Here is a 130,705-nt window from a genome sequence, read left to right as displayed (position 1 = left end):
CATTATTTATTGTGGTGGATGCACCTGCATGATCAGTGAAACAATACAGGCCAGTGACCTTTTCAGAGTCCTGACGGCTGTGTTTGTGTTTGTAGGGGCTGTGTCCTGTATTCTCTTCCTTGAGTTAATGGAAGCACATCTGTCCTGTTTATTATTTAAGGACTTTAGTTCAAGCAGTTGTCAGTGTCTAGTACATGTTCAAAACCTTATTTTGTTATTTCAGTATCAATGTACAATATTACACAAATAATATTAACCCATTATAATTACCAAATGCGTTCATATTATGTTGTCCAACCCCTGTCAATGAACATTTACCTGTAAGTACTGAAGCAGACATGCTCCATTAAGCACTAGTAGTGTGTCTTAAAACCTTTTAAACCTTTTTTTCTTTTTACAGTCTTTCTTAACCACCTTTACACCAGCGGATATCTTGCAGCCTTATATTCTGACAGTGTCTTGCCTGTTGGCAGCAGAAGAAATGCATCCAGTTGAAATGTGCACCTCATAAATATCTCGCCCTCTGTGTAACCCCTCTGCCCTGGGCGTGTGGAGGGGCTCAATGAGCTGTTAGACAACATGAGCAAGACCAGCGCTTGATTTATAAACCGACTTAACATTAATGAGAATTTAATGATTTTACTTGCTGGAGGACCTGGACATGTTACAGACTTCTGGAGCTGCATGTATCAGAAGACCAAATGCTTCAGATTTATTTCCCATGCACGAGGAAAATTAAGCTTTTCTTAAAAGCTTCATTTCAGACTTTAACACAGTATAGAGAGTTTTCTTTTTCAATGAAATCTGCTGAAACTGTGTGACTTCTATGATTTTATTGTTGAGCTGTCAGGTATTATTTTATGGTAAATGTCAATGCCATTTGACTTTAACAGACATAAAGAATGTAAAGTAATCTGAAATTGTATGTTTTAAACAGAAATAGAGAGGCAAACGTTTGCATCTATAAATGAAATACAGCAACCATTAAAGAAGCAGAGCCACGATGACCACTAATAGTGAAAGAGTGAGTCGTGGATAGAGGGAGACTGACAGGGTAACCGAAAGAGTATGAATGATGTAGTTATAGATGGATAGACTGCGAGCAATAGAGTGATAGATTCAGACTGATGTAGTGATGGATAGAGTGATATAAATGGAGATGGATGGATGAGTGAGACTGTCAGAAATAGACTTGGAAAGAGTGAATCTGATAGTGACAGATATGTAGAGTAAGACTGATAGAGTGCTAAAATGAACAGATTGATAGATGCACAGAGTGCGAGATGGATAGAGATAGAGATGGATAGATTGAGACCGGTGTAACTGACTAACAGATTGAGATACATAGTAAGATAAGGTATCAGGGAATTGATAGCAGATAAATGACTTTATGTGGGTTTGCCTAAACAGGAGTTTAAAGAGTCATGGCCCATGTGAACATTCTTTCATGTGAGTCTATATACATCTGATCCGTTAGAAAAGATAAAGTGCCATATATCAGAATAGGCCGGTGTGGAGGTTGTTGCTTGACACAGTTACTGTTCAAATTTAGATTTCAGAAAAATAATTAGAAAGCTTGACGTATAGGTTTTCTAAATGGTGAAAAAGGTTTGATAAATCGAAACAGTTAGATATATACTGTATAGGGTTTGATAAAGAGAGTTATAGATGGATAGATTGTGACAGAGAGGATCACAAATGGACAGAGTGAACGACTGATAGATGGAGTTTGAAGAGCCTTGGCCCATTTGAACATGTTGTCAATGTAAGTCTATGGGATTTTTGTTTTTGAAGTTTCAATTTCACATCACAAAACCACATGTTTCTGATGTGTACACAAAGACACAACAACACTTATTTATGTCTCACACAAAAAGAGATGGATTCTTGGAAGATCCAGCCATAAGCAAGACTAATCTATTAGACATTGAGATTGAGTTTCATCAATGCCCACAACCTTCTTCTCTCTTTCTTCTCTGGGTGAACTACTCACTCCAACAATGTTAACCCAGACATCTGTGCTGTTTCCACCTGTTATTGCCACTTAAACGTGTTATGTCTGGATGAAGACAGTTTAAAGTCTGTCCAATAAATCCTGTCTCTGCATTTAAGTCAGCGCCCTTTCAATGTAGTTGGTGTTAATCTTTAAAGACATATTTTCATAAAGCTGCGGAGTGAAGAAAGGTCTGTTACAGGTGAACAGCAGTACAAGATGTCTTTATAGTTTGTTTCTGCTCATGTTAAAGGCTGTGTGCCAAGAAGTAAGTCAGTAAGTCATAAACAGTTCTTGAATGAAACCTTTGTTCGGTGCTGCACAAGGCTGCTTGAGAGGTTGTTGATAAGGACCCCCTGTTTTCATTGGGTTCTGGTGGTCTGTCCTGACTTAGTAGCAGTGCTGAGAGCCACCCCAGGGGGGAGCCGTGGGGCTCCTGAGCAGAACAAATGGCTGAATCCAAAACCGCCTACTTCCATGCTATATATTAGGTGAAGATTAGTATGCATCATGAAAAGTATGCCTCAGACTTCAGCAATTTATGCATTGTGTGGAAACTATCTGAACTATAAGGCAGACAGCCAATGTTATTGTGTCTTTTTTAAATGGCATACTTTTTTACGAGGGTGCGTGTTCATAAAATCTTTGACACAAATGGTAAAACAGTTTTGGTCTGCTGTCCGCAGTGGGACATCCTGGACTACTAAGGATTACATTGGTGAAAAAATGAATAGCAGCAGAAGAAGGGTAAGGAAGAATGCTGAAAGAACTTACACCGGGAAAAAGTAATCATTTTCAAACTTAAATATCACTAAAACTGTGGAATAACAAAAAATTACTGTGGGAATTATGTGTTTTTATCATCTTCAGTGTAATCACCCTTTGTTTAAAATTGAGAACAGTATTGAAGGAGATCCCATCTGTTCTGAGCGCTTACAGACTGCTTTTTCTTCATTATTCACTCTAAGTAATCCATTTAAAAAGCATTAAATAACATGTTTTGCAAAACTGGTCATGAAGCTCTTGTGTGTGTGTGCTGTTTACTGCCCTGAAGACCTGAGTAAATACAGAAGAGTGCTGTGTAAACAGTAGTCTCCACTGCTTGTGTGTCAGATAAGCATGACACACACACACATTCGGAGAGAGAGAGAGAGAGAGAGAGAGAGAGAGAGAGAGAGAGAGAAGAACGAATGAAAGAAAGAGAGAGAATCTTTAGATATCATATTACCATTAAATGCAGTTTTGAAAATCAATAATTGTCCATTTATATTTATTTTTGACTATTTTTTAATAATAAATCTTTTAACTTTCTTTTTCATCAGATTACTTCTGGTCAATTGTTACTGTAAGTTAGTAATTATAGAGAAGTTGGAAAGAAACTATTAGTACTTTACTTGGGGTGTGGAGGTCTTTCTTTGTTTCTGTGTCTGTGCGTGTGTGTGTGTGCAGGCATGCGTGCGTAAATATGTGTGTATGTTTACACGTGTGTATACAGAAGTATCTCTACGCAGGTCAGCAGGTCTTTGAGACAGGAGACCAGTCATTAATCCTCACAAAACCCCCCAACACCCTGTGTGTCTGTCTACAGCTCCTGCAAACAATCAACACAACAATCATTTCACAGGGTGTTATTAAAAAATGGCGCTTTAGCAGGAGCGATTCAAGGTTTTCAATATGAGTCTACTACATTAGTTTTGACTCTTAGCCTCTTAATATACATAATACATATACTTAGTTAAACAGTAATATGCATTCATCTTTTAATAGTTCAAAGTGCAGAATTCCTAAGCTGTATGGTAAGGAAACACATTAAATACTGACACAGAAAAGATGATATTTATCTTTTATTTTTGGGGATCTTGTGAGTGAGGTAGTGAGGTGGTCTCATCTCAGCAATGTGCTCATGTGGTAATTTCTGTTCTAATACAAACTAGACTTGTTTGTCTTTGATAAAATGTCATAATACAAGCAAATTTTCTTAAAAATGTATAAATTGTATTGTTCCAGATAGAACTCAAAAGTGTGGGACAGGCACATTTACTTTAAAAAACATAATAACGATCAGTAAATTATCCAAGAAATTTAAGACACTGTAAATTAATATGTATATTAAACAATTCCTTTTGAAAAAATACTTAATTTAAGCATTATTTGTGCATGCCTACGTGTTCATCTATCACATCCACAATATGTTTTAGGGTTTAAATTAAAGCACAAAAATATATTTTGAAGATGTTGCTGACCAAACATCATTGTATGGACATAAAACCACTGAGACATGACATTTTTTATGTATAGTTTTGAAGATTCACCCAACCTATACATAATATAAGTAAGGATACAGTCATTTAGGAGTCTAAACCCCCAGCATTGTCATTTTAAAACTGAAGAGGAGGTGTAAGAGATACAAAAAAGAGCAGAATTATATGATCGATTTACACATACGTCTGAAGTGGCAGATGATGTCATCGTTGTCATAGTAACATCATTTAAATGTCGCCACACACGGGCCTTTTAAGATGCAGTCTGAGACCTAATCACAATGAAAGAGCTCAGGAATTCATCCAAGTTATTATTCCCTCCAACCATATATCAATTCCATATCCTTAGCCAGAGAGACTGAGCCCTGCAGCCCTGATACACCCACCACATCTGCTCAATGACGCCACTTACATCTATTCAATGTATCATTTTAAGCTGTTTCTCCAATGCTTCCTCTTGTGTCGCCTCTCCTCCTCTCTGCATCTCTCCCCTGAGCTTTTATCTTGTGTTCAGCCCTACTCTCTCCTGTCGGTGTTGGTTCTGTCCAGAAATAATTTAAAATATAAGAGCAAAAAATAAATACCTTATATATTTTTTAACCGTTCTCCTGAAACTTGTCTTGAAATACGTGAGCAACTTTTTATGGTGTACCAATATGTAGGAAATGCATGTGTGTGTGTGCTAATATATATGGTTATGACAACGTAAACATGGTTAATGGGGACCCTTCCTGCATCCTCATAAACTAAATCGCTTTAAAAACATACTAAATGATGTATTTTTATCATAAAAAATTGAAAACATTTTTAACAAAAAAGTTTTCTGTTTTGGTTGGGTTTAGGGTTAGGGACAAGCACAGATTAACGAACAGACCCTTATTGCCCCATTAGGGGAAAAAACAAAAAAACGGTGATTGGATAGATGTGACATTTGGGACACATCTGTCCAATTTGCTGCTGGTGAAATCATGTCAATCACGTGTGTTTCCACGTGTGTATCAGAGTGCGACCAGAAGTGGTTGTAAAGAAACAATAGTAATTTTTAATTTGCACCTCTATATTGTAATATGACGTGGAACGGGCTGGGAAAAAATATTAGGTGTATGTTACAATATGATTTGTTACTTAAATATTTATTTTCATTGAATAAACTTAAATAATATGTGTCACAGTTATCTTCAGTTTGGTTTTGTCTTCTGTGTTTATTTTTAGTTAATTGCCCCACACCTGTTTCAGCCTGTGTTCATTGTCCGGTTTAACTTGTGTTCCCGTGTTCTCTTAATATAGGCTACTTTGTGGATTCATTAAATACTTGTGGAATGTGGAATATACTACTTGTAGTGCGCCTCAATATGCTACATCCTGTTACAGAAAACCGGAACGAAAAAGGATTAAAGTGGTGTTTTTTAGTGGTCGGGAGATGAAGCCCTAAGAAGCTTTTCAGCCAAGTGATTAACAAAAGGGTTCATTTCTCGAGCCTGGATTTGCTCACAATACCATCTGGTGGCCAAAGAGTGTAAAACAAGCAGATACATTAGAGATGTGCCTTATGTGGTCTTACTGTGATACACTTTATTATGCCCCAGAAGGCTTAGAAATAACGGTGAAGAAAAAATCTATTTCCACCTAGACTAGTCAATTTATGTGAATATAATATGTATTATCGGGTGGTATATAATGATTATATAACATAACTGTGTAATAGATGTATTTGCTTGAAATTAATGGGGCAATCAAATGTGTGTAAATAAATATTTTGTCATAATAAGCAGAAGGGGCAATATTATTATTCTTAAACTGGAAAGTGTCTGGGCTTGACTGGGCAGAGGGTGTGAATATGTTTGTGTAACTTTGTTTTATTGCTTTTAAAATGTTGCGGCAAGATTCCAACCGTTTCATCCACTCAGCCTGTAGCGAGGCTTCAGACGTCATCTATGACGTCATTGGTCTAAAGCCATACAACCCTCGATACCCTCGACTGGTTCCTTCCCCGGTGATCCCGTCCAGCTCTTGGTCTGCTGACATCCAGAGACCCCTCAGCTCACACTCTGCATGCCAGCGCCGTTGGGTCGGATGGGCTTGCGATTTCCAGCCACCAGCTACCTCGGGGTGGAGTAACCAATGTCTCTGCCTCTAGGCTCCGAGACCCGGACTCCACCTCGGCCCACCGACCCAGCGTCTACACCTTGGCTCCTGTCTCCCTCTTCTCCACTGTGAACCAGCATTCCACCAGCTCCACCAGGCTCCCTCGTCCCTCTGGCTCTGACTTGGTCAGCTGTCAACCATCCGCCTCCTGGGGGCTCCAATCGTCCTTCTACGCCACTCCGCCCCTTTGGCTCTGTCAGGCTCCTCCTTACCTCCGGCTCCGCCTTCATTCTCGGTCACTCTGGCTCTGCCACGGTGTTCTGGATCTCTGCCTTGGTCGCCTGAGCCGCCAGCTTCACCTTGGTCCTCCAGATCCTCATTGTCACCCTGGCTTTCCGTCTGCACGGCTCCACCCTGGGCCCCTTCATTGGTATAATCTCCGTCACTCTGCCCCCTGGTGTTGCCGGCCATCCCACATTCACCATGGGTCCTACCTCCATCGACACCCCTGTAGGCCGTCACTCTGGCTGGTCTCGGGACCACCATCTGGGTCCCTCTGCTCCAGACCCCCTGGCTCCTCCCACCGTCCTCACCATCCTGGCCTCACGGACTACTACCTTTCCCCATTGCCTGCAACTTGCCTCTTCCTCGTCCACCTCCTGGACCACCATCCCTCCTCAATTGGACCTCAGTAATGTCAGTTATCTTCAATTTGGTTTTGTCTTCTGTGTTCATTTTTAGTTAATTTCCCACACCTGTTTCTCTTATCCCTGATTATGTTCTCCATTGTATTTAAGTCATGTGTTCATTGTCCGGTTTAACTGTGTGGTGGTGTTCTCGTGCTTTCTTTAGTATACTTTGTGTATTCATTAAATACTTATTGTGGAATATATTCCTTGGTGTGCATCTCAGTATGCTACAGCCCGTGACAATATGTAAGCTTTGGAGAAATTACCAATCTATTTTAATATGTCCCGCTAATAAATCACTGAAATGGATTTAGAAGATTTTAAGCAGTTAATATGATTATTTTTGTGATATTTACCAAGACACTGGATTATTTTTAGAGTGTATCAATTTTAAATACTATGAATTTATATAAATAGTAAAAGTAGCAAATCAAATGTAAAATACCCCTAAAAGTCAGCTCCAGGGGTCAGACATTAGCCAGACACTGGTTCTGTCATTCCGCTCTGTCTGTGATAAATGATCTGTCACTATTATATTCTCTCCCTTCCATTTCTAATATTTCTTTCTCTGAGTATATTAGCGGGATGGCAGATGGGGTAACTGCCAACTGAGACACACAGGTGGCCTTTAATGAGTGAGAGAGTTGGATGAGAACGTTAAGTCTCAACCTCACACACAAAACTCAGAATGAGCCAATGATTTCCCAGTGGTGTGTTGGGTTTGGAGTGGTGAAGTGGAGACTTCTGTGTTTCCATAAAACTACTGCTCAGTGTGAAGAGTAAAACAGGGTGAGCTGTTGCCAAACCCAAAACATTTCCTGCCAAAATCACTAAAGCCGTCCAAAGCACTTGTCTTTTGCAAAATAACACTCACATATGATCACAGTCTCACACTGAGTTTCTGCTGATTCACTTGGGCAGATTTGTGGACTTTCTGGATAAATAGCGATTCATGCAGTATCATTTTTGCTCATTCACCTTTTAGAAGGGTCATTTCATGAGGAATTCATTCAAGGTCAAGTGAGGGGATATTGGCAAAAAAATTTTAGAGGTTTTTGCCACAAAAAGAAAATATGATAAAAAGTCTATGATATGACCCCATTCATGAACATTTATTAAGAAATGTGGTTTAAGGCTTGGTTTTGACTGTTTGTCAAAATGTGCAGAGAACATTAAATTTATTACAGTGTAACATAAAACAATGCGTCTGATTTGGCCTTCTGTTTCCAGTGATTTTAACAATAAATTTCTCTTATTTTTAGCATAAGTTATTCTTGCACAGTGTTTTTAATAGTAGACAGTATACAGCAGGGGCGATTCTAGGTTTTCAATATTAGGGGGGCTCAGCCTCCAATGAGGATATATATATATAGAGAGAGAGCCACACTCTAATAACCATATATTGTATACGTTACTAAAATAAATAATTAAGAAAGAATATGCAGAAAAGCATAAATACAAATTATTGTTATTCAAATGAATATCACATTAATCGGTCAATCTGCAACATTTATATTTCAAAGTGACAACAACAGCCACAAATCCATAAAATAAATATCACAATCAACTGCTGAATCATTATTTAGTAAGAATAACTTAGTATGTTTCCCTGCCATTCATTTTGATTAGCACTAGCGCTGTCACTCTCCATCATTGGTGTTTGGTGCTTTCATTTGGCTTGAGGTAAAGTTAACAAATAGTTAACGAGGGGTGAACGCATATAAAACTTTTAAAGAGAGATGGGAAAGGGTCTTGTATCGCTAACACATCATATTAAGATGCATTTATAACAAAGAATGGCAAAAATGCAGACGTCATGTTAATGAACACACCTTATAACGTTACTGCTAATGACGTTAACTCCAATGTGCCACTGTGTGAACTGAAGAATGCGCTAAATAACGCAGCCTAACGCCGTTTTCATAATAAGAGTTTTAAAGGGGGCTATAAAGCGATCTCGAATTCTTGTACAGATTACATTACACACAATATTTTAGGGGGGGGCTGAGCTAGAACTTTAGGGGGGCTTTAGCTCCCCTAAAAAGGGCCTAGCAACGCCACTGGTATACAGTAAATACTACACAGTGTGAATTAAGCATCTCATTGCCACTCAATCACACATTTTGTCAGAAGAGAGATGATTTTCTATTCGACCATCATCCACTATTTTTACAACATCCTCTAAAATTATTAATTTTGATTGGTCAACTGAGACTTTCTGATGGATCCGACAGGCTCCAGCCTCTCCTCATCCCTTCACTCACTATCCCCAAAGTTCTAAAAACCATTCAGACCACAGTATTGCTTTTTGTACAATCCACACTAATGTTTTCCATAGTGTAAATATAACATTTGCCAATCTTTCATCAACATTTATTTATTTATTAAGTACCAAAGTCAAAATTGAAATAATGTGCAGTCAGTCAGTCATTATCACAAAGGAAACATATTCATGGTGATACAAGACTTTGAGTTTTATGTAAGAGTCCAGATCCCCCTGTTGGGGTTTGTTTTGTGATAATCCCCGGCTGCCTGTACATGATCTCTTAATGGACAATCATTTTCTAATAAATAATGAATAAAGCATCCTATCCATTTGTCTACCAATATTTCAATTCCTTCATTTTTGTCAAATACTGACACCACCTTGATTTATCAACATGAGTCACATTTTTAGATTTATATTTTTAATGAGCTTTAGGATGTTTTAGCACACACAAGCGCGCGCGCGCGCACACACACAAAAGTGGCAGCTGTGGAGGTCTCTCCTCTGTCTGATTTATTATGTTCTTCTGTAGAACTTAATGACTACAGCGTCTGACAGCTCTTAACCCTTGAGAGCCTCTGAAGATAATGTAATATGATCTGCTGTCCCCTTTTGGCTATCACACACACACGATGTTGGGCTACCATGTTTTATTGGGACTTTCCGTAGAAACTGTGATTTTCATACTGTACTATCTGTATATTGTATCCCATAACTCAACCACTAAACCTAATCATCACAGAAAACTTTAAAACAGAACATTTATATTTAAAACAGAACATTTATTTAATTTGGGAATTTAGTCATCGCCCTGTAGGGCTGAGCGCACACGCAAACGCATTTATTCAATTGAGCCCTGACTTATATTTGTCAGAGCTGTTTTAAGAGCGAGTGGCCACTGTGACCTCTCATGTTTCTCCTCTCATTTTATACTGCCACCAGCTGACCACTGCCCTAACTGCACTTTAAGTCATTTATCACTCAATATGTGTGTGAAGAGATATGTTTGAGTTTTTAGAACTGTTAGTCTTAAAAAATCATCTTTCCTTGATATGGGTGATATAATATTGTAATATTATATCATTGAATTTTTTCCCCGCTTATAATTTTAGTCAAAAGTTCTAAATTTTTTATAGAAATAGGTGTTTTTGTTAATTGTATAAAAGGTGTTAGTAACTTACTAACATATAACTACTAAAAAATACTTTCAAAGTGAAATAATGTTACAATATTACATACATACAGTATATAGTTATAAAATGCATAACATTACATGACTTATGTTATGGTGTAATGACATTAATTATATTATGATGACATTTCTAAAAGGTTGTCTTTTTTGTTTATGTTATTAGTCAAATGATCAGTGTTATATGTCACATCTCTGTTATTTAGTTCATCATGCATTGATGCACCACATCTTTAGAACATTTACATGTATCACGATTTTGTGCTTCATTATCTTGTAGACAGAAAATAAAAATGGGCACTTAAATGCCTGAAATGTAATGTATTTTATAGAGGAATATTACAGCATTCACATCTGCCACAGTAAACGCCATCTTTAAAGGATAACGCTTTAACACATTCCCTGCATGTATGCTTTCAAGCTGATTTATGACTTCAATAACAGCTGAATAAACAGACTTTTGTGGCGATCTACTTATTTTTAGTTTAGTTGCTTTCTATCAAATAAGTTAAATGTTAATGTAAAGTTATGCAAGGTTGTTCCTTAAACTTAATGAAATGTATACAAAAATTAGCACATCTATTGAATGGCAAGGATCTTCTTTTCTTGTGAATCTCAATGTAAAGAGGATCTGATGAAAAGGTGCTGATGTCTTTTAAAGCTCACTGCATCTCAATGGCTTAACGCCTCGGCGGGGACCAATCAGAGGAGGTTATCAACTCTTCAACCCTGTGGTGAGCATGTAATTTCATCTCAGAGGTCAGAGGTCACACATTCTGTTGCACCTTCATATCCTCTTTCCCCTTTACTCTTACGGTCTTTCTCTCTGTCTGTCTGTTCGTGAACAGCTGCACAAACAGGACTGAACTGAGTCAAACAATTAGCCTATATATTAAAAGTCCTTCCTGACCTTTGATGTGACTGTTTCTGCTGTTATCAATGTGACAGTGCTTGTTTAAAATGCAACATTATCACATTATTCTGCAGAAACAGACAAAGCAAACGAATCCTATATGTTTTTGAACACAGTGGTTTTGCTCCTGGAGTCGACGCGTGCTCTGTTTCACCTATACTGTATGGGCACACGACCAATGCAGTCAAAGGAGACCGACGGTTTTCTATTGCCAACATTTTTCAAAATATATTTTTCTGTGATCTGCACAAGAAATTATGAACATGAATCAGCATGAAGTATAATTGCAGTTCTGTTAATAATATAAAAGATTGAAAACACTGATATTTCAATATATACACTCTTTTTATAGCCCCACAATGAGAACATCAAAACTAGTTCATATTTATATATATTTTATATTAAAATGCGCACTGGCGAAAGCGGTTACATCATGCACATATGCAGTACAAGTTTCTTTACAAATTTACATCACCAACTACTGGTCTGGCGTGCATAATGCAATGATTAAGATTTTTTTTATGACACATCCGGTGTTGACACGGTGTTATTTACAAATAAATAAAGTATATCATCGGTCTATCAGCTGTGTGCCACAGATATTACATCAGTAACACATAATAAATTCATTTACCTAGAAAAGTAGTTCCCACAAACACATTTGTCACAAAACCACATGATTGCAGAGAAACGAGCATCAGATTTCCACTTTAAAACATCTCTTGTTATGTTTCTCCGTTCAAAGTGCATAACATTCGGATTCTCATTATATTCTGTGTTATTCAACACTACAGCATGTCAGAGATGCTGTCAATAGAGCCTCACTTGTATTGAACCCGGAGAATTCCTTTAACTCAAAACAAGGAGCCAGTGGATTTTGTCCCCTGACTGGAAATCTACTTCAATACGATCAAAGACAGCTGGAATCATCTGTTAAATGGCTTTTATTGGGAAGATTATGGATCCCCAGGGCACATAAATTAGAATTACACTGGCTGTGGGAGAACGCAGCAATCCCTGATTCAGACACATGTCAGCCAAACCATTGTGCCCAGCTGCCAGAGGAGAATCCTGCCAAACACGACAGTAAACCACCAAGAGACAGCCAGCCACGACCAGAGAGACATGAGAGCAGAATCAACCACGGGTTTTACAGTGTTGACACAGATAACCGTTCTCCTCAATGAGACAACTGAAGAAAGTGCATATCATTCCAAGGAAGTGTTAAAAAGATACTGAAATTGTAATAGATAAATCCTGTACTTTCCAGAAATGATGCGAATAATCATTTGTGCAAGCAGCTTACTTCAAGGTAAGAAGTTAAGCGCCCTCTGGCGGTTGTAAAAAGCAATAGCGTCTTGTTGTCTCTTTAGATACACTGTTTTTATAAAGTCCTTCTCACGACAGCTTTCTGTAAGTATTTTAAGTAAGTTATATGTTTTTAGTTTAGTTTGGAGACAAATTGAAAAGCAGCAGTGGAGAGAAGTTTCTTATTAAATTGAATGAAACGCAGGTTCTTCAAATAGTCACTCTATCATCAAATATTCACTCTAAATCCTGTACATGAATACAATCATTTTTTGGGTGGAGCATTCTTTAAAGACACATCTAATCTAAAATAGAACTGTAATTACCATTATTAAAAGCTATAAAGAATACAGGATATAACATTTATCCTTCTCGCTTCACTCTGCTTCATTCACACACATTAATTTTACTTCATAGCACTCGTTCAAGGAACACTGACCATGCGTTTGTCAGCAATTTCCTTTGAGGCATACAGTACACGAGAACTCTGATCCCAGACAACTCACATAAAATGGCATTTAACGTTGCTCCCCTGTCGTATTTATCATAAGTGTGTAAATCAATAGTCTTTTAGCACCGCGGTGTGTGGGAATGCAGTAAAAGTTGTCACAGGGTGAAACACATCCGGTGCAGTTGAGGGAAATTTATTGTGCCCCCTTGAATTGTGGGAAGGGTCTTGGAGACTTGATTCCAGCAAAGACCTTGGGAAGAGAGCCGGAGGAGAAAGTCTTGTTTCTCCTTTTCCCACATAACAGTGTATTTTTATGTCCCGCAGGTTTATTTGTTTATCTAACAGATTTAAATATTTTATAATTTAACTCAACAAACTGTTTTCATGAGATATCTGATTTAGTCAGATCGCCTATCTAAATGAATTTTACTCTACTTTACAGGTGTGCCTCAAAAGATTTAACTTTGATAAATATGTCATTTGAAGTTGTACAAGGTTGTGAGGTCTATACACAAAGTCACTGTTAAGTCTTAAACTCTATTATATATCACTTTCACAATATTTTGTGAGTTTTTCAAAGATTTTCTCACACAGAAATTACTTGGAAATGTAATTGTTTGATATATATTTTTAATAGGGGAAACAATAACACTTATTGGACATATAGTGTGTCTGCCATGCTCTCTGCGGTTGCAAAAACTTCAACATGGCATTTGGCCAAGTTCCTTTTTGTTCCACAGGAAAAACTCACATGGGTGAGAGTGCCCTTATATTTAGCCTCCTCTGCAATTATTTTGATAGTTAATATGTCAATACTTAGGAAAGAGATGGAAAATATAGCTGCTAGCAGTGATGCTGGGTCTTAGCACCACTGCACTGATACATGGTGACTCTTAAGGAGCTCAGAGTAGATCCGCTGCTCCTCCACATCGAGAGGGGCCAGCTGAGGTGGCTCGGGCATCTTTTCCGGATACCCCCTGGACACCTTCTCGGGAAGGTGTTCCGGGCATGTGCCACCGGGAGGAGACCCCGGGGAAGACCTAGGACACGCTGGAGGGACTATGTCTCCCGGCTGGCCTGGGAACGCCTCGGTGTCCCCCCGGAAGAGCTGGAGGAAGTGTCTAGGGAGAGGGAAGTCTGGGCATCCCTGCTTAGACTGCTGCCCCCGCGACCCGGCCCCGGATAAGCGGTAGAAAACGGATGGGATGGATGAATCTTTACAATTTAACATTTTCCCCTTCATGTCCATGTCTAAAATTGTTGTATGTGACAAATTACAAAAAAAAATAATAATACTAAACACTTTTAAAAAATAACCAAATATGGTATTAGAATTTGATACGTTACTATTTCAACACCATTCATTATACCACAAATTCTTTCACAATTTTAAATCAGCTATGTCTATACATTACTCTCATCAAGTGAAATGGGTAAATAAACTGTTCGTGGACTTAAGAATCTTCCTGTCCGGGACTCAATGACCAATAACCACATCAATGCGATTAGACCTCATGACTAAACAAACAAGTATTTTTATAACTTTGCTGTTTGGTGTAAGCTATTTTGCGTAATTATTTTGCCTAGCCATGATAAAATAATTTTTAGATGTCAATAATCAGTTTGCCATGATTTCCAATATCTTGGCATCATGTCCACCAAGTTTGGAGTCAAATTGCACAAATCTCCTGGAGGAGTATGTACAGTTTCTAATTGGGGGTGTGGCCTGATTTAAATTACGAATTATAAACCAATAAGGAAGCACGTAAAATGATATCCAAAATTTGGTAACATTCACCAATGAGATTCAGTTTGTGAGCCACTCTTGATCTGTGTAAAAGTATTCACACAAAACAATATCAAATGCCAAATTTGAGATTGATGTGTTTATTCCCATCGATTGCAAAAAACAAATTAGTAAATTTAAGCAATATGTGCTGATTGATCTTATTTCAAAGAGTTAATCCTTCACATGACTGTTTAGTTTGTTGGATGTTTTGGTTGGGATTACACATGATGAATAAAAGAACAAAAGGTCATAATGCACTAAAAGGTCAAATTCTTGTTTCTTTGATGTTGTCAAAAACTAAAAGAAGAATAAAATGTGTTGGGAGTAGGTCTCAGGAGTACAAGCCTTAATAATGTGTTGTGTTTCCTGAGGCTGTCAGTGTACGGACTGCTTTGATCCTTGATACAGTTGCTTTGTAGTGTGTGCACTAACTGAACAGAGAAAGATCACATACATGATCATATCTATTTGTTTTCCAGACCATCTTAAACTTTTGTGGTTTAAGATCAATATCTGTTAGTTTTGACACTATCTATATGCTATTGTAAAACCCTTTCACAGGAATCAGTAAGCTTTACTGGTTAACAGTGAGACAGCACCAAAACACTGCCACCTGCTGGCCCATCACTGTATATTTACACTCCACATTAAATAAAAAATATATAGCAGACGTGAAGGCTTGTGCCATGATTAAGGACACGTGTTAAGCATACAAAATGTTTATATTTTACCATTGAAATATTAATTCAGGCCTGTCTCGAGTCAAAGGTTTTCCATCTTTTCTGTAACAATTTAACTCCAGATAATAATGTCCTAATTTCACATAATGTTTTTCAATTTACTGAGCAAGCGTTTTTACTAAAAACAAAGACCAAAACTGTAATATATATCTTTTATCTGTGTGCAAGTGTAAAGGCCATTGCATAATGTGTCACTGTGACACGTTGTTGCAATCACATTTACACACTGCCTCCGATATTTTCGTCCTTCATAAAACAATTCGGACTGGTTTCTATTTTTTGTGTTTTTTGCATCCGTAAGCAAGCATTTTCAGAGGCGTTTTGAGAATTCAGAGACGCCGTACAAACGAGCACCAAATCCGAAAAAACATTTACAAAATTTTGGGACTGTATGTGCGAAGACCTTAACAGTGAAATTATTTTCCCTATGAAATAAACTAGTTAATAATTTATTCATTCTTCAGTAGTTTTCAAACTCGAGAACTGACTGACAATTCACTTTACACTGACAACTAGGCTGTTGTTCATTGTAAGTTTGTGTATATAATCTTAACTAAAGGAAAATTTTATGAATTTGCCTGTGTGAATAAGTTTGTATCTTTGAATATGTAGCACCTGGTTTATTTAAGCAGGGAGGCACTTAAAGCAATGTACATGTGGTCAAAATATACTTTTAATACAAACAAAGTTCTTCCTTAATATTTGACGACATTCGTAATGCCATGTGCTATCTGACCACTAACATTTTTATTTAAGAACCTTTTTTTTCCAAGTTCACAAGCATTGACTCCATTTGCATGAATTTACATCTGGATTACAATGATGAGGACAAAATACAAATACAAAAACCAGAGGACATCTTTTGTGTTGAGGTCAGCTCATGTGTAGTTCTGAACATTTAGGTTTGGAATGATAAAAACACTGTGTCCTGTATGACACCATAACAAACATACATGGCAACAATGTTCTTTCTGATTCTGATTCCTGATGCCTAGAAAGTGGCTGGCCAGCCTTACTCTGTGTGTTTTTAAAACCATTTTAGTGAAAGTTAACAGGCCTCATCATATTTAGGCTTGCAGACCTACACTCCATCACTAAACCAGTGGTACTGCCTGAAGTGTACAGGGAAAGAACCGCTGGGATGACCACATACTCCTGCAGCATTAAAACATGTCAAACATCTGTTAGACAGATATGAAAGATATGAAATTCCCATTACTCACAGAGTATTGATAGTTCTTGTCTATCAATACTCTTCATCAGGCACCCCCTTGTGTGGTATTCGGATCCTGTGGGACGTATTTAAAAAACGATGCAAATAATTGCTTTTTTTAACATTTATATTTCGTTAGATAATGTTTAAACACGAATATCACCTTATTTCATTAGGTAAACAATAAAAGGAAAATAATAATACTAACCATACATCCAGTCTATACTGCTTGTAATCAGGATGAAGTAAACATCGGTCAAGTTTTTTTTAACTAATAATACTGTCGGTCCATTAAACCAGCAAACACTGGCCAAGTAACAAAAACATGAACCCCATACAAGGATTATGCTTAGCCCATATCCTTAACTCTAAATATGTTTATAGGATGTTGTACCTGTCCTATTTGACAAGGCTAGAACATGCAGAGAATACATTGTCAAATTAATTGATTATCCCTCTCACCTCATGTTTTAGACTAGAGGAAAGGCTGCCATTGAGGTTTCATCTCCTGCAAATCTGGCTTTAAATATTTCGTGCCTAATGCATCACCATCCACTCAACTGATCTCATTGTCCGCTATTTTTATTGCTTCATATTAAAATAAAAGTAGAGTAAGATGTGCCCCCTCATCGTGGCCTATTTTATTACCATTTATTGCCTCTTTTCAGCAGACATTAATACAAAAATATATACATTTATTGCATGGATAGGCCTACTCTGTATAAGTGTTAGCAATACCTTCCTGTGGCTCAGTGGTAAGAGTCTTGCGCTAGCAACTTCAAGGCCATGGGTTCGATCCCAGGGGTTTTAACATAGTCAGAAACAAATGATGGTGCAAATGTAAGATGCATTGGTTAAAAGCATCTCCCAAAAGGCATAAATGTAAATTTGCTAAACAAATACCACATTACATTCACATTGCCCATTTGGCAGACCTTTTTGTGTCTTCTGAACGCTGAAGGGGTATAAAAACAAATTAATCACTGCAGTAATGATCCATTCGTAGACTCTGTCGTCTTTGCTTTTGTAAATTAGTGACTTTGTTTGATTAGGCAGTATTTGAATATCTGGCTAAAGACGTTAAGGCACAGAGCTACAGGCAATTCGTTTCCCTAATCAATGCTTTTCAAACGGCCCTTGGTGGGTCATAGAGGTATTACAGAGGGATTGTGGTAAAGGCTTAATCATAACTTTTTTATATTCTTTAAAAAATATGGATATGATTTTAAGTGCCAACAATTTTAAATTGATAACCTTTGGTATAACTTTATTTATATAGTATTGTTCAAACACACTGTCGAATCTACAAATTTGAATACAGTCAACTGCCTTTTGAAATGTCTTTACATGCCAATACTCCTCTTAAGTTTGGGAAGCTCTTTCCTAGATTATCCAATGAGTTTTGAGTAGGCTTGTTATGTTTTGATTTGCCTTATTCACTGTTTCTTCTTCTAAAACTTTGCGACTCAGTTCCTACCTAGAACACCAAACAAATACTGACACAAGCAGCAACCATAAAGAGACCCTATAACATATTTATGAGCAGTATTTTCCAGGATAAATCTCTGTTCAGCGTTTGTTTAAAAATGGGTAAATTCTAAAATACAAATAAACTTAAAGGAGTTGTAAGACCAAATGAAAAAAAAACACCTTTCTGTACACGTGCAGTTTTGGCCAGAAGCTCACAGTGGAGCTGCAAATTATGCAAAGATGGCATTAGTAAAACCAACTTGGGTTTTCATAACAACTTGAATGTTGGGCGGTGACCAGGGAAAAAGGCTTTGGCATTCATCCAGTCATATTTTTGTAATCCTACAGCAATGTGCCATTTTGCTAAACATTTCAGCACAAAAACAGGATATAGAATAAATGGCATTCAGAAAAAGATATTGAACTAGGAAAACTGTATAACAGACATGACCAGAGGGAAAAATATGCAATCAATATTGTGGTTCATATATTTTATAAAATGCTTTAAGGGTGACAAGTCTCAGTTTGGTGGGACAGAATTCTTTTTTCTAAACACGAACGTTAAGTCTTATTGCATGAAAAAGGGTGTGAAAAAATTTGATATTGATTTTAAGTATCTTTTAAAACAAACTAAATGTCAAGTCTAAATCTATTGAAATTGAACCATTGGATTCTAAGCAATATTAAAAAATACATGTATATATCAGTGCACCATTGTAGCCTATTGCCAGTGCCATTTGTTGTCTTTCTTTACAGGCTGTCAAATTTCCATTTTCGCAAGGAATTGGATCCAGAATAAGAAATCATTTGATGCAATTTTTATAGATTCCATGACATTCAATTTTTCAAACTGTGGCTGAAAAATGTAATACTGTAAATATTACTTAAATACATGAAAACCAAAATACAGTTAAATCTATTGGAGTATAAGACATAGCCTCTTTAAATATTAAGTCTCTTCTGTCTTGACGATGGGGCCACATGGCCTCATCCACATCACATTCAGTATCCTCTCTTGAAATGCACCTAGGGAAAAATCTTCAGGCATGCCTTATCCAACCTTGACATTCTTCTGCACCTATTTCTTGGGCAGCAGCAGTCCTTGCATTCAGCAACGTTTTTTGCTCATAGGGATGGTGATCATAAACCTTCCACCTCCAAGCATTGAAGAACTCCTCTATGGGATTCAAAAATGGGGAATTTGCTGGGAAAACAGCATCATCATACGAGGGTGTACTCCATACCACTCATTGACAAAGCGAGAGTGGTGGGACGCCACATTGTCCCAGATGACAATGCGACGAAGAGTGGCATGCCAGGCCTCAACAGCCCTCTCTCCTCAGGTGGGATCAGCCTCTCATGAAGTGCATTCAGGAATGTTATGAGGCGTACGGTGTTGTATGGGCCAATAGTGGGGATATGGCATAGGACGCCATCATTGGAGATGGCAGCACACATTGTTATGTTGGCACCCCTCTGTCCTGGAACTGTGATAGTGGCCCTGTACCCAATGAGGTTCCTTCCACATCTCCTCACTTTGCTGAGATTGAAGCCGGCTTCATCAACATAAATGAAGATATGCCCACTCAACTTCAAGGTCCATTATTCTCTAAGTAAAAAAAGGCAAAATTACAATGAAAGGTAATTCCAGTTGACTCTACATGCATGATATTACAAGGCATTACAGTATGGTAACGTTTCCTTGCCTCCACATATTGGCATCGGTCGTCCTTCTCAACGTCAGAGCTGAAATGGATATGGTATATGGTTCCTTCTTAGGACGTGGTCAATGGTTGTCAGGCTCACGTTGTTGATGTTCCTAAATGTGCCCTCTGCCCTATGATCACTGCTTCCCTGATTTCACACAGCCTTATGGCATTGTTTGCCACAACCATGTTTACATCGGCCATCTCCTGCTCAGCAATAAACTAAAACAAATTCTCTCTACCACCAGAGAATGGTAGCCTTTGGATTCTATAAAGAATACATATAATGGTAATGAGGAAACAATTACATAAAGTATATCACTGAAGATATTTCTGTATCTACTAAAAAACATCATTACCTGTTCTCCTGTCGAAAAATTCTGACAATGGATGCACCATTGTTTCTGTTTAGAACAGGTTGGAGTCTTTGCCAGCCTCTCTAAAAGAAATGCCATGATTGATAACGTGATCAATAACAATTGCCCGAATGTCATTTGAAACTTGAGCCCTTCCAACTACACCTCCGCCTCGCACACAGACTCCTATTCCTTGGACCGCTACCTCCTACTCTCACTCTTATCTGATTTAGACCTCCTCCATTTATGCTGGCAAAGAAAAACACAGAAATGACACCTTTTTTATAAGGACTGCAGACTGATTGGGTCACATAAACTGGCAGCTGTGCCCCCCCCACAAACTCTTTGAAAATGCCTGCTATGCCCCTACTGTTGCAAACAAAAGTAGAAATCACATGTGCAAAATTGGGACAGTGGAACACCCTGAACAGAGAACTGTGTTTTAAAATAGTTTGGGCACTATTAAAGGTGTCATGAATAAGAACATCAATTTTAACCCAAGCTCTTGTTATTTAAGAGGGAATCGTATTCAAGTGAACATTCTTTAGAGGGGTGCTTGCAACGACGTGTCATGCATTCTGACCTCTTTACAATGTTAAACGTCATAAGTAGACCTCATACAACAGTATAGAACAATGAACAGAGCCAGTTATTGACACCTTGAACTAAAGTAGGAAATGAAAACAAAGTCTCTTCAGGAAGTTCACAACAGGCTCTCTTCAGTTATTAGTGATCTTGCTGCAGAAAGACACATGAACTCCTGCAGAACACGCATTTATCTGTGATGTTCTCTGGACAACTGACCCTCTGACCTTTACAAGAGGAGAAATGAAAACCTGTAACCACATCCCCAGGGAAAATTAAAGGTTTTTAATTTCTTAATTAAACTCATTTACACTTAATCCTAGTTTAACATGATTTCTATTTTTTATTGAGCTTTCAGAAATAACATTTCATTGACAGCAATAATTGGTACAAGTGGTGATGTTGTGTGTTTGGTGATTAATGTAACTTGACTTGCATCAGCTGAAACCAAATCAAAACTCTTTTTTTACCTTGTTTGAGGAACATGCCATTAAGAGCATCTGTCCGTACATAAAGTATAGGGAAAACACTGGGTATAATGGATACAAGCATGATGTACTGTACAGCAGGTCAACAAAGTTAACATAAATGCCATCTCTACTGAACAAATATCAAATATTTACTCATGTCCTATGTAATATAAAACCTTTGGTATCCTAATACAGAAACAGAATGCATTTGTATCTTAAGGTTCTCAATTTGTATGGCCTGATTTTTCTTTTTCAATTTCCAGCAGAGTTTTGTAGACCTGTGGATTATTCAGGACCTGGTCTCTTGCTGATCAAATATTTATTTACCCCATAACCCAATAGTGTTATATAACATAATGGATGATTGCATTCCATTGACATGACTTGATTAAGACAAATTCTTCTTCAAAAATCAGTGAAAGATCACTCACACATATGGGAGTTCAAGTGCACTCATGATTTTCTACATGCGTGTGTACTGCAGAGTGTGCGGTATAGAATATACCATAAATAAATATGTGTCTTTAACACATTGATATTAAAACATTGACATTACGGTCAATGTCGGAGAGGCCAAAACACCATTCTAATGTAAAATACATAATGTAGCACTGATTGTTAAACTCTATTCCTAGAAAGTGACAAAAACAGCCAGTAATACCCATATATGGACCAAGACCAGATGGTGTTTTCTGAGTGGTCATTTGTCATCTCTGTCACATCTGTACTCTTTGCCACAGGCTAAAGATAAAAGCATTTGACTGGTAAATGAGGAACGTCAAATAACCAACGTTTGAACAGATTTTTATAAAGCTATGGAGTAAAATGTACCAATGTGAATATTAGTGGTAATGTTGAATCACTCCAGAGAAACAAATCAGTGCAGTGTACAGTATGTGTACAGGTGACCAGCAAGAGAAAGGTAGAGAGAGACAAAGGCAGGATGGGAGTGGCTGGGCTTAAAGAGAAAACAGAGAGAACAGGTGTAATCTGTCGGGGGGTGAAGAGGAGGAGTGAACCACTTCAACAGATTTTTCTACACAGTCCCACTGAGTTTATTCCAGCTGATTTGGAAACTGCAAACAGTCGTTTGTGCGAATACTGACAGGTAGCTACAGGTGAATCAGTGCAACCTTGGACTGCTGCTTAAATGAAAAAAAGACCAGCACAACCAGCCAAAACTTCAACCATTATCGTCTTAATTTTTAACATTCAAAATCTCTAATAGTGTTTTGTATGAACTGCACAGTCAAAATGTCCACGAATGGAATAAACACACCTCTAAAGCTACAGTTTGGACTTATCAATTACGAGAATCGTTACCTCACAGCAGAGGCATTTGGGTTCACTGTAAATGCATCCGCTACCAGTCTGAAGAAGAAACAGACCTGGACCTTGGAGCAGGACCAGGAGAACCAGGTGGTTTTCTTGCGCAGCCACCTCGGACGTTACCTGGCCACCGATAAAGACGGTAAAATAAGCTGTGAGAGAGAAGTACCAGACCCAGACTGCCGTTTCTTGATCGTGCCCCAGTCAGATGGACGCTGGGCATTGCAATCTGAGACACACCAGCGCTATTTCGGAGGCTCTGCAGAATACTTATCATGTTTTGCCCAGATCATCGGGGAGATTGAGCAGTGGACCGTCCATCTCGCCCTTCACCCACAGGCCAGCATGCTGAGTGTACCCCGCAAGCGCTACGTCCACCTGTCCATAGCAGACGACAAACTCTGCACGGGCCGAGACATCCCTTGGGGGGTGGACTCTCTGATCACCTTGGTCTATCTGGAAGGGAAGTATTGTCTGAAGACCTGCGACAACCGCTTTCTCAGAAATGACGGCAAGTTGGTGATAGAGAACGAACCCAACACTTGTTTCACCCTGGAGCTCAAGTCTGGCAAGTTGGCCTTTAAGGACAGTGAGGGCAAGTACATCACACCGATGGGGCCCACAGGAACCATGAAGTCTGGCCGATGTTCCACGCCATGGAAAGATGAGCTCTTTGATCTGGAAGAGAGTCACCCGCAAGTTGTTTTCCAGGGAGCCAACAAAAAATATGTCTCTATTCGGCAAGGTAACCCTGCACGTACACAGTAAAAATGTTGGGTTTTTTCAGCCCGTTGTTGGGGAAAATAAGTACAAAACTATCCTTTAGATTTAAATTCACGTTTACTGTGTTGTTTTAACCAATGGTTATTATCACCCAACAACAACCAACCTATTTTAAGAATCTTTTTGACATATCATGGTCATTATTTTTTATCTACAACATTCTGGGAGTTTTCAGAAACAAAAGGTTTCTAGAGTTCATCTACATTTGTAATATTTAGAATGTAACTATGTAAACTCTACAAATCTGGTATATATGTTTGCTGTACTGTTATTATCAAACCATAAGTACTTACGCACAATTTATCTCATGACATGAAAATAAGACAAACATGTTTCATTTATGTGTTTCTCATGTTGGTTGGCTCAAAGAAAGGCGCATTTGAGAAACAACAAAGACCCACAAATGTCTTAAGAAAGCACAGATTTGCATATGTTTATGTCTGCATGGTCTTCCAGCAACACCACTATACTGTAGCTTGTGTGGGATGTACTTTAAATTAGTCTAATGAATTTGTCATAGGATTTGTCATATTCACTGTATTCCCAGCACAGAATAAAAAAATATTTTATTCTCAGATCCATTCAGTAATGACTATCGGTGAACCAGTGCTGGAAGAGATGAATCTGTAATATTTATATTACAGCTGAATGTTACTGGGACATTTAAATATTCTTTCGAAGAGATTAAATAAATCACTTTTAATGGGTAATGTGGTTCACAGCACACGCTGAATCTTCTGACAGGTTGGTCTGAAGACATGTCACACAGTTTGTGGGTAGGTTATATGACACAGTGGCACTCAATCTGAAATACGCAGACATTCTTTTATTTTGAAGAACAAAAGGATAAAAATTTAGCCACAACCTTTGGCTGCAAAACACAATGCTTTACCAATTGAGCTACAGGAACACTTAAAAGCAGTTTACACAAGAACCCTTTCAATTAAAAATAGAACACTTTTTTGGGAACAGAAAACGCATACTTTTGAAAACGGTTTCAACGTACAAGTTTTTGAAAACGTGCAACGATGACGCATGCGTATTATGTGTTCAGACTGTATGCATGAGCGAGTATCAGAGATACTCTTATTATTGAGATGGGAGAATCTGTAATACTTCCAATTGGAGAACCTGTAACGGCTAACAAAACCCATTGACATCCATTTAAAAAAATAGTCTCCTTTCCTGCATTCCGCTAAAGCAAGGGCATTAGCATTAGCCATTATGCAGTTTTGCCTAATGGTCAGTGGTAAACGCAAGTTTTTCTATCTGGTTCTAAAGAGAGCAACTGGATATTCGGTTTGGTGCTTACATTGCGCATAGTGTGACAAATTACATTTACCTCTTAAAAATAAAAGTTAAAAAGTAGCTACTTTTTAATGAAAAATAGACAAAATAATAAAGTGGGATAATACTACATTTATATTATTTTAAAGTACACTTAACATGCAATGATAATGTATTTCTTATCGTTTTTCTTTTTACGTTATTAAATATTAATTTTCAACACCAAATTTAAAAGCTAAAACGACAACCTTTTTGGTTCTTCACGGGTTGCTTGGATGTGCACTTGCGAGCGCACATGGAGACTGGCGGTGCGGAGCCAGGATCGAGTTTAGCATTCGAGAAGCACAAGCTGCGGGCATGTGTTAAGTTTAAACAGCATGTCCTTATAGAAAGTTTAAGAGAAGGGCGTTTTGGTAGACGTGCAGCGCAGTTCAGTGCAGATCCAGACATTCACAGAGGCTGCGTGTCCCGCGTGCTTCTCTAGTAACGAAAGCACAACCAACAAAGGCGGAGCTACCAATACTCCGTTTTAAATGATTTACACCCAGGTCCCGTTTAACACCGGGAACAAACGAGATATCAGTAGTTTTAGCTACATTTAGTTCAAACAAAAATCTTATCCAGTATTACATTTAGTCAGTCTAAAACAGTGATTGTGCATCAACAGGTTTCAACCATGTCAGTACGCAAATAAGCGGTCTAAACTTATTTAGAGAGCGCATTTTTTATTTTGGTCGCGCATGCGCATCTGCGCACCACTTATGTGCATCCATGTTAATGGTTGCAGGCTTTTCTTTTGAAAGGGCTTTGGCTAGTGTTCCGCATACAAAATAATGCTGGCCTCCATGTTGCATGTTTGTGGTGTGTTGGATACTTATTATCTTTTCTCCACAAAAAGTAGATTTAATTCACCACTACAATTAGCGGAGAAAGTAATTATATTCACACTACTATAAACATACATACACACCAAGAAAGTATAAAAAATGCTTTTAGATATGCATATGTGCGCAGTTTCTTTGCAGCGAAATATCGCCACCCACTGTCCTGGCATGCACAATACATCGACTTTACTAGTTTTGCCAGAAAACAAATGCAGATCGTTTTGATTACACTGTCGTGCGTATGTGCAACTTTTCAAAAACACAAAGGACAAACTTTTCCGGTTTTTATCGTGTAAACAAACTCCACTTAAAGCTACTTAAAGATCAGATTTTAGGGTTAGAAAATGAAACCTAAAAGCATTTGAAAAGTATTTACCTAAACAAATAGTCATAAAAGAGAGCAGCTTGAAGTGCATCTGTTTATTTACATGACCTAGTCAATGATCCATGTGAGAGCGGAAGTTTTTCTGGGTGTGTGTATCAGTGTGTTTGGTCACATTATATTGCTTCTCTCTGTAAAAAACTAGCTAGTCACACAAAAAGGCTTAACAGCTGCTAATAGAGCTTCTGGAAGCTTTAAAGAGGAATAAAACACACCCACTGATGTCAATGAGCACAAACCCAATGCTTTGCTCTCATGAGTCGCTCTGGAGGTAAGAATTTCTTTCCAAGGGACTGTAGGATTTGAGTTGATTGACATTTGATACAGAAGGAAAAAGAACAGTGACTTTTCACACATCTTTCAGCCACGAGTCATTATGGACAATACTGTTCTTTATCATGTCAATATTGGCAAACACTTATCTTCTTTATTATTCCAGAAGTCATAACTAGACACATTTCACCAGTGATTTTTTCGAAATCTGTCAATGTGCCATTGTATGTATTTGTTTTTCATTTTGGTTTTATCTTGTGTCTAAGTATGCAAACACATCTGCAAATGTGTGACACAATGATGTTTTTGTTGGGAGGACGTCACTGAAAGCACTGAAATACATTGCATTACAGTAGGACTTTTTAACAGCCAAAGCAGTCTTCAGGCAGTTTGTAGAAATCAGGAAATTTAGAATCTTTTAAATTGTGTTTAAATTTTCCCTTTTTCGTGTCACTTGGCACAACTCTTTTTTGCGTTACTCAGCAGGAATTTCAATCTAATATAGGCTATTTTAATACCCAGCATTTATATATCAACGCAATCTGATGGTAATTTGTAAGAATTTTAAAAGGTGTCTCATTCATGTGAATTCCTACAGTCTCATCCGTTTGTTGTTTTATTTCTCATTCGTACGTTTTATTATGATTTCACTTTGCCCCTGTGACGTTAGGTTTAGGAGCGGGGATAGGGTGGACCCTTACCTAGTTCTTTCTTTAGCATTCAATAAAAAAATGATTTTTTTTTAAATTAGCCTTTGCATCTGTGGTTTTAGGGTGTGAGTGGGGTAAGGGGTAGGCAGCTTTATAACCATCTTGTGAAATATCAATGACTTCCTCTGGTATCAGGTAGTTAACATATAAATGTACACACGTTGTATGTATATCGAAAGTCGTGCTGAGGACACAAAAAATAATAATACTGACTGGCATAATACACACAAAGAATATACTACAATTAAAAAACAATTATATGAATTTGTATGAATCATCATTGAAGTGATATATATAATATACACTAGTTATCCATAATGCATTATGTACTGTATATAGCATGGGTAATGTAAAATATAGCATCATATTATACCACCTGGTAGATAAACTGCTTTTGTACAGGCAACCAGATTTCAGTTTTGGATCACAGGTTGTTCAAAACCTGGCATGGAGACAATGCTGTTTAGCTGATGACACCATATTAAGAACATCACAGCATGTTCTTAGGGGATATCCTAAACTGTGCTTTCAGGGAAAAATATGAAGTCTTAGTATTTGATGATTATATTTCATTGGATGCGCTACAAAGAATTGCTACAAATGTGTGTGTCTGCAGGTGTCAGCGTGTCAGCCAACCAGAATGATGAGACAGACATGGAGACGTTTCAGATGGAGATTGACAAAGACACTAAGAAGTGCATGTTCAGAACCAACGGAGGAAACTACTGGACACTTGTTTCTCACTGCGGCATTCTGGCTTCCGCTACAGAAGCGTAAATAGATTTCTTTCTTTTCTTTATAGGATTCACAAAGAAATTTGTGACAGTGGCTTTGTTATTTGAAAAAAGGTAAAATGTCTTCGCATTCAGTGAAGTATACAAGAAGGTAGAACATTTTCAAACGATGCTGGGATGATATGAATAAGATTTGCATAAACTGGTAGAGTCTATGGCAGCTTGAGTTTTTGCTTTCACTAAAAGAAAAATGGAATATACCTAAAGCCAAGACTTTTTAGACTTGTTTTGTTTAACTTTTCACATACTGTGATAAACATTGGAAATACATTCGAAAAAGTAGAAAGAAGATTTACCAGGATCCCACTGTGTTACAAGCAATACCCCACTGATTCCAAAACAATTACTAATACACAACATAATGTGTGTGCTCTCTACTGTTAGTGAGGAGAACACAATGTTTGACATCGAGTGGCTTGGGAGGCGCGTCGCTTTGAGGGCAAGCAATGGAAAATATGTCTCCACTAAGAAAAATGGACACCTGGCTGCTGTCAGTGATTCTGTGGGTAAGTGACAGAGATTAACATTCCTTTTTGGTCTTTTGCATAGTAGTTAACTCATGAATCAAATAAAGACGCTCTGTTTGTTCGTCAGGGGAGGATGAGATGTTTGTGCTCAAGTTGATTAATCGTCCTATCCTGGTGCTGCGTGGAGAGAATGGGTTTGTGTGTCACCACAAGACCTCCAATACACTGGACGCCAACCGCTCAGTTTATGATATCTTCTCACTGCTGTTTAATGATGGCGCATACCAAATAAAAAGTATGGTTTTGATAGTAAAAATGCTGTATTTTATTAGGCAAACTGCAATACTTTTATACGTTTTCATTTAAGAATATTTTGTTTCTATTCTCATATTTTCACTTGTGTTACTTTATATGAAGAGCTTAAAATAGACTTATAAAATAATGGGTTGTATAAAGCATAAAATGGGGATTAAAATAACCTGTGCTGGGTTGTTAAAAATGTCAATATTTTATCCAACCATGGGTTGAAACCCAGCATGTTTTTTTCGAAAGTAAGACATTTGTAAGACGTTGAGATGTATTTGTTTCATTTTCTCAACCACAGGTGGAAAAGGGACATTTTGGTATGTTTCCAACAGTGGTTTGGTGTGCACAGATGGGGACAAACCTGAGGATTTCTTTTTTGAGTTTCTGGTGTATGGACGTGTCGGCATCAAGGCTCAGAATGGCAAGTACCTGCGTGGAGACCAGGGAGGCACGCTGATAGCTAATGGGACCAATGTGGATAACTTTTCCTTGTGGGAGCACTGATGATCACAGGCACACAGATACAGACAATATGCAATTTAATTAAATAACGTCATCTCTTTACTTTTCTTCTAACTCAGTTTTTTGTCACATCTGGTATAAAAGTGGTTTATGTTTTTTTGTGACAACCATTGATTGTTCATTTTACTATCTTTCTTTTTTAATGACATCATCACTGTTTTTCTGAGGAAAAATCAAAAGCTGCACCTATTCAAGATAGTTGAGCAATATATTCACTTAATATACTATATGGAAGCACAATGCGGTGTTTTTTTAGGTGAGCCAGGCAAATGTTAAACTATTTAAAAAAAAAAAAACTTTATGCAACACTTACTAAACTTTTTTTAGTTTTACAGTGACTTCTTGAACCCTTGCCTATAAATAAATCTATATGTTCTTGTGTAAACCTAATGAGTCTTAACATTTCTCAGATAATGATAAATGAAAGAGAATAGATGATAACTGAATTATTGTTATTTTAAATCTACATGAAGATGGTTTTCAGATACAGGCTATAACAGTGACTGAGGCATTTATATTTCTGTACACATCTTCAATCTGTCCAATACTGAAAACATGCCTATAAAGTCTTTATGTATTTCCTATTTATTTGATTATTTAAAAAGTGACTATTACAATAAAACTGATTTGTGTTGAACCGGTCCTTGTGTAGCATTGCTTTGCTTTCATTGTTTTTTGGTTTGAGGTCACGAGGTCATGCATATGTAACTAGGCAAACCAAAAACAGCCCTTAGGGAAACATGCCTAAGGTTCCCTTTTGGGAGTGGTCTCTCCATATTGCTGTTATGGAAACTCCTCCCCTTCTCCACACTCCTGAAGTCTTATAGGATCACGGCAGTAAAAAAAACTGGCCAATTGTCACAATATATGGAAATCGCTGACTAAGGGCCTACTCACATTGTCCCAATCAACCATGCGAGGTCGGGTTTGACCCCTAAAGCCGGGTTTGATTGAGTATTGTGAGAGCTCACAACCATGCTCGGGCACTGTTCAGTTACTGCACCCTGGCCTGGTTGAAAGAGGTGGGCTGGAATGCGGTCTGGTTTGGAAAGCGGGTAGTGTGAGCACAAACTACGCCAGAGCAAAGAACATGATGCGTGAAGTCATTTATGAGACATGAGTCGATGAAAACAAGATGCACGCGTCACCTATTGAAAAAATATGAGACGTGCAGCACGACGGCGTAAATATTTTTTAATGAATGATCGACGGACTAATATTCTACGCATGTGAGAGCATTGGGTATCATCGCTCAAAAATCTAATTAGAAAAACAAGCCACAAACGTAACATTCGGATGAACTCCATTGCGCTGCGAGAGAACATGTTTCTTCCGGTTTGCTTCCAAACAGTTGCACTGTAATGATGAAAGCACGCTCGGGTCAGGATCGTAAAGAACAGTGTGAGCGCAGGCCAGGGGGGGGGAGTGGGGACAATCGCGATCGGGCTAATGTGAGTAAGCTCTAACTCCCTTGGCAGTGTAAAATGAGGTGCATCACGACAATACTTCAGAATCTTCTCTTTCACTCTGCCAGAAGAGACTTCTTCAATGCCTCCGATGGTTTACTTCTGTTGTCTTTGTGCTGGCCCCATAGACCCGCCAGATACGCATGAGTTCTGCATTGCCTGGGCCAACGCTGAGGCTGCTTTCTCTGAGTTGCGTGCACTGTGCTGACCTGCTGGCTCTTGTCTCGAAGAATCTTGCACGTGGCCTCTTGGGTACATGGACCACTGCTGTCATCGAGCTGCTAGTAGGCCATGCCCTCGCACAAGGTGATATCAACGACCGGTTCGGGGCCGTCATACTCTTCGTCTCCTCATTCCCCAGTCCTTTTTGCTGAGGAGAGCCTTCGCCCCCCTCCCGCCTTCGTGTCCTGTTACTTCCACCACCGTCAGGCAGCATCAAAGAGGAGTACTCCACTGATTCCACTTACATACCCAACTGTAAGATTGACATTTTAGTCGCCATCCAGCCTGGAGATAGAAATTTAGTCATTCATCTTTTTGTTGTCTTTATTTTCTGAATTAAAGTATAATGTGTCTGTGGATAAGTAGGCTACATGAGGAGATGCAGTGTATCACATCAGTCACATCAGCATCAATAAACAAAGCTATCAGTTTAGTCGCTTTGATTTGTTGATAAATTTGTTAAAAAAATATTCTTAAAAACATTCATTAGGCTATAAGAGTCCCGGAAGGAGTCCACAGTCCAAAAGAGCCAAAGAAATGTGCAAATTTATATTATTTACCTGATAATTTAGCCTATCCATGCACAAAGTGGCAAGTTAAGATGGAACAGATCTCTGGGTTCTTATACTGGAGGTTGCAGCTTTCAGAGTTGTAGGGACAAAAAGTTACCAAATGATGTCGCCCTTGCTTCATTTACCATAGCAAATGACGTTCCTGTGTTTACGTAAAGAGTTAAATAATATTAGGCTACTTATTTGAGTCTAGTATTTACTCTGCATTATAAGTGTCTTTCATTGCGTAACTGTTTTGAATCTGAAACATTTGAACAATATTCTGTCACTGAAAGCAGAAATAAATCATAGTGTTGGATTAGAGGTGTTCCCATGACAACAAGATCAAGATTAAAGCACATTTTATTCATATGGCTAATGTCATAAGGCAAATGAGGGGTCACAATACAACTATGTAATATGATTTTTACGATGATGTGATGATTGACACACTGGTAACCATATAGCGAAATACGTCATCTCACATCCGTGAATAGGAATATCTGCTCTTTTTCGGCTATAGACTTGTGTATCCGCTGACAGGTGGTGTGTTTTTTTGCTCGGAAAGCTGCTTCACAGAGCGCATTGCTGTGTTGCCATGTTCACTTATTTTTAAGTGCTTCTCTGCTTATTTTTCGCTCTTAGATCATAAAGCCTGGCGCTCCAGCTGTTAAAAATGATCACTTACGGACATCGGAGATTTTTGGGGGGTTTGGATATGGATAAATGGATATTTAAGGTTTATTTTCGGCTTGTCTTGGTTTGCACTTTAGCGCTCGTGAGAGCGGTTAGCACCGTCTCAAACTGAGCGAAGGTAAAGACTTTTATTATTTGTTATTTTCTTATTTTCTTTCACTTCACATACAGACAAAGATACATCTCTGATGGGCTGAAAACTATTGGGGCATGTTCCACTTATCACTGCAATCTGCATTACTGTAAAATGCATCCAGGAGTTGTGATTTTCTTTTAAATCAGAGTTGCAAGATCTGCACTTTTCTTGAAATGTACTGCAACAATGTAACGGCAGTTTTACTGTATCTCGGGGTTAATCCTTAGGTCACCACTGCAGATCATTCAAGATCCCTTTAACTATAAGATGTGTTGAATTTGTTTATCAGAGCTTTACGACTTTACTGCGTTTTTATTCGGTCTAGTTTCAATCCAGTTACGGTCCTCAAGATCTGTTCAAGGTACTTTAAGGGTCCCAGTTTTCTCCTTGCTAAAGATGCTTCTGATGAACTTGTAAGGATCTTTGTAGGACGTGGTCCTGGTTTCTTTCCTTTTTCTCATGTTAGTTCCTCAAGCTCTCTGCTCTCCGCAGAGAGGACAGGCGGTTTTTAATATTGCCTTGTGGTGCCTCTTGAGTCTAGACCCTTCCTCTCCTCTTCTTTGGCTCCTCCTTTCTCTCACAAGTCTGTCAATTTCTTTTTGTCTCCTGGAATCCTAATGTGACATTGGCATCTTGCTTTTCACTCCAAATCTTTCCACCCCATAGGTGTAGGTGATCTCACCCATATTCTTCAGTTTTTTTCTACATCTCCTTTTTGGCCTGATATAAGCTCAATGAGATCTGAGTCAATGGTTGCCCACTCTTTGTTGCAGGATTTACAGTTTGCCCATTCTCCTTTCAGGTAATGGATCCACCCGACATTGGAAGCAGGAAAAATTATTACTTTGTATGTAATACCCGAGTCGATCGGAGAAAACCGCAGCGATCAGTGACATCCATTTTTATACAGAGCATGTTTTAAAGGGACATTTTATCGATTTAATGCCAAACCCATGATTTACAGCAGGCATTGAATTTGGGTTTTTGAGATACAGGAGCAGGTAGTAAGTAGAACAACCATTACAATCAAACAGTACAACCATTTTTTTGTAGCACAAGCATGTTTACCACATATTCCCAGGGTTTACTTCAGCTCTGGACCTCGAGCAAACTTGGTACCCCTATACAATGCTGTCATGAATAGCAGAGGGAAAACAAGGAGCAGATCCATATGCATTTAAAGGTGTTTAAAATAAAATCCAAAAAACACACAAAGGGGTGAATCTGGACAGAGAACATACAACAACAATACCGATACAATAATCCACCCCAGACAACTGAACAAAAGGGCTATATATACACAGATGAAGGGACAAACAGGTAATGAGACACAGCTGAAAATAATACATGATAACGAAACAAAGCATGATGGGAGCTGGATTCCTTACAAAACAGACAGAACACAGAATGGAACGGTGCCTTCGGGTGGTTAACAGTGGTGCCACCACCAGGGCGTGACATACGCAATGCATTGTGGTTCAGATCTGTTCTATTACCATGATTGTTGATTTGTATCTATGAGTATCGATGTATTTACTGTTTTTTATCACAGGTTTAATTGTGTCTGTTTTTACTAATAGTTGTTTGATGGCTGCACAAGCTTGTGCTGTCACCTCACATAATTTTCTTCATTAGGCCCTGATACTGTGAGATACCTGCCTGTGTCATGTGGGAAGAACACGTATCTGCCTGCTCGCTGTACAGTGTTTGTTGACAGATGTGTTTTACAGTCAACTGTTCTTTGCACAGGGTTTTGTTTGTGTAGCCTTAATAAACAGGTGATGCTGTTGTTTCATGTACTTATATATAATATATAAAATATATTGCGTTCGCGCTCATTCAGACAAGTGTAAACAAAGTCACAAGGAATCAAGGTTTGGTTGGTTGGTGAAATGTTATCACTTACGTAACTACACCCTACTGGAGGCAGAAATCTTTTTGTATTGATGCCTATTCAAATGAAACTTTGCAGAATTAAAAATTCATAAGTCTATGGAGGTATATAGCGCTAAGCAACCGGCCATTAAAAATGTCCAAAAAGGAGGTTGTCAGGAGATCTAGTCAGGCTAACAGATTTGTCTCCTGTAAATTTGTACAAACACTGATCTAAATGATAAATAAAATTTATGTTTTTATGAACAAAACCAATTGTTGAGAATATATACATTGTACATATACATTGTAGAGTAAGATTTTTTTTTCATTTTGTTTGCCATTTTCCATGTTTCTAAATATTAATCCTGAAATGAACCTTAAGAAAGGTCTATCATAACCAAATCACAGAAACCGTTGACGTATATTCCTATAAACTTGTCAAGATTCCTGCCATCCTCAGATTTGCCGGTTGCAGATGCAGTCTGAAGGATGTGTTTTGTGTACTGTGTCTTCTCTTTTAGCACTCATGAACGGCCGAGCAGTTTACATGAGGAATTGGACAGCAGACACGAAACACAGGGGTCAATTTGATTTATTAGAAATAGAGAGTTCGAACAGCACAAAACGAGCCTTGTTGCTCAAGAGGGTGCCATCGCTTCAACCAGACAGTGTGAAGCATTGTTCAGCTCCTCAGTCTGTGGAGAACTGAAGGATTGGCAGCAGACCCAAAGGTCTCTTACATCTGGAACTCCCAAACAAAAGCTTTCACAATCTTTCCAGCCCAGAAACCAGAGCAAGGCATCTGACCTCTTTTTTGGGAAATGTAAAAAAAAAGATGAGCGGAGTGACATTCATTCTTGTTCATTCTTTCCAAGTATTTATTGTTGACCCTGGACTTGGCTCATTTTATGCATGAAGGAGTGAGAAGCTTGGCTGAATCTCGTGAGACTGCTCGTTGCACTGCTCTTGGATCCACATTGAAGTGTATTTTTATATGAAATCTGACTTTTTACATCACTACACAACAGCGCATTTGGAGGAGGGTGATATGGTAAGAATGTTGATTTGTTATTTAATTAATAGAGTAACTGTAGCTGACTGTATAAAGATAACTGTAATTCTATGAAATAGTATTGTATTTTCCACTTTCCCTTTCTCTTTTTTAATGTCCCTTTTCATTGTTTGTAGTCTTTTTCCTAGTTTTTTCCCCAGAGTCTTCTTTAAGTTTATCCCACTTAACACAACACAGGTCATCAATTGTGAGTGTTTTGTTTTTATCATATTGAAATTGTCCATAAAACCAAACGGTCAACTGAGGTCAACATATCAGTGGCAGCATCATTTTATCACTCCTGGCATAGTAATAATAAAAATATATTGCGTTAAACCATTCCATCATTGCATTTAAATCCAAATTTAGGATGTGGTTGGTTTTTTGTCAGTTTAAAAATAGACCTGAATGACTTTCTGCTTGTGCACAAAATTATACTATTTGTGTCAGAGTTTCTGTAAATAACTATAATTGTGTTGTAACAAAGATAAGATGTCACTACTAAACCACAACGGCCCAGATAGTACTGATCGATGTTTTTTTTTCTGAATAAAACATAGCAATCAGGTTTTACTATTAGGCCTATAGCTGGGATGGTGGCTTTTATTTTAAAGGATCAATTGTGGTCATCATTATAGATTGGATGGAGATATGGATATGTAAATATCGTTGTTGCATAGACATGTTGTTTCAGGACATGCTAAACATTCCCTGTTTGACTCATTTTAATGTGAATTATAACAGTAGAAAGATTTTCAATAATGACACTGAAGAACAAAGGACTTTCTTGTGGACATAAAGACACTTCAATCAAGCTATTTCCTTGCTTGGTCCCCTTAAATGAGTTACGTAGAATATGAGTTATGTAGGCATCAGCCGCACATTACTGCCCTTAAACCAGAACCACTGCTCGTAATTCATGTGAACTAGTGACAGATCAGCAAACCTGCCTCATAGAGGAAAACCCACACTCTCCAAACCTCCCTCACAGCGGGAAGCACATATGTGTCTGATCCTCCAGGCAGAGAGATGGCAGGATGAATGCAGTGAGAGAGATTCAGAGAGAACTGAAGGGTGAATGTGGAATCTCTTTTATGTCAAACATCAAAAGAGAGGATCAGGCCACAGTGTTGCTCTCTTCCACTGTAAAATGCAGGATTGCTTGTGTTATTTGTCTTATTTAGTTAATAGCTCTTTATGTGTTTCAGCTCAGTGCTCACATATGGGCAGTTTGCAACTGGATCTGTGTGTTCAATAACTGAACCAACAAACTCCTTTCAGATATGATAAATATTTATATACAGTATACATATGAATATGTATTGTTTACAGCCTGTTCTAGGTAATGTTTAATTTATGGAAGCAAATAAGAGACATAATGTTTTGAAATTTAACAGCCTATGAATACTTGATTTTGAATTATTTTACTTTGGAAACCATGTATCTGAATTTATTTGTTTCGAATTTACCTCTATGAAATTTAAATATGAAAATTCTTGATTTCCAATTTAAAAACCTGAATTTAATGCTCACAATTTCAGATACCAAAAAATCAACTTACAGAATTTCAGATAAAATACATTCAGATTGATCAAATTTGATTGCTCTTATTCAGATCTCAAATTTCAAGTTAATACTTTTCAAAGAAAACATGTTTGAGCATTCGACTGCTCAAATTCAGATCGAAAAATTCAAGTTAAATATTCACATGGTAACATCCGGGCTACCCAGGATAGGAAAAACAGTTGAGCCCAGAGCCCGTCTGTAATTGAACCGAACCATTGAACCGAACTATTGAACCGAACCAATGAACCGGACCAATGAACCGAACCGACGTCGGTCGAAAAATAATAATAATAATAGTTCCAAAAAATAATTAGCAACAACATACTTTTGTTCTGTAGAGTCTGATTGTACATAAACAGCAAACTTACCGGAGCGCCTTCGTTTTCCCTAGAAGTCATCTTCTTAACAGGTTTAATATCCGTGCCTTGGCCTCTTCTTGGATCATGACAGACAGTCAGGTTGTCGTGCTCTGATAGGCCGCCCGACGTCAGTTCATTGGTTCGGTTCAGTGGTTCGGTTCAATTGCAGACGGGCTCTGGGCTCAACTGTTTTTCCTATCCTGGGTAGCCCGGATGTTAACATGTGAATATTTAACTTGAATTTTTCGATCTGAATTTGAGCAGTCGAATTAGACAGATGTTTTCCTTGAAAAGTATTAACTTGAAATTTGAGATCTGAATAAGAGCAATCAAATTTGATCAATCTGAATGTATTTTATCTGAAATTCTGTAAGTTGATTTTTTTGTATCTGAATTTGTGAGCATTAAATTCAGGTTTTTAAATTGGAAATCAAGAATTTTCATATTTAAATTTCATAGAGGTAAATTCGAAACAAATAAATTCAGATACATGGTTTCCAAAGTAAAATAATTCAAAATCAAGTATTCATAGGCTGTTAAATTTCAAAACATTATGTCTCTTATTTGCTTCCATATAATTTAAAGAGTTTTAATAGTTTTATCTTTGTCTTGTTTAATACACTTAATAAACTTTAAAAAGGTACAAGCAGAGGGAACTCGCTCTGACCTTGCTTTGTTGCTCCAATACGCTTCAGGGTTTTTGACTACCGCAGCGGTGTTTTGGTCTTAATTTAAGGTTACGGGACAGCGTACAGTGCCTTAGCAGTTTATGATATCTTATTTACTAACAAATATTAACGACTTACACTCTTTGTTAACAGTGTACCAGCATTTACCAAGTATTTCTTATAATATAGTTTAGCAATCACGTTTAAATAACACGCGAGCTAGGGTGTATAAACTCAAAACACTTATAAGTAGTCTGCACAAAACAGATAAACACAGATTTACATATTTATGTTTAATATAGATTAAAGCCGCAAAACAACACAGTACGGATGAAAGTAAGTAACTTTAAATGACACAAGTGCATTCTTTTACAATGGGATTTAATCTGTAGGGGAAGTTGACGTAGTTTCCGAGGTTTATTGCAGTCTTCGGTTATTCCAAGCAACTGTAAATTTCTGTCACAACATCGGTCCGCCTCTCAATTCATTCGATTGGATAATGGCAAATCCCAAATCTTGCAACTTCCACGGCCAGGGCTCTTTTCGGCATGCGCAGCTGAAGATACATATATTTTATCTTTTTGTGAACGGCAGCGGCAGCCACATCGGCTCATGATAAAGCAGCGCAGCTCACGTTTTCCGTTCGGTTGTAGATTGGAAATGTGAATCGCTCCTAAAGGCTTGTTTATACAAGAGCATGGGTCCGCTTCGCGAGCCTCCGCTGACCGCGCGCGCAACTCCCCAAACGGACGAGACGTTTAGACTCACACTTTACTGCAGCAATTCTTGTCAAAACGGCGCTTCATTCTGTTAACATCGAATATATGCAGACATGCGTGTTGAATAAGCGCTTTACACCATTAACAACAACGCCTTTTAACAGCGGTTCGATTTAAAAAAATACATAAGACGTTTAAAGAGACTCACAAGAGTCTGTCTGCTCACGCCCTGTGTTTGAACCACCTGGCACGCGCGTGAGTTACGTCATTGAAAAATGATAAATGGACAATAATTACATTAATAACGATATACAGTTGCACATAGGCTATATGAGATCTATTCCTTATTTATCGATCATGTATAACATAAAAAAATTAAAACACGAAATTAATATATAGAGTTTTTTAATTTCCTGTCGGGTCACATATCATAGCACCATTAGTGGTGTGCATACCACAGTTTGACCATTCAGTCAAATATTCTTTAAATAACCATCTCTTTCTTACATTTTTCGCCAGAACCATTTGTGAAACAGAAAGGTCCCTCAGATGTATAAGGTTCTCTGTGGCATCGAAGAACCTTTTGAAGCACCTTTTTTACGGGTCTAGAATAAAACATTTTTAAATTGATCATTTAAAAATAAAATTGGCTCTCGGATAAACAGTTATTAATGTTCATTTGCTGTCAGACCTCATTTCTAATCTCTTCCAGATGTCTGTTAATTCCATGCTGAGACACGACCCAAGCAAATGATGCTGTAGTTGTAACTGTAAACACAATTGACTTAAAATAGCTTTTGTGCATTGAGGGCTACAGTCATTTGAGAGGCTGCTGAGATGAGGGGAGAGACATTAAGTGAGTAGGCAAAATTTCTGAGAAAAATATTGTAAATAAGATTTCTGAAAATAAGTGACCTGTTAATATACTCTGGCAGCCTCTTTATTGAAAAGCAAAATGACAGAAACCATGAGAGACCTCCATGAGGTTATTTTCATGTGACTGAAACACTAAAAATAAAAGATGTAGACCTATTGTTAAAATATGTGATGTGAAGGAAAGTAAGATTACTATTAATATAATGTTTAATAAACATGTTTTTTGCCCTTTAGAGTCAGTCAATTGGGTGTACCAAATTTATTAATAAGCAATAACACTTATATATTCAGATATACTTAAATATTTCTAACAGATTTGCTCCGATCTAGTTTGATGTCTTTGCATGTATATATTGTTTTATGTTGTCTTTACCATTGCAGGAGTCAGTAGTCTCCTGCTCTGCTCCAGCAGAGGAAGTAAAGAGTGTCTTTCTTCCTGTGGGATGGAAAAGCTACAGGTCACCTGAGGGAAGGAAATACTATGTCAACACCAGCACAAATGGTGGGTCTTGTTTTATCTCTATATGCCAGTGAACTTGATTGCCAGAAGTATGAGCAGCCTTTGTCTGAAAACTGTCACGTCAGAATGACTTTAGCATTGCTGTCACTGTAACACAACAGTCAGATTCAGATTCATCTGTCAGAATTTAATAAAGCTTCCGTGTAGACCCTCTGAAAGTCTGGTCTTATTCTATTGGCTCTATTGTGAGAGATCTCAACAATGTCTGATTTTAAGATTTCAATATGAACTCAAATGCGTCTCATCTAATTTCCCCAAATCAAGACATTTACAATCGACATTAATTTTACACCTGCATCCTCTTCATGCATTTTAACCATATTGACTCACCTGTCCGTTTCTCCTAAGCAAATTTAAATGAAACATCATATGAGACAGCTAAAACAAATATTGTCGTTTGTTTTAGATGTAATCCAATGTGTATACATGATTTAAGGTTAAAAAACACATTATTTTCCACATACCGTGCATGTTCCATGCATGTGCAAAGCTCATGGCTCTGAAAAGCGAGTTGTGCTATGATTGGCCAGTTAACCAGTGTGTAGTGATTGGTCGAATACTGCAAGGGTGTGACGGAAATGTAACGCCTCTTACCTTATTTGGAACATCATGTTCCAAAGCAATTGTACTGACATGTACGCCCACCTTACTTGCGTATAGATTTGGGCGGTCTTAGTCAACTCATACCACAAACTAATGTAGATTTGTGGGGGTGTGGTTACAAGAGGCGTTTCAGGCAGGTCTGGGTGAGCATCGCTTCTAGATAGAATTCATCTTTTGTTCCGACACTTTAATTTCTGCAATTTTACGTGTCTAATACATACATGGGCAACTTATAAAACACCAAGGACACAGAAAAATACATACTTGCGCCATTTAACCCCTTTAAACAACACACAAGAGAACCCCATCAAATCTCCTGAGCAAAATGTTTCTCTGAAACGCACTCAAAATAGCTCACCGCAAAGATGTATTCCACCACACATATTCTACATATATCGGTTTTTAAAAATAAATCTCATTGTTTCCCATGCACACACATGAACAGAACTGATAACAGGACATAGCTCAAAGCTTATTTTGCTGCTCAGTCCACCTTTCTTGTTGTGGTATCAGTAATAACCTAGTCTGTACCACCGTTTTTCGAGGCTTGTAAAAATGTGAAATGTTAATAAGGTATCTCAGTGTGTTGTTGTGTAATCACATAATCCATCTCATACCTGCACGGCGCCAAAGGCTGGAAAATTTCATTATCATTCGCCATCATCCTTATAGCCTATTCATCTGGAAAGAGGAGAATCAAGCTGATCTGAAATCATCTGATACTCTCATTCCTTTCTACATATTTGCTCTCTCACATACGGTGTTTAAAGCATTTTCATCTTGTTATTTTCTTACTAACACGCCCCCTGGGACGCATACAGATGATGACCTCTTGTTTTCCACTGAATTGTAATTGAACAAAATTCTAAATTCATCACCCTAACCATCAGCAGTTTTAATGTTTTGCATAATGCAGGATGCAGAACAGATTGAGAAGACAGAGCATAGAAACACATCTAACAGAAATATTTACAGTGAATATTCATAGAAGATTTCATGAGCATCATGGAGATTAAATATTTTTCACATACTTTCTAGTATCAAATCTTACTTGCTGTTCAATGATGGTTTACAAGACTGTGCCGTAGACAGTCTGGCAGTAAATCTGCCTGTAAATACTGACAGAAGTGTCCAGAGGCGGTTTCTCTGTACAGTGCAACCAAAAGCTTCCATTTTTCACTGTAAACAAAGTTTCACTCCTTCCTGAAAACAAGTTTAAATAAAACCAGCGATAGAATAGGAACCAATTCTCCCTATCACACAAGCATATTGGCCGATTTTAAGTAATCATAAAGCACATATTCAACATGACCATATTCTACATCCCTAATCCTACCTAAAACCTAAACCTAACAACTACCGTAAAAACTATTAATAAGCAACAAATTGGGAGTTTACTGAGGCAAATGTTGTAGTTAATGATTTAATAATGCCTAGAATTGGACCTTACAACAAAGAGTGACCAAACCGGCTCTAATTTTAGCATTTACCTATCGTATATCTTCAGTTATTATCATAACCGTGTGGTCAGTATAGCTCATTATCACGTGGCATTTGTACAACATTTTTAGAAATAGTTTGGAACTGAATGCTTGAAATGAGGCATGTTGTTTTGCAACAAAATACATCTTGACTCGCAGGAAACAGTGTTAGGAAAAATATGGTAACAATTTTTAGCCATGACTGTGAAAAAGTAAATTGCTTCACATTGTTATTTGTCAGAAACGGCAACATTCTTTTGACCATAGTCGTGAGTAAAAGTGTGAAGTGTCATTGTTTTAAAAAAGTATGAAATCGATATACTAGGAACGTATTGATCCTGCTGACAGTTTCATTTATTGGCGCTTTTTCAGTGTTGTAGCATCTGATTCACTAAATGAAAATCATGTAATCCTACAAATATGAACTCAAAATAAATATCAAATGAAGTTCACATGGCTTTATGACTGTGCAGCATCACTTCACCACTTTGATTCCAGCAGCTGAAAAGATGTTAAAGGTGCAGCAAAAATGAGTTCTCACTTGATTTATGCCAGCCTATCATCACCTCATCAGTTGATGAATTACTGCCGCTATCATCAATAGAAGATGTAAACAAATTTTGGCAGACTGAATAGCATAATATTATTGCTGCAAGCATGCACATACTTGTGTGAATATGCATGATTTATGATCAGCCTATATACGGGGGAAGTGTTTGTAATTAAGAAATTACATTAACTTAATATTTATAAAACAACAAATATAATTAATTTAACTGGTTGTGTAACCCTAAAGTGCTGCAGAGGCATCAACATATAACAATGCATTTGTTTACTTTAGAGACAACATGGGAACGGCCGTGCGATTCCACCACCACATTGAGAAGCACCAGTCACAGAAACTCAGGTATCCTTTCCATACACAAATGAGTTGAGCATTTATGTTGGATGCTCAATATAGTGTTATTGATAATGCAATTTAGATCCAATTAAAACAGTATCGCATTAGTCTCGAATTCTTGATTATGAATGGTCAGTCAAGACATTTACATTTCAATGTACATTATGCCATACAGCTAATAGATCCTAACCCTAACTTTAAAATAATGGCAGAAAACATATAAAACATTTAATGAAGAATATATAACAAGAAACCTAAATTATCTTGAAATAGCATTCAATAAATATAGTGCAGTTTTTGCTACTTTTAAGAAACTCTTCATGGTTCGGAGGCTGTTATTAATTTTGACTGTTTATGATAATATTTTTATAGAATATTTACAACGTGTATATTTTGATTGGTCGTACCAACAGCAGCCAAAGCTTGACATGACTTGTACATTTGCATCATTGTCATTAACACTAATGGATGAAGATGTTGAGAGTCGGCTTGGGAACATCATTCTGTGAAAGTGTTTCTGGAGACTGAAGTGTTTGTATCATAGGCTGGATGTCAAGGCTTATATCTGGGAAGGCCGGATCCTTAATTCTGTACTGTGTGCATTTGCTGTATCCCGAGGGAAGGAGAGAAAAGCTCGAAACACATCATTGTGTCACAGCCATTATAATCATTCACCGCTGGACACGATCGCTGGACATGGACGCACAGGCTGCTCCGCTCTTAGAGCTCAGCGGCTAAATGATAGTATTATCGGTTGGATAATCACCCAGCACCGCATCACTGAATGTTCATGAAGTCAACGTTCACATGTCAGTGAATATTATCATTTGTGTAATGTGTCAGGGGACAATTAAAAGACAACGGTATGAAACATAGACTAGATTATGTAAGTATCCATTTAGCAAAACGTGACTCAAAGCACATGTTTCAGAAACAAATCTTCTGGATAAGTGACCTCACTCATTGGGATCAATGGCGATGGGTCGTTCTTTTCAGGGCTCAGGACAACCTTCTGGTTGCCATTCTTAAGCTTTAAGCACTATACCAAATCGAGCTCTTGAACCTTAAGCATATGATAATCAAACTTTTGAGGTTAGTGTTGACTCACTTGTCTCTGTTGTAGTTTATGGACATCATGGTCTTGGAGCCACTGGGAAGGTGCTGGATCATCCAGATGTGTTCAAGACGAAAACCAGCATGAACAACCAGGTGCAGTCCATCTATATTTACAGTACCAAACTTAGTCTATGTACTTGAAAAAGCATACAAACCACATGACAAAGTCATAAATGCCAAGTCACGTGATCTTCCATTGTTACTCAGATTCAGATAAGAGTCAGTATAGTCAGTAGATCTAATACAATCTGTGCCAATCTGGGGACACTAACAGTTAAAGTAGATGGTGAACCAGGGCCAAGAAAACCCACCCGCAGCACACGTGACCGAGTAGCAGGCAGACAGGGGCAGCTTGTGTCATCAGAATAGGAGCGGTAAGGAGTGGGACCATATGGGCGGCCCAGTTCTGGATCCTGATACATGCTTAGAGTTTGATCTCAGGCCAGGATTGGAAAGGTGTTGGGTTTAAGCTGAGACCTCGGGAGATTTAGGCACAGAGGACAAAGGATGCAGAACAGTCACTGACGGGACAGGGTGAAGGAACGGAGAAGAACCAAACGAGAGATTGAGGGCCTGCTCTGCCATGTTCTGCAGGACGGTGAGAGAGAGAGAGTTTGTTTTTGTGAGGTCACTGGCTTGCATGGTGGACTGTGCATGCTGGTTCTTTGACCACATTCTTACCATGTTTCTTTAGCAGAAGGATGGGGAGCTGTAAGCATGTGTACAGACGCTCGGCACAGTTAAAACTGCAGAAGCATAGAGAGCGATGATGTATTGCGCTTGCATGCTGGGAAATGTTTGCTTGTACACTAGCACTAGTCACATACAATATAAACACACGGTCTGCAATGCCTGCTGACACACGGATCGTGATGTAGGGTCTGCAGCTTAAAATAACACACACCTTTCTCCACGCACTAACATTGATGCAAAATGAACACAGATACCGTGCAGCATCACCCGGAGATAAACACACACACACATTTATATACTCTAGGAAATAGCTTTTTTGTGGGTCATGTGGTTTGTCTCTCCTGACAGCGAGTTGTTGTTTGCACCCGTACCTCTGATGGTAATTACACCTCAGCGTTCATTGCATGCCCGTTTCACCTCTTCTTAACTTTCTCTAAGCTCCGCTCAAACACACATACACAATATCCTTTCATTTTCATACTCCATCCTTTTTGGTGCGTAACTATCAGTATGTTTATGCTACGGACCTAAATGATACAAATAGAAATGTATGATGTTCCTTTTTTAAGCATTTTAGTCCACATTTGAAGGCTTTATTTAAAGAATGTCTTAGAGATGGATCTTGTTAATTAAAACGTTAGAACCGGAATCAAATAAAACATTAGAACCCAATCTGCCAAATGCATAAATTTAAGAACCCAACTAAACCAAAAACTGATCACAATAAAGATGGTTTGTTGAAAATACTACATTTCCTCAACATTAATTGCGGTTGCAAAAGTGATTTTGATTCAATGCAGTTAGCACTGGCAAGTCAACAAGCTTAGAATGGGAATATTTTCCAATTGCAGCCCAGAATGTGATTGTTACGCCACAATAAAAATTTGGAAGTTTGCACTTTAGTTTAGGATTCAAGACTTTAAAGATTGTATTTTTTACATACACAGATATATAGAGAATGTACCAGACTTTGGTGTAATTTAGTGAAATTGCTATACCTAAAGTAAATAAAATTACCTCATTTGATCATTACAAATAAAGTATATGGTCTTGAAGAGGACTTTTGGACTCGAACCTCTTTAGACTCGGTCTCGACTAGTCCAGGTCTTGGACTTTTCTTTGACTCGACAAAGGTGGTTTTGACTAATGCCCTGCTAATATCTGACTCTTCACTTATGTTTTTCTGCACAATTCTGATCTTTCACATGCATGTATGACTGTATTTTTTTTTATTGCCTATGACTGTCTGGTGGCTCCTTGGGTGATTCCCTCGAATCCTATGATAGGTCCATTGAGATTCAGTCTGATCTTACGTGAATTTGTTATTCATTTACAATTTGGCTAATTCAGATGAATTTGCTGTGTGATCGTTTTAACCACCCCTGAACCTGTAACCATCACCGGTGTGAAAAAATTTGAATTAAATAAATTCATATAAATGAGCAATTTTGTAAAATAGTTGTGAATTGTTCTGAGGTTGTATTGGATTGTTTACATGTCAGTGTTACTTTAAAGTAAAATAAGGATGCTTATTTTGGTAAAAAAAATAGTGAGTTTTAATCAAATCATAACTATTATGCTACTGCTTACAATTCATGAAAATGATATAAAAATGACAAAAACAAGCAAGCTTCGTTTTTAATACAAAATACAACTTTTTATTTTCTTCATTACATTTTTTTTCTTATGAGCTTTACTCTCTCTCCTGTTAATTTTGCGTCTACACAAGTCTTGTGTATCTCACCAGCTCTTATTCGTCAAGTCTCTCTCCCTTTTTCGCTCGCTCCGTCACGCTTCCACGACCAGCCCCCTCCCCTCGAGCACCCCCTTCCCTCACGCCCCCTACCGCTCCGCATCGCTTGCCACGGCGCCAGAGCAGTCAGACTGCGTGCGGGAGTCAAGCGTGCGGTGGAGTGAAAGTGCAGAAAGAGTGAGACAGCGAGAGGAGCCACGGAGCGATCGAGATGGAGGAAAGCTTTGACACGGAGGGCAGCTTTGACGATGCCTTGTGTTTGTCTTCCCAGAGCCCAGGGTCCCCCTCCCCAGCCAGGAGGCAGACTAAGGAGCAGGAGATCAAGGAGACCAAAATTACGGTGAGTATTGACAAACACACTCATTTACACACGCACACAGCTGTATAATGAAGGAACTCTGTACTCTGAGTAATGTGTAGATCGCTCCCTGGAGAGCATCTGTAGACTCGGTAGATTGAATATTCTTAATGATAATGTCGATCAGAAAGCGCCAGTATGTTGGAGTTTTGCAGAAGTGGTCTGGTTGTTCCCTGAAGTGTTTGGCAGATGTGAAACATCTGCTCACTGTGCCGTGCCACTCTCTGCATGCGCATTTGTGGATCTCTGTGCATGCATATGTGTGTGTTTTCTGAGTGATGTTGGTGAAGTTTATGTGCGCGCTTCTTACAGACAGGTTACACTACTGCTAGATTAGATCACTGCTGTTTTGCAAGACCGTGTCTTTGAGGATATGATGAGCGAATGGAAGCACTGATCAAATAATCATACCGAGATCACATCGCTATGACGGGACCCCAGAGAAGAGCTTTGAGTCTAAGAGAATGGAAAAGAACAGAGCGCAACATAAATCAAATCAGATTTTATTTTCAGCACCTCGGAACCCTCTCTGCTTTGACTTCTTTTCCACACATATTGAAACACTCTTATCTTCTCTCTTAGTAGAAGACAAGAACATGCTACTTCAAACGCTGTAGACCACTACAGCTGTCGCACTAAAAATGCCAACAAATGCATCGATTTCTGACATGACCGTTGCTTTCGTACGTGAGATTCCCCACCGTCATACAGCTCCTGGAGCCGTGGCACAAAATTTCAAATTATGTATGCAGCGTGAGTGCGTGGACATGGCTGCTCAGCTGCATTCGAATCCCGCTTTGATCCAGATTCCCCTGGAAATGAAAACACATCGAGCGCGGACCTATACGCTCGCACACAGGTGATTTTACAGAAATCAGTAAATCAGAGCACTGAGGGTCAGATGTTGCAGGCGCATGGCACCGCAGGTCATGTTGCATCACTGATCACACAGATGTCTTCACACCAGAGAACCTAAAGACTCCTACGAGAAGAGAATGAATAATAACAGCCAGGCTGCATATGGCTTGGTGATATTTTTGGTGAAAACTCTTTACACTTTTAAAATAAAGGTGTCAAAAGGACATAATTTGGTTTGCTAAAGATCCTGAAAGGCTATGCATAAAGATGTTTCATGTTCGGAACCACAAACCATTTCCTCATTTTTATGTTTACACTGTATTGTGATAATCTTCTCAGCTTGCCTTTATGCAACTACAAATGTTCCCCAACAACATTCAAACTGGGGTGGGTTAGTGTTAGGTTACCTGCATTTTGACAGTGGTGGGAGATGCTGTAGGACACGCAGCATTAGAGATAGGGCAGGTAAGGTGTCCGTCATCGTAGAGAGACCGCCCACCAGGGAGAGGGAACCAGAGAAGCCTAGAGAACTGGGGAAGACGTGGCTAGTCCAGTTTCCATGGTGACAAAAGGCAATAGTAGGTACAGACTAATGGATGTCGAAATAAAAAAAACACACACGCTCATTCAATGAGAGAAAAAGATAGAGAATGAAGCAGGAGTAATGCAAGAAATCTGTCATTCAACCTGCCGTTTGTAGGAGGAGACGACACACGCTGTGTTTGGAATAGAAGTTCTGGTTGCAGGTGCTGTAGACTGCTTTAGTGTTCATACGTGGTCTGCGTTATTATCAGCGTCATTTCTTCAGACAAAGGGATTCTGTTTGGCTTGAAGCTACAGTCAGCTTGCCATCATCACCAAATAAACAGGATCGCAGGGAGATCAGGATGATATATCACTCTGGAGGGATTTTTTTTGCAATAATGACGGACTGACAGCACATTATCCTGCTCATTCCACGGTTTCTTAACAAATAAATAAATGAATGACCGATGAACATTATAGAAAAATTTGTTGAAATTATTGTATTTAGTAAAATTTCGTTAAAACGTTGCCTGAGACTATGATACATTACGGACCTGTCTGTTATACAAGCACTTTCAGTCAGATGAATTTCTACATGTGCAAAAACACATGTGGTCATATCCATGCTGAATAAAAAACAGATAAAACATGGTAAAAATGGCGAAAACCGCCTGACCAGTTTAAAAACCCACTAAAACCAGCCTTCTAACACAGCTTATGGTTAATGCATTACTCTAGATGTCAATGTTTTTGTAAATCTTTTTAAATGGTTGTGTGTTTTGCCTGAAAATGGACTATTTGGCAAAAGCATTGCTTAAAATATCAATAGTACTTAGCATTTTACTGAAAGTGTAATCCATATATGTGTGTTTATATACATTTATTTTGGTCGAATATAGGTATTTTTAGTTCTTCTTGTAACGCACAAGCAATTCACCATGGCAACCACTGAACTAGAGACTCACTGAATCAATAGTGTGAAGCTGTCGAGTGTCTGAGCTTGGAATACTTTCACCTTTCACTCACCTTCAGTATCTCTTGAGTATCACTAATGTGAAAGCAGAAGCGTGTCATTTTGGTACGTTTGCACTCCATCCCATCTTCATCTGAAATAATAGGTGGCTGTCAGCAGCTGGTCGTGTGCCGGCAATTCAGAAGCCACATGTAAACAGCCGAATAAGATAAAAAAACATATATTGAGACCAGAATAAATTTGAACGAAAATTAAACTTGCGCTCAGTGACAGTGATGTCATCTGTTATAGTGTTGCACAAATATTGTTTTGTAGTTGGAGACAAAATCCCTTACAGGAAACGCAATTTGTCGCTTAGCAACAGAGGCTGAGCACCCTACATTCAGAGCAGTAGTTGAGATCTGTGAATGTTTATGTGCATATGTGAATGACTGCTGACCAGATTGGTGTTTCAGAGATGTATTTATTTGCTTGCCCGGTGATGTTGTGTCCCTGATGCACGCGGCATGCTATCATTAGGTTTGTGATATTTGCAGCCGTTCAGCCGAAAGTCGCATTCATTATGCCATTAAAAGGGAGTGCAGCAACGGGTTCATGGGCTGGACCCAGACAAGCGCTTTGTGTATAAGTTATTCTGCTTACCCAACACATAAAACACTAAAGCAGATAGTTGGACAGTGGAGATAGACAGGAAACAACAGTATGTGAGAGGGGAACAGAAGCTGGGATCGGACCAAGAGCTGGGAAGTCGATACTCACATGCCAGTCGAGCACTGTTTACTTATGTAATATCAGTGTTATATCGAGGTAACTGTAGTTAAATGAAGAGCTATAATTACCTTTTCATGGGACGGATAACATGTATAAACAGCATATGGTTGCACAGCTGAGCATGTGCAAAACATTACACAGATTGGAAGGTAAACATCTGTAGTGGAGCTCATATGGAGTTTTGTGTTATCTTGGGGAATCCTGTACTTGTGGCTGTATAAAGATGCTTCGGAATCTTGACCCTTTCTGAGTCTTTTGGCATTTCTTATTTTTCAATGGCAGACACTTTTCTGGATGCTGCCACCTATGCTCCAGAGTTTTTTTACCAGGGCAGTTCTGAAACTGCAAAGACGTTTACTTTAAAGGCATAGTGGGTGATCCGGTCCAGAAACATTTTTTGTCATGTTGGTTGGAAATCTCTTTACATCCTGATAGCAATCAAGAAATATAGTGGTAAAATGATATTTTTTAAATGATATTTCGTTTTTGAAAGGAGTAGAACCACAAAACGTTTGCCCAATCAAAATGTTCTGACTGAACGCTGTGCCTGGTCATGTGTACATTGTCAGCCAACGTAATTTGCATACCACTACTCAACCTGTTCACTCAGACATCATGCGTCATCAGTGCTAAAGTGCGCTCACATCCGCTGTGTCGATGTAGGAAGAATGGCGGACAATTAGCAACGATAAAACTTTCCTGCGGAACTGACAACAAATAAATCGACAAAACGAAAGTCAGTTTTTGAAAAAGCAGTGACCAAAAAATGTCTGCACCATGAAAGAGGAAAAACTCGAATTAAAGTCGGTTAAGTTTTTACTCGATTGAGACAGCTCCGGCAGGCAATGGGACTGAAAGATGATACCATGGTTGATACCACAGGTATTTACATGCTTCGAGACGAATTTAATGGATTTAGTTTGTAATTCTTTATGTGAATTTACGAAATACACTTATGCGTTTGAAGGAGGCCAGGCTTTGATGGCAAATCACATAGGTGGTGGGATTATAATTTCCTTGCTAGCAGGCTAAATTTAGCGTCTTTCTAAATCAACAACCAACCTTTAAAGTAGCTAGGCCTTCCTGTTTTTACCAAGTGGTTGATATCCTTAGGACAACATCATATTAACCCTGGGACAACATTTAAATCAACCAATCAGATTTCAGAAATAAATTTACAGTTCATTTTAAATGAAACCTTCCAACCAGAATTAAGTGCTTCTAGACCAGTGGTCCCCAACCTGTGGTCCACGACCCCCTTAGGGGGGTACCAGAGTTCACATGAGGGGCGGGAGCTGACATACATTGAGGTTAAATAAAGTTGCATAAAATGTTCCACTAATCATTTTATATAAAAATCGTGTGCTTACAATGCCAAGATAATGCAGTCAAAAATAGTTTTATGTTATATAAAATAATTATTTCAATGTCCAGCTCCATCGGCAGACATTCACAGAGGGCTTTGGAATAGTTGGAAGTACTGATATTGGCTGTTCTCTCTACGGGAGAATTGTCCTCTGTCAGGTGTCAACGTTCGTGTCAACATAAAAATCACAAGAAAAAAAAAAGCAGCGAAACGTTGTAACACAGTTCCAAGTAAGCAAGGAAGGAGGAAACTTTTATTAAAATGAACAAATGACAAAAAAACGAAAGTAGAATCACACAAACATAATAAAACATAAAAAAAATCCAGGCCTGGTCCTCTCTCGTTGTACATTCCTGTCACTCGTCCTTTTATGCTTCCGATCTCCTCCGTGATAGATGCAAGACCGGTGCAACGCGCAGCTATCACTAATCACTCGCGTTCCCTCACGGCTCTAACCTGAACATTTGTTTGAGTATTCAATCAAAAATGTCAATAAAATCTTTTAAATTAATCATCTTATCCATTTAATTTAATTTATGATTAAATTATTTAATTTATTTTATTTATATTTACTATCTATATATGTGTGTGTGTGAGTAGCAATTATGTGTGTATACACACACACACACACACATATATGAGGGTTGGGGGGGCTCTGATTATCATATATGTACGTGGGGGGCCCAAGAAAAGAAGGTTGGGAACCACTGTTGTAGACCATTGTTTTTCACTTATCATTTCCCTCTGATTTTAGGGGTAAGTTATGGTTAGGGTTTGATGGGGGTTTAGGTTTAATTTATAAAAATGTTGTCCTTAGGTCAACAAAATATGTTGTCCTGAGAATATCAGCCACTTGAAAAATCGGGTCGAGCAAAGCAGCTAATAGACAATGCTTAGTTTGAATGGGCGTCAATGGAGAAGGATGCTTTAGCCAAACTGCTTATTCACCCAAGCCAAAGCCTGAGCTGCTCCAAAACGATCTGATGGTGCCCCATACCGCGGAGGCTGCGGGGGCATCCCATATCCCAGCGTGTGTGATGATATTATCTGCAGGAATTGCTTCATCTATAGAAAATCTAACTGTTACACATGAAATGCACTTGATATTTCAAAGTTCTTCCACTTTTCTGTAGTTGTCTGCCTTACAGACACAGGGGTGAGTTTGGTGATTAAGTAAGTCTGAGATTTCTGCTCCACCAACCGAACCAATCAACCAATCAGTATCAGGAGTAATATCCTTCCCAAATGGCAATTCGAGTTACAGTTTGGGTGGGAGTGAACTGAACCTACGTCAGCCCAGAGAAGGCTGAATTTCAGTTTGAGGATGGGGTTGTATTTCAACGTGTGGATGGAGGATGTAATAAGCTCTCGATAAGGGTGGCTTACTTCACTTAGGAGTTGTAAAGGAGAGAAGACATGCCTGCGTCTGATGAATGGGCTCATTTTGGACACGATGAGAGGAAAGGGATAAACAACACCAGTGATAGATGTGATGGCACTGTAATGGAAAATCTACTGGCCACGACAATCAGAATGATCTTTCAGGCATGAAATGAACAAAGTGACAAGGCCCGATAGACTATATCACCTCAAACCGCATAAGATTAGGGACTGCTGAGGCGAGTGGATACGGCCTTATCACTGTGCATAAATATGGCCTGTTTATTCACTGTATTGATTGAAATTGCATGTTTTGAAGACGCACTGTACAGGGTATTCCCTATTTGCATTGCACTTTCCAGTGCACCCTGATAGCGTCCTGGAGACTCAACTCTCAGCTGAATTGTATAGTGTTTTATGTTGGCAAAATTTATAAATACTTTGTTATTTGTTCACCTTTCAACAAAGCCAGAGGAGTGCATGCGATGCCTTTAAATTTATCATGAGGTTTTAGAACAGAGCAGTTATGTAGACCGAAACTATCCGCATAGTGGAAAGGTGCATACAAGAGTTAATGCTGGAAGAGGCTGTGCTGAGGAGAGATAACAATTCATAATTCATCATGTCGAACCTGAGCCTCATGTCCTTGTATTCCTCTGAAATTCAATTTACATTCATTTGTATAGCGCTTTTCACAATGTATATCGTTTCAAAGAAGCTTAACAGAAAGTGCAAATTATTGCTTCACAAAACCAGAATAGTCGGTTATCAGAGGTGATTATCAACAATATCATACAATATCATATCAAATGTTCAATATGTTAAAACAATGCTTACTGTATATTTTTGAATACAATACATGTTAAACTTGACTGTTAGAATGTCGAATCGAAGTTCATACATGTGAAGTTGTTGGTGTCATAATACCTAGACAGCTTGTTGTCAGATGCATGAATCTTTAAAATTCATGCACTGAACGTCAACATATCAGTGATGGCCAGATTCCAGTTCAAGCATATGCAAGTGAATTGCGAAGTTGTAGGTCTCGGATAAAAAGACAATTATGTTTTCATTTCTCAACTAATCAAATCATTTTTTTCCAATTATGCGGAGTGTAGGGACATTTCGGCTCTAGTTTTCGACGGTTAGAATTACAAAATATTCTTAATTCTTAAAAGTCTAGTTGTCAAGCTATCATTTTGCTCATTTCTTGCTTAATAATTGTGCAGAGGACGTCATCGGGTCTAATGTGATATAATTTAAGATAGGTGAAATAATCAGAACACAGCTCAATCTCTTTGAAATACTTGGAGAATTTTAATGATGAGACTTGTATTGCTCTATGCTATTTCATAGTACTTATAATGCACAGTTGAATTATTTCTTTTAAAATATCACACAAATGTTTTACCACTGTAACAGTTTTACAAGATCTATAAAGAAACATCTTTTATCATTGAAAAAGTCTCTTTTGGAGAATACTGTGCTTGTATGCTGTGTGAGCGAGCTCAGCTGTGTTCTGAACTGGAGCTCAATAAATAGCTCTTTATGCACATCTGAAGACATAATTATGAATACTATCTTGCACTGTGATGGATAGATTTGGCATTTGTGTTAGCCAGCATTCTGTGTGTTCGTAATAAGTTTTAAAGATTTAATTAGAAGAATTAGAAGAATGTTTTAATAAATAAAATACAAACAAGGGGGGCACGGTGGCTTAGTGGTTAGCATGTTCGCCTCACACCTCCAGGGTTGGGGGTTCGATTCCCGCTTCCGACTTGTGTGTGTGGAGTTTGCATGTTCTCCCCGTGCCTCGGGGGTTTCCTCCGGGTACTCCGGTTTCCTCCCCTGGTCCAAAGACATGCATGGTAGGTTGATTGGCATCTCTGGAAAAAATTGTCCGTAGGGTGTGAGTGCGTGAGTGCGTGAGTGCGTGAGTGCGTGAGTGCGTGAGTGAGTGAATGAGTGAGTGTGTGTGCCCTGCGATGGGTTGGCACTCCATCCAGGGTGTATCCTGCCTTGATGCCCGATGACTCCTGAGATAGACGCAGGCTCCCTGTGACCCGAGGTAGTTCGGATAAGCGGTAGAAAATGGAATGGAATGGAATGGATACAAACAAGGGTGTATTTGATGCACTGAAGGGCTATGGTAGGGAGCACATCCTGTTTGGCAGAGGAAGGGAGGTGGACAGATGGAGAGCATTACATAATTGCAGTGCTTACATTCTAATTGGAGACGCCATGGACCCCAGAGTGTATACTCAAACACTTTATGAGCCTAACTGCAGTCTAAAGCAGTGAAAGCCAGCAGCGTGAGCTCTGTGTTGTGCCGTATTTGTTTCTTTGGGACTAATCTTACTCTCAACAACTCTATTTTGTGTTTATGATGAGTTCACAATGACATACTGCTTTCTGCACACTGTGCAGTAGGATACAGCACAGTTAAAGACCCCTGGGGTTGGAGGCCATTTTTAGATGTAATTTCTCAACAAACACCACTTTCCCTAACATGCCTTTATCACTTTGCATTGCAAAATTGCCCTGATTAACAAGGTCTTTGTCTGCAACATTTTTAAGCGAATGTGTAGCTTCAAATAACACCAGAAAGAATGGTGGCAAACATTTGTTTGCTTAGTTAAAAGAAAACGTTAAATAAAGATATATTTCGAAAATTACAGTTCAGTTTAGTTTAATACCTAATCAAAATAACCTTTTATACCGTTTAGTAAAAGTACAGTAGTTTTTAGTAGACTGATCACCATCTGTATTATTATAACTTTACTAGGGCTATCAAAAAATTGGCCCCAGTGTTCCCACATGAACTATATGGTGCTTACTGACCGGTCTGGCTCTTTAATAGACCCTATTGATGACCTGCATCTTTTTCTCACTCTCCATCTTGTTTTTTTTTCGTTCACCACAGATCAACTGCGTGACTTTCCCTGTGTCCACGTCAACACCAGAGCAGCAGCTACTCAAGCCCAATGAATGGAGCTACTGCGACTATTTTTGGGTGAGAGAAAGTGAGAGAGTGGACGCATGTTGATCCTGGAGGAAATGAAGACACATACAGTACACATGTTGCATCCTTACACATTGTGGAGAGTTTTCATAGACCTAATGATTTTTACACTTTACAAACTGCTGGATATTTTCCAACCGGCACACAAATCTTTTTTCATGATCAAATAAGCCTATTTTAGTATGTTTAATAATCAGTTATATCGTTGGAAACCTAGCCAAAAAAAACTGAGTATATGCTAACAAAACTAGTGGGGTAGTCAGCATGAGTTTACTAGTGGAAAATGAATGACAGGGGTTAAAGTAAACATATGTGGCTTTACAGGTACTCTCTGGCTGTTTCTCGACCCACGCGTGTGAAAAGGTTATGACACTTCTTTGATGTGTGGAATGGCACATCAGCAGCCATCACAACAGCAGACTCTTATACCCCCACACACAAGAGCATATTACATCGAAATACCATGCACAAACAGCACATCAGGGGCACTCATGTTTTATTAGTCATACACTGCATGACCTATACATGGCCTTCTGTGAAGCACACAGTCACAGTTACACCCGCAAGGGCGTACGCCAGCTCCTACACTCTCTGATTCACACAGACCCCGACGTTCTGACTCACACGCTCACGTGTTGTTGATAGTCTGTTGCTGATGATGTCACAGCCATGCAAGCGTGCATGTGTAATAGCTCTTTACCCTCTGCAGGCCGATAAGAGGGACCCTCAGGGGGCCACAATGCCAGGGTTCGAAGTGCTACTGCAGAAACAGCTGAAAGGGAAACATATGCAGAAAGAGATGGCCGAGTTCATCCGAGAAAGGTGGGCAGATGCGCTTTCTTTTAGTCTTACATAACACCTCACTCTGTATTCAAAGCCTATATGCTAACCCCGCTGAAGTATTACACCTGACCAGACGTTTGTTTCCGATGTTTGTTATTTTGTTGTCAAAGAAAGAAAGAAAATAGAAAATTATAAGTAAAACTGTTATAATAGTGTTATAACAAATAGGTATATGTATAATAGCAATTTGTTATTTATTTTTTATTTGGTATACATCTTTCTGCGTGTGTGCGTCTATGTCGATGTGTGTAAGTATGTATGCATATTGTGTGTGTTGAGCATTTGTATGTTTGTCTTTTGTGTTTGCACCTTTTTCTTGTTTTTACAGGTGTACGACTTTAGTTGTTTTACTTGTAGTCAATGTGTCTCATGTACAGCTGCTTTGCCACAATGAAAATTGTAAAAAGCGCTATATAAATAAAGTTGAGTTGAGTTAAAGAGCAATTGAACGTGCAATTCACACACAAATTTAACAATTGGCCTGCGCAATGTCGCTTTAAGTCAAACACACTGAAACAGTGTCCTCCAAATCTTACCTCTCTAACTCTTTTCATCTCATTTTACTAGTTGCCATTAGATTTTCATCATGATTATGATTATAATTTATAAATTTTTAGCCGTCCAAACATGTCCTTTATAATATGACAAAAAATTGTCAAGAAAATTGTAGATAATATCCATTTATCTTGGCCAAATTAGATTGAATGTATTCCATTTGAGTTCCATTTACAGTAAAGTACTGGCAGCAGTGTTTCCACAGATTTGCTGTAATTTTACAGGCTTGCAACTGTTTTTTATTTTAAAGTTGTGCTGTAACTCCACAGAAGAGTACTAGCAGCTAATTACCATAATTGTACAGTTCAAGTACAGTTTTCTGTTTTACGGCTGTACTGTAATTTCAAGGTAAAGTACTGGCAGCAGTGGTTCCAGCCATTAACTGTAATTTTATAGGTTTGCAGCCTTTTTATATTTAACAGTTGAGCTGTAATTCCACAGTAAATTACTGGGAGCGATTTACCGTCACTGTAACTGTACAGTTTAAGTACAGTTCTCTGTTTTATGGCTGTACTGTAATTTCACAGTAATGGGTATGTTATTTTATATTTACTCTACTGCCCAGATAGCAAATAAATACCTTATTTCTTCCAGAAATGTATAATAATATATTGAATAATTGAAAAAAAACAAAGACACCAAGCAAATGCAAGTATTGTGTTTAATTGATGCTGACAATAAAATATACTCACATGCAGCAAAAATAAATACAATGTCAAAAGAGGTGCCAAAAAAAATCAAACTAACATTTAGACAACAGAAAAAGAACAACAAAAACAAAAACAAAGTCACACAATACAACAGAAACATAAAAATACAATGGAAAATACGCAACAAATAATGTCAAAGAATAAACTAAAAGCAACACATACTGTAAATAGTTACACAATACAAAAATCACAGCAACAATAAACTGAGCACTAAATTCATATATTAAGGATTCAATTAAAATAATATAACAGATTTAGTGCATAGAAGGTATAATAACAGAAATCAATAAGCATACTGAATAAACAACAATAAACAACAATAAACAAGAGAAGTTAAAGACAAAAAGTATGTTTACAGAGGTGCAAATATATATTTTTCAAACAAGTTACAAACAACACTGTAGAAGATGAAAACAATTAGATGAAACCCAGGTTTAGGAACTTTTTTGACCTCCAGCTTAGTCATCTGTGCACATGAAGGACTTCTTACTGCCTCTAGAATAAAAGCATACACATAAAGAGTTAAAAAGGTGATTAAATAAAATGCATAATAATTAAAGACATTTAACACTATAATACGGCATCAGGCCTAAGAGTTTTAAATTTAATACTTCAAAATAAAATTGTAGATTTAAGAGTTCCAGGCTCTCAATGTAAGTGCTTACCATTCACAACAAAATTGGGAATCCTATTTTCCTATGTACAGCTCTCCAGTTCACAGTTTTGGCCTGGGTTTTTTATTGCCAGCTTCATTCACCAGACTGTGTCTTCACATCCACTCCACCAAATAATCCAAGATCAAGTACCCTGAATGTTTGAAAACATGCTGTCAGTATTAAGACAAATAACTATAACATGCTTTTGGAACTAATACTGATATTAGGCAAATTACAGTACATACAAGACCTATTAGAAAAATATAATTTCCAAATTGTAACAGATTCAGTTGAAATTGTACAAAAGTACAATGACCTGTTAGAAAATGTTAAAGAATGAAATAATATACAGTCTTACTTTGTTTTCCTTTTTAGTGGCCTCAGGGAGTCTGTCTTTGACTAGAGATAAGTCTGCTGTTCCACAAGATGAGCTACTGTCGTGTTCTTTTTTTTTCATTATACTCTTTCAACGACATAATTTCAAAAATCAAAACACACGCATACCTTTTAAATGAAATGTATTAAACAAACATCACTCTTTACCCAGACTGCAAGCACAACATCCACTTATTTAGTGCCAACAATGTTTTCTACAAACAAAACTCAATCGTGTATAAAATGATTGCAAATGAACCAAAAAGCCAATAGAGTTGGTAATAAAACCTGTTAGTTTAGATTTAAATAAAAGTTTCAACTTACCAAACTATATTGAAAATAAACACAAAGGATTCTTCCATGTAGAATTTGAATTAAGGACTTCTGGTTCTTCTAGTGAGAGGAAGCATTCTGGGAAATTAAGTCCTTTTCATACGCCGCATTTAACGCTGTATTCTCAAATCGACTACAACTTCCAAGATGCATGGCAGACTACATCATCGTATCTGCAAAGACATCAGGCTTGCTCGATTTCATGAAGCACTGCGAATACTGGATCAGTGATTAAAAAGCATGCGAAGCAGTCGGCTCTCAATGCTCAAACTATACCATTCAGTCACAAAAAACACCAATACAAATAATATAAAAGAATAATAAAAAAATCGATTTTAATGGTATAAATGTATATATAATATAACATTGTATAAATATTTTCCTTCTTAAAATTAGCTGTTGCATTCTTCATGTGATATAAATTGGTTTTGATGTGCCTGCTAAGGGTTTTCATGATAGTAATAATAGTATCATATTATTAGACATTATTATTGGCAGCTTTTTTGCTTTTAACTTTGTGGCTAACTAAAACCGACCAAAATCCTAACTGAACTACGTCCTTTTTATGACAAGCCTAACTCAAACCGGGATGTAGCTTCTGGCTGACCAGACAAAAACGCCCCTAATTCTGTTTCACACAAAGACTGTAAAAAACATGAAAAAATGCCAGAATTAAGACGGAATTTGTTGCTATCTGGGAAGAGATGAGCTGTGACGTGATTTTGATTACCGCGCTGTCTTGAAAAAGTGGGATGTGTTAAAAATCCCCCGCCCCATATGCTGCTTTTCACAGCATAAGACATTTTTTTCAGGCTGTACAGTTAAATGTTGTAAATTTACAGAAAGGGATTAAACTATGTGCCTTGGTCTGTTAACCTACAGGATTAAACTGTCTATAGTAATAACAGTTTTTTTACTGTTGGAAATTTCCCATTTTTTAACAGAATTTTTTTTTCAGTCCATGTTATACCTTAGAAATTCTTGCTGGATTGCCATGAACACAGCTGTCCTTTGTGTCCAGAACACAGATCATATGTTTGTTTGTATCATTTTGTTTTCACAATTGGCCGAGTTTTTACTATTTGATTAAAACCAAAGAGTGCCATAAAGGTCACGTGTCACAACACTTCTTCTTAAACCAATTCTTTAAGATACAGAGACACACACATTCTCAAATTTATAAGAAAAAATCCCATAGGCTCACTGGACATTGATGAATGGACCCTACCTGAGATGTGAAGCCATCACCTAAAAATGCCCTAAGAACCACATACCAATATTCTCGCACCACCCTTGGTTTTACCATGATACATTACCATAAAATGTGTTTTATTCAGGTGCTTTTTCTGTTTATTTTTGATGCGTTTTTTGCTAGTCAATGTGTAGATGCTACAGAGCTCTGGATTGTCAGCCTCACCATCTCAAAAGATGTTTGGAGCTGAACCATAAACCTTACCTCTGTCATACGTAATGTGTTTCACATTAGCGGCATCAGCGAAGCTCTTTCTTGTTTACATCGTTTAAATTGCCTTGAGACATAAATATGACACTGTTCACTGTCACTGTTTGATGTTTTCATTATTTGTAATCCGGAGTTTTGCTAATAGGGTGCCATAATGTCACATTGTTATCTATTCATCTTTGCTTGATTTCTTGTGCTTCAGGATAAAAATCGAGGAGGAATATGCCAAGAATCTCTCCAAACTCTCTCAGTCCCCACTGGCAGCACAAGAGGAAGGGTGAGCCTGCAGTAAAGTCTATAGTAACGTTCATACTGTCAGAAGCAACCTGCAGCCTTCAATGCTCAATGAGATTTGGTGATTTCTGGTGAAAGGAAGCACACTGTTTTGTAGACTTAAATTAAAGACATGCACTGTAATCATTTTTTGGGTTAACTTAAAAAAAGACTTTGGTTAACTAATGAATTCCATGCAAACTCGTTATGTTAAGTAATGTTTTTTAGTTGAATTAATTCAACATTTAAAGGCAGCCAGATGACTTTTTTAAGTTGAACCAACATTTCTTAGCGTGTAGATATGCACCCTCATCATAAAGACATCATGCATTAGAGGCATTAAGCAATAATTATTTCGCTTAGACATAAATACAATTTAATAGAAACAATTGCTAAAGTCTTGAGACAATGAGTTTTAAATACGATCTTTACAATGTCAACAATGTGACACGTTTGCAAATAAAAGTCAATATTTTCGAGAACTCAGTATGAATTTATACATTTCTCATTCTATAATTGTAGTCATTGGTCACATGATTTGCATATTAATGTTATGTTACTACAACAGCTTGGTTTTAAAGATCCACGAGAAACATGAACTCCTTTTACTGGTTTACAGAGTAACAACAGCTTTCATGTTGTTTTAACCATGTTTATTGTGTTCTGGTTTGATTTAGGACTCTGGGAGATGCTTGGGCCCAACTTAAGAAGAGTCTCGCTGATGAAGCCGAGGTCCATCTCAAATTTTCTTCGAAGGTGGGCAATTGTCTCTCATGGCGTTCCTCAACAGTGATGATGTAAGACTCAACCAAGATGCTTTACAATCGAATTACACATTCAAACTTTTGCATTGGCCGGGAAGATAAATGATCCTGCGTTTATATAATTTCTGTGCCGTTCTGAATAGCATTCCCCTCAGATATGTTATTAGCTGCTCTGTGTAATGAGCTACACAACTTTTCTCACACTGCTGCAGTTTGGCTTTTCTCACTGCTGATCCATTTAGCTCTGGTGTGGGTGATTAATGGTAGAAAGATGGAGGTGATACTGCTGTGTTATTCCTGCAGATCTAACTTCAGCCCTCTGGAGACCACAAAGTTTAAAAAAACTATCTCATACAACATCATGATCATTACTGAAGTACCTGCTCCAGATATAAGCTGAAATGAAACGCATGCCCTCTTAGGCATGTGATGATTCGTGCCCAGGTGTGCAATGAATGGCCTGGTTGTGCCAGATTTGGGCGGTGGGTCCAGATTGTGTGTGTCTTAACTGATTTAGAGGCGTCTATCTTATAGCTCCAAAGTGAAGTGGAGAAGCCATTACTGACCTTCAGAGGAGACAACTTTAAAAAGGACATGAAAAAATACGACCATCACATCTCAGATCTGAGGAAACAACTGGTCAGTCGCTATGCTGCGGTAGAGAAGGTATGACACTTATTGGTTTTCATCTTAAAGTGTGTTTTTGAAAGTCTTCCAAACTCGTTCTCCTCCCACTTTTGCCTTTAATATACGATGTGTGTCTTTCTGAAGGGTGTGGAGGTGTGTGAGAATTTAACCCATGTTGTTGGAACAGTAGCGTCCTGTTCTCACAGCTTCAATAGGGGAACACTACCATTTACCATTTACATTAGCCTACGTTGTTTAGAACTGGGTCTGTTGTTTTTTTCATAGCCAATTTATAAATCAGCATGTCTGTCCAAACAATATCACAGCAGATGGCTGGATGAAATACAAGAACAGTGCATTTTTGCCAAATCTCATTGAATTTTATAAACCAACCAGGAACCAAATCTGTACAACATAATAATTCCTAACAAACAATCACTATTGCATGTAATACTGTTTATTAGCCTAACTATGGATAATATTTATACACCAGGTTCATATAATAAAATATATAATTTAATTGACGTGTGCCTGGGTATGTATATCAAATATTGTACAGAGGCTTTGAATATGGCACATCCAATCAGATTTCATAAGGGTAATTAAATTTCAGTTGCTCAATATTAAATATCTTACTTTAATTCAGTTGTGATTTAAACAAAGCAGACAATGGCAGGAAAAAACTTCCATGATGTTTAGATAGAATGGATATGAAGTGAGACTCAGAAGGGAAGTTGGTTGGCGCATGCATAAACACAGACACACAGATATAGTCCAGGCATGTCTTAACACACGTGTCTGTGTTGTGCTGCAGGCACGGAGGGCTCTGGTGGACAGACAGAAGGATCTGGAGGTGAAGACACAGCAGCTTGAGATCAAACTGAGCAACAAGACTGAGGAGGACATAAAAAAGGCCAGACGGAAATCCACACAAGCAGGTGAAAGCCCCCATGCATTAAATCTTTTTGATCTTACTAAAGAAACCCGATGAGAGGTTTCTTTATTTTAAATTGCAAAGTAATTCATATTTTGAATCCATAATAGGAGGTACAGCGACAAACCAAGTTCAGGCCCACAGGGAAATATTGTTTCTCAGAAATATTGTTTCTCAGATGTTCAGTAGATCTAATGAAGTTTCAGCTGTAGCACAACACTCCATATCAGACTCCCAAAATTTCTTATGAGCAAAAATAATAGAAACAAATGAGACTAATGTTGACAAAAGTATAGATCTACAAATGAACACAGAAAATTTGGTTTTATTAGAATTTATTGAGAAATTTAGGTTCAACCCGATCTCACAGGAATTTGTTACTATTTTGCAAGGTGGCTTATTCGTATGAATTCATGCGTTGTGAATCTGACAAAGAACTACGAGTACTAGAAAGAAAAGATACTAAACCCCACCCCTAACCCTGCCCCTAAACTTAACGTCACTTCTGCAAAAGCGTACAAATGAGATTGTACGAATTCATACAAATCAGCCAAAATTAAACAAAAATAGTAACTTTTTTGCCGCGAGATCGCGTTGTTGAGTTCACAGTGAAATTTATTAATTGACAGGTTTCGATATTGAGGTGTAGTTTGAGACACTATCTGTTTCTCAATATGTGTTCTTCAGCAATCTTGCTTTCTCGTGTTCTCGCTCTACGTTATCATCAACCGTCAAAGTCTGGTTCCAATACCCAATAAAACAAGCATGGAAGTAAACAGATGTGTTCTTGATATCAAGGATGCATCTAATGCAGATCATACCAAATCTATTTGAAGTCCCAGCATGTCTATTCGAGTTAGTTCTGCAAAGCTTGCTTGGCAATACCGACCTCCATGAGATCTTCAGTCTTTGGATTCTTGGAATTGTGAAACCGCCATTATTGAGTTCTCTGCTAAGTCTACATTAGACATGTGAGATTACAAAAAACGTTGGCCCAGAAGTAAACTGGGAAGCAGGACGTACTTGCTCTGCCGCAGAAGCAGATCCACAACGACCAAATACATTTATATGTCATGTACACTACCATGCTAAACCCTCCAATATTTGTCATGACAGAACTTGAAATTTTGGTCTGTTTGGTCACAAAACTGTGCATGGCCTCAGATGACTTGAAGTGTTATGCATGAGTCATACAAACCACTTTTTTTGCCAGTTTCCCATGCTCATGTTATTCTTAAAGCAGCATCAATGTTTTAACAAACTTCTCATTGTGTTTCCTGGTCAAACCAGAGCACATGACACGAGAATCATGACTGAATTGTAAGTCGCTTTGGATAAAATCCGCTTTGGATAAAAGCGTCTGCTAAATGACTAACTGTAAATGTAATGTAATTAATTCCCATTTCTAGGTGAATTCTCAGAGGTTCATTAAAACTTATTTTTCTCTCCACCTGTCCAATCACAGACAGTTCATCTCATTTCACCAGCTGTTATTTGCACTTTTACTGTAGATCCAACTCCTGATGTTGCTGTAGGATGGGCGTTCCATACTAAGAAGTAAACATCTCCCTCAGTATGCCTACAGATTCAACTGATTTTCTCGTTTTAAGTTATTCTCTTCCACTCTTGATGGCTTTGGTGAAACAAACTCTCCCAAAATCCAACATCAGTCCTTTTTATTGTTGAGTAAGGAGCTTTTTTGGGGGGTAAATCTTGCAAATTGGCTGCTATTGTTGTAGCGTGCTGAGTCTGTGGAGTTGGGACTGTGTTTTTTAGGCATGAGGGACAGGATGGGAGAGAAGAGTGCAGGGGATGTAGAGGATCTTGGATCGGCACCAGGAGCCGGCGTTTAAGAGGAGCCAGGCTATATTGGTTCCAGACATTGAGTTGGGAAAAGCATGGAGTAATGATCTATTTTTGCAGTGGGAAAATGGGCCCTGTGGGAGCTGACAAGCAGCATGCGAAGCCTCATATTGCTGAAAAACATTCACTTTATCCTGTTCTGGCCATTGACACTAAACATTAGAAGAGCTGGCAGCCCTGAGGTTCACATGCTCTTTATGGTCGGATGTGTCTCTCAACCTTTGAGCTTAGAGACAGCCTGTTTGACTGAGTGACTAGTGCAGACCCTAAAGAGTCGTATTCAGTGCTTATGGAACATCAGAGGCCAAAATGTACAAGATTCATGACAAAGCCACTGCGAAATGGCTTTAAATAATACCTAAAGTGTTGCTTCAGTGTGTATGATAAATGGATGGTCATTTGCATGCTTCATATTTGTAAAAGACTACATTAATATACGTAGTTTGTGCTTAAATTAAATTAATGCACAAAACACTCTCTGGTACTTAGACTTTCAGTTGATCAGTGAAAAAAATGCCAAACTGTAAAATCTAATTAGTTGATCTTACTTAAAAAAGCATGCCTTACCGATTGCCTCAAAAAAACTAAGTAAAAATGGTGAAATGGTATTGTTGAGTTCAAGTTACTAAAAAAATTAGTTCAGATGTACTCTTGACTCAGAATGAACTATTATTACCAACTTAAGAATTTCCATTGGATTTATTGCAGCCATCATTGGAGTTTAAGTTCACTAAATTAAATTTTTTATTTCACACAAATATTATTCTAAAAATGCATAAATCAAACACCTTGACTTGTGCAACACAAAATGAGCAAGAGGTGACTGATCTCTGAACTGTATGCACAGTCTATGTTCATTGGTTAAAAACACACGAGGTTTGCAGACCCTAATCACATGCACCTAACAGTGATAACCACAAAACTGAAAAATATGTCAAACTCTTCTAAATATCTAAGAGAAGTGAACATTAAACACTGTCAAGTCTTTAACTTTACTGAAAACATATAAAATAATCATATTTAAAAATGTACTCTCCTAATGCAATCTGGCGCAAAGCATGCTGGGAATCTTTTCTGCGTACAGGCAAGATCTGCTCTCCACTGCCTCTCGCTGGTGTAGTAAAGTAATTTCTTCGCTTGCCGCTACTTGCTTGATTTAAGTAAAATATACTAAAGGCGAAAAGTAAATTGTTTTTGATTTCCTCTGCAAGTAATCGTAACTTGATAAAAAACTAGTAAAATGTATACATTTTGACAACTGAGTAAAGTCAACAAATAATTTGTGAGTAAGGACAACAATTAGATTTTGCAGTGGTAAGTCACAATGATTACCATAGTAATGGCATGGTATTTTTGACATGAAAGTTTGGGAATGATATTTGTGAAAGTGTCATGTAAATATCATGAGTATATGTATGAGAAGTGTACCTGTAGGTAGTTTTATTAATAAATAAAAATGTTGTTCAAAATGTCGTATTGTAATATGAATAACCTGGACTAAATAAAACTAGTTTATAAGCCGATAAGAGAACACATAAATGTGAACTCCTTCAATACTGCTTAATAGCATCACAGGATAAGACCTCAAAAAACTGCTTAATAAAATGTGAACGTTTCAGCAAATTTTAAACAAATGACAATAATCAATTATAACATAGTTTTGAATTGTTCATAACATAATATAGTTACATTTGTGTGATTCCGTAGTTTTGATGAGTTTATTATAAATATTGTTATTAATATTATAAAATGTCATCGCTGTCCTTCCGAAACCTCAAATGTCCAAATTCACAGTTTTTGAGGAACTGGAAAAACACAGTAGGCTACTTTGTAAATGATTAAAAAAAGTGATAAGATACACTTTATACTATGCATTGGTTAGATATTTGCAAAACCCAGTGACAAAAAGGTGACTAATCATAATGATTTATTGCAAAAAAATCACAAAATCTGGAGATACAAGGTTTCAAGAACAGCAGTGATTTGAAAATATAGTCACCTACCCTAGACTTTTGAGTGTTAGTGTAGGCTATGTAAAAATAATGTCATAATATGATAATAAATAATGTGTTGCTTATTAGCATTATTCCATATATATTAAGGTCTTTCATAGTGCTGTATAGGGCCAGTGTGAATCAGACTTCAATTAAAAACAGATTTAGATTTAAATGGTATGGCTTGCCATCTTTCAGTGTTTCACTGCAGATTGTTTTTAATTGTGCTACTGCCAACATTTCTTTAGTGTAGCTGAGCTCAGTAGAAAAAGCCTGTGTGATGTTATCTCACATCCCCCCCTCAGTGAACCTCCCACACAAGGCACAGTTCCCAACATAAATCAATGGGCAAACATTAAACATTGTTTTAATAATCTCCTTCAATAATCATGGCGGCTTAAAACAAATGTCTTTTAACGCCTGGACCTAATTTACATATAGATAGAAAGATTGGACCCTGTGTCCCAAGGGTGCCAATATTCAGTCTTTCTGACACAGTTCTGCCCGTTTGATTAGCTTTACTTGTGCATATAATGACCAAGCCAAGTGTGTTTGTTGTATTACACAGGGTTTCATAATAAATAACTAACAAATGAGTAAAATATTTCCCCTACTGGCAGAGAAAAGCACTGTGCCTATTGCAATTTCCATTTCAAAACCAGATAAATTAACTTGATAAGCCTTTGTTAGTTTTTGTACTAGTTACAATCTGAATACTTTTAGATTTGTATTGTAGTTTCAAAAAAAATCCGCTCCTGTTCTGTAAGTAAATGACTGACGTTGTTTGTGTTTAATGTCGATAGGTGATGATCTGATGCGCTGTGTTGACCTCTACAATCAGGCTCAGTCTAAATGGTTTGAAGAGATGGTCACCTCAAGCTTGGTAAATACAATGTTTCACTACAATTTTCTCATTCAAATAGTATATAAGTGTTAACTGAAGACTATTATTATAGATTTGGTGCATGGGCCTTTATTTGTTATTTTCAATGCGGCTAAGAATCCGATTTCAGAGCCCGATCTAATATTTCCACCGGGCTGCTTGTGAATGAGTGTTTGTGATCTGAAGGAGTTGGAGAGATTGGAGGTGGAGCGGGTGGAGATGATACAGCAGCACCTGCGACAGTACACAACACTTCGTCACGAGACAGACATGTTCAACCAAAGTGTGAGTAACCCATCTTATATGAGACAGCTTGGTTGAAGCAGATTGGATCTTCAAACACTGCAAGCTTTGCTTTGTGTTCCAGAATTTTAATTCATTATTTTTTCATCATTTGATTATCAATAAAGCAGTTATCCATTTTATGAGCTGGTTTATCATGAGCTTAGAGATAGCAGATAGCAACCTATTTCAGCAATAGTAATATTATCTTAAAACTAACTCTACTTTTTTTAGTTTTGTAATTCTAGCTAGATTTTAGTGAATACATCAAGTCAGTTCCCTTTAAAGGGATACTTCACCAAAATTCTGTCTGTCATCATTTACTCGCCTTCGAGTTGTTCCAAATCTGTATACATTTCTTTGTTCTGATGAACACAGAGAAAGATGTTTGGAAGAATGCTTACAAGCAGATAGATTTTGACTCCCATAGAAAGAAAAAATACAATTGTGGTCTTAAGTGCCCCAGAACTGTTGGCTTTCTTAAATTCTTCAAAATGTCTTCTTTTGTGTTCAACAGAACAGAAAAAATGATTAAGTATTTTTTTCTACTATGATAGTCAAAGGGGTCCAAGAACTGTCTGGTTATAAGCATTCTGTTAATGATTAAAGTATAGCAGAATTTTCATTTTTGGGTGAGGTATCCCTTCAAGTCTGTTAAAGTCTCTCTTTCGTATTCTGTTTCGAAATAGGGTTATCAGAAATATATTACGCACCAATAATAGAACTCAATAGAATTAGAATAGTATCAAAGAAGCATCTCTGGGTACTATTGTACAAGAACATATAGTCAAATGTAATCTAGAAAAACGTAGATGCAAGTACAATTTTATTTATATTAAGCAGCTCATGCGACGTGGCAGTGAAAGTTGTAGGATTAACAGCAGACTAGCTGCCAGAAGTCTCAACTTCACATGGTCATAAAACAGAGCAACAGTGTGTGAGTATCAACAGATGGATCTCAAACAGGACGTCATGTTTTCTGTGACACCTGATGGAGTTGCCAACAGAGATCTGCTCTGGAAATCTGAAAGACTGTTTCATTGAGCTGATGTCATGGAGCCAGAGATTCTATGTATCTTAATTCCATATTTTTATTTTACCAGCACATAACAACAGTAAATTGGTGATGTGCACACTACTTTAATTAGTATAATTAGATATATTGAACAGTAGTTAGTTCAATAGTTCATCTCTGTTATGAGAAATAAATAATAGTGGGCAATTTCAAAAAGGAAAAAAAATCTCCGCAAACAGCACAAGAATATGTAAAGTTATAATATTACAGAGTAGTGTCATGATATGTATTATTAGCTAAGGTACTTGGGAGCCATAACATTTTGTAATAATGTAATATGTTTGATAGCAAACAGTTAGTGACTTACTTATTATCAAACCTTTCAAACCTATTATGATTACTGATAAATCATTATTAGACTTTGCAAAGCTTTAGACAGTTATGAATCAACTTCAATGTCAATATTTGAATTTGGAGGGTGTACAGTGCCCCCCTGTGGTGGCTCCCCAATGTATATAGTGGTTACAGCCATGGTATCTGTGAACCAGGAAGATATGTAATAATATTCCATTCCATTCCATTTTCTTCCGCTTATCCGAACTACCTCGGGTCACGGGGAGCCTGCGCCTATCTCAGGAGTCATCGGGCATCAAGGCAGGATACACCCTGGATGGAGTGCCAACCCATCGCAGGGCACATGTAATAATATAATGAAGTAAACTTTTTAATTAAAACTGCAACCCATAGCTTTTATAAATAAACCAGTATTAGTTAAGCGAGCACATGAAACAAAAATCTGTTTTCAAAAACATTTTCCATTCCCCCTTACCTTACCACCTCCTTACCTTATTTGTTTCAACAAAAGTAAGCTTATTAAAAAGATTTTAATGGAGAAAATAATTTTTTAAGTTGAATAAATTCTACCACATAAGGATATGAACATTAAGTAATTTTCGATGTTATGTTTTAAACAGAGACGGTGATAGAAAGGCAAATGTTTGTGGCTTTGAGGGAAAATATGTGAAAAATAATCTCGCAAAATGTTCTGTGGCAAATGGCACTGTTCCCTGTGAACAAGTAAAATATGTGTACAAAGTTTCTTATAGCTAACCATAATATAGACTACTATACACATACATTTTTGGTAATTTAAGAACTATTCTTGGTAGTCTAAGACCTCGTGCATTTTTGTGTTTTAGACGTTGGAGCCGGTGGACAAGCTTCTGCAGAGTGTGGACCCAGGCAAAGACAGAGAGATGTGGGTGAGAGAACACAAGACAGGTGAACTGAGACCTGTGGACATGGACATCTAGATCAAAGCACACACACATCATATACAGTATGAATCTACGACGCCTGTCTACCTGAGTACTTCAACCTCAGCCAAAGCCCTACAGGTATCTCCCACTTGAAGCACTGCTCGTTTTAGGGATCTCCGCTGGTCGAAAACAGTGGAAGATTGCAAAATCACAGCTTTACAGAAGAGTTTCTCAATGTGACGGTGAACAGGTGATAGGACAGCAGCACAGCAGAACATCTGAATGCATTATAAATATTGACCAGCCGTCCTTGTGCTGTGTTTTTATATATAATACTGCATGTCCTTTCACAGATATATATATACGGTATATAGTGTATTACTTTTAAATGCTATTTAAGACATACCTGTATGTCTCTGACATTTACACGATGAAAATAGTTAATGCTTCAAGGATAAACATCAGAACAAGAGCTGTACAGTGAAACATTCGCTGCAGTGGATGCTTGTAAAACAAAAATCATCGCATTTTTCTTTTAGCTTTGTCTGTGTTAAAGTGAAATTGTGTATGCACAACTAAACTCAATGGCTGGTGGCAGATAAAGTAGGTATCAAGGCACACATACGATTGTTTCTCCAGAAACTAGTTCACTAGTTAAAAAAGAGTAATCCTCGGCAGAAATCTAAGCAGAAATCAGCATCAAAGTTATTATAAAAATAGATGAATCCTACTGTCACTAAATGGCATGTTGTTGAATCTGTGTTGTAATGAGACTTGTTTTGCCATGAAGAATGCAATGAAAAGATTTTAATGCTATTTTCACAAGCTACACGCAAACTGCTGTCAAATCTGCAGCCTTCCTGAGCGAGATCTGCATTATCAGCACAATGCATTATAAGGATGGAATTGATATATTTTCATATTTTTGCAGAAAAGCATGTTTTGTCTAAATGTAGGACTAGTTCTGTATATGGTTAATGGAAAATTAGATGTGTTGTTAGAGTGATACTGGTTAATCCATTGATTGTGTTCATAGAAAGACATGACTTCAACAACCCATGACTTGCTAGCAAAGTCATATCATTTTTCCAAGATGAGGCCAAGAAGTGAAGTCAGAATTATTTGCGTGGTGTATAAATTCCATCTATAGGCTATGTTAACTAAAAATGACTGTAAAGATTTCTTAGGGGTGAAATTATATACTTCGGATGTAGAATCCAGGTGTCAATCAAAGCTTTTGATTTGTGTTACACCTTTAAGTGCCTATAGGTAAACTTGCCTTGGAATGTTCACAATCTATTATGTTAAGTGTTTGTAAACGTTGTAGAAATGTGTGTGCGTTTTTTGTCTGTAATTGTTGTCGAGCACATCTTTCAGCATTCTCACTGCTCTGCAGTCTTTGTCATGGGGTGTTTAAATGAAATCTTTGATGCACATTAAGAGATGCGTAACTTTTAGTTGATAAATATTACAGTTTTATATTGAATGCACAATGTCATAGGCAGCTGACTATCACTGGCAGATAAACTTCAATCGTTATACATGCTGTAATACTGAAAGATTTGTAACAATTTATAAAAATATCTGAGGAAGGAAGTACAGAGAGATCAGAGCACACTTTGGGAAAGATAAATATTTGAGCTTGCATTAAAGGGGTCATATGGCGCGAATACATGTTTTTCTGTGTCTTTGGTGTGTTATAAGTTGCCCCTGCATGTTTTAGACACGTAAAATTGCAAAAAGTAAAGTGTCGTAACAAAAGACTATCTAAAAGTGAATGCTCACCCAGACCTGCCTGAAACGTCACGTATAACCACACCAAATGTATACGCAAGTGAGGTGAGCGTACCTGTCAGTACAGTTGCTTTGGAACCTGATGATCCAAATATGGTATGAGGCGTTACATATCCGTCACACGCTTGCAGTATTCAACCAATCACTGCTCACTGGTTAACTGGCCAATCACAGCACACCTCGCTTTTCAGAGCCATGAACTTGGTAAAAAATCTCTGTTTCAGACATGCGAAGCAAAGAGGAAAAAAAAACATGCACGGTATGTGGAAAATACTGCATTTTTGAAGCTTAGATCGTGTTTACACATCTAAAAAAAATTATAATATTCGTTTTAGTCCTGTCATATGACCCCTTTAAAAAGATTGTTAGATTTGAATTTGTTTTTACATTTCAAACAGGAAAGACATTAGAAGTCAGAATTAAAAGTCAAACATGAAGTTTACGTGTAGAACTGCTACACTCGTGAAATTAAAATGTAAATGCTTGCTGCCTTTGTTACACTTGTTACACATTTGTTTGACAATGTGAAAAATATCTTACATTTACAAGGAAAAAATCTGTTCTTTTAGGTTAATGAATTATTATTACTTTACTAATATGTTTTACTAACATTCATTGCCCTCACATATGCCCTAAGTCTTATATACTGTAGGGTATGACTGGTTTACATTTGCTCAGTTTAGCATGTAATAAAGTTAACTGTACTGCATTGCCCAAGCTAGAATTACATGTATCGATGTCAATGATGTGCATTCTGTGTATTCAGAAAAAAAGCGTTCTGTTGAATGTCTGTGTTACAAAGTAGATCTTTTATATATATATACCTAAAATATTGTATATGTTGATTTTTTTGCTCTCAACTAGTCTTCATTGATAATATTCATTTGTCAACATGTTTATGAAAATATGATGTCTATGTTGAATATGCCCACGAAAGGACTATGTTGTCGATAATATTAATAAAAAATACTCTAATTGTTTTTTACACATTTCTTGTTTAGAGCAATGAGATTTATAGAGGTTTGTACATTCTGGAAGAGAGATGTTTGTTAACATTTCTATGTATGTCATTGCTCATCATTAATGTCATGAATCTTACTTATCTTACTTATATTCTCATATTTAAACACTTTAAAACTATATTGAAACTATATGGTTGGTCGGCTGAGGGCCTATAAACCTTTTTTTTGCTGTTTATTTCATGCTTGTGAAGTTTTCTTTTGTCAGACCACACTGCCGCCTTTGAAAGCCGTTACAAGGGATAGTTCACACAAAAATGAAAATTCTATCATCGTTTTCTTCAACATATTCAGCATATTTTCCAGTGGAACACAAAACAAGCTATTTCGATAAAAGTTTGTGTATTTTGTGGGGTCAGCAGAGGCCATGCTGTAGATCTCCAGCTATTGTTTTCATGCTCAGTATCCCAGTGCTGAAACCAGGCCATGTAGTGTATTAACCTGAGCCAAAGATGGCTTTAAGGAAAGAGGGAGGTAAGCTCCTGTGTTTCAGGCTTGTCCTTAGAGCTTTGGCTGTAAGCAGCATCAACATGATAAAGATACACTTGGGGTTGGTGCCATTTCTAGTATTCAAGTTTAGTAAATCTAAACCTGTTGGGGGACTCACGACTCCCACTCTTAACTTAATCAGTCAATCAAACTTGATCTACATACCTATTTTTGAACGGGTTTACAAGTGTAATGAATGAAAAAAACAAGAAGTGATGGCAACATATTATTTGTAGAGAAAAATGAAACAGTCTGCTTGAAAAAGTAAGCAAAATTTCCAGCACATCATGAGGGAACAAGGCTTGTAAACACGTACAACATGCATTTATACTAATCTAACACTTCAGGCTTCTTCATTACACATCAGGTTCATTCACCATAACAAAGCAGACGGATGCACTCTAGGTTGCAGTTGTACGGTTGAACGGGGCTTTACATGCCTGAAGAAACACCAAGAATGATAACTATAAAGAAAACTATAACAAACATCCACACCACCGGACGATAATGTCATGGTAGCTCTTAACTTACATTTTAAATGCAACAACCCTTTACATTTTTGAATGGATAATCTGGAGAAAAAAAACTCTGAAAGTTGGATTTTTTTTATATATAGTTATCGTTTTGATGTGAACGGGCAATGATTTTTTGATTACATTGACTGATAATAGTTACATCTCTTTATAATAGTTTTCTAGATAAAAATTTCCCATAAAATGTTCTCTACACACAGTAGAAGAACAAAATCCTATAAAATTCATCCAGTCACCTGATAAACAGATTGTTCCAAAGTCTGATGAATGCATATTGAAAGCTTAAACCACCTTAACCCTGATGGGATCTAAAAGATGAGAGCCATGGACCCTGCATGGGGATTTGTCTTACCCGACCTTCAGATCCTAAGAGGATTGAGTATTCTGGAGTAGGACTGTTAACATGAGCCTAACTGCTCTTATTGAAATTGGACAGCAATGGCCAAGACTTCAGTCAGTTTAGCTTCAGGTAGTATTTAAACAGTTGGTGGTCCAGGAATCAATACAAGAACAGCCGTTTCTATCTGGTTGAGTCTGAGTGTGTGTTTGGACATATCCAAAAGTAAAGTGAGCTCTGACGTCAAATGAATGGAGATGGAGGTCTGAACAGTCTCACAGGTACGCTTGAAATTAGTGCTTCTTCTCCTTGAGTTTGTCTTGAATCTTCTTTGGCTCGTCAAACTGTATCAACCTCAAGATATCTTTGTTTTCCGTGACACCCTGAACGAACTCCCCCTCTCCAATCTTATCTGTAAAAAACACAGAGCCGTTGTCAAGAAGTTGTGGACCATGACGTGATGCATGTAAATGCAAGAAATTTCCCACAGCGACTCATACCATTATCACTCTTTCCAAAGAAGGTCCAGATTTTGTCTGCTCGCTTCTCGGGTGTGTTCTCATCTTCTGGAAGATTTTTCTGGTCTTCAGCAGGAATCATGTTGAATATTGACTGCATTGGAGAATAATATCAATATCACAGTTTTTGACAATCAATAGCATCTCGTATGTTAGAGTGATTGTCAGGTGGGTTTAATCTATCCTGAGCTTTCTTGCCCATCAAGCTTCCCATTGGTGAAATGATACTGAGAAATACAACGAGCAGCTTTATACAACCAGCACCAGACACATAAATGAAACATTCTCCGTTGTCCATGATGACATAAGTCTAGTTCATTTTCTATATTCAACCACAAACGTAAGATACTCAGTAAAAACACTTTAGTGTTACCCACCCGTACGATCTCCTCCACCTCATTTTTACTGATGGTTCCGTTGCCGTCTACATCGTACAGGGCGAAAGCCCACTCGAGTTTCCGCATAGTCTTGCCTGAAGAAGTGAGATGCAGTGCAACAATGTATTCCTTAAAGTCCAACGTGCCATCCGCATTAGTGTCGAAGCTGCGGAAGACGTGGCGGGCGTAAGCGGTGGGGTCGGCGTCAGGGAAGAAGCTAGCGTAGATTCCCTCAAACTGCTCCTTGGTGATGCGTCCTGTAGGGCACTCTTTGAGGAAGCTGGCATACCACGTGCACAGTTCCTCCTCCGTGTATTTGGTGTTCATCTTCAGATCATTCAGTATCGCTTTGGACAAAGCACCGCTCTTGGTGTTTCCCATATTTCTAAGTCTTTCACGGCTAAAAAGGAAAATGTACCTTTTTTCTACTTTCCCGGACCGTCTCTGACTCTCAAACTCTTTCTCCTGCTCCTGGTTTGCTTCTCTACAAGATAATGAGGTCGTTCGGACCGCTGCGTTGTCCTGGTCGGATCTTCTCTCTTTGGGCTTGGTTCCCTCTGACAGCTTCTCTAAGTGCTGAATGAGATTATGTATGTCTCTGTTTAAATCCAGACAGGCTTTGAAAGATTATTTTGTTACGTCACACCTCTTCTGGTGAGTGTTGCATTATGTTGATTGGCCCCTTAGGATGAGGTCTTGCAGTAGAGGTATTGTAAACAAAATGCTACTCTTTGCTATCGAAGTGACCTGTGTTGTACAGTGAGATGAGTAAAGAAGCAGGTCAGTGCACTCTTCATTTCTTATAAGATGAAATGAAGAAATTTCTTCCACCAGCTCACACCAATATCTGCTGATGTGTAACTGGACTGGACTGGTACTGGACAGTGTTACTCAGTGATACGCAGGTATACGCCGTATACCCACTAGAAAAGATCAAGAATTTTCGTATACCCACTTAAAAAAGCGCAAGGATACGTAACAACATCGTTTGTGTCAGAAAAGCACTGACTTTTGGTACAACCAGGAGATATGAAACCGAAGGAGATCATGAAAGGCAGCATTTACACAATCAGCGTTATCATAAGCCTGCCCCCGAAGCTACTGGCGCTTCGTGCAGCTCAGCAGGTGTTACAAATAATGCGCCCGACGAGGCTCATGCGATGCTATACACTCCTCGCGTTAGTGTTCCGGGGTCGCACTTGCGCACACTGTTCGCCCGTTTATTATACTTTCTGCCTTTAAATCACCCCACTTTTAAAACCACTGTGTAGTCTTTAATAAAACAAGCATATTTGTTATCATTAACATAACTGTAAGTCATATTGTGACTGTTGGCATGTTAAATTGTATCTAACTAGCCAACTTCACAAATGTTAGTTTGTGTGTTGAATCAATACACGAGGGAGAAAGGGAGAGATAACTTATACTACAATGTTCATAATTGTTTTAGATGATAAGGGATCAGATTTGCACTTTTTAACTTATAAAATCATTTAACTCTTAACTAATTCACAAGTTCACCTGAGCAGATAATGAAGATAGCAGGTGTAGTAAAAGTATTCGTGTTTGGCGTGCTGTCCAGGGAGCGGGCTCCGAGTAAAAGCTCGGAAACGGCCGAACCCAGAACTCACTATATGCTCTGGCTTCTCCCAAAATTTGTTAATCGTTAGTCAACCATTACCATCATTTATTTTAACTTTCATTTTGGCTGGGCTGGGTTTAGGTTGTTTGTTTGCTGTTGATGTTGTGGTTGGGTGTGCGTCTGTTTGCCTGAGCTACTGACCTCTCTAACCTCATTAACACACATCACTTATTTGTGACACAGAGGTCAGTTCTGTCCTGTCAACCAGCTCAGCTGACGGTCACATGAGTTGACTGTCAAAAGTCTATATATTAGTACATGCATATAACTATTGCATGCGTACACATGTACATATCAGGCGTTTTCAAACCTGTCATATGAACTACCTAAACTCATCAAATCATAAGTATAGACTGTACATGCAAGCTTGAATGCAAGGAGTTGCATTTTAATGTGTGATTGTTAATGCGAATCACAGTATTGTCTGAGCATAACAACAGTCACAGTGTTTCTGCTATGCACTTTATATTATATCTATTCGTTAAAACAGTAAGGTTCTTACTTTTAGGGCAGAGTATAAATAAGTGAATTTCGGACGTAGGAAACAAGTCCTGAAATATGTGTGTCAGATTCCTGTGTGTTAGCTGTTTAAAAATTGTACATTAAAATCAAATGCAAAAAATCTAAATTGTTATTCTATTGAATGTGAGTAAATGAAAGGGTTACTGACTGACCTGCACTGGGATCGTTCATCATATCAGACACATCTAATACTCCAATATCTCCTTAAGACAACTTAACCAGTTAAAGAGCCATGGCGTCAGTGGACTCAAGCTTATGACGCTAAGCACCTCTCTATGACTGAAGAAACACAGACTTACTGTACACTCTTAAAAAGAAGATGTCTTATTCTTTTTTTGTCTAAATGGTTCCATTAAGAAGCGTTAACATCCAAAGAACCTTTCCGTTTCACAAAAGGTTAATTGTGGCGAAAAACAGGTTCTTCAGGTCGAACGGAAGAGGACGGAAGCTCCTATGATGAAGATCTATCTTAAACAGGCCAACTCTCCCCTAAAAACATTTCCAATTGTCTATAAACTATGTCTCATCACCCCGATAAGCAGGGAGGGGACTAGAGCATATTATAGTTTTTTGCGCGCTAGCACACTTCTTTAACATTATCTTTAGTGGTCTCCGAATGAAAAAGTCAAACATCATTAGTGCCGAGGTGTCTCAAACGGCATGTCGTTGAGGGAGAAGAACCTGTTTAAAATAACAACAGGAAAGCAGCAGTGTTGCGCTGCTCTCCTTACGACTATGCCACCTAACAGTTACACAGCTTCCCCACCGTTTGTTTCTTATGTCGAAACAGCATCATGTTCATTACTTACTGTAACAGGTGGATTGAAGGGAAAATACCTTGATATAATAGAGATTAAATATGTTACACTTAAAATTACAGGCCGCAATGAATAAGCATTAAGCATGACCTACAATATGCTAGACAACAAAAATGTTGGTCAATAACCATTTAATACTTGGCTTTAAGATCCTTACAGTATAAATGGATTTGTAATTTTCCTTACTCTTACCTCTTTATGCCCTACACTTTGCCTATTGTTCCCCTTTACTTATAGATATGTAATGGTACATTCTTGATGCAATTACTTATGCCGTACATTTTGTTTAATTATGTGGTACACTGGGGGCTGTAATCAAAAGTGTTACCGTTAAGGATATGCAATCAGTGCATTTCAGATTGTAATTACGATACCAATACATTTAAATAATCCATTTATTTGATCAATTTACTTAAATACTTCAAAATATCTTATTTTCAAGATATTTCCAAAGTCAGGTGTATTACTGTATTAGATGTGCAGTGATGTCGATTACAAAGCATATTATAAAAAAAACAACACAAAAGTAATTCACTGTGGAATTGAATGCTGTGCAGGTAAGGATTATATAAAGCAGTTTTGTGGTTAAGCGTCCCTTTTCCTGGAGTTTACAGCAAAGTCTCAATCAAGTGGGCGGCGGAGTCCTGTGATTTCAATCTCTGCAACATTTAACCTCACGCACAGATTAACTGCAAAAAAACTATTGCATGCTGGGTGGAGAGTAAAGTATGGATAAAACTGAAATGACTCATCATATAAATAGGCAGATTTGTATATTTTTCCATAGTTCAAATCCATTACATTCATACATTTGGCAGACACTTTTATCCAAAGCGATTTTGGTGTTTAATGTACGTATGGGTATGGGTGTTTCCCCAGCACAACCTTTTGTGCTGCTAACACAATAATCTAGCTACAGGAAGAAATTAGAGTGCTGGCAAAATGTCTCCAAACATTTAATCCATAATATGTAACAAAAGACAACTGCACAGGACAATGTTTTTCTCTAAAGATTGTGAGCAAAGAAGATGTAGGTCAGAGTCCTCATCAAATGTCATGAATGTTTACATGCACAAATGTACCTTGTACTGATGTAAGAGCTACGCCGGTATACTTTACTCTAAACATCAAATTAATTGTAAACTTTAAAGAACGTAGAACAGATTTTCACTTAAAATGTCCAAAAACTAAAATTTTGAAATTGTACTGTTTTATTTACACATATTTTCATGTATGTTTGAAACACAGTCAAAAACCATCAATTTACAGAAATTGACTGCAAAATTTCAAGAAAACCAGACACCCTTAATTTTGTGGGAAAAAGAAAGATTATTTATAGGGTATACTTTTGGCGCCCCAGATTTTTTTTTTACATGTATACAGTGAATTAGGCCGTTTGCCACATGTATGAATGTATTTGTTTTTTTATTTTATCCTACTGTGTTTTAGTTATAGTATGTATATTATATGTTGTGCTTTTTATGTTTGTACATTAAAAAAATGCTGGGGTAAAAAATGAACTAACACAATCTTTGCTCTACAAATTAATTTATGCTGGGTTGTTTCAGCCCAAAGTGCTTGGTTGTTTTAACCAGTTGTTGGGTCAAACATGGACATTTTCAGGGTCAATTCAACCCAGCTGTTGAGTTTGTCCCCTTTTAAAATAACCCAGAATTTTTTGAATGTGTGCAATTACCTTTTGGGCACGTAAATTATTTATGTGGATTATTTATTGCATAATTGCAGCTCCCACAGGAAGTACTGAACAGTGTCTTTTTTTATGTTACTTTCTGTCATTATATCAAGCAGCTCTATAGAACTGAATAAAAACCACACTTGAGTTTAATGTATTAAGAGTCATGTTTTTTGTACCTTCTTGAGAATACACTTTGTAAACCGTAATAGATCAGATCAGCTTTAAAAAAGTAAAAGAGGGAAAAACAACAAATGGGATTGTAATAAACTCTGTGTGTGTATGAAATAACTCGTAAACAGATAAATCGCAAAATTCTGTGTTACATAATCATCATGCAGTGTTCTTTGATATATATAAAGAGCTTTAATCTTGTTTTGGGATTTCCTCTTACCTTGGAAAATTGTGTTATTAACTCTTTTAAGATTTTCTTCGACTGTTATGTGTGTGCAAAATTTGATAGCTTTGATAATCATAATAATGATAACACAGCAATAACCATGGGATTTAAATATAATATTTAAATTGAACAATTAAGTATTATTTATTAATAAGACATTCAATTTTAATAATACAAATATGAAAACATTCTTATAGGCGTAGGCAACAGACTATTTTCTACTGACACCTGTTCAGCATTTAAACATATTTTGAATGTTTTCTTATATTTGTAGCACATGCAATATCCCAAATCAATCATCTGGCTGTCAAATAATACAGGATTTGCTGTGTGCGAACACACATATAAACTGGTGTGTGTGGCTGGGCACATACATCATTTTTTAGCATCAAAGAGCCTACATGCAGTCATTGGGCGAACTAAGATCCTTAGATGTTCAACAAACTACTGCAAATCATGTATGTTGCAATTTGAGATTAGGATGAAATGTAGTCTGGAAAATGGGGTAAATGTATATGCTAGCAGAGGAAGCAGCATCAGATTGAAACATAATCTGATTGATCTTCTTTTTTTTTGCTACGCTCGCCGAAATAAGCAATGGGTTTAGATGGAACAACAAAACCAAGGTCTCCAATTTGCTCTTTGAAATGATAAAAGTGGGAAAAAGTTGAGGGGGAAGGGAAGTCTTTGAGCGGGAGGGATGAGTTCCAGCCAAACATAAAGAGATTGACAGCATTAGAAGCAGACATGAGCAGAGCAGCTGTCATTGGTAAATCAAATCCAGGCACAGCACTTCCAGGGAGCAGAAAACACAGATGGCATATACAAACGTCTATAATACCCCATACATCTGAAACGCTACAAAACTCAAAGAGTTTGAATGTCTGAAGCAAGGAACCCTACAGTCGCTTGCCTGAGGCCAGGATTACTCATCTCCTTGTGCGTCATCCTGGATTGCTATGGGTATACGCCGTGCTCACCGAGCATCCCTGGCTCTTACCTTCAACTACGTGGCATTCGCCATGGCCGTGTCGGCTGTCACCACCAGCTACTGGTGTGAGGGAACCAGGAAGGTGGTGAAGCCTTTCTGCACGGGACTGGTGACGGTAAAGCAGACGTACTGTATTCGCTTTAACAGCTCCAACATCAATGACACGCGGCTGGTGCAGTACATCTACGAGACGGGAGAGGAGAAGTTCCTCATGAGGAAGTTTCACACGGGCATCTGGTTCTCCTGTGAGCAAACGGTCGACTTACAGGGTATGACGCCATCGGTGGCTCTTTCATGTGGATTTTTTGGGGTTGCAAATGTGCAAAATGTTGAAATAATTTAGGACAAAATTGAATTCAAATGTTGTTGTTTTTTCAGTGTGCAGCAGAGTAAACTTTTACACGATTTTATCTCGATTACAAATGCAAATGCAGATCAGACGTTTTACCAAAACTTTATCTCTTGATAGGATTTAACTGCAGGAGCTTTTTAGAGATCGCGCCGGATCATGAAAGAGGTGGGTAAGTACATAAAATAACAGTCTAATGGTAAAATACACAACAAATTTTCTCTCAAAATAGATACAAGACCAAAATGTTATATTGGGTTACATTCCTTTTTTTCTTACTGTAAGCCGTTTGTAATCATTAGGTAACACAGAAGCTTGGCACAGTTATGAAGAATGTGATATGTCAGGTGTGCATTTATTACATTGAATCACCCAGTTGGTTTAAGATCTCATGTTTTTAAATGTTAAAGGGATAGTTCACAATTATCTGACCTAATGTCATTCCAAACCTCTATGACACTCTTTCTTATTTTGATATTTTGGATTACACCCCACTGACTTCTATTGTATGTACACAAAACACATTTATCAAAAATATCTTATTTTATGTTCTACAGAAAATTACACATACTGATTTTCAATAACATGAGGATGAACAAATGTTTTTAAAAAATTTTTATTTCTTTGCAGTGGATCACTCTCTTGCTCACTTTCTTAATTGCATTTCCTCAAAGCTGGTTTACCATGTTTTGGTACAGCACACAGGACAGACGGCAGAGTGTATCAGAACTACGACAGAGATCAATTTGAAAGAAATCTGAAACCATGTCAAAGAAAATAACATGTTCACACCAATCTATAAAGACATACAGTTTACTGTACAAATGGCATGACGTCCCAATGAACTCTTTTGGTCACAGTTTAATAGGAAGGGAAAACAACATAAATCTACCTGCACTATCAGTGCTTCTACCAAGTTTACAGTACAATGCCTTTCTGGCATTTAATATTCTGAAAGAGTGTGAAAGAAATGTGTGTGTAACACTGACATACTCTAACCTTTACTGAAAAGGCACACATGTGCAAAAACATCCATGCTTACATTTTAGGTGAAATCCCCCATGGACATGTGAAACCTGTGTAAATGTGAAGATTTGAAGTGAAGAATTTAGCGAATCCATTCTTACATTTGCGATGACAAACCATGATAAACTGTAACACTCATGTAAATTGAACAACTATTCTATGTCAAAACAAAACTTCTCTGCATTTTAGCATTATAGGCTGCTTTTGAACAGTACACCCTGCAGGTTTTATGCAAAATGATGTTTGTTTTGGGGGTTAAAAGAAATCCCACTTGCTGGGTTATTTTCAACCCATTGTTGGGTAAAATATGGACACAACCAATTGTTGGGTTGTTGTTAAACAGCCATGGGTTAGAACAGACCAGCATTTTGGTTGGAATAACCCAGCATGGGTTAAGAATCCAATGTTCACATTTGATCCAATAATGGGCTAACATCAACCTATAGAACTTTTACAGAAATATCTATTGTCTAATGTTGACTGAATGATTTCATTGACTCTGTCTGTCTGTCTCAGGGGTGCTGTGGCTGTGTATTGTGTCAGAATGTCTGTACATTACTCTTTTGTTCACTGGTGGAGCTCTCATGGTGATAGAGATGTGTCCCTGCTTTAACCTGATCAACAGGCTCAAGCTGAATGCCTTTGCTGCTGTGTGCACTGCTCTCTCAGGTAACAACCTATCAAAATACAACAATGATAGCACACATACATATACACACATACATACCAGACATCTGGAAGATGTCTATTCGATGTCTGAATTTACACATGTAAGACCTATTTCATATTCTTTGCTTAACTTTAAAACGTCTCCGAGACGTATACTGTCAAATAGTAGACATCTTACAATCGTAACTGTGTTCTCTGGGAATGTACATAAAATTGTTGATTGTTTTTCACACAAAGAAAGACTATATGAAGAGTTTGGTTCCAAAATGAGATGACTCAGTAAAAAAATCATGGTTTTTGTTGTGCATTTCAATTAATATCAATCAAACTGCAGTTGGTTTGTTTTGATTTAAGCCATAAAAACTAAAAAAATACTGCTAACTAACACAATAAAAACATGATAACATAATAAAATCTTGATTTTTGAATCTCACGTATGTTTACATTAATTTTGTTAGTGTTTTAATGTAAAAAAGCAAAGACAGCCTCAATGCTGGAATAAAAAACACAAACCTTTATATACGAAAACAAGAAAGCAGTTGCATTGTTTTAAGGGGGTCATATGACATGGCTAAAAAAAATATTGTAATTTGTTTCAGATGTCATTCAATGTGTATCCACGATTTAAGGTTCAAAAACGCTGTATTTTCCACATACCGTGCATGTTTGTATCTCCTTCTGCAAAACTCATCGCTCTAAAAAGTGAGGTGTGTAATGATTGGCCAGTTAACCAGTGAGTAGTGATTGGTGGAATACTGCAAGCATGTGATGGAAATGTAACGCCTCTTACCATATTTGGATCATCAGGTTCCAAAGCAATTGTACTGACAGGTACGGCCACCTTACTTGCGTATACATTTGGGTGGTCTTAGTCAAATCATACCAGAAACTGATGTAGATTTGTGGGGGTGTGGTTACACCAGGCGTTTCAGGCAGGTCTGGGTGAGCATTTGCTTTAAGATATAATGCAACTCTCATTTTTTTTTTTACGTGTCTAATACATGCTTGGGCAACTTATAACACATCAAAGACACAGAAAAACATGTGTTCGCTCCATATGACCCCTTTAATGTTTGTCAATACAAAGTAATAACTTTTGCAACTATAAGAATATTTACATGGAATAGCACACGAAAGATTAAACGTATTCAATTTAAATATTTATATAATGAAATAAAAAGCAGAACAAATGAAAAAAATCTGCAACACTTTACAATTAGGATTGCTTAATAAAGCATTTGAAAATGTGTTCATCAATGATTAATTAGTCATTTACAAATGCATTATAACGATGTTATAACTGCTTAAATGAAAAGGAACAAAAAAGGGTACGCAAATTGTTTGAAAAGGGATGAAATATACAATAATAAGAAAAACAGAATAACACCCTACAGTCTCCAGTCTGACAACCTATATTGCAAATAAATAAGGAATAACTACGTTTATTAAGCTTTTATAATATGAGAGTTAACAATGGCACACTATTGGCAGGTATTTTGTTAGAATCCCCCTTTTTTTATTTATGCGGTTATAACTGCTTTATAATGTATTTGTAAATGAATTATTAATTATTAATGAACACATTTACACATGCTTTATAGTGGGAACATTAATGTAAACATTTACCAAAAGCACAGTTGCCTCACCTATGACTGTAAAACATCCAATATAAACATTTCTAGGACCATGCATATTTTACATATTTACTTACAATTTCTACAAGAGAAACTTTATTTTTCTCAAGAAATGAGACTTACACTGAAGTTAATACTCCATTGCTAAAGCTATACAGACCTCATGTCCATTCTCTTACTATTGAGATACTGTCAAAAGTTTCCCAATTGACCTGAATTTATTAAAATAATAAATCCTATATTCCCATTCAATCCCATCTGCTTACACATTATGTATTGTGAAAGAAAAATCCAGTTGAACTGCAATTGCTCACATTGAGTTACCACTCCCCTTTCTGAGATGAGCATGATAAGAGGATATTCCCTAATTCTTGTAGTCCCTCTTGAACGCTCATTTTCCAAAATAGAAAATCCTGCTAGCTCTCCCCCAGCCAGTCAGAAAGAGAGATGAGATTACATACAACAAATCCAACAGCTTCAGACTGACAGCAAAGACAGGACAGATATCAGCTATTATTACGACACAACTGTTTTACTACATTACCTCAGGACTGAATTTGTGTGAAACAGAGAAATGTAAAAAGGTTTCTGTGTTTTGTTTCAGAATATTTGTCTCTTAGACATCCTCATTGGTTCTATATAAAACTCCATATAAAATGATGATACAGAGGTGTGTATGTGCGTGTGGATCTGAACGGGACACAGCCTCTGCTACGGTCTGAATGTGGGTTCTATCCCAACACCACAGGGATTTGGTGGTTTGTAATCGGATTGGTGCGGGGGTAGTGGTTTTGGTATGTGACATGACCAGAAGAGACCATCCTCCCTCCCCCATATCATTTCACTAATCCCGACGGTTGTAGGAATGCTCACCCGCAGACGTCATGCACATCAGCACCTGCTATTAAAAGAGAAAACATGAAACTATTTGCTCATATAATGCATTTGTTTAACGTCCACAGAACATGTACACTCTTTCTGATCTTTGCATTTTTGCAACAATTCATTGGAATTTTTGTATAATCTGTATATTATTCTGCTGCCACTCACATATGCAGATATGCTGAGAACAAATTGGGCTAGAAAACGTTTTTTTTTGTATTCTTGTGCTTTCCTGAAGCCTAACTGGTGAAGTGCTGTAAATTTAACTCACATTCAATTTCAATATTTGAAATTCTGTCATCATTTACTCACATTCGAGTTGATCCAAATCTTGATCCAAAAGGGTTTTTTTGTTCTGATGAACACAGAGAAATATATTTGGAAGAATGCTTATAACCAAACAAATCTTGCCCTCCAATGACTCCATAGTAGGAAAAATGACTTAATCATTTTTTGTTCTGTTCTGACATTTCAAAGAATATCGGAGAGCAAACAGTTCTGGGACACTTTTGACATTCATTGTCATTTTCCTACTATGGGAGTCAATGCGGGGGTAAACTCTGTCTGGTTATAAGCATTCTTTCAAATATCTTTCTCTTTTTGTTCATCATAACAAAGAAACAAATACAGATTTGGAACAACTCTAAGTAAATGATGACAAAATTGTCATTGTTAGGTGATGTATCCCTTTAATACTTTGGGTACATATAACCCCCCCCCAAAAACTGTTGTTTTCGCCTGACTCCAGTGTCTCCCTGCACAGTGCTTATTCCATTCTTAAGGAAATGAAAAATATCTGCCTTGTAATTCAATGACATAATATGCTGCTTAATTCAGTTTTTTTAGCAGGAGGATCTTTCCAAACTGGATTTTGACCAGATTACAATGATGCAAATATCATACTGCCATCTTGTGGATGAATACAATAATCACGACACAGTAATGGATCCTACAATATTCTGTGTCCATAGGTCTTCTGGGGATGGTTGCACATATGATGTTCACTACAGCTTTTCAGCTGGCTGTCAGTATGGGTCCAGAAGACTGGAGACCTAAAACATGGGACTACAGCTGGTCCTATTTGTAAGTCTCAGATTTAGAGCAATATATATTTTGGGTAAATGGGTAAAAATAGGTCAAATGATTTTGGTAAATTGAAGAATAATCTATACTGTAACATTCTATAAAAACAGCCTTTTGATAATAATTTCACATGTAACACATTAATTAAGACTGTTATATATCTAGATATTTATAAATGTATACATTATATGTCACACTGCTTTCAAAATGACCTAAGGAAGGCAAAAGATGACTTGTTCTATTGTCCTGTAGCGATGGCTATTATTTTTTTCTTTCTCTCAGTTTAGCATGGGGCTCGTTCGCCTCCTGCATGGGCTCAGCGGTCACGGCCTTAAACCGCTACACAAAAACCATCATCGAGTTCAAGTTCAAACAGCAAAGCATCGAGAAGAAACTGCGCATCAAGCAGAAGATTCTTGAGCTGGAGGTGCCAGAAGACTTATGGTACATCACTTCATTACAAGAGCAACCTGACCAACACACTGTCTTCTCTGTTAATGGCATCGAAACAACCTACATCGGCCACGATCAGGGGGGAGAATATCACCTGTGAACTTAATCTGCTCAACGGAGCTGAACCTTTTGTGCATTTCTATCACAACAAGGGCTTTTGTCAACATGGACTAAACTAAGTGATTTTTTTTAACATACACTGTTGTTTATGTGTGAAGCCGTATTGAAGAACATTTATAATGTACTTATACATCATGATCCCCCTAAAGCACTCTTATTTATAAGAGTATGTTTTAAATGGCTAAATGGCTAAATGGCTTGCCCTAAACTACTACAAAATGATTTTCTGTGGTGGCTGAGATGCGATTAAGTGTAAATTTATTCTGAACCCTGAGCGTTGCTTACAAACATGCCTAAACTCTAAACAATAGTATATTTATCTAATTTATCGGCAACAGTTTGTTCAAAGATAAATGAACACTAAACATTAACAACTCTTTATCTTTACAGGAAAAAGCTATAAAATAACATCCTCATGCAAAGCATTCTGGGAATCAACTCAATTCAACTTTATTTTTATAGCGCTTTTTACAATTTTCATTGTTACAAAGCAGCTGTACATTAGACACATTGAATACAAGAAAAACAACTAAAGGCATATACCTGTAAAAACAAAAAAAAGGTGAAAACAACAAAATACAAACATACAAATGCTCCACACACACAACATGCAAACATACCTACACACATTGACATAGATGCACACATGCAAACTAACTCGCACACACGCACAGTGAAAGCACACATTTGAGATAAAGGAGAGAGAACCACAGGTCAAATATTAAACGGACTATAAATTCTTATATGCAATATTAATTATGTCTAACTTCTAAATTCTAAAGCAGCCCCCCCGGCCATGCAAATAGTGCAAAACAATATGCAAACGGTGGCGAGGAACCCAAAACTCCAATCGAGAAGAAAAAACTCAGGAGAACCCAGGCCCAACCAGGGGATTCCAGTTCCCCTCTGGCAAAAGCAGCTGCCTCTGCACAAGCTCAACAGTGCTTGCACAACAACAAAATAAACTTACTAATAAGGTAAATTATAGATTTAAGATTATCATTAACAATCTAATAGCATTTGAAGTGTTGTAGAAAAATCGTGTCAAGTTGCCTCGTCCTTTATCCAGCTCTATCATCTCAGCTCTTGTCAGGTCACCGCTTCCCATTCTCAGCTCTGCCATCAGGTCTGGGCATGAACTGCATCCTGCGGTAACCTTGGAACAAAGAGACAAGACTGGCTGAGAGTAGAGTACTGTTCTGCACTCTTTGATGCGACAAGTACATCATTTGTTGTTGGAATCAGAAATCAAATTTTGGTTCCCAGAATGCTTTGCATGAGGCTGTTAATTTATAGTTTGTTTCTGTAAAGATAAGGACTTGTTCACTTTAATGTTCGTTTATCTTTGAAGAAACTGTTGCCAGTAAATTAGATAACTTTAAATCTGCGGTAAGTTACTGGCAAACTGCTGCCAGTAAAATAGTAATATTATTTCCACAAAATTCTTTACTGTGTATGTATTAGAAAATGTATTTATTTTATTTATGTCTGTTTATTCCATGTATTTCAATCTCCCATATCAAATTACATTTGTTTATCTATCCGAAATGAGGAAAGGGTTTGTTAGTGCTGATTAAAAAATAGAAATCTTGAGAGTGAGCTCAGACAAACATTCAGTGCCTCTCTGACATTAAGATGTGGTAAAACATGCTTCTCTGATGTCACATTCCTTATTGATATTCCAGATCTGCTTTTAGAGCCATGGACAATTGTGTGAAATAACTGTCTGTGGAGTGTTTTGACTGTTTTGGCACCTTTAGACATGTATGTCAGCATAATCAGCCATTTACAGCACAGTTCAAAATGTACTTTAAAATTGAGAAAGATCTTAAAGAATCTATTTTTGACTGAACATTTGTTTCTTTTCATCCTGAGCGAGAACAGAGAAACCTCACAATTTACATAACGCTGTGGACTGAGCAGGTGTATGAAACTGATTACAGAGAGGGAGGGCAGAACCATCACATGAGAATAACTTGAGAGATCATCTTGTGTGTGATTGAAATTATTATGTTTGACTGTAGTCATGATATATTAAAAGGTCTGCAAATAAAAATCAGCCAATTCGAAAGACTGATAAAAAACAGCACTCAAATGACAATGATTTTTTGCATTTTTGCAATAAGCATAAACGCAAAATTCAATAATATCAGCTTTGTTTTAATAAATTGTGAGCTTTTTTGACTAATGCAGAAATTCTGTATTATTTTTGTCCATGCAAAATATGATATGTATGGCGAGGCAACAGATACATGAAGTTTCATCACTGAATCTGATCTTCAGGGACTTGCCGGGTTTAATGAACATAAACAAAATAAGATGGCCTGATTTACATAGAGCTTAATTTAACAAGTGTTATAAGGGCAGGTGTTTCCTGTGTCATTGCACACGATTTTGTAGAAAAATGTACAAATCTCCACAGTTAAACAAATCTGCAAGATTTCGAGACTTCAGAATAATAGAATCCACGGCCTGATCAACTTTTTTAAAGATCATATGGAACACATTTGAATTACACTGAGACCATTTTTCTATGGTTTCAAGCTCCTTTATTAAACATTTCAGTTTCAACTCCCTTAAATCCCCTTTTATTGTGTTAAAAGGTGCTTTCAGCAGACCGCAGCAGTAGTCATCCTCAGGTGGCACAGAGAGAAACAGGGATCTGTAGGCTTTAGTGTCCTCAGAGACTCAGATATGAAAACAAAATGTTGTAAACTGATGATTGTAATCTGACGATAAATGCAGTGGCATGCACAAGAAACCCAACCAGCAATGAATTACAATAATCATGAGGTCTTAAACATGAAGAAGTGTTTCTGCATCTAAAGAAGAAACCGTAAACTGCAGTTTAGAGATTTAAGATGTGATTATAAAATGTAAAAGTGGAGAATGACACAACAGTACAACCACCTAATGAATATTAGCAGTATTCTGTGTAGTGTTTAATAGGTTACTTCTGTCATGTTAGAATTAGCATAAGAAAATGATTGAACCAACACAATAAGTAACTGTTTTATTTAGATGTTTTTATTAAAATGCATAAAAGAACATAAGTATTAAAAGCTCCTTGAAGCAAATGACAAAGTTCAAGCTACTAAATTTCATTTATTTATCATTTCTAGTAATATGCTCTTTCATATAAAAAAAGGATGAGCACAAACATTGATCGAGTTTATTGACTACAGTCAGATTTCTTGATCTTTTTGGTGGTTTTTGATCCGGCAGCGGTCACTTCACATGTGATATCTTTGTCTTTCTGCCACTCTGATGTCTCAATGGTTAAATAACTGCTCAGCTTGAATTTCTCATCAGACTGCGGTTCAGCAGATCCAGTGAAGACCCCTTTAGTAACCGGGTTTCCATTCACAAGCCAACGCACATCAGCGAAGCCAACAGACATGTCATTGATCAGACACACCAGAGTAACTTCACTGGAGCTCACATCTTCAGTGGATGAAGGCAGAATGTACACAACAGGAGGAGAAACACCCGAATCTACAAAATAGACAAGTCATGAAAATAATCAGACAATCAAATGTTAAATATTGCATTTTAAATACAGTGCTTTTAACAGGAAGTCCAAATAAGTTCATAAAATGTACATCACCGTACACATCACTATATCTTACTCAACCTAAACATGACCTGACACTAAACAATTAGTGTTGATAGCTCATGGAAAAAAATTTAAATGCTTTCTTTTATTGTAAGTCGCTTTGGATAAATATACAGAATACAGATATAAACAATTAATTTATTAAGGAATTAAAGAACAATTGTTTGCTAATTAAATACATGTAAATTAATTTAATATTTAAGTTTGACATTTACTGTACACTCTTAGTCTGCTTCAAAGAAGAACCTTTTGGTTCCATAAAGAACCTTTAACATCAGAAGCACCTTCCTGTTTCACAAAAGATCCTTTGTAGTGAAAAAGGGTTTTCAGATGATATAAAATTAAGAAAGAGATGGTTTCTCTAAAGAACCTTTGACTGAATGGTATAGCATGGCATCACTGAGAAGAACCTTTTAAGCACCTTTATTTTAAGAGAGTAACATGTGGTTCATGTATGACTTGCCCATAGTTTGTGTTCTTTATTCAACATTAAAATTTGATCTCCACCACCTGTATATTCTTATGAACTTGAAATTACATACTTTTAGCATTATTCTCACTGTTTATATGGTGAATTAAATTTTCAACATAACAAAAACAAAATTAATTTATCAAAAATACATTTAAGAAAAACTTCGGAGGTAACTTTTACACATACAAGTTAGATCAATTAAAGTGAAGACGTTGTGTGACTTACCGGTCACGAGCAGTTTAGTTCCTTGTCCAAATACCACACTGATACATTTCAGATGTTCAGTCGTACAAAAACCTCCTCAGTCTCTGAAGTGAAGCAAACAGAAGTGAAACAGACGCTCATCTTCAGCCGCTCTGTTTCCTTCAGTCTTTTTAATTCATGTATAAATGCTTTTGTTTTATATTCACAAATACTTGTATATGTCGCAGTCATGTTTGTGTTTGTGGATTATAACCTCATAGAACTTTCATTGTCATCTTGGTCTGCACATCGTGTTAAGAGAGACCCAAAACATGACATTATTCACATTACAAGGAGTCGTTGTTTGTTTAAAGTCAATATTGTGAATTATAGCACAATGCCATTTACAGGGATTTTAACTGTTTAAACAGAAATTTGACTATATGTGATATATTTCAGATTAAAAGGTTTTTAATCCGCCAATTACCCATGAAAAAAATATTAAATGGTCTCAGTAGAATGTCAACAAGTGATTTCTTGTTTTATAACATACATTTTCTAAACGTTAGTAGTCTAACATAAAATCTTCTGCTGTCTTAAGTAGAATTGACTGTGAGTGGTGAGGAGGTTTTTGTCATGATTTGAATTATTGTGATACATACTCCTTAGCAGAGCCGTCTCGTGTCAAACAATAATACACTCCTGAATCTCTCACATCCACATTATTGATGATCAAACTATAATCTGACTGAGATGAATGTGTTGATGTGAATTTAGGAGCAGAGAAACCAGATCCATAAGATGGTGAACTATCTGTACGATAAAATCTCAACACAAACTGAAATCCTCCTGGAGTCTGTTTATACCAGCCAGAAGAATAATCAGTAACTGATCCCAGATTACAGCTCATTGTGACTTTTTCTCCTTTATTCACTGGAAGTTCTGGAGGATTCTGGGTCACTACAGTCACTCCACTCACACCTGTAGAGTAAAAACAACCTTTACATCAGATTTTGTTTCAGACACGTTAAATCTGAGATGAAATGTGATGAAAACTTACAGATCAGAAGAGTGAAAAAAGTGCAGAATAATCTGATCATCTTGTGATTTGATCTGTGTGATGTGTAAAGATGATTAGATGTTGAAGAATGAAGCTGAAATGATCAGACAGACACTTGAAGACAGTAAAGAGATCTGTGAGGGAGGAGCTAAACACACAAAATACTTTAAGACCTGCACACATCATCACAACGTACTGCACACACACACATGATCTTTAGTTTATGGTGAATATTTGGTTGTAATGTATAAATACAGCAAATTCAATTGGATTTGGTCTTTATTTTTTATGACCTAAAGATACTACAATCAATAAAAACATTGACATTTCACGATTTTGACAGAAACAGCTACCATGTAACAAAAGGCAATCAGGATATCGTGAAAGAGAGATTCACTTTTTTATTGAAAGAACTTGAATACAAAAGACAACATTTTTTAAAGAAAAGGCATTTCAGAAACAAAGAGGCTCTTGTTTGAAACTCAAGATGACAGTGTTTACATGAGCTGTACTCATGATAATGACAGTGAATGTGCTAGATAGGCTATTTTGAGCCTTGTTAGTGGTATTAACTAGCGATTTACTTGAACTTACTCTCTGCCCCATATACAAGCGATATAAGCGTATCTGTTTTTTGGAGATAAAACATTCGATGATCATGAAAACGCATCCCAGAGAACAATCTACTTGGTAACCATGTGTTAATTACCCCTAGGTTCATTTTTCACCGGAGTTGTCCTTTAATCGTGATGGCTTCTTATGCTTGACATGTTCAATTTGTCAAAAAACAAGTTGTATGTGTGACGTAGTATTCCTGTGCTCAATACTCTCCCAGTGTTCGTATAGGTTTCGGAAAGTTTTTTTTCAAACATGAAATTCCCTTAAAGGTACAGTTTGTAGAAATTTCTGCTACAGGGGGCAGGATTAAAACTACAACTATCGCGAAGGTTGATGACGCTGTGTAGAAGTGTGGAATGATGGGATATGTTCTCTTCAACCCCACCACTGATAGTACAGCTGATTCATCAATCAGACGGAAACGAGAAATCATGTTAGCGGAAGAGGTTATAAAGTTTAATCAATGTTGCGTTTGATGAAATAATTTAGTTTCATTATAATGAATTAGACTCGAGTAATGTGAGTGTAATCGTGATTCGAGGCCGGTGTGCGCACAGCTGGCGCTAATTCACAATTACTCACCGGACTCGAACCACGGTCTCGCCCCGCCTACTCTACTACAGTGAGGTTTAAAACTAAATCGTTAGTCATAGACGTTAGAGTAATTGTCCAATTCGATGATGTGATAACACTGCAAAGTTTTAAGTATTCACATCAATCACAGTAAAAGTAATTTTGAGCATACCCTCATCATTTGCAATAATAATAGACGGACCGACGGTACAAACGACTTCTGCATCTGTCAATGACTGTGTCACACGGTTGGTACGTAAGTAAAGGCGTTAACAAAAGGTAACGCACGTATGACGCCATTGACAAGCGACAAAACAGTCCTGGTCCACTGTTTAGAATGGCAACATTTGTGATATTGTAAGTTCTCAGCCGATAAAAATATCTAACATTGGCCTAGTGGTTTTTGGATATTTTACTGCAAAATTCTTACAAACTGTACCTCTAAGTAACCACTTTTTAGCACGCCCACGCATCAACCTGTTAGAGCCAGATGAAAGAGCACCTCATGCTTCAACCAGGGAGTGGGAGAAGGAGCTGCGCACACGTCTGAATATGGAAACAACAGCCGCTAACATGCTAAACACATTATTTAAGAAATGCGATTTAAAAACGATTTGTAATACTTACTATTTCCGGAAATGAAGCTGGATCGCGAACAGCTGGAACTGATCCACTCTTGAGGATATTTATTTGGGGCGAAACCCATGCTGTACTGACGGGCCACTGCAACCTTTTCGGCTACCGGGGTCGCATCGACTTGCGGTCAGCAAGTGCCAACTAGTTTCAACTAGTGCTGGTTCGTTTCTCTAAGTCTTTCTTGACCGGAGATACAGACATTGAAGGTTTGTCGATCCGGAAAAAGTAAATTATTCCAAAACACTAGGTCATCATCGTCCCATTAGATTGTTAGGGGATCGCCAACAACCTGTTTTGTGTCACTGTTGTGGTTAAAAGGAGAAAACAAAAAGAAGAATAGATGGATTTGTATAATTACAGTGTGTTTTTGCACACACGCTGGCGACAATTTCTGGTAGATAAACATTTAAAAGTGCATTCTCTGGGATTGTGGCCTTTAAAGGGCCACTCTTCCCAAAAATGAACATTTCTATCATGAATTACTCGCCCTCAAGTACAGTAGTTCAAAATATGATACTGTCTTTGTTCTGTTGAACACAAAGAAAGATATTTAGAAGAATGTTGGCAACTGAGATTTCTGGGGTAGTCAAAAATGGTGGTCAAAGATGCCCCAGTTTTCAAATTCTTCAAATTATCTTAAAAAAATTGAGAATAATGTTTTCTACTCGTCAATGGTGCCCCAGAACTCTACGCTCCCTTTCTTTCGGTTTCCCAAAGTTGTGTCGAACCGACAGATGGGGTTCGCCTTTGAGAACCTATCAATTTCGACTAGCTTATAAAAGGCCAATGAAATTGGCGAATGAAATTTGCTTGCTGGACTCTGCCCCCGGATATCCGGGTATAAAATGGCGTACTGCATTCATTCACCTTTTGTTCTTCGGAGCATTCACATGATCGACTTTGAGACTTCAAACTCTACGCCGAATTACTGCTGGATTTTTACGATGTGATGCAGCATACTGTCCGTTTCCCTGGGCTTCTAGGCAGTTTCAGAAGTGTTTGTGTTTTTTCTCTAAAAGAGCAAATTTCTCCAGCGTGGTATTTCCCGCTGTTCTCATGGGTTCAATAAACTCAATGAGAAGGGAGGACAGACACTATAGCTGCCTCAAGTGTTGTGTTCCCACGGGACTCAGCCACCCCCTAGTCTGCTTCCCTTTCTGTGACAGCCGTGAATACGGCCCTGCCGTCCGAGCAGCAGCAGAGGGATATCAGGATTACTGTGAGCGTTAAATCTGTCAGCCACTGGCTAGCGGACCATTCGCACCTCGTCTCGTCTGACCGCTGCCCCATAGGTCGGGTATCTTCTGAGTTATCCACATATAGCTCTAGCCGGACCTAGAGCTACCGGACGTTTTAACTCCCCCAGTCGGGCGGCTCCGTCTGATGTATCCTCACGCTTCTCGCTGTTGGAGAAACTAGACCCCCTACCAACCTATCCACAGGAAGATTACAATTTTGTGAAAGCGCTTACGTCTGACACGCCCAGGCCAGTCACCGTTGCTTCGCTAAAGATTGTGATACGGCACAGTGTGGTGGCGATTTCAATAAGAACCCCATCTGTCAGTTCGACACAACGTCAAGAGACCGACAGAAAGGGAACGTCTTGGTTACGGATGTAAAAATTTGAATATTCTGAAAAGGTTCAAATTGAAGACACCTGGTGCCACACTCTAATCAGCTAATTAACTCAAAACACCTGAAAGGCCTTTAAATGGTCTCTCAATCTATTTCTGTAGGCTACTCAATCATGGGAAAGACTGCTGACCTGACAGTTGTCCAAAAGACGACCATTGATACTTTGCTCAAGGAGGGCAAGACACAAAAGGTCATTGCAAAAGAGGCTGGCTGTTCACAGAGCTCTGTGTCCAAGCAAATTAATAGAAATAGAAAATAAGTTTACAAGCAATAGGGATAACCGCACACCCTGGAGAGGATTGTGAAACAAAACCCGTTCAAAAATGTGGGGGAATTTCACAAAGTGTGGACTGTAGCTGGAGTCAGTGCTTCAAGAACCACTACGCACAGACGTATGTAAGACATGGGTTTCAGCTGTCGCATTCCTTGTGTCAAGCCACTCTTGAACAACAGACAGCGTCAGAAGCGTCTCGCCTGGGCTAAAGACAAAAAGGACTGGACTGCTACTGATTGGTCCAAAGTTATGTTCTCTGTTGAAAGTAAATTTTGCATTTCCTTCGGAGATCAGGGTCCCAGAGTCTGGAGGAAGAGAGAAGAGTCACAGAATCCACGTTGCTTGAGGTCCAGTGTAAAGTTTCCACAGTCAGTAATGGTTTGGGGTGCCATGTCATCTGCTGGTGTTGGTCCACTGTGTTTTCTGAGGTCCAAGGTCAACACAGCCGCATACCAGGAAGTTTTAGAGCACTTCACGCTTCCTGCTCCTGACCAACTTAATGGAGATGCAGATTTCATTTTCCAACATGACTTGGCACCTGCACACAGTGCCAAAGCTACCAGTATCTGGTTTAAGGACCATGGTATCCCTGTTCTTAATTGGCCAGCAAACTCGCCTGACCTTAACCCCATTGAAAATCTATGGGGTATTGTGAAGAGGAAGATACGATATGCCAGACCCAACACTGCAGAAGAGCTGAAGGCCACTATCGGAGCAACCTGCGCTCTCGTAACACCTGAGCAGTGCCACAGACTGATCGACTCCAGGCCATGCCGCATAGCTGCAATAATTTAGGCAAAAGGAGCCCCAACTAAGTGTTGAGTGCTGTACATGATCATACTTTTCATGTTCATACTTTTCAGTTGGCCAAGATTTCTAAAAATTCTTTCTTTGTATTGATCTTAAGTAATAATCTAATGTTCTGAGATACTGAATTTGGGGTGTTCATTAGTTGTCAGTTAAAATCATCAAAATTAAAAGAAATAAACACTTGAAATATATCACTCGGTGTGGAATGAATGTATACATTATACAAGTTTCGTTTTTTGAATGGAATTAGTGAAATAAAGCAACTTTTTGATGATATTCTAATTATATGACCAGCACCTGTGTATATATATTTAAACAATGTAGGAAAAAACATCATAAGGTATCATCATTAGGTTGATCCTTCTGTTTAAAAGCAGAAGTGACTGTGAGCGGTGAGGAGGTTTTTGTCATGATGTAACTTACTGTGATACAGCAGCATTAGCAGAGCTGTCCCATGTCTGACAGTAATACACTGCTGAATCTCTCACATCCACATTATTGATGATCAGCTGATAGTCAATATTTGACTGAGCTTTAGATGTGAAACGGTCTGATGAAAAACTGTCTCCATATCTGTCAGGAGAGCTATGAGAATGATAGTATCTTAAGACAAACTGAGGAGCAGCATTTGGAAGCTGTTTATGCCAAGAAACATAATAACCCTCATCCTTTGCTATATTACAGTCCAGAGTCACAGAATTTCCTTTTTCTTTTGTCACTTCTGAGGGTTTTTGTGTCAGAACCTTTACAGAAGTGACACCTGTAATAACAAATGAGAAATAGAAACCTTAATTTCCTGCCTAGACATCAATATTTGAAGAGATAAATGTGTAACTTACATGAGAGAAAAGTGAAGAGGGTGAAGAATTTTGCCAGCATCTTTTTGTCTGTTTGTATGGAGCAGAGCAGTTCAGTTTGAGTTTAGTGAAGACAATGAGATTTTCATATAGAGAATTAGAGGAAGAGAAAGTGTGAGAGAAGGAAGTTCATTAAGATTCAGCCAATCATCTTCACTTCCTGCCTTACAGACACGTAATACTCTCTGATATTACATCATATTATCCGTGTGAATACTGCATTCTGATTGGGTAACAGTGTTATTTGACAGTTTGCTTTACTCTTTGTGTCGATTCATTTATTAAACAAGCTGGTTACTGTTCAATCAGGTAATGCATAATACACTTATAGACTGTATATTATTCCTTATTTCAGACATGAAAATAATCATGTGATCCGCCTTTCTGCTCAAATTAATTCATGACCCAATGTCTGTTAAGTCAGTCAAATAAAAGAAACATCAACATAAAATAAAAATGTTCAAAAATTAACATCAAATATAATGCAAGAATTCTCAAAATGTTTAAATGTATTTAATATTTGTTATTTTGTTATTGTTTACATTGTTATAAATAACGTCTCTAACATCATCATTTCAGATTATTTTAACAAGTTTTAACTGGGACTTTTTGTTAGTTTGTGTGGAGGACCAAAGTTCTCAAAATGAAATAATTAAAATATTAATTTATTCGGTGAACCACTTAAAAGATTATACCGTTTATATTGCAACAATTTAATCATTAAATAATTAAATTAACCATGAAATAAATGTATTAATTTATTTTGAAATATCCCCTGAAAATACATCATATATTGTTTAATTCTTTCACAACAGCTGTCAAAAACGATTACTTTCCCCCAAAATTAATTAGGATGAATTTCACAATAAAGCATATGTTTTACAAAAGCATAATTTCATAATAATAGGCAGAATTTCCGAATGACAAGTCCGGGCTGGTGATGTGCATTGATTTGTGCTGCCTGCCAGTATACAGCCCTCCTTTTTTCCAACTAGTTAGCAACAAGTTCCCCCAGAGTCTTAATTATTCTTCATAATTGTGAAAACAAAACTGTGGTGAAATCGGTCTCATTATTATGAAAAACATGCTGTTTGAAAACATATGACTTTTTGTGAAATTCATGCAACTTTATAAAAAAACTGAAATTTAATGAATATTAACGAATATTATGACAAGTTTTACCGCAGTCATCTTTTTTGATAGACTTTTTTTAAACAATTAATAATATATTTCCGTGGACATCAAAAAATAAATGAATGAATTAAATTAATGGTTAATTTAATTATTTGATGATTACATTGTGGCTCAATAAATTAGAGAATTTTTATGAGTGTTCAGTGAATTAATATTACAATTATTTTGTTTTTAGTACTTTGGTCCTCCATAAGTTTACAGTGTGTTAAATATTAGAATAGAATTCCTAACACTCCAATTTTTCGTTCTTAGTAAAGAGCAAAGCTTTATAATGTCATTTATCCTATGCTGTTATAATGAGTCTGTAACAACTCACAGGCTACAATCCCCATAATGCCTTACGCCTGATTACACCATGATTTCACCTCCACCTGACACTCATTACCCTGACCCTATATATGTTTGCCATTTGTCTTAGTTCATTGTCAAGTCTATTGGCTTCATAGTTGTACGTCGTCAGTTGTACTATGTTTTTGACTAGTTCTGGCTTTATTTACCTGTGGATGTTACCTGTTGTGTGAATATATATTAGCTGTGGATGTCACCTGTTCATATTTCTCCTTGCATTAAATCACCACCTAACTTGACTCCATGTGTGGCATTGTCCTTCAGTCCATTGTGTTGTGTTACAGATACATAATTCCCTTTTATCTTAACAGTCTTTACATTCTGAGTGAGTGCAAAGAGACAGCATTTACATGAAGTGAAATTATGGGGTCTGAATCCTGAAAGACTTGATATTGACTAGTGATTTGTGCCTTAAACGAAAACTTTCTCTGCATTAAATAAAGAAATTAAACAAATTTGAATTCCCGCTTTGTAAACTACTCGCCTAAATATCAAAGACGTATAACTTTAATTAAAGAAACTCTGAAATAGTGACATCACATTAATGTACAACATATTCACCCACATTTTTATTTTAATAACCCTGTTCTAAATATTTTGTGATATAAACAGAAATTTACAGATTTCATTATTCTAGTAATCTTTAAGAATCAATAACATTTACACGGTAAACATTGAAATTCATGTTAGTTTTTAGTCTGATGAAAATCAAACACATTTCATGGAGAAACTAATTCTCACAATCACATTGAAACCAGTTTGTTTGTTTATTAAACAGAAGCTACAGATCAAAATGACAAACAGAACTAGGTTATTAATATTTTTTTAATTAAGATAAAAAAAACATTTTTTTTTAAATGTAATAATTCATTTGCATTTTTTAACTGTATTTTATTATCTAAGGTAATGATGAAGAAAATGAAGATTATCAGCATGATGTCAAATGTGATGCGAGCAAGTTGGAGGTTGAAGTACTGTACTGTATATCATACAGTAATACACTGCTGAATCTCTCTCATCCACATTATTGATGATCAAACTATAATCTGATTTAGATGAATGTGTTGATGTGAATTTAGGAGCAGAGAAACCAGATCCATAAGAAGGTGAGCCCCATTCGTGATAAAATCTCAACACATGCTGAGGAACTCCTCCTGGAGTCTGTTTATACCATCTAGCATCTGATTCAGTAACTGATCCCAGATTACAGCTCATTGTGACTTTTTCTCCTTTATTCACTGGAAGTTCTGGAGGATTCTGGGTCACTACAGTCACTCCACTCACACCTGTAGAATAAAAACACAATGAATTAACTTCCACACGTTTCTAATCATGTATGTAGATAATCTTTCACTGAGGTCATACGTGTCTTACAGGATAGAGCGATGATGAAAATGAAGATTATCAGCATGATGTCAAATGTGAGCAAGTTGGAGGTTGAAGGAGAACAGAGCAGAGCTATAAAACTATAAGAAGAGACATATGAGGAGGGAGGAGCTTCTCAATCAGGACACACCCACCGATGATGGAAATCATCATAATCTAACATTAATCAGGGTTATGAAGCCTCACAGTATAGTTCATGTGTGTCATCATGGACATCTAGATGAATAAGTAAATCAGTATCATAACAGTTTGTGTGATTCATTCACTGTGAATTACTGCAGGGGGACACTAGTGCATTATCCTATACACTGTTACCTCACCGATAAGCCACTGCATGTGAAAAATACATGTAAAAGCGTTTACATTTTGTTTCCCTGACATTGAGGTTGTCATCATCTATGCATGAAAGGGTTAAGGTCAAAGTAACATTTTTACAGAAATGCATGAATGTGTGATTAATCATGCACAACTAAATTAATCTGACAGTTCAAACTAAATGCATTGAGAACAGATTTTGATGGACTCATTTATTGATCAACAAGCCTGTTCGAACACTTAAGCACACTCTTATCTGTGTGTCACAGAGTCTGAATCTGAAAAGAGAAATGCAAAATGTGATGGGTGAGACCTCAGAACTGAAGTTAAAAACCACAGATTAACATGCTGAACATGAAGTACATGAACAGCAGATGTTTCCTGTGTGTCAGGACAGAAAAAAATCTCCACACATCACTGCATCTGCTAGAAGACAAATATATCATATGTTATCAAACTGAATTATAAAAAGACTTTAACTCGGCGCAAAGTCTTTTGAACTGCTCTCATTAATTCACATTTCTATAGATAACTGAAATAGGACTTCATTTGAAAATATGTCACAGGTCGGGGCGGGCCAAGCCAGACTGCACCCACCCCTGAAAAACCCGGGAACCACCTCGAGGAACGTGTCAAGGACCAGACAGACAAGGGAATAAAATAATACAGTTTATTTATTAAATTAAAAGATTGGTGAATTGGATAAGTCCTAATTAAAATCTTCTTGCCGCCAGGTAAGTATGCAGATGCGGAGGCGAAGCGAGTCACTGGTGTTACTCCGGAGGGAGGTACTCGGATGTGGGGGCAAGCGAGCCACTAGAACGAGACAGCAAGGTTTAACTGTCCAACAGTATATGGAACATTCAACTGATATACCCCTCTCTTCTTCTGAACAGGGTAAAGGCTTCCAACAGGGACGTGTGGAGACCACCAGGCGGGAAGGACGCTTTGGACGGGACGCTCCACTTCAGCTGAGCACTGGAACAGTACAGCAAGGTCTCAACAGTTCAACAGTATGTGAAGCTTTTCAACTGATATACCTTCTCTTCTTCTGAACAGGGTAAAGGCTTCCAATAGGGACATGTGGCGACCACCAGGCGGGAAGGACACTTTGGACGGAACGCTCACTTCGGCTGAGCACTGGATCAGACACAGCACAGTTTCAACGGTTCAACAGTACATGAAGCTTTTCAACTGATATACCTTCTCTTCTTTTGAACAGGGTAAAGGCTTCCAATAGGGACATGTGGAGACCACCAGGCGGGAAGGACACTTTGGACGGAACGCTCCACTTCAGCTGAGCACTGGAACAGTACAGCAAGGTCTCAACGGTTCAACAGTACGTGAAGCTTTTCAACTGATATACCTTCTCTCTTCTGAACAGGGTAAAGGCTTCCAATAGGGGCGTGTGGAGACCACCAGGCGGGGAGGGCGCTTTGAGCGGGACGCTCACTTCGGCTGAGCACTGGAACAGACACAGCACAGTTTCAACGGTTCAACAGTACATGAAGCTTTACAACTGATATACCTTCTCTTCTGAACAGAGTAAAGGCTTCCAATAGGGGCGTGTGGAGACCACCGGGCGGGAAGGGCGCTTTGAGCGGGACGCTCACTTCGGCCGAGCACTGGAACAGACACAGCACAGTTTCAACAGTTCAATAATATATGAAGCACTCAGCATTAACGGGGCCAGGTCTTCTCAAAGCAGGAAGTTGGGAGTTTGCTTTATCAAAACCCTTCTTTAGAGACAGTGGGTAGAAGACTGTAGGAGGAGAGTGCACGGCAGACTTCTATTACTTCTCCACACACCAATTTCACTTCACAGTACAAACCGTGTGAATCGTCACTTCAGGCACTGCAATTCCACTCGCACACCGTGCATTCGGGCCAGCACTCACCCACCGGTCTTTTCTCCCACCAGATCGGATCTCGTCCTCGATCAGGGCTTGACTTCACTCCGGGAAAGTAGAAGAACGGTGCAGCGATCATCACCTTCGGCAAGGAGAGGACAGAAGTTGGAGACAGATCATCAATTCAGTCGGTGTAATAGTTCACTCGTGCCACACATTTTCCAAACTCTCCACACCACTTCAGTGTTAGTGTATATAAACAACGGATCCAATACTCATCACTTGCGTCTTTCTCACTGCTGACGATATTCCTCAAGTCTTCGCTGACAAATCCTTCAGTCCTTCCTTTCTCTTCCACAGCTTCAATCTTCACCACTCCACAGCCCAGCCTCAATAAAAAGAACAGCCCGCTGACAAACACAGCATCACACGGGACAGCCACAGTCTGTTTTCTCTCTGTTTTTAAAGCCCCATCTGAATGTGTGTCCCTCTCACAGCGTTCTCTGTAATTGCCCCACACCTGCTGTCACTCAGGCAATCAGCCCCGCTGCCATGGCAACAGATTCACAGTGCATAGAATGGATGTTTACTGGAAAATCCTGAATAACTGCATTCACCAGGATCTTAGTCCCGTTCTGGTTTTTGTCACCCCGTGACACACCCCCCTGCCAAACCGTTCTAGTCCCTAGAACGGGATCCGGACACCCAGTCTCCGTACCTGGCTGGGGGTTGCCCCCGGTTCTCCCGTTGGGATCGCCTTGGCGGGGAGTTAGGTTCCTCTGGCCTTGGCCCTATATCCAGCCTCCGGGGGGCCACAGCCCATCCCACCACGGGAGGCATCCACGCTGGTTCAGTCGGAGGTCTCTCTACAGTTGGTTCAGGATAATTCGGACAAGGGCGCATCAGGTTTCGGTGGAGCACCCGCTCTGGACCTTCTCTCCCTTCGGGACGGATGGCATACACCGGTTGATCGAGATGCGGCTGTCGTTGGACCACATACGGCTGGGGCTCCCACCGATCACTGAGTTTTCCCTTTCCTTGTCGCCGGTTATCTCGCACCAGAACTCTTTCGCCAGGCAGTAGCGGCGCACTTCGAGCCGTACGGTCGTACAACCTTTTGTTCTTGGCTGCGGCTTGCTTAATTCGGTCCGAGACCCGTTCGTAGGCCAGTTGAAGGCGTTGATGATGTCTGGCCACCCACTCCGTTGCACCGCCTCCCTCTTCAGCGGCCGCAGTCCCCAGCAGTAGGTCAACTGTTAGTCTCACATGCCTTCCGAACATCAGGTAGGTCGGTGCATACCCGGTCGTGCTGTGTATGCTGTTGTTATACGCCTGGACCATTGCCGGAAGGTTATCAGCCCAATGCCCCTGTTGGTCGTTTTCCAAGGTCCCCAAGAGACCGAGCAGCGTCTGGTTAAACCTCTCGCACCCTCCGTTCCCCTGAGGACAAATACTTTTAAAGGGGGGGTGTCACAGTGTTTCATGCATTCTGACCTTTTTACATTGTTAAACGTTCTGTCTTCTCATGCTTGACATGGTCAACTTGTCAAAAAATGAGTTGGACATATGGCATTGTATTTATGTGCTCAATATACTACCCCAGTGTTCGTATTGGTTTTGTAAAGGTTTTTTTACATGAACTTCTTCTATGTAAAAAGTTCTCTTAGTCCCTTATTAGACAATTGTCCCAGATTAGTATGTTTATGCGTCAACCTGCGAGAGCCAGATGAATGGGCACCTCACGCTTACAACCAGGGAGAGCAGGAGAAGGAGCGGCGCACACGCCAAACAGCTGGAGCAAGAGAGAGAGCACTGCATTCCTGAAGTTCTGATGTGTTTATTTGTTCAACTGCATTTGGGTGATGAATGTTATATATACGGTGGATAAAACGCTGGATTTGGAGCCGTCCCAGTGCTAAAAGATGCCGGTCATGAACAGCACGCAGAAAGTGCTGTTGTTATTAGTGCGTTGTTATGTTATTTTATGTTGCGAGCCTGGATTTGTGGGCCGCTACTACTAAAGAAAACCAGGACCACTTTTTACTCCCACTCCGCCCCTGCACCAGTCACTTCACTGGAGCTCACATCTTCCATGGATGAAGGTAGAATGTTCACAACAGGAGGAGAAACAACTGAATCTACAACATATGTAGATCATACATGACATTTCCCATGAGTTCAATATTAAGATGCTGATTCAATTTAAATGAACTCTACAAAATTTAAATAATAATAGGCTACAGTACATTTATGCATGTGGCAGACGCTTTTGACTTACATTGCATTGTACTAAACATTGCTGACTATGTGCAATCCTCTGGGATCAAACCCATGACATTGTTAGCTCCGTGCTTCATCCACTGAGCCATAGGAAAGCTTATATTTTACATACTTTATACATAAAAATACAATAACTTAACAGTCACAAGCAGTTTTGTTCCTTGTCCGAATACAGTAAATTTCATATGTGTAATCTGATTGGTCAACTGTATTTGACAGTCAGATACTGTTGTTTATAGCATTATTGTATAATGCTTAAATGAAGAAGAAATGTCCTTGATTGAAACATTTCTCTTTGTGTCCATTCCTTTATTAAATAAGCTGGTTGGCTGATTACTGGTACATTAAACCTTACATGTGTGTGATTCTGTGAATAGAGATAATAATATTCTGTTATAATGTAATTTCACATTTACGTTGTTATAATGACTCAGAATTCCATGTTTCCAGAATGACTTTGTGTCTTTTTATTCTGAGTGAACACAGAGGCTTACATGGGCTTTGAAACATCAAACTTGAGCATGTCATGTGAAAAAAGTCACAAGTTAATAACTATGTCACTGATGTTCATTTAAGACAGCTTATTCAGAAAGTCTTTACTCGATACACTGACACTGTGGGCGATGTTTTTACTGGTTTCAAATGAACTAATCAAAGCCGTATATAATGCAGAGCGCTCAGCACCCAGTTATCACTTGTGTCTATGCAGCGTTTGCACAGACATAGCGTTTGGGTTCTTCTGAAATTGTGATGAAAGGATGCTAAAAAATACATGTTTTAATCTAAACTATCATCTAGGCTAGGTGACCGTCAGAACATGGGCCAACCCTGTAAGGTACAGTATAGTCCCCGTGAACCAATTCATTTTTAGCATTTGGACAATAATATTTATGTACCAAATAGTGAAATTATATTTATGAAAGTTTGGATTCTTTATTGCACCTATTTGTTGACAAATGTTGTGCCAAATATTGCAGCTGAAAACATTTATAGGTTTGTGTTTAGGTTAAATTATCCTTTTTTTCAGTCTGTGAACTTGTTTTTATTTGCTGAAAATGAAAACTGGATAAACAAAATAAATTAAAATTACAAAAGATGCTCTGCATGTTCTCAGATCTCCAATACTGCACATGAAAAAAGTTTCACATTTTTTAATAACACAATACTACTGTTTGTACGTGTATTAGAAAAACTGCACAAAATATATTCTAACTTCAACTTTGGCTGTATGTCAGAATATGGGCTTATGTGTGGTTCATGCAGTAATATTTGTGCATATTTTATATGAAAGACCTATAGGTTTGAATTTTTGATAATCGCATTTTATAGAGCAAACATGTTTTCGTATCTCTTTATTTAAAGATGTTTCAGGATACACAATATAATTTTATTAGATGTTAAAACAAAAGATAAAGATAAAAACCAACAAACAGAACTAGGTCATTAATATTTTTAAATAAAACAAAATGAATATCCTCTTTTAAAAACATTTAATTGTAAATGAAAAAATGAATATGTAATTTTTTATTTAGGATTCATAATAAATATAAAAATACAAATAAAAATTTACTTACCGATCAAATTCAGTTTTATTTCATCAAGTAAACATGTGACATCTTCACCTCACAGAGACACTGAACTGAAACTTAATAAAGCTCTTTCAGTAATAAAAACATTATATTAAAAAACATCTTCATAAGAACATACACACTGTTTGCAAATGCTGCTGTTTTCATTTGAGGTCGCATATCAAACTCATCTTAAAGCAAGGATATCAACACCATATAATAAACTGACCACTAAATTATACTAATAATATGTAAATACATAACTGTAATGAGCTGTAATTACAGTAAAAACAATGTTATATTTCTCTCAGATTGTCACTAATGTGCTTATCATTTTTTCAGATTTTTATGCAGGAGTGACTGTGAGTGCTGAGGAGGTTTTTGTCATGATGTGAATCACTGTGATACGTGCTCCTTAGCAGAGCTGTCCCATGTATGACAGTAATAAACTGCTGAATCTCTCACATCCACATTATTGATGATCAAACTATAATCTGATTTAGATGAATGTGTTGATGTGAATTTAGGAGCAGAAAAACCAGATCCATAATAAGGTGAGCCCCATTCGTGATAAAATCTCAACACATGCTGAGGAACTCCTCCTGGAGTCTGTTTATACCATCTAGCAGCTGATTCAGTAACTGATCCCAGATTACAGCTCATTGTTACTTTTTCTCCTTTATTCACTGGAAGTTCTGGAGGATTCTGGGTCACTACAGTCACTCCACTCACACCTGTAGAATAAAAACACAATGAATTAACTTCCACACGTTTCTAATCATGTATGTAGATAATCTTTCACTGAGGTCATACGTGTCTTACAGGATAGAGCGATGATGAAAATGAAGATTATCAGCATGATGTCAAATGTGAGCAAGTTGGAGGTTGAAGGAGAACAGAGCAGAGCTATAAAACTATAAGAAGAGACATATGAGGAGGGAGGAGCTTCTCAATCAGGACACACCCACCGATGATGGAAATCATCATAATCTAACATTAATCAGGGTTATGAAGCCTCACAGTAGTTCATGTGTGTCATCATGGACATCTAGATGAAGAAGTAAATCAGTATCATAACAGTTTGTGTGATTCATTCACTGTGAATTACTGCAGGGGGACACTAGTGCATTATCCTATACACTGTTACCTCACCGATAAGCCACTGCATGTGGAAAATACATGTAAAAGCGTTTACATTTTGTTTCCCTGACATTGAGGTTGTCATCATCTATGCATGAAAGGGTTAAGGTCAAAGTAACATTTTTACAGAAATGCATGAATGTGTGATTAATCATGCACAACTAAATTAATCTGACAGTTCAAACTAAATGCATTGAGAACAGATTTTAATGGACTCATTTATTGATCAACAAGCCTGTTCGAACACTTAAGCACACTCTTATCTGTGTGTCACAGAGTCTGAATCTGAAAAGAGAAATGCAAAATGTGATGGGTGAGACCTCAGAACTGAAGTTAAAAACCACAGATTAACATGCTGAACATGAAGTACATGAACAGCAGATGTTTCCTGTGTGTCAGGACAGAAAAAATCTCCACACATCACTGCATCTGCTAGAAGACAAATATATCATATGTTATCAAACTGACTTATAAAAAGACTTTAACTCGGCGCAAAGTCTTTTGAACTGCTCTCATTAATTCACATTTCTATAGATAACTGAAATAGGACTTCATTTGAAAATACTTTTAAAGGGGGGGTGTCACAGTGTTTCATGCATTCTGACCTTTTTACATTGTTAAACGTTCTGTCTTCTCATGCTTGACATGGTCAACTTGTCAAAAAATGAGTTGGATATATGGCATTGTATTTCTGTGCTCAATACACTACCCCAGTGTTCGTATTGGTTTTGTAAAGGTTTTTTTACATGAACTTCTTCTATGTAAAAAGTTCTCTTAGTCCCTTATTGGACAATTGTCCCAGATTAGTATGTTTATGCGTCAACCTGCGAGAGCCAGATGAATGGGCACCTCACGCTACAACCAGGGAGAGCAGGAGAAGGAGCTGCGCACACGCCAAACAGCTGGAGCAAGAGAGAGAGCACTGCATTCCTGAAGTTCAGATGTGTTTATTTGTTCATCTGCATTTGGGTGATGAATGTTATATAAACGGTGGATAAAACGCTGGATTTGGAGCCGTCCCAGTGCTAAAAGATGCCGGTCATGAACAGCACGCAGAAAGTGCTGTTGTTATTAGTGCGTTGTTGTGTTATTTTATGTTGCGAGCCTGGATTTGTGGGCCGCTACTACTAAAGAAAACCAGGACCACTTTGTACTCCCACTCCGCCCCTGCACCAGTCACTTCACTGGAGCTGACATCTTCCATGGATGAAGGTAGAATGTTCACAACAGGAGGAGAAACAACTGAATCTACAACATACGTAGATCATACATGACATTTCCCATGAGTTCAATATTAAGATGCCGATTCAATTTAAATGAACTCTACAAAATTTAAATAATAATAGGCTACAGTACATTTATGCATGTGGCAGACGCTTTTGACTTACATTGCATTGTACTAAACATTGCTGACTATGTGCAATCCTCTGGGATCAAACCCATGACCTTGACATTGTTAGCTCCATGCTCCATCCACTGAGCCATAGGAAAGCTTATATTTCACATACTTTATACATAAAAATACAATAACTTAACAGTCACAAGCAGTTTTGTTTCTTGTCCGAATACAGTAAATTTCATATGTTTATTCTGATTGGTCAACTGTATTTGACAGTCAAATACTGTTGTTTATAGCATTATTGTATAATGCTTAAATGAAGAAGAAATGTCCTTGATTGAAACATTTCTCTTTGTGTCCATTCCTTTATTAAATAAGCTGGTTGGCTGATTACTGGTACATTAAACCTTACATGTGTGTGATTCTGTATGCAGAGATAATAATATTCTGTTATAATGTAATTTCACATTTATGTTGTTATAATGACTCAGAATTCCATGTTTCCATACTGACTTTGTGTCTTTATATTCTGAGTGAACACAGAGAAACATGATTTACATGAAGTGACTTTATGGGGTGTGAAGCAGGTGTATCCTGAGTGAAAGACTTGAACAGATATTGTGATTTGTGCCTTAAAACAAAAATGTTCTCTGCAGGGCCGCATGAACACAGAGGCTTACATGGGCTTTGAAACATCAAACTTGAGCATGTCATGTGAAAAAAAGTCACAAGTTAATAACTATGTCATTGATGTTCATTTAAGACAGCTTATTCAGAAAGTCTTTACTCGATACACTGACACTGTGGGCGATGTTTTTACTGGTTTCAAATGAACTAATCAAAGCCGTATATAATGCAGAGCGCTCAGCACCCAGTTATCACTTGTGTCTATGCAGCGTTTGCACAGACATAGCGTTTGGGTTCTTCTGAAATTGTGACGAAAGGATGTTAAAAAATACATGTTTTAATTTAAACTCTCATCTAGGCTAGGTGACCGTCAGAACATGGGCCAACCCTGTAAGGTACAGTATAGTCATGTGAACCAATTCAATATTAGCATTTGGACAATAATATTTATGTACATAATAGTGAAATTATATTTATGAAAGTTTGGATTCTTTATTGCACCTTTTTGTTGAAAAATGTTGTGCCAAATATTGCAGCTGAAAACATTTACAGGTTTGTGTTTAGGTTAAATTATCCTTTTTTTTCAGTCTCTGAACTTGTTTTTATTTGCTGAAAATGAAAACTGGATAAACAAAATAAATTAAAATTACAAAAGATGCTCTGCATGTCTTCAGATCTCAAATACTGCAAATGAAACAAGTTTCACATTTTTTAATAACACAATACTACTGTTTGTATATGTATTAGAAAAACTGCACAAAATATATTCTAACTTCAACTTCGGCTGTATTATATTAGAATATGGGCTTATGTGTAGTTCATGCAGTAATATTTGTGCATATTTTATATGAAAGACCTATAGGTTTGAATTTTTGATAATCGCATTTTATAGAGCAAACATGTTTTCGTATCTCTTTATTTAAAGATGTTTCAGGATACACAATATAATTTTATTAGATGTTAAAACAAAAGATAAAGATAAAAACCAACAAACAGAACTAGGTCATTAATATTTTTAAATAAACAAAATTAATTTCCTCTTTTAAAAACGTTTAATTGTAAATATATAAAGAAAATGTACATTTTATTTAGGATTCATAATTAAATATAAAAATATAAATTTACTTACCGATCAAATTCAGTTTTATTTCATCAAGTAAACATGTGACATCTTCACCTCACAGAGACACTGAACTGAAACTTAATAAAGCTCTTTCAGTAATAAAAACATTATATTAAAAAACATCTTCATAAGAACATACACACAGTTTGCAAATGTTGCTGTTTTCATTTGAGGTCGAATATCAAACTCATCTTAAAGGAAGGATATCAACACCATCTCATAAATTGACCACTAAATTATACTAATAATACGTAAATAGTATACATAACTTTAATGAGCTGTAATTACAGTAAAAACAATGTTGTATTTCTCTCAGATTGTCACTAATGTGCTAATCATTTTTTCAGATTTATTTTGCAGGAGTGACTGTGAGTGCTGAGGAGGTTTTTGTCATGATGTGAATCACTGTGATACGTGCTCCTTAGCAGAGCTGTCCCATGTATGACAGTAATAAACTGCTGAATCTCTCACATCCACATTATTGATGATCAAACTATAATCTGATTTAGATGAATGTGTTGATGTGAATTTAGGAGCAGAGAAACCAGATCCATAAGAAGGTGAGCCCCCTGCGTGATAAAATCTCAACACATGCTGAGGAACTCCTCCTGGAGTCTGTTTATACCATCTAGCATCTGATTCAGTAACTGATCCCAGATTACAGCTCATTGTGACTTTTTCTCCTTTATTCACTGGAAGTTCTGGAGGATTCTGGGTCACTACAGTCACTCCACTCACACCTGTAGAGTAAAAACAACCTTTACATCAGATTGTGATTCAAATACGTTAAATCTGAGATGAAATGTGATGAAAATTTACAGATCAGAAAAAAGTGCAGAATAATCTGATGATTTTGTGATTTGATCTGTGTGATGTGTAAAGATGAGCAGATGTTGAAGAATGAAGCTGAAATGATCAGACAGACACTAGACGGTAAAGAGATCAGTGAGGGAGGAGCTAAACAGACAAAACACTTTAAGACCTGCACACATCATAACAATGTACTGCACACACACACATGCATCTTATGCAAATTAATTATTTTCATTTATATCAGTACTTTAATCATGCATTGAAAATGGCATTATCATTAACAGATATATTCATCATTTCACTATCCACTTATTTGTTGTGGCATCTGCTTCTTTCACACATAAACGTGTTGTGTATCACACTTGAAATGAAAAATATCAATGTAACAGATAAACAAACTGCTATCTGCAAACAAACAATGCTTTACTAAAGACAAATTCATTTAAAAAAATCAATCCATTTTCTTTTTACCCAGACTTATCAAAATGCTTTTGCCCTTTTAGGTCTTTGTCTCAAAGTGAGAAATAAAAAATATAGTTTAGTTTGACAGTGATTGGCTGGTATTTGCTCCTCCCATAAAACTCCTTTAAATGATCTCTCAGTCTCTTCTCTCTTTACTCTGTGATCATAACAGACATCATCTACAAACATGCTGATAAAACTCTGCCTTCTCCTCACTGCATTGACACGTATGAACCTTCAGATTTCACCACAGAGATTCTCCTAAAGCTTCTGTTTCGGATGATTTCATCAAGTTATTCTTTGTGTTTTTTCCAGGTGTCAGTGGTGTTATAGTAGTGACTCAGGATCCTGCCGTTCTCACAGTAAATAATGGACAGACGGCCACACTGGACTGCAATCTGGACACGGTTACTGACAGTGCTGCCCGATGGTATAAACAAATCGCTGGAGCACCTCCACACTTTGTCTTATTTTTCTAGCATCCAAACAGCTCTCCAAACTACGGATCTGGTTTCTCTGCTCCTAAATTCACATCAACATATTCATCTAAATCAGATTATAGTTTGATCATCAATAATGTGGATGTGAGAGATTCAGCAGTGTATTACTGTCAGACATGGGACAGCTCTGCTAAGGAGTATGTATCACAGTGATTCACATCATGACAAAAACCTCCTCACCACTCACGGTCACTTCTGCTTTTACATAGCATTAGAATAACAAGTTATTATAAATAGATGCAATGTAAAACATGGCAGAAATATAGGTAACGCTTTACAATAAGATTGAATTTGTTAACATTACTTAATGCATTTGCTGACACAACTGAACAATAAACAATACTAAAGTATTGATTATTGTTAGTTCATGTTACTTTCATTATTTACAAATTAGTTTTTTCACCAAGAGGATATTGAACCAACACGAACAGCTGCATTGGCATTAACTAAAATTAACAAAGATGAATAAAAACAAAACAAAAAAGATATTTAGTTCATGAAAGTTAATGCATTTAGTGTTAACAAATACAACCTTTTAACACAGTTGCTGTTTTAAATTCAACTGACAGGACTTTTTTACAGATATAGATAATATATAAATATGTGGTTTGATCGTTAACTCGAATGATAAACGCAATCCAAGTTATTCACGCCAGAAAAATCACCATCACAACATATGGTGTACGCTGAAGAATAAATAGTAAATACATACAGTAATTTAATGTGCTCACCTTTGAGGTAAGCTAACTTGCTTCTGTTGTGTCTCTGTCATGATCAGTTGTGATGGGAATTGGTAATAAATCTGGAAGTGTCTTAATTCTGTCTGTGACATAAAAGCGTTACTAAATAACCCCCATATTTCAGATACATTTAATACAGTTATTTTTTATTTTACGTTCTGCCAAAAAGACCGAAAACGATCTGTGGCTTTAAGTAAATAATAAAACGATATTACCAACCCCATCTACGACCTCAATCATTTTCTCCAGCTCATTGGGACAAATATCTGTTCTGTGTGTGAATCTGTAATAGATCAGCACCCACTTGCCGAGGAGATCTTCAATCTTTGTGGGTTTATTGTTGTGGTCCACCAGTGAGAATGGACCCCCTAGTGCTGGTCTACCCTATTCTTAGCAAATATCCACAGATAGAAAACAATGATTAAAACAAGAATTTCTTATAAACAAGTTGCTCAGTCATAAATAAACCGTCCTTACTTTCTTCTTTTTCTCTAAGTAAAAGAGAAAAAACCTCCTCCCAACGCAAATGTGATAGCAAGAGATTTCCAAGTCACTGGCTGTAAAAGACAAGGCCTAGGTTTTATTCAACCACTTTCAAGTATATCAGCTGGATTCCAGCCCACGATTTCTCCCACAGCACATCATACACTAAATGCTAAATTTAAGGTTCAGTTTTGCAGCCCCATAAATGGTAAATGTTGCTTACGACAGTCTTTTTGTCGCTGGATTTGTTCTGTCCAGATGAGGGTGGAGTACGAAATGTGGACAGTGTATGTAGGCTTATTCACAAGTTCACCCTCGCAGATAAGCGATAAGCGCAGATAAGCTAGGTTGTAGGATGAATTGGTAAGGCATGGATATGAAGGTTATGCGTATTTGGCGTGCTGTGCTAGGAGTGGGCTCCGAGCTCACCGGGTCTATCCGAACCAGAAGCACTCTACACTGGTTAGGGCAAGTGCACCGGGCTCGGAACCGGCTCGAGCGCAGAACATATAATAGATAATCACATAAACACATGTATATGTACAGTACATACAATACTACCAATGCATTATTATGCGAAAAGCGCACGTGACTGAGCAGAAAGCGAAGCTGTATCAACCCAAGCTTCATCTGGCATGCACATTTATTCTCGACACAAGCTCCAAAACCTCGGTACAATTGTCATATCACTACCCTGCGATCATAATAGGCTTGTTCGACTTCATGCGGCGCCGCAAGAATCTACAGCCGCCTGACAACAGCAATGCATTCTGGTTAGACAATTTAGACCGGCGCTGCAGTAGGGTTGTCACGGTATCATAAACGTGTCTTGCAATGCTTTACTAGCTGAAGTATCCGGATACCAAGTAGTATCACGAAGCTGTGCCATCTTCTTAATAAAATTCTTTACAAAAAACACAGATTTAGTTGAAACATTTTGTATTTACTTAGTAAACTGTATTATACTTTGCACCAGAATATGTTGTTGTATTCCCTGTAGTCATTGGATAAATTGTAGCAAATACTGCAGTATACTTCAATATTTACTATGGTCAGACTAAAAAACACTAGTGTCTATGAGTTTTAGTTGTTAACTGTGGTCAATACTTAAATACACTAGACCATTCTTCACGTGGGACCTAATTCAAAAGGGGGAAAATGTGATTGATACAGCAGTCTTTATAAAGGGAAATATTAGGCTTACTTTAAATACAGAAATAGACGGTCAGTAGGTGGCGTCAATGTTCCACTGAGTTAGTGAATCGTTTAACCAGTGGCGCTTTCCAAACGGGTTATATTGCCCTCCAAATGGCCCTTTGGGAATGGGACGCCTCACAAAACATCGCTTCTAATAAAGAGAAAATGACATTGTTTTATTTGCTCTTTTCGCCAAGTGAATTTTAAAGAGACACATTAGGAGATATACAGTTATGTTGTTCCATCCAGTTTACACATCAATAGCTTTACTCTTCATAGGGAGTAGGGCATAGGGATGATCACTTTGGAATCACTAGTTTGAATCATTATCTCGTGCGAGTCATTCAAAACACACATTCATTTGGGATATAAACACCGCAAAAAGGCAGATGTAAGTGTTCAAATGAATCAATTCCCATATGCAACATTAACTACGTTACTAGGATAAAACCGTTTCAAATATTAGAGGGGCATTGCGGTTATTGTGACGGTTTCGCATCGCGATACTACCGTGGCACTGGTACACCGTGAAATCTTACGCTACAGCCGCCTTAGATCACATGTGCCATTAATGTACCGCGAGAGAAAACGATACCAGCTGCCTATGTCAGGCGCTGCAGTTGGTTTTTATTTTTTATTAATGCTATATAGTGAAAACAAAGAGAAACATTCACATTATATCAAAAACATATAATTGTAAAACACATAAGCCAGAATCTGATTACTTATAACAAAAATGAATAGGGTTAATCTACAATAGCAGCTTGTAATTTTAAAAGCTCTGATTGCATTCTAGTTGTACAATTAAACATTAAGTTCGTTTTGGAAATGAGAAAATAGCTGCAGTTGCTCAAAATCGGCAGCGAAACTGTATTCTCATTGGCAAGAATGCTCACGTGTATGTTTTGCGTATTTATTCTGACACACTTGGTTACTCACAAATGAGATTAGATCTCATTTTGTATTTATTGTACTGATCTTAATGCAAAAAAATGGTTTTCATATCACATTCACTTAAAAGGAAATGAATATCGCGTGGTCTGCTGTAGGTTCAGCTCCCTACAGGAAGCACGAAGTGTCCGACCTGACGGGCGTTGCTGATCTCGCCAGTCGGTGGCAGGCTAGCATGGTCAACTCGAACAAGCCTAACAGTCCTTAAAAAAATCAAAGCCAGTGCATCATTGAATTAAACCAACATAATTTTGCTAATTGGAATAACTTATTGGTAAAGCATTGCTGTAGAAATGCAAAGGGGGTTAATCCACCAAAAACACACATACTGTCAATTAAAGATGTTTTTGTCTGGTCACAGAGAGTGGAACATTTTTCAATATGAAACTTTGTTATCTTTTACTTAAACGTCCAATCACAGTGCAGGAGGGGTGGGACAAATATCACAATCAACCAACCATTATATTAACCAACAATTACATATGTCTGTAAGCATCTGAAAAACACAGAATTTAATATTTTTGTCTCCAAGTATCCATTTTTGTCCCTCATATAAATCCCTTGAAAGAAATGGAATTTCAATGTATTAAATTATCTCATATTTGAATTGAATATTCATTCTCATGAGAAAAAATATTTAAAAAGGCAATTTTTGCAACTTTTTCATTGAGAGACTGGATTCCTCTGAATTATTTATTTCTTACTCTTGTTCTCTGCGTATGAAACCACTCAAGCCATGACGGCATCATCTTTCAAGGACGTCCTCTGCCATGCATCTCTGAGCAACCCGCTTTTCATGTTCCAGGTCAATATCATTACATTACGGTTATGCATTTGGCAGACACTTGCATTACGACTTACATTGCATTTAACCTATACATTTATACTTATGTATGTGCAATCCCCTGGGATCGTACCCACAACCTTGCCTTGTTAACGTAATGCTCTTACCCCTGACCTGCAGGAAAACTCAGTGACCCTTTTTTTAAATTTCAAAATATCTTCTTTTGTGTTTCACAGAAGAAAGAGTGAAATGTGTTTATTATATTTGATAGCATATGCGTGTGAGCTTGTGTAAGGTCAGGTGTTGTGTCTAAAGTGCTTTGAAATAGTGTTTGAAAAGCACTTCTGCTATCTACTGCCGTAAGTGTATAAAAGTAATGTATAAAATGTATACAAATGTATAAAAGTCCCATCACAATAATCGGATGCTTGTTGTGGTCCACGTTGCGTTTACTGTATAGGGGCCATATGGACTGATCGATTAATGTCATATTGTTGCTGTAAATAATATACACTGCATCTGAAAAAACGATATTTAACTCATTCACAAGTTTCCTCCTATGTAACTACACCCAGTTCCAGATAATTCATCTGGAAATGCGTTTGAGTAAACATGATGCTATCGCAGAGTTTTTGACCTGAGGGAGGGGTTCAAACAGATGCTTGCAGTGCTCGCAGGGTCCGCATTGAGTTGACGCGTTGTTACATTTTTGGAGAGGTGCGTGTCAGGCTACAACGTAGGGTATACGGCTCTGCATTGACTACGGCGTTGGTCCTACTCACAAGTATAAACTGAACGTTAGTCTACATGTCATCATGATAAGGAACGATGCTTCTAACCACAGACCTTCTAGACATGTAGTTCAAACCACGCAACTTTACGATGCTGCTTGCAATTGATCGTTAGAATGAAGGTTTTGGGAAACACTTAAATCATTGAACTATGTTGGAACAACGGAACTTACGACTATAGTTGGCTAACGATGCTTTTGGGGAACGCACCCCAAGTCAGTATTCAAATACCAGAGGAACCCAAGATCACACCACATTAATTGAGTCAAAATCATAAAAGATTATATTCTTAATTTGTAATATTTATTGTATAAAGTATTGCAGAAATGAGAATCTATTGAAAACTGGATGTTTTATGAAATTGTTTTTAGATATTCACTGTGCTGTTGCATTTAGGCGGTGGCTGATTTAAATGGAATGCATCTCGGCGATAATATGCTCATCGTCAAGCAGGCAAGTGTGAACGGACGCCAAGAATGGCAATCCTGTAAGTGCCCGTCCTTCAGAAAGCATTTACAGAGCTGTGCTGAAACAGTTCTTGTCATTAATGGTCTTATCATAAAGGCGTAAAATAATACATTCGTGCCATTACATTACTTCAGATGTTTTAAGATATCTGGTGCAGTACTTCTTCTCTGTGTAGGCCGTTGTTGCAGAGTTCCTTTTTTAATCTGTAGTTTCTCTCTGTTGCAGATTTTCATAGAGGTCGTGTCTGCTGCAGAAGCCACGATGGCACAGACAGAAAGCAAGTTTGCCAACCATGTGTGGTCACAAAATACTGTGATCCCGACATGTATCACAGACATGAGTTCTGAGGCGAGAGAGATTAAATGTGCTCTTCAGACAATCTACAAAAGTGTGAAGTATTATTTTCTACTTCATTTCTTTTCATTATTCACACCAAACAAGTAGACATTCTAAGACATTTTTAGGATAAAAGCTTCATTGTATGTGGAAAAAGTGCTAACACTGGGCAAAACAAGAGTCAAGAGATCAGTCATTCTCCTCTCTCCCATTTTAGTAGTCATTCACACCAGGACTGTCAAAATATCAAATTTTCACCACATAATTATCATTGCCAAATAAATTCCCGACAATGATCATGGTCAATAAATAACTCTTAAAAACAGGTGTAGGGAGGCAAAGAGAGAGTTTGTATTCATTGTGACTCTTAAGATAAATTGTTTAACAGGTGCAGAATCTCCACCCACATACTGACACGGTACAATATTATCATATTTGCATTTCAAATCTTTGCATGTTCAATTACCCATAAATCTCCAAAATGTGTTTGTTGATTGATTAATCTGATTAAGATCAGTTGATATTTTTGTGTGTTTCTTTTACTTACTTACTAAGGGCAATCGTGGCCTAATGGTAAGAGAGTCGGATTTGTGACCAGAAGTTAGCCGGTTAGAGCCTCAGGGCCGGCGGGTAACAATTGAGGTGCCCTTGAGCAAGGCATCTTACCCCTACTTGCTCCCCGGGCGCTGCAGTGATAGCTGCCCACTGCTCCGGGTGTACTGCTTGCTTGTGCGTGTGTTCACTACTCACTGGATGGGTTAAAAGCAGAGGTCACATTTCGGGTATGGGTTACCTGACAAATAGGTCACTTTGACTTATGAAGCTGTATTCTAGCCAGTGTTTTGAGTGTTATAGCCGTTTATTTCATATTTGATATGAAATAAAATAAAACATCATTATAAACAACGCTTCTACTTCATATGGGTGATAGTTTGTAAATATTTTTCATATCATCCCAAATTCAACAGAATTGACTTTGATTAATATTTATTAATAATATATTTACAAGTTAAATTCTTCCAATTTTTATATGCTTTTTGAACAGTAATTATCTTACAGCATGTGGTCATTCTCAAATTCGCCTTTTTTAGTATTTGAAAATTATTATTATTATTTAATTGTAATATTCATAATAAATGAGGAATGAGAACAGGGGATTTTCCAGACAAATTATAATTTTTCATTTAAATGGGGTTTTATTTGCCCTGGGACATGTTCTTGACTAACTGTCATTTATCAATGAACACTTTGTTGCTTGATTAGAAATTCTAAGAGATATTAATGCTGCATATCCTGTAAATTAGTTTTTCCTTTCTGTATACAATTACATTTAAATAAATGCATTTCAATGAACAACAGATACAGGAATATCCTGCTGATATGTCAAATGTTGATTCTTTATAAGAAAATGCGACAGTTTGGAAATCTGCTTATACTGTACCTAATTTCAGACATTTGGCATGTCTAAAAAACATGCCACAAGAAATAAAATTTAATCCCCCTTTTCTCTGTTGTGGACGAATGAAAATATCTGCTGTGAAAATATGTGGTGACAAAGCAGTAATTCTGTTTTGTCCTGACACCTCAAATATGCAGCCAACTTTAAAACACAAAAGGTCAGCAATATGAAGAATTTGACTTCTGCAGAGATGTACTAAGATTTTTAAAGTGTCATCTCTGCCTTGTTATCAATAAATGACATGATCTCATTTCCAAAGGAGTGAAGTGGCAGGGATTCATCTATATTAATTCAAATGGCAACTGCAAATACTCATTCTAATGTTGTTCTGCTGTCATTAACCCATAGTCCTGTTGTCTCTACCTTAATGTCACCGTGAGCTGAGCATCCTTTCTACTGCACCTGTTTCTCCAGAGAGAAGCTGAATTCCTTCCAGACCGGCACATAATTAATCATTCCACACAAAACGCTCAAACTATTGTATTCCAAATACATTTCTAAGACATACAGAAAATATTTTACGATTCTGCATTTTGCTAATTGTGATGTCAACCCACACACTGTGCTTATGGTTTAAAGAAATCTGCTTTGAATGACAGCCAGATGATGTTTTAATGATCTCTGAGTGAGGTTGTTGATTTAGTAGGTTACTACAATAGCACATCTTTTCCTTCCTCTCATGTGCCAGAAAGTGTGTTGGGCTCGACACGTGAGGCTAAATCTCACACACTGACTAAAGAAAAATGGATTGGAGGACTGCTCCTCCCACAGTTCCATCCCCGTCTGTGCTGTCCGTGGATTCGCTGTTGGCCGAAGTGCTTCCAGACTTCCTTTTCAAGAATGTTAACCTCCTCGCTTCACATGTGACATAACTGCCTTCAGCCCTATTTATCATGCTGTCTTATTATTGCAGTTCATACACTGTATGCCATAAATTTGATCATCCCATTCAGTGACATGAAAGAGCTCTGTTGGGGAGTCGATCTTGGGAAATTAGATTGTGTATCGGCATACAAATTTACAGCAGTGTTGTAATCTTTTTAGGGCTGCATCAATGTGTACCAAGGCCGGGTCTATGGGGGCATTGCCCACCTCCAGATTTTTCTGGGCCCCCAATATATCCAGCTGACAAATAAAATAATTTGAAATGAAATACTTATTATTAAATACTTACTAGTTTTGATCTTAGTTTTATTAATATTTTAAATTAGCTTTTAAATTTTTTTTAAAAAAAAATTTAGTTAAAGGTTTAGCAATTTTGGTCCATGTATTTGTCATTTTATAATTCCATTCCATTTTCTACCGCTTATCCGAACTACCTCGGGTCACGGGGAGCCTGTGCCTATCTCAGGAGTCATCGGGCATCAAGGCAGGATACACCCTGGATGGAGTGCCAACCCATCGCAGGGCACACACACTCCCTCATTCACTCGTCATATTATAATTTATTGGTTTATTTGTTTTGTTTATTAATAAAATTTAAGTGCTTTTAACCTCACTTCAGTTTATTTTTCAGGCAACATTTCAACTCTCCTTTAGTGAAGTTTTTCAAATAATTTTTAGATCAATATTTGATTTGATTTCAATGAACAGGAAAGTTTTCATAGTTTTATTTTTAGGAAGTAAACTTGCTAAGCACTCAGATTCGCTTGATTGGTCTACGTGTTACAATCCCACTAATTCAGCAGTTGAATTGCCAATAGGACATTTCCCATGCCTTATGCATGACAGGGGTTCACTGGTTCATCGGGTAGGCTTCCTCTGTGTTTGGGGGATAAATGATTATAGAAATACACAGCATACTTACCTTTTCTTGACATTATCAGAGAGACATCTCATGAGTTGTGTGTCCCACTTTCATCACATTATCCTGGGTGAAAGATGCCTTTTGGCGAGGTGCTGCTGATTCCCTTTGTATGGTTCCCATCAATGCGAAACATTGTCAGTTGTGCACCTCAGCCTCATTGGGTGTTTCGGCCCTTTATCACAAGACACCCTCAGCCAAGTGAGGCCCACCCCTGGTTGACCAGACCTGGGTGTGTGTCACATTGTGACAAGGTCATCTGGCATCCCATTCTGTGTCCATCCGCCTTCTTTCTGCACCACTGGCCAGTTCTTGATTATCATCCAATGGACCTGTCCTCTGAGAGTGACCTATTTTTCAGCTATGGCGACCTCTGGATTTAACCCGTCCAGTGAGTAGTCAACTGAACTGCAAGTCGTAAACACATATACAGCAGAAGCAGTGGGCCAGAAGCTCACTCCAGAAGCTCACTGATAGCTCACTGCACCCCAAAGGCACCACAGTCGTTAGCCGCTGGCCCTGAGAATTGAACCTCCAACCTTCTGGCCATGAGTCTGACTCTCTAACCATTAACCCACAACTACCCATAACCTTAATGTGCTCTCAGTGCCCCCCGTCACGTATGGCATACCATCACAACACATTAACAAAATCAACACAATCATATGCTCTAACCCAGGGGTGTCAAACTCAGTTCCTGGAGGGATGCAGTTCTGCACAGTTTAGATCCAACCAACTCTAAACCACACCTGCTTGGAAGTTTCTAGTAATCGTGAAGATGTTGATTAGCTAAATCAGGTGTGTTTGATTAGGGTTGGAGCTAAACTGTGCAGAGCTTCGGCCCTCCAGAAACTGAGTTTGAGACCTGTGCTGTAACCCATTGGCTAAGGCTGTTCTAGCCCAACTGGCTCCGTTATTGCAAGCTCAGTGCCCTCGGTCACGTATGGCATGACAATACAGCACACATTACCATTTTATAACGTTATCACTTGACAGACCATATTGCGTCCTTCCGTTTCAACCACAGCCAATGGCTGTTTCTCTCAGCCACGGTGGCAAGTTCTTTGACTACCGTCCATTGGACCTGTCCTCTGATCCCCACTTTCTTAAGCAGCCTTGTAATGAAATTGGAAACAAAGCCCCTGCAGCCAACTTCCACCGGGAACACTTTTAAATGTCCATCCCCGATCTTCAGCCTCTGCTGCCAAGCTGGCATACTGGAGATTCTTTCTTTCAAATACTTCCTTAATGACCTCTTCCCAAGGTACAGTCAACTCAACTATGAGGACTGTCCTACTGGAGCTAGACCACTAAACCATGTCCGTCCGCAGGATGGTCGGAGTGATTTCCAAGGGGAAAGTAAGTCTATGGTTTAAATTAATGGTAACACGATGTTATTATGTCTGAGGGCTGCCTTTGCATTTCCTACCGCTCTTGTTGGGTATAATCTATAAAAAAATGTTCCGTCAATTTAATCAAAATTACATATGCAATGAACTTTTATTATATATCTGCCCTACCAGAATACGTAATTGAACCCCCCGCCACCCATCTCCCCTTCTCCCAACAGTCAAGCTATCCTAGTAAAGGACTTGATGTGCACTATTTTTGACATTAAATGTAGGCTTTGGTCATTGTTTCTAGTTGTTTTTGTTCAATCCCATTGTTCTGTGACATTTCACACAATAAAACTAACTTTTTTTAAAAACTTTGGTTCAAACAATATCTTTTCTTCTTAAATCAATGTCAATATGTCATAACATTTACCCTTATAATGACTTTGTCAAGATCCATACTGTTCAGCTTTCTTATGGAAGAAGTCATAGTGATAAATTTTGTTACAGAAAAATTATTGATCTGGGCACAAACCACAACAATATTGACTGAAAATAATGTAGTGGAGTGTAATGCTACTGTAAACAAGGTTCTTTGTAAGGAAAGAAGGAGATGAGGTCGGATTGGCTGAATCAGGCTTTTATTCAGCTCTTCAACAAAACATAAAGCAAAAGTAAATAATATGTAATTTATGGCCTCCTGGCACATAAGTAATTCACGTCGCGACTCTTGTCTCTGTCTCGAACGTGTCTGCTGCTCGTCCATTCGTCTCTCCCCCTCGAACGTCTTTTGTTGGCTTTTATACTCTTCTCGCCAATCACTGGAATTACAGACAGGTGTTTACAATTTGTCTCTGACCTACTTACCTCCCGTCGATTTCCTCTCTCTCTCTCTCTAGATTCCGCTAGGCCACGCCCCCCTTGCCACATACCCCCACCGCCCGACTCAGGCCGGGGCCCCATCCGGCCTGCAGCTTCCCCCCCCTCCTGGAGAGGAAGTCAGCCACCACCATTTGGGTCCCCGGTCTGTGGACCACCCGGAATTTGAAGGGTTGTAATGCCAGGTACCAACGGGTGATCCGCGCGTTGGTATCTTTCATGCGGTGGAGCCATTGGAGGGGTGCGTGGTCCGAACAGAGGGTGAACTCCCGTCCCAGGAGGTAATAGCGGAGGGTAAGGACGGCCCACCGGATCGCCAAGCATTCCTTCTCAATGGTGCTGTACGTCGTCTCTCTTCTCGAGAGTTTACGACTGATGTACAGCACCGGCCGCTCCGCCCCCTCCACCTCCTGAGACAGGACCGCTCCTAGCCCCCTGTCTGATGCATCTGTCTGTACAAGAAAAGGGAGAGAGAAATCAGGAGAGTGTAATAACGGGCCACCACACAGAGCCGCCTTAACCTGGGTGAAACCCCGCTGGCACAGCCCCGACCATTGGACGGGATCTGTTGCTTCCTTTTTAGTGAGGTCCGTCAGGGGGCTGGTGAGGGTTGAATAGTCCGGAACAAACCTTCTGTAATAACCTGCCAGCCCCAGGAATTGCCTCACCTCCTTTTTGGTCTTGGGACTCGGAGAGGTTGCAATTGCTGCTGTTTTATCAATTTGGGGACGCACCTGTCCGTGACCCAAGTGGAAGCCCAGATACCTAACCTCCACTCGCCCAATTGCACACTTCTTCGGGTTAGCCGTGAGCCCTGCTCCTCTCAGCGAACCCAACACCGCACCTAGGTGCCGCATATGCCGCTGCCAGTCATTACTATAAATGACAATGTCATCCAGATAAGCAGCGGCATATGCCGCACGTGGACGTAGGATACGGTCCATGAGACGCTGAAAGGTAGCAGGGGCCCCGAATAAGCCGAACGGAAGTGTGACAAATTGGTGTAATCCGAACGGCGTCGTGAAAGCTGTTTTTTCCTTGGATAAAGGAGATAAGGGGATCTGCCAGTATCCCTTTGTCAAATCCAATGTCGAATAAAAGCGAGCCGTACCTAGCCGATCAAGCAGTTCGTCAATCCGCGGCATTGGATATGCATCGAACTTCGACACAGCATTCACCTTGCGATAGTCCACACAGAACCGGACCGAGCCGTCGGTTTTGGGAACCAAAACTATCGGGCTGGCCCAGTCACTGTTGGACTCCTCTATTACCCCCATATCTAGCATGGCCTCTAATTCTTCCTGAACTACTTTTTTCTTGTGTTCAGGCAAACGATACGGTCGGCCACGTACAACCACCCCCGGTGTGGTCTCAATATGGTGTTCTATGAGTGTAGTGAGGCCAGGCAGAGACGAGAACACATCGGCAAAACGAGCCTGCAACCTGGCAACGTCAGAGGTCTGGGACGGCGAAAGATGATCCCCCCGGGGGCAGAGTGTTCGATTGGGTTTTCCTTCCCACCTCTGGTCCGAGATCATCCTCCCTTCCCACTACTGTCGCCAGCATCACCGTGTCCGCCTCACTCCATTTTTTAAGGAGGTTGAGGTGATATAATTGATGTGTGTCGCCTCTGTCTGATCTCACCACCTCATAATTGAGATCCCCCACTCGTCGTGTAACCACAAAGGGTCCTTGCCACTTGGCGAGTAATTTTGAGCTGGACGTTGGGAGTAATACAAGAACTTTCTCTCCCGATGTAAATTGACGTAATCTGGTACCCTTATTATATTGCCGGCTTTGTCTGTCCTGGGCCTGTAACAAATTCTCCATAGAGAGCCGCCCCAAGGTGTGGAGTTTTGTTCTCAGGTCCATTACATACTGGATTTCGTTTTTACTAGCGGTAGGTCCGTCCTCCCAAGTTTCTCTTAGTACATCCAGCACCCCACGGGGCTGACGTCCATAGAGCAACTCGAAAGGGGAAAACCCTGTGGAGGCTTGGGGGACCTCGCGCACAGCAAACAACAAGGGTTCCAGCCATTTATCCCAATTTTTGGCGTCCTCGTGAACGAACTTTCGGATCATGGTTTTTAAAGTGCGGTTAAAACGTTCGACCAGTCCGTCCGTTTGTGGGTGATAGACGCTGGTCCGAATCGTTTTCACCCCCAACAACCCGTATAGTTCGCGGATTGTCCGTGACATGAACGTCGTGCCTTGATCCGTGAGAATCTCTTTCGGGATTCCCACGCGGGAGATCAATGAGAACAGTGCGTCCGCCACGCTTTTAGCGGAAATATTACGGAGCGCCACTGCCTCGGGGTATCGGGTTGCATAGTCCACAATGACCAATGCAAATCGATGCCCTCGTGCAGAACGCTCTAATGGCCCGACCAGGTCCATACCAATTCGTTCGAAGGGGACCTGGATTAAAGGAAGCGGGCACAATGGTGCTTTTGGAGTGGCCGGTGGGTTTACCAACTGACATTCACGACATGCGGCACACCATCTGCGCACATTCTCGTGGATGCCCGGCCAAAAGAAACGGGCCATTAAGCGATTCAGTGTCGCGGTATGTCCTAAGTGCCCTGCCATCGGATTAGCATGAGCCGCCTGAAAAAGCATTTCCCGGCGGCTCTTTGGAATGACCAATTGTGTTGTATTCTTCTTTGACTGAGTGTCTTGGGCCACTCGATACAACCTGTCTTTTATTATGGCAAAATATGGATAGGTAAGCGGCTGTGCTGGTTGGAGAGACTGTCCGTCAATCATGCGGACCTGCTCAAAGGCATTTTTGAATGATTCATCTCGCGACTGATCCAGGGGAAAATCATCGCAGGATGAGAGAATTCGTCTTTCAATCGTGCTTCGTTCCCCTGAATCTGTCGTTGAGGGTCCCGGCTCTGCCTCTCCAAACTGCGCAACCGTTCCCATCCGCCCATGTTTATCCCCAGAGACATCCGCACATAAATACCCTAATAACACACTAAAATCCGGCCAATTTGTCCCCAAAATTAGCGGATGTCGGAGGTGTGAGTTAACAGCTACCTCAACTGTATGCTTTTTCCCCCTAAATTTAATTACCAGGGCAACTAAGGGATAACTCACCACCTCCCCGTGCACACACCTTACCTTAACCTCGCGGCCCGTATCCAATGCCGTAGTTTGAATCACGCCTGGGTGGATCGAGGTTTGGTTGCAGCCTGAATCCACCAAGGCCTGATAAGTACCCCCCTAAATACTCACAGGTATTTGCTACCACCCAGCCTGATCGGGGGCAGTCCGCGGGGCGTCGGGGATCCGGATCATCGCTCCAATCTCCATAACCGGGCATGACCGGATGAAATGATCCGGGTCCCCGCACCGCCAACAGACCGGCCCAGGCCGACCCACTGCTCCGGTGGTCGGAAGTAGGCCAGGGGATTGGCGAGAAGAGGAGGGTGTAGACAACCGGGAGAGCTCTCTCCCGCTGGTCATTCCCCCACGCTGGAGGTTGGCCCCGAAGTTATGCAAGAATCGGGGCGATGGGCTGCCTCGATCCTGGGCACCTATCTGCGGTACCAGACGGGACCTGGGAGAGGAAACAGAAAGGGAAGGGGGAAGAACCGATACCTTGGATCCTCCGACCCCACAGCACGACGCCATGTGATTCTCCGCCAACTGGATGGCCTGGGTCAGCGATGTCGGCCGGTGACAGTGGACCCACTGAGCAGTTCCTGCGGGCAGTCTTCCCACAAACTGTTCCAGCGTCACCTTCTCCACCGTATTGTCGACATCACTGTCCTTGTCAACTAGCCATTTGCGGCAGGCATCCCGGAGCTGTTGGGCAAACACGAAGGGGTGACCACCGTCCCCAAATTCCAGCGACCGGAAACGCAATCGCTGCTGCTCCGGGGTTCGTCCAACCCGGTGGAGGACTGCCTTTCGAAGGTCCGCATAATCCAGGAGATTTTGGACTGGCAGCTGTTGAGCCGCGAGTTGGGCCTCTCCCGACAACAATGGAATAAGTCGGGCCGCCCAACTGGTACGGGGCCAGCCAGATACCTCTGCGGACCTTTCAAAAAGGTCCAAAAAAGCCTCCGGGTCGTCTTGGGGCCCCATTTTATGGAGCAGCACGGGAGTCTGAGGGCCGGTAGCCGCTGGTATCTCCCCTCGAGCAAGCCAGCCCCGGAACAACTCGCGGTCATCCGTCTGTGCCTGGAAGAGCCTCTGAAACATCTTTTCCTGCTCTCCCTGTAGCGACAGCAGAGCCTGATGTTGCTCTTGGTGGAGACCCGCGAGTGCCTGGATCACTTCCGCAAATGGTGAGGTTGGCGGGTTCTGCATAGCGGCGGCTTTCTCCTTCAATCCGGGTTACGGCACCAGTGTAAACAAGGTTCTTTGTAAGGAAAGAAGGAGATGAGGTCGGATTGGCTGAATCAGGCTTTTATTCAGCTCTTCAACAAAACATAAAGCAAAAGTAAATAATATGTAATTTATGGCCTCCTGGCACATAAGTAATTCACGTCGCGACTCTTGTCTCTGTCTCGAACGTGTCTGCTGCTCGTCCATTCGTCTCTCCCCCTCGAACGTCTTTTGTTGGCTTTTATACTCTTCTCGCCAATCACTGGAATTACAGACAGGTGTTTACAATTTGTCTCTGACCTACTTACCTCCCGTCGATTTCCTCTCTCTCTCTCTCTAGATTCCGCTAGGCCACGCCCCCCTTGCCACAGCTACGTTCTAGCTAAGGCTGGTATTACTTATTTTCACATTCATCTTGAACCTATAAAACATTGTTGAAGGAGAAATTGGTAATTTTTGTATGTATGTTGTGTGGTTGCATCAACTGTATTATTAATTCAAGTATAATGAAGTCGAAATTTGTTGTATATAATTATCAACAATTATACAAAAAAATCACTATTTGAATATTGCAGGATATGTATTCACCTGTGGTGGTCTCACAAAGTTTCAATTAGGAAGATTAATGGTGGTTGTTGTACTACAGTTTCATCTGTATTACCAAAGTTTAATGAAATTTATCCTGATTAAACTATATTTCAATTTCTTTTATAGCACATTTCGGTTAAACATTGGTTGACCAAAGTGCTGTACAAGAGCAGAAAAACACTTCATTCTATATTACAAAGCATAAAAAGCACAAGAAAAGAAATGCGATTTTAACTTGGATTTGAAATGGGCAAGCGTAAGGGCAGTCCCAACGGATAATGGCAGGCTGTTCCATAGCTTTGGACAAGCTACTACGAAGGCCCTGAGTTTCAGGCGAGATTGTGGTATTCGCAGAAGCAGGCCATCTTGTGATCTCAGTGGCCTATCCGTATAGTGGGTGGTGAGTACATCTGTGAAATACCTGGTAGCTAAGTTGTTAAGAGCTTTATAGACAAAGAACAGGATTTTGTATTATATTCTGTAACGTACTGGGAGCCAGTCCAATGAGCGTAAAATTGGTGATACTGTATGCTCTCAATTGCGGCTACCCGTGAGTAGGCGGGCAGCAGAATTTTTAAGGCGTGAGATGGAGGAAAGAGGAATAATAAAGTGGAATAATGCTTATAGCTAAACAGATCTCAACCCCCTTTCACTCCCATAGTAAGAAAAGAACAATGGTAGTCAAATGTCTTCTTTTGTGTTCAACAAAAATAAATGTTCCTACTATGGGAGTCAATGGGGGGTTGAGATCTGTTTGATAATGAGAATTATTCCAAGTATCTTTCTCTATGTTTATCAGAACAAATAAATGTAAACAGATTTGGAACAACTCGAAGGTGAGTAAATTATGTCAGAATTTTCATTTGGGCTGAAGTATCACTTTAAAGTGTCAAATGAAGAAAATCATGATTTTAAGGCACAAATGGCACAGTTTCCCGGCCATGACCCCCTGTCCTCTGTATGGGTGTGGT

At 38.3% G+C, this 130,705-nt stretch overlaps 7 protein-coding genes and 1 gene segment (V, D, J or C); 4 read left to right on the top strand and 4 right to left on the bottom strand.

The window, feature by feature from the left end:
- Window positions 1–22,525: 22,525 nt before the first annotated feature.
- Window positions 22,526–29,777, top strand: fscn2a (fascin actin-bundling protein 2a, retinal). The gene is made up of 5 exons (XM_056753302.1): window positions 22,526–23,558; window positions 27,749–27,905; window positions 28,311–28,432; window positions 28,521–28,688; window positions 28,998–29,777. The coding sequence occupies exons 1-5, from the start codon at window positions 22,721–22,723 to the stop codon at window positions 29,201–29,203; spliced, it is 1,491 nt and encodes a 496-aa protein (XP_056609280.1). The 5' UTR covers window positions 22,526–22,720; the 3' UTR covers window positions 29,204–29,777.
- Window positions 29,778–35,079: 5,302 nt separating this feature from the next.
- On the top strand, window positions 35,080–44,263 carry LOC130426478 (NEDD4-like E3 ubiquitin-protein ligase WWP2). The gene is made up of 5 exons (XM_056753283.1): window positions 35,080–35,218; window positions 39,788–39,908; window positions 42,852–42,917; window positions 44,035–44,142; window positions 44,235–44,263. The coding sequence occupies exons 1-5, from the start codon at window positions 35,162–35,164 to the stop codon at window positions 44,261–44,263; spliced, it is 381 nt and encodes a 126-aa protein (XP_056609261.1). The 5' UTR covers window positions 35,080–35,161.
- A 126-nt stretch (window positions 44,264–44,389) lies between these two features.
- Window positions 44,390–73,337, top strand: gas7a (growth arrest-specific 7a). Of its 2 annotated transcripts, XM_056752624.1 has the most exons (11): window positions 44,390–44,625; window positions 46,745–46,813; window positions 55,628–55,717; window positions 56,436–56,548; window positions 60,863–60,937; window positions 61,611–61,689; window positions 62,232–62,363; window positions 63,139–63,262; window positions 67,919–67,998; window positions 68,185–68,283; window positions 70,495–73,337. In XM_056752624.1, the coding sequence occupies exons 1-11, from the start codon at window positions 44,611–44,613 to the stop codon at window positions 70,606–70,608; spliced, it is 990 nt and encodes a 329-aa protein (XP_056608602.1). In that variant the 5' UTR covers window positions 44,390–44,610; the 3' UTR covers window positions 70,609–73,337. The 2 variants fall into 2 exon arrangements, with proteins under 2 accessions (XP_056608602.1, XP_056608601.1); XM_056752623.1 differs by lacking the exon at window positions 44,390–44,625 and having other exon boundaries at window positions 46,475–46,813.
- Window positions 73,338–73,474: 137 nt separating this feature from the next.
- On the bottom strand, window positions 73,475–80,400 carry rcvrna (recoverin a). Its single transcript, XM_056752625.1, has 3 exons — window positions 75,622–80,400; window positions 75,227–75,338; window positions 73,475–75,138 (listed from the first exon to the last, which is right to left on the bottom strand). Exons 1-3 carry the CDS (start codon window positions 76,000–76,002, stop codon window positions 75,020–75,022), a joined length of 612 nt encoding a protein of 203 aa, XP_056608603.1. The 5' UTR covers window positions 76,003–80,400; the 3' UTR covers window positions 73,475–75,019.
- Window positions 80,401–81,432: 1,032 nt separating this feature from the next.
- On the top strand, window positions 81,433–88,181 carry LOC130426614 (germ cell-specific gene 1-like protein). Its single transcript, XM_056753487.1, has 5 exons — window positions 81,433–81,956; window positions 82,157–82,204; window positions 83,579–83,731; window positions 87,219–87,330; window positions 87,613–88,181. Exons 1-5 carry the CDS (start codon window positions 81,656–81,658, stop codon window positions 87,881–87,883), a joined length of 885 nt encoding a protein of 294 aa, XP_056609465.1. The 5' UTR covers window positions 81,433–81,655; the 3' UTR covers window positions 87,884–88,181.
- A 2,727-nt stretch (window positions 88,182–90,908) lies between these two features.
- Window positions 90,909–108,456, bottom strand: LOC130426431 (immunoglobulin lambda-1 light chain-like). 3 transcript variants are annotated; one of them, XM_056753209.1, is made up of 4 exons: window positions 108,401–108,456; window positions 107,987–108,312; window positions 92,217–92,250; window positions 90,909–91,398 (listed from the first exon to the last, which is right to left on the bottom strand). In XM_056753209.1, the coding sequence occupies exons 1-4, from the start codon at window positions 108,435–108,437 to the stop codon at window positions 91,076–91,078; spliced, it is 720 nt and encodes a 239-aa protein (XP_056609187.1). In that variant the 5' UTR covers window positions 108,438–108,456; the 3' UTR covers window positions 90,909–91,075. The 3 variants fall into 3 exon arrangements, with proteins under 3 accessions (XP_056609187.1, XP_056609186.1, XP_056609188.1); XM_056753208.1 differs by lacking the exons at window positions 107,987–108,312; window positions 108,401–108,456 and adding exons at window positions 98,212–98,540; window positions 98,620–98,718; XM_056753210.1 differs by lacking the exons at window positions 107,987–108,312; window positions 108,401–108,456 and adding exons at window positions 98,214–98,540; window positions 98,620–98,718 and having other exon boundaries at window positions 92,217–92,246.
- On the bottom strand, window positions 100,928–101,606 carry LOC130426434 (immunoglobulin kappa variable 3-15-like). The segment is given in 2 exon segments: window positions 100,928–101,465; window positions 101,554–101,606. Coding segments are annotated over 2 exon segments (384 nt in total).
- On the bottom strand, window positions 102,367–107,974 carry LOC130426433 (uncharacterized). 2 transcript variants are annotated; one of them, XR_008907183.1, is made up of 2 exons: window positions 103,409–106,436; window positions 102,367–103,246 (listed from the first exon to the last, which is right to left on the bottom strand). XR_008907183.1 is itself a non-coding variant. In XM_056753211.1 (2 exons), exon 2 carries the CDS (start codon window positions 105,069–105,071, stop codon window positions 104,409–104,411), a length of 663 nt encoding a protein of 220 aa, XP_056609189.1. In that variant the 5' UTR covers window positions 105,072–105,170; window positions 107,585–107,974; the 3' UTR covers window positions 102,367–104,408. The 2 variants fall into 2 exon arrangements, 1 of the variants encoding a protein (XP_056609189.1); XM_056753211.1 differs by adding an exon at window positions 107,585–107,974 and having other exon boundaries at window positions 102,367–105,170.
- Window positions 108,457–130,705: the final 22,249 nt, after the last annotated feature.

Source organism: Triplophysa dalaica, chromosome 7 (assembly GCF_015846415.1).
Source record: "Triplophysa dalaica isolate WHDGS20190420 chromosome 7, ASM1584641v1, whole genome shotgun sequence".
Taxonomy (NCBI): domain Eukaryota; kingdom Metazoa; phylum Chordata; class Actinopteri; order Cypriniformes; family Nemacheilidae; genus Triplophysa; species Triplophysa dalaica.
Note: the sequence above shows the minus strand (reverse complement) of the source record. Positions and strands in the feature narration are given on the sequence as shown.

Coding starts and splice junctions, on each gene's coding strand:
- fscn2a (XM_056753302.1), top strand. CDS start 22,721: ATGAACTGCACAGTCAAAATGTCCACGAATGGAATAAACACACCTCTA. Junction 27,906..28,310: donor CTGGCTTCCGCTACAGAAGC/GTAAATAGATTT, acceptor CTCTACTGTTAG/TGAGGAGAACACAATGTTTG. Junction 28,433..28,520: donor TGCTGTCAGTGATTCTGTGG/GTAAGTGACAGA, acceptor TTTGTTCGTCAG/GGGAGGATGAGATGTTTGTG.
- gas7a (XM_056752623.1), top strand. CDS start 46,685: ATGGAGGAAAGCTTTGACACGGAGGGCAGCTTTGACGATGCCTTGTGT. Junction 55,718..56,435: donor GCTACTGCGACTATTTTTGG/GTGAGAGAAAGT, acceptor TACCCTCTGCAG/GCCGATAAGAGGGACCCTCA. Junction 67,999..68,184: donor AGATGGTCACCTCAAGCTTG/GTAAATACAATG, acceptor TGTGATCTGAAG/GAGTTGGAGAGATTGGAGGT.
- LOC130426433 (XM_056753211.1), bottom strand. CDS start 105,071: ATGGTCCAGGCGTATAACAACAGCATACACAGCACGACCGGGTATGCA.
- rcvrna (XM_056752625.1), bottom strand. CDS start 76,002: ATGGGAAACACCAAGAGCGGTGCTTTGTCCAAAGCGATACTGAATGAT. Junction 75,339..75,621: donor AGGTGGAGGAGATCGTACGG/GTGGGTAACACT, acceptor TCTCCAATGCAG/TCAATATTCAACATGATTCC. Junction 75,139..75,226: donor CTTTGGAAAGAGTGATAATG/GTATGAGTCGCT, acceptor TGTTTTTTACAG/ATAAGATTGGAGAGGGGGAG.
- LOC130426431 (XM_056753208.1), bottom strand. CDS start 98,659: ATGCTGGCAAAATTCTTCACCCTCTTCACTTTTCTCTCAT. Junction 98,541..98,619: donor CCTCTTCACTTTTCTCTCAT/GTAAGTTACACA, acceptor TTGTTATTACAG/GTGTCACTTCTGTAAAGGTT. Junction 92,251..98,211: donor ACAGCTCTGCTAATGCTGCT/GTATCACAGTAA, acceptor TGTATCAGTGTG/GTATTTGGACAAGGAACTAA.
- LOC130426614 (XM_056753487.1), top strand. CDS start 81,656: ATGGGTATACGCCGTGCTCACCGAGCATCCCTGGCTCTTACCTTCAAC. Junction 81,957..82,156: donor GCAAACGGTCGACTTACAGG/GTATGACGCCAT, acceptor ATCTCTTGATAG/GATTTAACTGCAGGAGCTTT. Junction 82,205..83,578: donor CGCGCCGGATCATGAAAGAG/GTGGGTAAGTAC, acceptor TGTCTGTCTCAG/GGGTGCTGTGGCTGTGTATT.
- LOC130426478 (XM_056753283.1), top strand. CDS start 35,162: ATGAAATCTGACTTTTTACATCACTACACAACAGCGCATTTGGAGGAG. Junction 35,219..39,787: donor ATTTGGAGGAGGGTGATATG/GTAAGAATGTTG, acceptor TTACCATTGCAG/GAGTCAGTAGTCTCCTGCTC. Junction 42,918..44,034: donor CACCAGTCACAGAAACTCAG/GTATCCTTTCCA, acceptor TCTCTGTTGTAG/TTTATGGACATCATGGTCTT.